The 130,428-nt window shown below is 36.9% G+C and overlaps 6 protein-coding genes, 3 long non-coding RNA genes and 1 pseudogene across 29 annotated transcripts; 2 read left to right on the top strand and 8 right to left on the bottom strand.

Moving 5' to 3' along the window:
* Positions 1-21,881: 21,881 nt before the first annotated feature.
* On the bottom strand, positions 21,882-24,117 carry LOC141628388 (uncharacterized). Its single transcript, XR_012537128.1, has 3 exons — positions 23,957-24,117; positions 22,614-22,701; positions 21,882-22,162 (listed from the first exon to the last, which is right to left on the bottom strand). It is a non-coding gene; the product is annotated as an uncharacterized LOC141628388 (long non-coding RNA).
* Positions 24,118-25,191: 1,074 nt separating this feature from the next.
* Positions 25,192-50,937, top strand: LOC141642281 (uncharacterized). 21 transcript variants are annotated; one of them, XR_012543228.1, is made up of 18 exons: positions 25,193-25,523; positions 26,890-26,973; positions 27,063-27,107; positions 27,206-27,248; positions 27,332-27,376; positions 40,196-40,354; positions 40,458-40,621; positions 41,546-41,606; positions 42,184-42,254; positions 42,509-42,573; positions 44,262-44,306; positions 44,394-44,474; positions 44,738-44,805; positions 45,743-45,791; positions 45,889-46,049; positions 46,300-46,388; positions 50,549-50,634; positions 50,723-50,937. XR_012543228.1 is itself a non-coding variant. In XM_074451042.1 (17 exons), the coding sequence occupies exons 7-16, from the start codon at positions 40,513-40,515 to the stop codon at positions 46,367-46,369; spliced, it is 780 nt and encodes a 259-aa protein (XP_074307143.1). In that variant the 5' UTR covers positions 25,194-25,523; positions 26,893-26,973; positions 27,063-27,107; positions 27,206-27,248; positions 27,332-27,376; positions 40,196-40,354; positions 40,458-40,512; the 3' UTR covers positions 46,370-46,388; positions 47,040-47,594. The 21 variants fall into 21 exon arrangements, 15 of the variants coding, with proteins under 15 accessions (XP_074307153.1, XP_074307155.1, XP_074307157.1 ...); XR_012543229.1 differs by lacking the exons at positions 50,549-50,634; positions 50,723-50,937 and adding exons at positions 46,693-46,864; positions 47,040-47,594; XR_012543230.1 differs by lacking the exons at positions 50,549-50,634; positions 50,723-50,937 and adding exons at positions 46,672-46,864; positions 47,040-47,594.
* LOC141633992 (uncharacterized) lies at positions 27,761-28,822 on the bottom strand. Its single transcript, XM_074446334.1, has 2 exons — positions 27,985-28,822; positions 27,761-27,897 (listed from the first exon to the last, which is right to left on the bottom strand). Exons 1-2 carry the CDS (start codon positions 28,820-28,822, stop codon positions 27,761-27,763), a joined length of 975 nt encoding a protein of 324 aa, XP_074302435.1.
* Positions 32,647-33,222, bottom strand: LOC141642285 (uncharacterized). Its single transcript, XR_012543235.1, has 3 exons — positions 33,143-33,222; positions 32,975-33,055; positions 32,647-32,710 (listed from the first exon to the last, which is right to left on the bottom strand). It is a non-coding gene; the product is annotated as an uncharacterized LOC141642285 (long non-coding RNA).
* Positions 34,418-75,685, bottom strand: LOC141642283 (uncharacterized; annotated as a pseudogene).
* Positions 64,245-65,681, bottom strand: LOC141642284 (uncharacterized). The gene is made up of 3 exons (XR_012543234.1): positions 65,357-65,681; positions 64,371-64,419; positions 64,245-64,273 (listed from the first exon to the last, which is right to left on the bottom strand). It is a non-coding gene; the product is annotated as an uncharacterized LOC141642284 (long non-coding RNA).
* Positions 75,686-82,349: 6,664 nt separating the features above from the next.
* LOC141633983 (uncharacterized) lies at positions 82,350-84,597 on the top strand. Its single transcript, XM_074446325.1, has 3 exons — positions 82,350-82,765; positions 83,136-83,211; positions 84,505-84,597. Exons 1-3 carry the CDS (start codon positions 82,350-82,352, stop codon positions 84,595-84,597), a joined length of 585 nt encoding a protein of 194 aa, XP_074302426.1.
* A 570-nt stretch (positions 84,598-85,167) lies between these two features.
* Positions 85,168-92,414, bottom strand: LOC141642280 (CASP-like protein 1D1). The gene is made up of 3 exons (XM_074451040.1): positions 92,027-92,414; positions 87,084-87,210; positions 85,168-85,670 (listed from the first exon to the last, which is right to left on the bottom strand). The coding sequence occupies exons 1-3, from the start codon at positions 92,260-92,262 to the stop codon at positions 85,449-85,451; spliced, it is 585 nt and encodes a 194-aa protein (XP_074307141.1). The 5' UTR covers positions 92,263-92,414; the 3' UTR covers positions 85,168-85,448.
* A 1,202-nt stretch (positions 92,415-93,616) lies between these two features.
* On the bottom strand, positions 93,617-103,112 carry LOC141642279 (uncharacterized). The gene is made up of 11 exons (XM_074451039.1): positions 102,787-103,112; positions 102,571-102,681; positions 101,286-101,440; positions 101,092-101,185; positions 97,735-97,805; positions 97,528-97,634; positions 97,037-97,158; positions 96,636-96,724; positions 95,927-95,986; positions 94,726-94,830; positions 93,617-94,175 (listed from the first exon to the last, which is right to left on the bottom strand). The coding sequence occupies exons 1-11, from the start codon at positions 102,929-102,931 to the stop codon at positions 94,071-94,073; spliced, it is 1,164 nt and encodes a 387-aa protein (XP_074307140.1). The 5' UTR covers positions 102,932-103,112; the 3' UTR covers positions 93,617-94,070.
* A 1,396-nt stretch (positions 103,113-104,508) lies between these two features.
* On the bottom strand, positions 104,509-114,466 carry LOC141642278 (lipase-like). Its single transcript, XM_074451038.1, has 11 exons — positions 114,230-114,466; positions 114,066-114,135; positions 112,419-112,498; positions 110,389-110,454; positions 110,249-110,296; positions 110,078-110,145; positions 108,440-108,512; positions 108,165-108,326; positions 107,027-107,221; positions 105,162-105,250; positions 104,509-104,906 (listed from the first exon to the last, which is right to left on the bottom strand). The coding sequence occupies exons 2-11, from the start codon at positions 114,130-114,132 to the stop codon at positions 104,693-104,695; spliced, it is 1,062 nt and encodes a 353-aa protein (XP_074307139.1). The 5' UTR covers positions 114,133-114,135; positions 114,230-114,466; the 3' UTR covers positions 104,509-104,692.
* Between the last annotated feature and the right edge of the window lie 15,962 nt (positions 114,467-130,428).

Here is a 130,428-nt window from a genome sequence, read left to right as displayed (position 1 = left end):
ATAATGCACGAAGCACGATAAATTCATACGTATAATTCAAGGATTATAATAGGGCCTTAACAAGTGCTGTAGAGTTTCGTTATAACCTTAACTTTTCATATATCCTAAACGAGTCCAACGTACCGTATATATGATAGGGTGGAGGACCTAGACTTGTGACATCATCTTATTACTAAGTTGTGTTTACACAATTACCACCCTTTCAAATAACCAAGATTAATTGAATTAAATAATTCTATCAGGAGGCATCTAGGGTGATTATTTAATTGATGGTGGAACTTTAACATAAAGAATAAGGATAAACACAAACAAGAAACAACAATAAGAATTTGTCATTGCATATCCTAGAGAGTCACAATATAATTAATATGTAAGAAAAAGTGATTAATTTGGCTCCCAACTAATGATAAGCACATGCATTACCAGATTATATGCAAGTATTTTCAAAGGAGCAGTTAAAGATTGTATTCTACTGTACAGCCAAAAGGAAAGGAAGGAAAAAGATTTTAGTGTCATAATTAATAATAATAAGATTTATTAATGTTATGTTGTTTAGATCTTCTGTCTTCTGCCATGGTAACAAATCTATGTCACAGAGTAATAAGAATCCAAAACAGTTGACAAAAAAGTCAATGTCTTCTGGGTATTATCTGAAGTATTTAATTTATGTACTTTTAATAATTGACAAATTAGACAAAAATGGTAATGGATTAATTGTTTACAATTTCAATGGAATGTTGTAATATGATGAAATAAAAGAGTAATGTTATTCTTGGGTGTCTCATTTCTTGTATTGTTTGATTCAATTTTCACTAAAAGAAATTTGTTCGTGTGTGTCTTAGATAGATACGCAAATATAATTCTACAGTTTCTCATGAAATGATTGAAAGATTTTACCTATATAAAATATCGGATTTACAACATTATCCGTATAGTTATACTTCGTAATAAGCTATTATACTCCCTTTATATGTGTTCAGGTAGACAAGCAATGTCAAATTGCGATCTTTTTCATTTTTAACGATAGGTGTGGTTGTGGTTATGTTTGGATAAAAATAAAGAAAATGGAGAAATAATATGAAGTCATGAAGATACCTAATCAAATCGCAATTATTGAAGAGAGGTAACAGAGAGAAGTAAATGGAGAATATTATCCCGACTCAAAAATGTTGTTATTTAATGGGTTTGTTATTTGTTAGAACTTAGAAGTAAAGCTTTAAAATGACAATCATTCTTGTATAAAATCGTTTTACACAAGTGTTAATTGTAAACCAAGTACTGATATTTTATCGAAATAATTCTATTGAATAAACTTTCACCAACATCATTTTTCCATGTTTAAGGCATCAAGGTTTTGTTATATGGTTTTACGATGTTTATTGTAAAACCGTTTTAAACTAAAGAAGCTAAATTTCAAGATTAGTTAGGAGTCAAATGATGAAAATATAGTGTAAGGGTGTTAAGTGTGTTACTGTTATTAGTTTGGAGTACACTGTAATTGGTTCCTTAATGTAGGAAGCACACTACTTTTGGTGGGCATGCACTATCAGAGTTTCAGATCATCAAGAATAACAACAACTACTTTACATTTCTTTCTTTCAAGACTTAATCATCATCATGCAATTCAGTCCAAAAGAGAAATCAAGTATAATGTCAAAGTCCAAAGAGTTTGCATGAATACTGGAAAGTGGAATAAAGTTTTTTTGTTCTTTCTCATTTTTCTTCATCACAAAATAAAGTTTGCATTCATAACTTTGAGTTACTTGATGCCTTTCTTAGAAATTTGGCATAAAATTGTTACATTGAATCCACCAAATTTATCAAGGAAAATAGATAGTCTTCATTGAAACATTTCGGACAATACTCAAAAATTCTTTATTTCTTTTACTCTTCGATCATTTCCGTTCAGGTTCAACTCAAAACTCATGAAAATTCAAACATATAATTTCTTTTCATAAATTTCTAATCATTTCATCTTTTGTCACAAAAAATATTAAATTTACCCTAAACAAATTTATTATTAGTATAATTTTCGACGTTTTGAGTTTTATCTTGAGCTAAATTCATGCGATTTTGTACTAATTAAGTTTTAGAAAAATAAACATAAACATTTGAGATAAAATAGGAGCATGTGCTTTATTTGAGTTATTTCTTGTAATAACGAGTGAATACACCACATGAATTTCGGGCCAATCCTTACGTTGTCACCCTAGTAAAAAGGGTGACCCACATAATAAGAGTTGGTCTAATTTGCAGGCTATTATGCATGTTTGTTGCATATGTTTCACCATATACGTATCTGTAAAAGAAAAAATAGCAGTTTTAGATTTTTTTTCGTTATTTAAATAGTTTATACCTTATCATGGTCTCATATTAACGCGAGACTTATTAATTAAAATGAATGAATCAATGAAATTGAAAGACTTTAAAAAGTACTCTATACTAGGTAATAAGAATGTTGAATATTTATATATGTATATTTCCTTTGTCGCGGTTATTGTTATTAATAATTCTTTTTATGTTTCAAAATTGAAACCCTTCTTATGTAAGAGAAGAATGGATAATATTGGGAAACAGAGAGAAAACATCGAAAGATATAATAGGATTAATAGCCCAGGAAGCTAACAGCCAATAAGGTGGCTACTAATCATAAATTATAAAGCTAATGTGATTCATGGGTGCGCAAACGACATTCGTGAATTTTGTCCATATATGATTTATTTGCTTGCACATGGATACGCAACATTTGCGCATAAACATGAAAGGAAACATGAACTAATCATACCAAGTGCTCCCATATTTAACTATTTTATTCATTCACTACTCTTGATTCGTGTGATAATTGGTGAACTGCTTATTGATAGGAAATTGTATTTGAATTTGTTGATGATAATCACTTATATTAGAGTATAAATTGATATTGAGGTTTTAATCATTAGTTTAAATTTTTGTTTGAGAAGGTTTCATGACATGGTATCAGAATCAGTGTGATCAAAAGGTCACGCGTTCGGATCTCACCCCTTCAATTTTAAAGTGGAATAATATTAGCACCAGGTTTGGGGAGGCCAACAGTTGCGTCCACATTTCAAGCTAAAAGGATATTCATGTAAGGGAGCGTGTTAGAGCGTAAAACTGGTCTTAGGGCTCTAACCATCAGGTTAAACTTTTGAAGCGAGCTAGTGTGTTTTTTTATGTGAAGAACTCATTTCAAAGTCTCAAAACACACAAAAAATTCCAATATGTGATATTTTTGTATACGAGGTTTTAAATTGGGCAATGTATAGAATACCAGGTGCTGAAATTAAATTTATGAGATATTATAAGATTTCTGGATTTAAACTTGAGAACTCAAAGTCAACAAGTTCATATTTAACTAGGTCCATAACAATGATTATGACCTTAGTAATTTGCTAAATAAATTAGCGTTTGTTAAGATAAAGCTCTATAAGAGTTGAACTTTGCTAGAATAACATCATCTAAGCTACAAATAAATGAATTCCTTCTAGTCATTGGCGTATTTGTGAAAAAACTGTAGCAATTTCGTAATATATATCATAAGTAAAAGTGTTAGTTAGTGTATATTTTGTATATATTAGTTACCAATATATTCCCTCCTATTAGTTAGCTATATCTTAGGTAACTTTTTTTTTTTTTTTTTTTTTTGGCAACAGTAAAGAAAGAGTTTTACATTATAGTGGTACGGTTCAGTAAACCATACCTATAAACTACAACATAAAACACCATAGAACTACTAATAACATAAACTAAAGGTTGGTAACAATTGCATCGGTAAACAACGTCGTGTTGATGGCGTACGACGGAAGTCGGAACACGCTCTTCAAACTCACAATCCACCCCATTCTCTAATGGATGAGCAACGCTGGCCAAAGGAAAACACCCATCTTTGCTTGTCTTAATTGATGTAGCTTCAGAGAAATACCTGCAACAAGACCCAAAAAAGGGTCTCGGAGATTCATCTCCTTGGCTGTGAAAATCTTCCTCAGAAAACCAACGAGCTTCCACAAACTCATTTTTACTCGTCTTAATCAAAACAGTTTCAGAGAAATACCTACAACAAGACCCAAGAAAGCGTCTCGGAGATTCATCTCCTTGGCTGTGATACACCTTATCTGGACACCAACAAGCCCCTAAACCCAACGAGAGAAAACAAAGTACACTTACGCCCCAAGGACGTAGAAAGAAAAGACGGAAAGCAAACCACAAAAATCTGACTCCAGAGGAGAGAAAACTCCTACACTTTGTAACACAAACCCCGCTGACCAGAACCCCATAGCCAGTTAAAGCGAGTAAATAGGTGGTAACTAAAGGAGGAAACCACTTGAAATTCCCCCTAATCAAAACCATCTCTGCCGACCGCAGAGAGTTAGGCTCAACACAGACCCAATGCAAAGTACCAATCGTCCTAATTAACCCGTGGATAAGAGGACGGGACACCCCAAACCACCATAAATTTATTAAATAAAAATAAAAAAGCAAAAAATGCACAAACCACAAATTAGACATGAGTTTAAGATGGAATCCATCGCATCCGACCCGCACCAACAACACAACCAACACCCGACTCCACCATACCCCACACATCGCAACCGAAAAAATCCCCAACCACAACCTCAGACACAAAAACAATTGACGGAACCGACGGAGCACCACTGACCTTGACCGATGAAACGGAACAGGCCGAAACCAAGACCCAACAACAACAACACCCGACACCAAACAATACTCCCCAGGACCATCGGCCTGCATGCAACTAGATCAACCTTAAGAGACACATAAACAGACAACAACCGGACTCGGACATGGACCAAACAGAAGGACGGGAAAGGGAACACAAGACCAACCCAAAACCGCGACCACAAAACACTAGCAAACAGAGCTAAGCTCAAAAACGCCAACCGACAAAACACAAGGAAGATTTCTACCAGGGGTGGGGGGAGGGGCGGGGGAAGGGGAGACACCCCTGGGTTGCATGCGAAGCTTTCAATGACAGGACAGAGCATTGAAAGAACGGGAAAGACAGGAAAACAAACCAGGCCACCGAAAAGACCATCGGTCGGTCAAACCAACCTCCGAACGCCGCCAAAAGTCGAGGTCAATCGGAGAACAAAGGAGCGATGCGATGAATCGCCGAAGATAGGCCTTTGGATGACCTCATCTCCGACGATTGGGAAAGGGAGACGGGAAAGGCAGTGCGTGGGCGGAGGATGCGGCGGAGCAGATTAGGGGATTTGGGGGTTTTTAGGGGATTTTTTTGGGAAAGTTAGAGAGAGAGAGGGGAAGAAGTAGAGATACATATCTTAGGTAACTAGATCCCCTAATTGTAGCTAGTATGGTTGTATACACTAACTATATATTGTGAATAAGATGTTAACCCTAATCAAGGGATTCAATCCTTAACATGGTATCGAGCTAAGGACGAGAATTTCGATCTCATCCCTCGTGTTCTGTGCCTGCCGCCGTCATCCTTCTATTTTTTTCGAAAATAGCCAGTCACCATGACTAAGGATGCCGACACTTCTAATTCCAATTCCTCAAAATCTCCATTACATCCCGTTTTTACGGTTACCAATATTCAAAACAAGGTTCGTGTTCTTGACGGCACGAAGGTTACATATGCATCTTGGGTTCGCCTTTTCAAGTTACATGCTCGTGGTCATGATGTTCTGTCCCACATCGACGGGACGCCGGCTCCGCCACAGACCGATGAGTCGTATGCCGCTTGGATAAAAGTTGATGCACATGTCTTGCAATGGATATATGGTACCATGAGTGACGAGCTTCTCCCTCGGATTTTTGAAGACGAGTCTACTGCCCGTGAAGCATGGCTACGGGTGGAGAATATTTTCACAAATAACAAGGGTGCTCGTGCTGCCGCTCTCGAGTCCGAATTTCATTCGCTTCGTCTCGAAAGCCTGCCATCACTTGAGGCCTACTGTCAACGCCTCCGTGAATTGGCCGGGATGCTTAAAGATGTCGACGCCGCCGTCTCCGACCGCCGCCTTGTCATACAATTGGTACGTGGCCTACCTAATGAATATGTCACTGTCGCATCGTATATTAATCAAAGCATGCCTAGTTTTGAAACTGCCCGTAGTATGCTCGAATTAGAACAGCATCGTAAGACTGGCCGTGACGAGCCTGCCACTGCCCTGGCCGCACCAGCCGCCACCCCAGACTCGTGGACTGATCAGCCCCCTAAGGCCACACCTGCTCCTCCACGACCTAATACTAGTAATAATAATTATTCTAATAACAATCGAAACCATCGCAATAATAATAATAATTCAGATAATAACAATAGTCACAATAATAATAATAGCAGTACTCCTCGCTACACACCTACCTCGGCCCCACCGGCCACCGCTTACCCACCACAGTGGGGACCACCGCCCTCCTGGCCCGCTCCCTGGACCCCACCACCCTGTCCATACCCAACCTACCCAGGCTGGACTTCCTACCCGACACCACCACCTCGGCCTCCCCCAAATTACCCTCGTCATCAAAATTTTCGAAACCAAGGGCATGCATATGTGTTGGAATCCGAAGTCCCACAACCCACGGACTTAAGTCAGGCGTTCGAAGCATTATCGATACAACATCAATTTGATCTGCGGTACATGGATACGGGTGCATCATCTCATCTCACTGCCGACTCAGGTATGATTGCTAATCCTCTTATTACGAGTAATATTCGTTCGATTTATGTCGGAAATGGAAATAGCATACCCGTGTTAGGCTCGGGCACCTCCACCATACCCACACAATCCCGCACTTTACATTTACGACATGTCCTTCATACACCTAACATTATCAAAAATTTAATATCCGTCAGACAATTTACCAAAGACAATAATGTTAGTGTCGAATTTGATCCGTTTGGCTTTTCTGTGAAGGATATTCCGACTGGGAAACTGATTTTGCGGAGTGACAGTGACGGCGAACTATATCCCGTGTCTACAAACCCTTCATCGAGTCCGTCCAAGTCGCCTCAAGCTTTACTCACTCATGGTCAAGATGTTTGGCATTCTCGTCTTGGTCACCCCGGGTCATCTATTTTAAGTCTTTTAAATTCTCAGCGTCGTATTTCATGTAATCAGACTCATGTTTTTTTATTTATGCCCGTCGTGTCAAATAAGCAAACACAAACGTCTCCCATTTTATTCGTCTACTTCGCAATCTCTGGCCCCTTTCGACATTGTCCATTGTGACCTTTGGACGTCCCCATTACTAAGTAAAACTGGCTTTAAATATTACATGGTCCTAATCGACAATTTTTCACAATTTGTATGGGTTTATTCGCTCAAATTTAAATCACAAGTATATGATAAATTCACACAATTTGCTAGTTTTGTTTCAACCCAATTTCACACAAAAATCAAGTCATTTCAATGTGATATGGGTCGTGAGTGTGATAATAACGTTTTCTCTAATTATGCTCAAAAAAATGGCCTCGTGTTTCGTTTCTCATGTCCTCAAACTTCACCCCAGAATGGCAAGTCCGAAAGAATGATACGTTGCCTTAATGACATTGTTCTTGTTCTACTGCAAAACGCCTCCCTACCTCCCAATTTATGGGTTGATGCCCTTCATAGGGCCACGCACCTCCACAACATCCTTCCTACCTCCACTCTCAAATTCCAAACCCCCACTTCGGTCCTCTACCTCAAACACCCGTCCTATGATCACCTTAGAGTCTTCGGTTGTGCGTGTTACCCGAACATTTATGCCACTCGTCCACACAAATTAGCCCCTAAGTCCCTCAAATGCGTCTTTCTTGGGTATCCCCCAAATCAACGGGGTTATCGTTGTCTTGATATGTCCTCCAGTCGTGTCTATATTTCGCGTCACGTCACATTCGCAGAAAATGTTTTCCCGTATGCTGAAATCCCTAGCACCAAGCCCAACTCCTACCACTTCTTAGACCCAACCTCTGACTACCTAAACCCATTACTTCTCCATGACCTTACCAGCCCACTACCACCGAACCAACCAGACCAACCCACACCTACGCCCGGTACCCCTGACCCAAACCCGTCCTCCCCTGCTCCAACCCGAACGCCTACTCCACCAGACACAACCTCCCCTGCTCAACCCGTGCAAAGCCCTCCCACGCCCGCTTCCGCCACTCCTTCCCCACCTCCACCTCCCCTACCTCCGCCACGCCCAACACCTGCCCCCACCCATAAAATGTCCACTCGCGCTATGAATGGCATTTTTAAACCAAAAGCCCTCACATCTACTACCACTATTTCGCCCTTACCCAAATCCCCCACTCATGCCTTATCCGACCCTAACTGGAAACGTGCTATGTCCGACGAATTTACCGCATTAAAGGACAATCATACTTGGGACTTGGTCCCGAAACCTAATGATGCATCTATTATTCGCTGTCTATGGTTGTATCGTCATAAATTTCATGCAGATTGCACACTACAGCGTTACAAAGCACGCCTCGCCGTTAATGGTAAGACTCAACAGGTCGGTATTGATTGTGATGACTTTTAGCCCGGTTGTCAAACCCACGACGATACGCACCATCTTGAGTTTAGCTGTCTCCCGGTCATGGCCCATTAATCAACTCGATGTTAAAAATGCTTTCTTACACGGTGACTTAGAAGAGACTGTTTATATGCATCAGCCACCCGGGTTTGTTGATCCTTCTGCCCCCCATCATGTGTGCAAGCTTCGAAAATCTTTATATAGCCTTAAACGGGCACCACGGGCATGGTATCACCGATTTGCTACATTCATTCTCTCAAAGGGTTTTAGCCGCCGTAAATGTGATCCATCATTATTTGTCTACAAAACCCCTAAGGACACGGCATACTTATTACTCTATGTGGATGACAACGTCCTCACTGCCTCGAGTGGTGCTCTTATTCGTTCTATTATTACGACATTGTCTCAAGAATTTGCTATGACGGATCTTGGCACGCTCCATCACTTTCTCGGTATAAAGGTAACCCGCTCAAAACACGGCCTTTTTCTTTCTCAGGAACAATATGCCCATGATATTATTAATCGAGCTAAGATGAGCTCGTGCAAACCGAGTAACACACCTGTGGATCCCGGTTCGAAACTCAGTGCGAACACCGGTCCACCTATTGAGGATCCCTCCTTGTATCGTAGCCTTTCTGGCGCTTTGCAATACCTTACTTTTACAAGGCCCGATATCTCCTATGCCGTACAACAAGTCTGTCTCTTCATGCATGATCCTCATGCCCCGCATTTTCATTTTCTCAAGCGAATTATTCGCTATCTACAGGGCACGGCCAGCCATGGCATCACCATACGCCCGTCTCGGTCATTAAATCTTACAGCCTATTCCGATGCTGATTGGGGTGGGTGTCCCGACTCCCGACGCTCTACATCCGGATATTGTGTATTTATGGGTGATAATCTCATTTCTTGGTCGTCAAAACGCCAGGCCACCATCTCTCGTTCGAGTGCTGAGGCTGAATATCGAGGTGTCGCCAACACCGTTGCCGAGACTAGTTGGATTCGAAATTTATTACTTGAGCTTAATGTTCCCATCCAACGGTCCACCATTGTTTTTTGCGATAATATCTCTGCGGTTTATTTATCCGGCAACCCCGTCCAGCACCAACGCACTAAGCACGTGGAATTAGACATTCATTTTATTCGCGACAAAGTTAAACTTGGCGAGGTTCGCGTTCTACATGTACCGGCCGAATACCAATATGCAGACATCTTCACTAAAGGCCTTCTACGTCATCTGTTTCAACGTTTTTGCTCCAGTTTGAGCGTTCGTCAACCTCCCGCTCCAACTGCGGGGGCGTGTTAGTTAGTGTATATTTTGTATATATTAGTTACCAATATTCCCTCCTATTAGTTAGCTATATCTTAGGTAACTAGATCCCCTAATTGTAGCTAGTATGGTTGTATACACTAACTATATATTGTGAATAAGATGCTAACCCTAATCAAGGGATTAAATCCTTAACAAAAAGTTTCACTACCTAAAATCCTAGATACCGAATGAAATGGGAAGCAATTGCCTCGACCAACTTTACACCACATTTCACATAAGCGCAACTGTTCATGTGAGAGAATCATTTCTAACCAAAAAATTAAAATGATAGCAGATATACTCATAATTAAGTTATTTTATGTGTTCCGGGTGTAATTCCAGAGCAGTTATTTGTCACCACCCGTGCTTGTAGAATGACGTCTTTGGTTGACTCCTCCTTGCGGTCTCCTGAAACAATGAGCAAACTGAGGGCTCGACTTTGGGCCGAGCGAACTCACTCCGACGCTCAAGTCAGTAAACTTAGAAAGGTAAGTTGTTGTTACTTGGTGAAATATATATTGTAGAGAGATAAGGAAGATATTACCAGATGAATAGTGGTTCTTATGTTAAATTTTGGATCCTTTACTCAATGGGAGTAGAGGAGTATTTATAGACTTTCACCTTTTGTCACGTAGTGGCCAAGTGGCCAAGTGGCTAGCAGGTGGAAAGACTGAGCTACCCTCGGGCGAGGGGCCATGGCAGGCCGACGGGTCCAGTTGACTCGCCGCCGAGGGATCTTGGATATGAGTTCGCGGATGTGTGCCCCGCGGACAAGGTGCCCTAGCCGAGGCACAAGAGACAGGCCGACAGGCTGTGTCGATCAGGCTGTCTAAGTCGTTGACTTGCTGTGGATATCTTTGACCTTGCTCAATATGTTGACTTGGTCAGAGGGTGCAGAATATGCCCCATCATTATGTATATCTTGAAATATATATCTTTACTTATACCTGCTAAAATTTAACTTGTGAAAGTAAAAGCTTGCATTATAATTTAGATCAAAGAGCTAGACTTTCATTTTACTTGATAGAAACATCCCAATCAAACTAAGTACAAAATTTGATATATAAAAGATCAAAACAATTATTTAACAATTTAGTAGTTTAACTTAAGGATGTTCCACTCATCATTTGTCACTATTGTAGACTAGTGGCAAGGTAACACGTATAATCATGTGCCTAATTAAATCAAAATTGTCTAAAGATAGGGGAACATATTAATAAAATAACAAAATGGTATGAGCAAATGAAAAGTTAAAAGGAAGAGTTAAGGAGCCAAAATGAGGAGGTCACATGTGTGGCTATGTTCTCAATCAACCTTTCCTTCATTTTTTTATTATCTTGACTAATTGGCTTGAATCTATGACCCTTGACTCTTCCACTACATCTCTAAACATATAAAATTGGTTCAATCACAATTGTTTATACTTCTTGACATTAATATAAAAACAAAACTTGTAGTAGGAGAAGATAATAAGGTCATTTTCCAGGGTATGTGAGTAAATTATAGAACGTGTCGATATTTTGAATATTTAAGACTACTTTTTTCAGTTGAAAAGAGTACGTTTAGCTAAGTTGAAAGAAAGTGAGATTAACTACATAGAATGAAACTCAAGCTGAATTGAATGAAGTTTAAGAAATTCAGTAGTTAATTTGAATAAAGCTGAGCTAAGGTGAGTTGAACTGAATTGAACTGAATATGGTTAAGTTGAACCGAAGGTAGCTGAACTAAATTAAAATAAACTGAAAATTAAGCAAAAAGAACAAAGCCTCCTAAATCCGTTTTACACCATTATTCGGTATATTGTAAAATATTGTGCTTTCATTCATAGATCCTTTAAAATCAAAATAATAACCACTATTTTAGGGCATTTTAGTAAGTAGACAACGTTCTACGATAATATTAAAATTTGTCATGTCATTAACATAAACTTTATAATGAGACGAGATCTCGAAGACAACTTAACCATGCATGCATGTACTAACTACTAACCCCTACGGCTACAAGAACAGGTATGCGAGAGGGACGTACAAAGTTTTGTAACAGTTGAACATATGTACGATGAGATGGGCTATATTATGTATGTAGTTCACTTTGAGTCAGTCAAGAGTAAAGAAACAGAAAATAAGTACACTTAACATGCACTGCAACAGGTCATCTTCGAATTCTGCACATTCTTTCTCTCACAAAGAAGGGTATGTAATAGGTAACACATAAAATATTTAATAAATTTGTGTTCTAAAGGTTTCCCGGAAAACTGGGGAAATAAAAAGATAGCATGACCACCTTATTATGACTTTGACTATCATTGCATCAACGTAATGGGTCCTCATATTACCACGGGTCGGGCCTAATTGTTTTCTTTTATCTCGCAACTTGTACTTCTGTAAGCGCAATACTTCCTCTATTCGGTTAGGTTTCTTACGTTGTAGGTTGGTTTGCATATGCTAACTTTTCAATGATCAATATAAATGACTTTTACTACAATGTATGTTGGTTTACATATTGCTAACTCTTTAGTCTTTTTTTTAGACAATTGTGTACTATTATATATATATAAAAGTTCATATTACACGATACCATTACAATACCAAGTAACATTACAGCTAAGAAAAAACTTGAGACGACTAATACTACTAGATAAAGCAACTGGAATAGAGGAGCTGCTGGAATCCTGCATCAGACGCAGAAGTCGGATGCTTTTGATTTGAAAAAGTACGTCTTGAAGTCTGAAAACTGAGGCGAAAGTCATAGCCTCTGTAATACCCCGTATTTTTATATAATAAATTAAACGGATATTATTGAATTAAACGGATATTATTAAACGGATATTATTAAACGGATATTATTATATATTATTTATTATACATTTTATGTCACTATTCATATCGGGTTAATTGTTGAGTTGATAATAAACTTAAGCTATCGTAAATTAAATTAAGACGGCTTTACATGAAATTCGAAATGTGAGTCTAACCTTTCTCGACCTATCATATTTTGACAACACATTCTACTTTTATTAAAATATATCTTTATTATATATATTATTACTATTCTAATATTATTATTACTACTACTTTACTTTCCTCTTTTTACTTTACTTTTTCTTTCTTTACTCTTCTTTTGGCAAAGCATCCACATGCTTGTCCCTCCCTTTTCATCAGCCCAAATCATCAACCTCACGCATAAAGAGAGGGAGAGAGTGAGCTTGGGTAGTGACGGTGCTGCAAGGAAGAGATAGGGACTGTTGTCGACGGCCGTGGGTGGCCCTGGTGGCGGTTGTAGTGGCGGTAAAGGTAAGAACTCAACCCTCTCTCCTCTGTTTTCATTGTTGCTGTCGGGTTTTGGAGGGGGGTTGTGCGTGTTTGATTGAGGATGCTGGTGGTTTGTGGCAGGGTGAGGGAGTAGTGTGGTGAGTGGCGAGTAGCTTGGTGGTTGTTGGGGTGGTAGTAGGTGGTTAGGGTGGCAGAAACAGGCGGTATCGATTAAGGGGGTAGCAATGGGTTATATACACGGTTTCAGGTGGGTTTAGAACAGGGTAGGTTGGGGTGGCGCCACCGTGGACTCGGGGGAGGTCGAACCGGCGGCGCCACGTCACCTGGGTATGGTGTTTGGCGGCGAGCATAACCATCGTGGTTTAACAGGGGTTTGGTGAGTGTTGCGGTGGTGGTGAGTTGAGGAAATGGAGTGTTTGGTGAGCCGTGGTGGTGAACCAGGCCAATTGGCGGCCGTGGTTGGACTCGCCGGCGGCAGTCGACCCCAGTGGGGGTGGCCGTTGGTGACTGGGGCAGAGTGGGGGTTCGGTCAGGTGGTTGTTGCGGTGGTGAGGTGGCGTTTGGGGGTGTGTGTGCGTGTGTGAAGGGGGCGTGTTGGTAACGAGTTGTTTTTGATTTCGAAGCGGGTTTTTCATAGTTTAATCTTTAAAATTAGTAGTTGGCCGTATGCTTAATTAATTAATTAATTAATTTAATTTCGAGTTATTTAATTAATTAAAGTCGGGTTTAAGTCGGATGTTGAATTGTTTTATGTTTGATTCGGGTTTTCTTAAAACGTTTAATTCATTTAATATTTTATCATATTAGTTATGTAATGTGATTCCCGAGTCATTTAAATAATTATTTAATTTAAATTCCCGAGTCTTTTAAAATAATTAGAGACGGGTTTTTGAGCCGGGTTTGTTAAAAGAGAAAAGCTACTATATCGGGAAGTTTCCATTTTAAGAAATTCTACTTTAATAACTTTCTATTTTGGGAAATTGGGTCAGATACTAATCGGGTTATTTTAGCTATCAGTTGAGCATAAGTTTGGTGTCGGGATTATATTTCGGGAAAGCTTCTATTTGAGAGATTGCTATATTTAAGTAGTTAGTAATTATAAATATTATAATTGTTTTAGGTGACGGATTCGTGAAGGATCGATAATCAAGATTCGTTGCTTTATTTCTGGACTGCTTAACTGCTTAATTGGATTTGTTGGCACTTTGAGGTAGGGAAATACACTTGTCCTATGATCGTTATTGATCGAATTGTGTTGACTGGATTTCTGGTTGTTGATTTACATTATGATTTATATATACGGGAAAGTGATTGACTGATTTGATCGTATTGAGTATGATATCACAACATCGGGTAACTGCCATGATTTTATGATTTATCAGTTCAGTGATTTATATACATATTGCATTGCATTAGTTATTGTTGAGCATTTCATATGCATTGGAGTTGGAGGATGATGCGGTAGTGACGATGTTGAGATACGATGTGATGTTGTGATAAGCAGTATTGGCCTTTGGGCTCCGTGAATAAATTAAGAATATATGCCATTAAGTTGGTCCGTGATTGCCATTAAGTTGGTCCGTATATGCCATTAAGTTGGTCTGTGATTGCCATTAAGTTGGTCCGTGATTGCCGTTAATCGGTCCGTGAGGTAATACCGTTAAATTAAGAATAGTCTGCTGGGGATGTATGTGATGAGTTGAGATGGAGATGGAGGTGACGGAGGAGCATGCATATCATATTTTATTGTTTCATTGTATTACCTACTCAACCTCGTGGTTGACCCTGTGTATTCGTGAACACCTGTGATGAACCGTTTTATGGGGAGCAGACTTGACAGGTTTAAGAGATAGGACGGGAGCTTAATGGGCGTGAGACACTGGATCAGACGACTTAGTAGCTAGATCATCATCTAGAAGACTTTCACTTTTATTTATGTCAGTTCTTGTAATTTGAGTTGAAAAGAGGGTTTGTAATAATTCAGTTAAAATATTATATAAATTGCCTTGGAGTTTAATTTGTTATTCACTACCTCGGGAAACCGAGATGGTAACAGTCCGTTTTATTAGGGAATGTCTTGACGAGGACTTCTTTTATAAACCGGGGTGTTACAAAGTGGTATCAGAGCGAACGATCCTCATGCCTAAACCAATGAGCCCAATGAACATAGGATGTGTCTAAATAAAATGAACCCCGGGATAGAACTGTTAAGAGCACACTACGGTAAGGTATGAGTTAGGGGCCCCCTCACACCGAACCAGTGGTCCTCTCAGTTGAACCGGAAACCATGAGTGTATACGAGAGAAAGGGTAGAATAGTTGCTTGAGGATGAACAGGAAATTCTTATATCGTTGCCTAAGTGTTAATTGATTGATACATTGATTATTGCATAAAAGAGTTGATGTATACTTTGAGACCGATATATTCTAACCCTTCTGCAGGACAACGCTACGGTAAGTATTTGGTATGAATGATGTGTTGATAGCACTACTATGACTAAGTAACATGCGGTTATGTGATCCCAAAGCCATGCTAGTATAGTATTGTGTTAGTAATAAGAAACACGATAGAATTTCATATCTTTAGTCAGCGCAATCGTGATTTAGATATAATGAGTAGATCGAGATGCGAAGGGATTCTATGGGGTAGATGTTACGAATTGTACAGTGTAAGATTTAAGTTAGGACGGATTAGTATCGATAGTATAGTTGTAAGAATTGAGACATAGAAAGTGAATGACATAGTGCTGAAACTCGTTTAGTTGATGTTACTCTTAATCTGACCTTACTACCAGTTCTTTTCTGTTCATTGCCTAAGGATAAAAATTTTATGAGAGGTAGCCTCGTGAGTTAGTGTTCATTTGACGTTGGATTCATGCTTATAGGATATACGGATTAGGAGTAATAAATATTTTGGTGGGCTGTGGTCAGGAAGTTTCTGCACAGTGATGTTTGACCAATGATTTTATAAAATCCTCATTTAAATTGTATTAATAATTTTCGCATAATTCCAACTCCATCGATCATAAAATTCGCATATGTTTTCAAATTGATAAGTCCCTAAAAATCTTGATGTCTCAATATTAAATAATAAGTTTAGCAAACTGAGTTGTAAAATTCTTTAAAAATGGAATCCTTGTACCTAGGACCTAAAGAGGAGTGGGAAAGGGTAGAATTGACCACACCTTACCTTTGTAAGTATAGAATATTTAAAATATTAAGCCATCTTTACTCGGGTAGAAACTTATGTTGTCTTGTTTTACTTTTATAGAACCATGCCTCCAAAGAGATGTACACCTACACCCTCGACCATGTCCCGAGAGGAGATTGACCGTTTGATATCTATGAATGAGGCTTTGACTGCGGCTCTGAAGGTTAAAGGGTCAATTCAGGATCCAGCAAAGATGAGTGCTAATATTGCAAGACATAACCCGACGAAGTACGATGGATTAGGTAAACCATCCTTACTAGGAGATTGGCATAGGGAGTTTGATAACCTTTTTGAGTTGTTAGGATGTCCTGCGGAGATGCAAGTGGACCAAGCTGCTTTCTATTTGAGGGGAAAAGCGGGTTTGTGGTGGAATCGTAATAAGGAGGGCATAAGGGAAGCTTGGAGGGAGAGTGAAGAACCTTTTATCACTTGGAAGGGTTTCAAGGAGAATATGAGAGTTGTATTTGTACCAGAACATATTAGGAGTAAGATGAGAGCTGAATTTGATTCTTTCAAGATGACTGAGGACATGACAGTAGAGACTTATTATAACAGATTTATGGAATTGTCAGAATATGTAGCTGATTTGAATTTTAGTGATGAGATGTTGGCACTCAAGTTTGAGAAAGGATTAACAACAACTATTAAGAAGAGACTTGCAGCTGGTCAACCAAGTACCATGGATGATGTTTATCAAAGGCATATGCCGAGAGGGTTGTTGATATGTTAAAGGAGGAAAAGAAAGAGAAGGGAGAGAAAAGAAAGAGTGAAACTGGCAAGCGGGGGGGAATAATAAGAAGCAAATCAATACTCAACCTAAACATTATTCAAATGGGGAAATAACCTTAGTGGGGCAGAGCGATCCAACGATACTCGAGGTCAGAGTGTGAGTCAGCGAGTGTATCATTGCACCAAATGTGGCAATAACCACCCGGGCAGGAGTTGTGAGGGGTACTTAGTGACATGTTTTGGATGTGGGAAAAGAGGTCATCGAGCGTATGAGTGTAGAGGCACGCAAAGGAGTGGCGATGGAGGGAGTAACCAAGGGCTATATCAAACCCCAATATCACGTATTAGAAGCAATATGTATCCGGGACAATGGAGTACTCAGAGGAGCTACAACAATAGGCAAGGCAATGGGGGGCAATCAGAGTAATGGTGGAAAGACTTTTGGTACAGCTAATACAGAACAAGGGAATGGGGATAAGGGTAACTAGTTTATTGAGTGGATTAGAGTCTTATAATTCATATAAGTATTTAAGTTGTAAGCAGTTTAATAAAGTAATTGTAGTTCCGAAACTTCGGAACGAAGTTTAGTTTTAAGTTTATTTTGTGATACATTTTCATGTTTTGAATTAGTTTTGTGATACGATTTGATAAGTATGATATGGTTTGATAATTATAATGGGATAACTCTTTGAGGATTCACATGGTATGCATTGGTTCCAATGATAGTCTTTCATTAGTAAAGATAGGACTGAAATGAATAATTACTAATGATTTGTACTGCTAACGGTAGCCTCATTGAGAGAACTTATATGTTGATTACCTTTGGTAAGGAGTAGTTAACTTAAACGTGAATTGTGAATCTTTTATCCTCTTTCAGTTGTTAGCAGTAGTTTGAGAACTTTAATTATAATAATGAAGGTTACGAGGACGTAACCATATTTTTAGTTGGGTAGGATTGTAAAATCTTAATGCTTAAATTGCACTTGTTTGTAGATTGTAGTTGACCAAGTTGATGTTTAGTTGTGGGGTACCTACGCAAATGAGTTATATATTCTGTTAGTTGGTTGAGGTGAAAAAGGGGAGTATAGTTAAACTACTGGTATTGAGTTGAATTGTGGGGCCTTTGTGCCGAGTTATGCCATGGTTATTGAGTTACTTGGGTCGAGATCGGAAATTAGATGGAAGATGACAGTGTTCTCAGATGATTATTTAGTTGTTATACAATTGTGTTCTCAGGTAGTTATTAATTTTAATTAGTTGGTTAAGTAATGTTGAGTTAAACTTCGGGACGAAGTTTATTTTTAGGAGGGCAGAATGTAACATTCCGTATTTATTATGTTTAATTGAAGTGTCAAAAGCGTGTGTTAACTGTGTTAGAAATGCGTGACGTCCGTAAGTACAATATGCAATACCCTTCTGAGATTTGGGTACGGGAGCGAACTTCGGGACGAAGTTCATTTTAAGGGGGGAAGACTGTAATACCCCGTATTTTTATATAATAAATTAAACGGATATTATTGAATTAAACGGATATTATTAAACGGATATTATTATATATTATTTATTATACATTTTATGTCACTATTCATATCGGGTTAATTGTTGAGTCGATAATAAACTTAAGCTATCGTAAATTAAATTAAGACGGCTTTACATGAAATTCGAAATGTGAGTCTAACCTTTCTCGACCTATCATATTTTGACAACACATTCTACTTTTATTAAAATATATCTTTATTATATATATTATTACTATTCTAATATTATTATTACATTATTACTACTACTTTACTTTCCTCTTTTTGCTTTACTTTTTCTTTCTTTACTCTTCTTTTGGCAAAGCATCCACATGCTTGTCCCTCCCTTTTCATCAGCCCAAATCATCAACCTCACGCATAAAGAGAGGGAGAGAGTGAGCTTGGGTAGTGACGGTGCTGCAAGGAAGAGATAGGGACTGTTGTCGACGGCCGTGGGTGGCCCTGGTGGCGGTTGTAGTGGCGGTAAAGGTAAGAACTCAACCCTCTCTCCTCTGTTTTCATTGTTGCTGTCGGGTTTTGGAGGGGGGTTGTGCGTGTTTGATTGAGGATGTTGGTGGTTTGTGGCAGGGTGAGGGAGTAGTGTGGTGAGTGGCGAGTAGCTTGGTGGTTGTTGGGGTGGTAGTAGGTGGTTAGGGTGGCAGAAACAGGCGGTATCGATTAAGGGGGTAGCAATGGGTTATATACACGGTTTCAGGTGGGTTTAGAACAGGGTAGGTTGGGGTGGAGCCACCGTGGACTCGGGGAAGGTCGAACTGGCGGCGCCACGTCACCTGGGTATGGTGTTTGGCGGCGAGCATAATTAACCATGGTGGTTTAACAGGGGTTTGGTGAGTGTTGCGGTGGTGGTGAGTTGAGGAAATGGAGTGTTTGGTGAGCCGTGGTGGTGAACCAGGCCAATTGGCGGCCGTGGTTGGACTCGCCGGCGGCAGTCGACCCCAGTGGGGATGGCCGTTGGTGGCTGGGGCAGAGTGGGGGTTCGGTCAGGTGGTTGTTGCGGTGGTGAGGTGGCGTTTGGGGGTGTGTGTGCGTGTGTGAAGGGGGCGTGTTGGTAACGAGTTGTTTTTGATTTCGAAGCGGGTTTTTCATAGTTTAATCGTTAAAATTAGTAGTTGGCCGTATGCTTAATTAATTAATTAATTAATTTAATTCCGAGTTATTTAATTAATTAAAGTCGGGTTTAAGTCGGATGTTGAATTGTTTTATGTTTGATTCGGGTTTTCTTAAAACGTTTAATTCATTTAATATTTTATCATATTAGTTATGTAATGTGATTCCCGAGTCATTTAAATAATTATTTAATTTAAATTCCCGAGTCTTTTAAAATAATTAGAGACGGGTTTTTGAGCCGGGTTTGTTAAAAGAGAAAAGCTACTATATCGGGAAGTTTCCATTTTAAGAAATTCTACTTTAATAACTTTCTATTTTGGGAAATTGGGTCAGATACTAATCGGGTTATTTTAGCTATCAGTTGAGCATAAGTTTGGTGTCGGGATTATATTTCGGGAAAGCTTCTATTTGAGAGATTGCTATATTTAAGTAGTTAGTAATTATAAATATTATAATTGTTTTAGGTGACGGATTCGTGAAGGATCGATAATCAGATTCGTTGCTTTATTTCTGGACTGCTTAACTGCTTAATTGGATTTGTTGGCACTTTGAGGTAGGGAAATACACTTGTCCTATGATCGTTATTGATCGAATTGTGTTGACTGGATTTCTGGTTGTTGATTTACATTATGATTTATATATACGGGAAAGTGATTGACTGATTTGATCGTATTGAGTATGATATCACAACATCGGGTAACTGCCATGATTTTATGATTTATCAGTTCAGTGATTTATATACATATTGCATTGCATTAGTTATTGTTGAGCATTTCATATGCATTGGAGTTGGAGGATGATGCGGTAGTGACGATGTTGAGATACGATGTGATGTTGTGATAAGCAGTATTGGCCTTTGGGCTCCGTGAATAAATTAAGAATATATGCCATTAAGTTGGTCCGTGATTGCCATTAAGTTGGTCCGTATATGCCATTAAGTTGGTCTGTGATTGCCATTAAGTTGGTCTGTGATTGCCGTTAATCGGTCCGTGAGGTAATACCGTTAAATTAAGAATAGTCTGCTGGGGATGTATGTGATGAGTTGAGATGGAGATGGAGGTGACGGAGGAGCATGCATATCATATTTTATTGTTTCATTGTATTACCTACTCAACCTCGTGGTTGACCCTGTGTATTCGTGAACACCTGTGATGAACCGTTTTATGGGGAGCAGACTTGACAGGTTTAAGAGATAGGACGGGAGCTTAATGGGCGTGAGACACTGGATCAGACGACTTAGTAGCTAGATCATCATCTAGAAGACTTTCACTTTTATTTATGTCAGTTCTTGTAATTTGAGTTGAAAAGAGGGTTTGTAATAATTCAGTTAAAATATTATATAAATTGCATTGGAGTTTAATTTGTTATTCACTACCTCGGGAAACCGAGATGGTAACAGTCCGTTTTATTAGGGAATGTTTTGACGAGGACTTCTTTTATAAACCGGGGTGTTACAGCCTCATTCAGAGCTAGAATATTGATTTGAAGAAGGGAAGATCCAAAGCATTGTAACGCTTCATATGTGACATGATCGTTGCAGAAAACTTTAAAAGATCCAATGGAAAAGTTCTTGTTGAAAACCACCTCCGTCCTAAAATAATAAGAAAAGCGTTGCGGGATAGAGGTTATCACCTCAGTGAGGTAGGTAGTGCTGTCATAGCATTTGAAGTGGGAAATGAAATCATATTGTTGCTGGGAAAGACGATCAGTTTCAGCAATAATCTCGTCAGGGCAAACACAGCTATTCCTAAAAATCACATTATTCCGATGCTTCCATATTGCAAACATAGTGAGCGGAAAATGCAGCAGTATAAGGGCATTACCGTCAAAGGGTCGAGTAGTGTAGCGTAAAAAATTTTTAAACCAGGTGGAGAAAGAAATTTGGGAACTTGCATCTGATCGAATACCAAGAAGACTGGCAGCCCAAATTCGTTTGACGAACTGGCAGTCACGGAAAAGATGGTTTATGGATTCAGGTTCTTCATGACAGAAAGAGCAATTTGGGTAAACCGCCATACCTCTTCTGATTAATACATCTGCAGTAGGCAAGATACCGTGTACAATTTTCCAAAGAAAAATCTTGATATTTGGTTGACAAGGTAGGCTCCATATGATAGACCATTTAAATTCCCTTGTAGCAGGAGATTGATGCGACGCAAGTGCTGTTGAACAATTGTGTAAAAGGAACGAGTTGTAACACCCCGGTTTATAAAAGAAGTCCTCGTCAAGACATTCTCTAATAAAACGGACTGTTACCATCTCGGTTTCCCGAGGTAGTGAATAACAAATTAAACTCCAAGGCAATTTATGTAATATTTTAACTTAATTATTACAAATACTCTTTTCAACTCAAATGACAAGAACTGACATAATTAAAAGTGAAAGTCTTCTAGATGATGATCTAGCTACTAAGTCGTCTGATCCAGTGTCTCACGTCCATCAAGCTCCCGTCCTATCTCTTAAACCTGTCAAGTCTGCTCCCCATAAAACGGTTCATCACAAAAAAGTTCACGAATACACAGGGTCAACCGCGAGGTTGAGTAGGGAAAACAATGAAACAATAAAATATGATATGCATGATACTTCGTCACCTCCTTATCCGCCTTAACTCAATCTCCTTATCCGCCTCAACTCAATCTTCTTATCCGCCAATTCAATCTCCTTATCCGCCAATTCAATCTCCTTATCCGCCAATTCAATGCATATGAATGCCCAAGAGATTTAATGCAATGCAATATGTAAATAAATCACTGAACTGATAAATCATAAAGTCATGCCAGTTACCCGATGTTGTGATATCATACCCAATACGATCAAATCAGTCAATCACCTTTCCGAATATAAATGATAATGTAAATTGACAACCAGAAATTCAGTCAACACAATTCGATCAATAACGATAATAGGACAAGTGTATTTCCCTACCTCAAGTGCCAGCAATTCCAATTAAGCAGTTAAGCAGTCCAGAAATAAAGCAATGAATTTGATTATCGATCCTTCACGAATCCGTCACCTAAAACAATTATAATATTTATAATTACTAACTACTAAATATAGTAATCTCCCAATATAGAAGATTTCCCGAAATAAAATCCCGACACCAACTTGTGCCCAACTGTTAACTAAAGTAACCCGATTAATATTTGACCCAACTTCCCAAAATAGGAAGTTATTAAAGTAGAATTTCTTAAAATGGAAGCTTTCCCGATATAGTAATTTTCCTCTTTTAACAAACCCGACTCAAAAAATCCGTCTTTAATTAATTACTTATTATTAATTATTATTTTATTTTAAATAACTCGGAACTTAGATCAAAACGATAATTGGAGGTTTAAACGAATTATACGATGAAGTACCCGAATCAACCATTTGAACAATTCAACAATCCCGACTCAAACCCGTTTTAATTATTTTAATACACTCGGGAATTAATTAAATAAATTATTTAAATGACTCGGGGATTAAATTAATTACATTATTTAATCGACTCGGGAATAATTTATTTAAAAGGCTCGGGAATTAAATTAAATAACCAATATGATAATTAAAAGATTAACGAATCATTCGATTAAGAAAAACCCGAATCAAATATTGAACAATTCACAACCCGTCTTAAATTATTAAATGACTCGGAATTAATTAATTAAGCATGCGATGACTTAAATAATAAAGAAACGAATTAAACCCGACTAAACACACTCACGCATTCACTCTCGCTCACGCACCACCACCGGCCACCACAGGGCCGTGACAACCACCAGGCGTGACACCCACTCGGACCCAGCCTCCACCAAACACCCCCACTGGGGTCGACCCTCGCCGGCGAGGTGAACCACGGCCGTCTTTTGGCCTGGTTCACAGCCGCGCATCACCAACCACCCCCTTTTCTCTCCTGACCACCACCGTAACCCGCAACTACCCCCTGCCAAACAACCACCACTCGACTCGCCACAAACCCACGAACCCAGACACGGTGGCGCCACCATTTCGACCTCCCCCGAGTCCACAGTGGCACCACCCCAATCCTACCCCTCTAACTCGCCTGAAACCGCTCCATTTAACCCGTTGCTGCACCCCTGTCGCTGCCACCTCTCACGACCACCAACACCACCTATAACCACCCTAACCACCACCAAAGCACTCGTCACTTACCACTCTACCCCCTCACCCTGTCAACAACCACCAACATCCTCAATCAAACACACACAACCCCCTCCAAAACCCGACAAAAATAATGAAAACAGAGGAGGGAGGTGTTGAACGCATACCTTTTTCCGCCACCACCCAGCCACCATGGCCACCCACAGCCGTCGACCACCGCCCCTATTTCTTCCCTGCTGCACCGACACTACCCAAGCTCACTCTCCCTCTCTTTTATGCGTGAGATATGATGATTGATGATGATGAAAAGGAGTCATGCACATGGCAATAGGAGGTGTAAAGAAAGAAAGAGGAAAGTAAAGTATGGTGATATTATTAATATAATAACAATATTAGAATAATACTAATATATAATAATAAAGGTATATTTTAATAAAAGTAGAGTTAGTTGTAGTAATGATGTAATAATAATATATATAAGAAAGGTTAGACTCACATTTCGAATTCCATATAAAACCGTCACAATTAATTTATATCGATACAACGTGGTTAATTAAAATAATTTACGTAATTATCGACTCAGCAATTATCCCGCCTTAATTAGTAATATAAAATGTATAATAATTAATATATAATATTATCCGTTTAATAATATCCGTTTAATTCAATAATATCCGATTAATTTATTATTATCCGTTTAATTTATTATATAAAAATACGGGGTATTACAGTCTTCCCTCCTTAAAATGAACTTCGTCCCGAAGTTCGCTCCCATACTCAACAACAGAAAGGTATTGTATATTGTACTTACGGACGTCACGCAATTCTAACACGGTTAACACACTTTTGACTCATCAATTAAACGTAACAAATACGGAATGTTACACGAGTACCCAGAACTGGTGGAATACCTTCCGTCTTCAGTGAATTTCCAATATACGAAGTCATCAATAGGTTCAGGAGGAAGCTCAAGAGCACAAATTTTTCGAGCAGATACCGTGTTGAAAAATTTAAAGACATTTTGCTTATTCCATTGAGTCGAACCAGAAAGTAAGTCTGCAAACCTGATAGAGTGTGATTTGAACATGGGCTTAAGAGAAGGCGTTGTACCAAGAATCCAAGCATCGTTCTTGATGTTAATCAAGTTCCCATTCCCAAATTTCCAAGCAAAACCATCCCGAAGAAAGAATGTATTTTCACTAGTACAAAAATGACATTAGGCGGGGACAAAAGACTACGGTTATGAAAAATAGCCGTAACCTATTATAATAGGCTACGGTTATTGGAAACAAACCGTAGCCAAAAAAACAAAAGGCTTCGGTTCACATTAGAAACCGTAGCCAATATACACTAAAGGAGTAAAGGCAACGATTTTTTATTAGCCGTGGCCATTTGTAATAACCTAAGGCCCACAAACAAATATAATACTCCGTATAATCGTATGATATAAGAGGAAAAGGAAAGACAAAACCTTATCGGAAATCTCCATTAATCGTTTCTCAATCTGTAACTCTCACACACTCTCAACCCTTACTCTGATCTCCATCCCTAGTTCACCTCCTCTCCGCCCCTCCACCGCACACAGCGAGTCGTCGTCGATACGATCCTATCCTGAACAGCCCATAACGCCCTCACCTCCATCCTGGATAGCCCCTAACGCCGCCGCCTTTGATCTTCGGCATCTAAATTAAGATTCGTCAATTGATTTGGTTTCCTTGAGTTCTTCATTTTGTGGTAAGTAACTCTTGTCTAATTTTTTCTGTATTTTAAAATAATATCGTTCAAATTGATGATTTTTCTGTTCGAATATATGATGATTCTTCTCTGAAATACAACCAAAGTACCAATTCTTGTTTATCATTGTTTTTTATGGTTTTTAACTCAACAAACTTTGAATAATTTGTCTTTAAGGGGGTGCTATTTCTGGTTTGCGAATGGTTTTTAACTCAGCAAACCCTTGAATTATTCTTGTTTCATCATTGTTTTGTCGGGTTATTCGAGTTTGTTGCGGGATTTTTGTATTATAAATGGCTAGAAAGTAGTGCTGAGGGCAATCGTCGGGTTATAGAGTTTGTTTCGGCCTCAGATTTTCTGTTATATGTCAGAGTTTATGGTTGAGTCAAAGTTGACATTATGCTAATATACATATAAAGATATCAGGTTGTTTTTGTATGTTCAGCCTATACGTGAATGTGTAGTGTGTGTACTTGTTAACTGTCCTTCTCATAAATGGTTTCTCGATTTTTCTCAAGAGTTTAGTGGGATTTCTCTCGGTTGTGATAGAGTTTAGGGGGCATCAAAACTTACTTAATATTACTATCTAAGTTTCTTCTAGTTGCTAGTGAAAACAACTAAAAGATGTATTATTTACAATTCACTTTGTGAGCAATACCTGTATTAAAGGAATAAAATGGGAAAGAAAGACCATTTATTTCTTTTGTGGAATTTATTTTGCATTGGGAGTAGCCCATTTGTACGAAGGAGGGTCAAGTCCTGATACAACACCGCTAAGGTCTGAACTCAAAGATTAGGATGGTTGGGATTGTTTTATGCGCTCTGATTGAAGTCTCTAATTGTCCGCAACATATCCGGATTGGGGGAGAAGTGAATTGTGCTATTTATTGGAAGCACTGAGTGCCCGTTATTGTAGAAAAAAAGGAAAAAGACGGGATGATAAAATTATCGTGGTACATAGGTAATGTTAGGTCATGTTGGTTGGTGTTTAGGGACCAGTAAAATGGAAGTTTCTTGCTAAACTAGGAGCGACCTTCCTCTTAATACGATGATTTCGCAATAACAAATACTCATCCCTTGGCTTCATCTAGGGGTATTGTAGCTGATGGACAGAGTTCTGTCACTTAAGTTGCCTTAAATATGTTGAATTAGAGTGCTTTATTCTTTACAACAACTAACTTGTTAATGATTGTTATCTACCTTATTGTCTTAAACTGCATTGCTTCTCTCCCCTTCTTACGTCGCCATGAATTGTTGTTGTATGAAGTCATTGTTCTAACGTTGTCGCTCACTGGTTTAATTGCCTGTTCAGTTTATGTGAACTATTTTAATTGCCTGTTAGCTTATTTGTGTATGTAATTGTTAGAAGAGAGGAAGTCAAGAGCTATACTATTGCTAGGAGCAAGGGCTATACTATTGCTACGAACAAGGGCAAAGTTGTAGTTGCTAGGTATGTTCTCTTGACTTTTTTTTTTCATCGAAAACATCAAAAATGTCTGTTTCCCTTAATGAATACTGACCATAGCATTAATCTGTCAGATCGGATGCTGGCAAACTTCGTATTCGTGGCTTCTACATATTACTGTATGTCATCCAACTTAAATGGTAAAAAGATAACAAGTTGGCATGAGGATTATCCTGTTCTTTCATCTTTGGATTAAATTTTAATGTTTAATTTTCAGGAATAAAATCAAGAGCAAAAACCCATGGTTGAACTACGCCAGGGTAAGTAATGTTAACCTGCTGCTTGAACCTGCCAATTTATCGTGTCATTTTGGTATTCTCTAATTCTGAACACATTTACGCAGACAAGGAAATCTGCTTGATCAACATGGAAAAAGCTTCCTGAACATGTAAGTATTTTATGATGTATGATTACTACTAATGTTAATTTCTACGGAACAATCGTACACCTGTGATGCTCGGACTCGGACACAAGGATCCGAGTGTCCGATCCTTCAAATCTAAAAATCAAGGACTCGGGTACAAGGATCCGCGAGTTATTTTGGACTCGGCATTTTTCTGAAATAATAAAAATATTATACATATTTTAATATTAATTTATGAACTATAATCCAAAGACCTAATAATATAACAAAAGAACTGGCATTTCTCATTCATTTAAAAAAAACTTGAAAAAGTTCAACAAACTGAACATTACATGAAAATTCAAAACAAAGGCTGCCCATTAGCCATTCCAAAACAAAGAACAAAAACAGAGAACAATTCTAAATCATCTATTCCAAAACAGCATTCTCATCTTCTCCATAATCTCCATCTTCATAATTCCTTAACATTTCTTCAATAGTAGGATCTTCGGCAATAATATTAGCAAATGCATCCATGTCAGCATCAACACCAAGTGAATCACCACCTTAAAAAACAAAGGAAAAGAGTCACCAAATTATTTTATTAACAGCAAAAAGGTAGCTAATTAAGCTCATGTATAAGAATAACTTACCAACATCCCAATAGCTTGACGGGCCTCTCTTGTATTCATCAGTTTTGTGGGTAAACAACCGCAAATTATTGTGGACATAAACAAGATCTTCAGTTCTTTTTGAGTCTAACTTATTCCTTTTCACACTTTGAATCTGTGAGAAATCACTCCAATTTCTTTCGCAGCATGATGACGATGCCGGTTGAGAAAGCAGTTTATTAGCCAAAGCCTGTAACATGGGTGTGCATGATCCATAACTTGCCCACCAACTAAGTGGCTCCTCATGAACTCTTGCTTCCATAACATGAGGTTCCGAAAAAAATCCCAATCCCCCAGAAAACATTCCATATTCAGCATACACTCTTCTAAGATCATCAGGATTTGGAAACAATTTTTTAAAACATTTATCTCTATTAAGAGATACCTCATGATCTTCATTTGGTGCTATTCTTGGAATGGTCCCGGCAGCACGTTGTAACCAAAATTGACTATAAAATTTTGGAACTAATGAATGAGCCATACAATGAAGTGGGGTGTTACTTTTGTTCCATCTAGCTTCCAGAACTTGTTGGATAATATTAAAAAAGTTGGAATATCCAGTACTTAAGTCCTCTCCTTCTTCCTTAAATACTTTCTCCTTAACTTCTTCTATCATAGAGTCCCACATATCATATATTAGATGCAGACAAGGGTCATCACAATCAGCACACCTTATCATATCATATATAGGAGATGTAAAACTCAAAAAATATTCCAATTTATCCCACCAACTATCAGAAATTACACACTGCTTAACATAATCAGCTTTTGATTCTACGTTCGTTTTCCTAAATGTTTTCCAATTAGGATCCATCACCATTTTTTCAAGAGCAGATTTAACCAAAAGTAGTCGCTCGGATGATAACATGTGAAGCAAATCGAGTTTCACACACTTTTAACAAAGATGTGCTTGGTATATTTCTGATAAATTGTCAAGGCCTTATAATGTTGATTGACAAAGTTAACAATTTCATTGCAATCGATGATAAGGATGAAATCCACTTACGAGCATCATGGTGGCTTGAAATAGCAAAGGGGTTCACATATAGATTTGAGGGCTAGATTTAAGGAATGAACCACACATGGAGTCCGAGAAAATGTTAGCATACCGCCCTCAATGATCAAACCCGCGCCTTAAAATTTCCAAAGATTATCGGTGATGATTTGCACAATGTTTTCAGGCCCTTCCTTCTCTATAACCGCAGTGAACAAAGAAGCAACATACTCAGCATCTTTTATGTTACCACTTGTGTCAAATGACTTAATAAACATGGTCTTTCCCCCAGAAGTACCCATGACATTGATAAGAGGTCTCTTTCGCCTATCAGTCTATCACCCCATCCATCAGAGCATAATGAAACCCCCCTTTTTTTCCAAGAATTTCTAAAAGGTTGAAGCAAAGTGTCCACATGGGCTTTTTCTTGTTCTAACAATGTTGTCCTCAACCTATTATAATTTGGGGGAACATAGCCAGGTATGTTGCTATTTGATAATTTGAGAAGAAACTGACGAAAGTATGGATTTTTGACAAGAAAAAATGGCAAGGCAGAAGCATAGATCATACGAGCACATTCTTTGTCAACCTCATCTCTAAGAGCGAAATTAAAACTTGCTTCTATTGTCCCTTTTTTTCGTTTTTGTTGCTTTAAATCACAACCAGAAGGTAAAGTAACATACTCTTGTCTCCTCTTTGCTTCTTGTTCCCTCTTTTTTATTCGTTCTTCAGCCTGTTCGTGCTCTTTGAATAACATTCGCTTCGTTTCATCCGACAATTTTGGGCAATCGTCTACACCTTCATTTGAGAATGAAAGCAAATGTGCTTTAACTTTGGTGTAAGAACCATTAACCTTTTTGCCGCAATAGTTACAAGTCCATGTTCGATTACCACCGGAAGCGGGAATACGTATAACTGTAACGTGGTTCCATAAAGGGGATTCATCAAATGGGGACGATTTTTTTCCTCTTGGTCTTTGGGGTTGGGCAGAATTTTGTTGATTGGGTATGTTGGGATTTGTAGAGGAAGCCATTGAAAGTTGGAACAAGAAAACAAATTATTTTTAGATCTGGTATTTTTGAGTGAGGTGAGTGGGTAAGGACTGCCATTGTTGTATCCTTTTATAGTTGAAGGAGATATGAACGTTCAATGGAGAAAGATGAAGAGTTCATCTGTTATTAATTTTTGATTTTTGATTGGTATGAATTGCCATTGGGAAGAGATGTAAAGAAGTATAGAAAATCGGAAAAGGGGTCATAAACGGCTGATTGTTGGGATTCTTGATGCTACACGCATGCCTACATTTATTTAATTATATTGTTAGGGTTATTGTTTTTGGTTATGGACTTACGGTTTCGGTTTCGGTTATGGACTTACGGTTTCGGTTTTGATAACGTAGCCCTTTGTATCACCACAAATTCTTATTTCTTGATCGGGAAAAAGTAAGCATCGAAGAATCGTAAATCACTTAACTTGGTCAATCAGCTAGACGGTTATTAGTGAGCTAGTGTAAACCGAGATTAATCGAACAATTATTGATCATAACAATGAATCAATCAAATGACAGTTATTAGTGAGCTAGTGTAAACCGAGATTAATCGAACAAGTATTGATCATAACAATGAATGAGTTACAATCGTAAATCACTTAACTTGATCAATCAGCTAGACAGTTATTAGTGAGCTAGTGTAAACCGAGATTAATCGAACAAGTATTGATCATAACAATGAACGAGTTATAATGTTTCATTGGACATCAGGAACAAGGTTTTGGGGATGTAGAGGTAACACCAAGCATGGTGAATCGGGAATTTGTGCGTAGAATACAAAAGAGTGAAGTTAGAAAGGCGTTAAGGAAGATGGGGTCAAAGAAAGCAGAGGGATCGGATGGTATACCCATAGAAGTCTGGAGGTGCTTCGGGAGAAAGGGATCGAATGAGTAACCATGCTCTTCAACAAGATTTGGAGGAGCAACAAGATGCCATCGGCTTGAGGAGAAGCACTCTTGTCCCTTTGTACAAGAACAAAGGTGATGTTCAAGAGTGTTCCAATTATCGGGGAATTAAACTTATGAGTCATACGATGAAGTTATGAGAGCGGGTTATCGAGCAAAGGCTTAGGAGATGTGTAGACATCTCAGAAAACCAATTTGGATTTATGCCCGGGAGATCGACTATGGATGCGATTTTTATCATTAGACAGTTGATGGAATACCATCGGGACAAGAAGGACTTACATATGGTTTTTATTGACTTGGAAAAGGCATATGATAGGGTACCAAGAGAAGTACTTTGGTGGGCTTTGGCGAGAAAGGGTGTGTCGCGAAAATATATTGACCTCATAAAGGACATGTATGAGGGGGCTAGTGCAAGTGTTCGCACTAATGTTGGGAGAACGGAAGAATTTCCTATTACCATCGGGGTGCATCAAGGTTCCGCACTTAGTCCTTTTCTCTTTGCCATAGTTATGGATGAGTTGACAAGGGATATTCAGGACGACATCCCTTGGTGTATGATGTTTGCTGATGATATTGTGTTGATTGATGAGACAAAAGAGGGGGTGGAGAGAAAGTTGGAATTGTGGAGGCAGACTTTAGAGACTCGTGGGTTTAGGGCCGAGCGAGAGTAAGACCGAGTATTTGAGGTGTCAATTCACTAAGGTGGCGGGGTTGAGATCGACAGAGGCGGGGAGTATTATTTTCGATGGAAATGTTGTTGAGGGTTCGGATTTCTTCGGATATCTAGGATCTATTATTCAAAAAGATGGGGAGTTAGACGGAGATGTGGCTCACAGAATTAAAGCGGGATGGTTGAAATGGAAGAGTGCTTCAGGGTCTCTATGCGATAAACATATGCCCCAAAGATTAATGGGAAAATTTTATCGCACGGCAATTAGGCCTGCCCTACTTTACGGCTCCGGTGTTGGGCGTGAAGCATTATCACATTCAAAAGATGTGTGTGGCGGAGATGCGCATGTTGAGGTGGATGTGCGGACATACAAGGCAAGATCGGTTAAGGAATGAGGTGATTAAGGAAAAGGTAAAAGTGGTGCCAATAGAGGACAAGATGATGGAAAACCGACTAAGATGGTTTGGCCATGTGAGAAGGAGACCTATGGACGTACCAGTTAGGATGCTCGAGACTTGGAGAACAGAAAAGGTCCCTAGAGGCAGAGGAAGACCGAGACAGACATGGTTGAGAGTAATAGAGCATGATATGAGAGTTCTGGGGCTTGAGGAGAGTATGGTGACGGAGAGGGGAGGGAAATGATACATGTGGATTTTTAGTATTTGATGTTTTTTTTTTTTTTTTTTTTGACAGATTTAATGTTTTTTATTTAATTTAAAAAAATTAAATTATTTATTTTTCTCTCCTTTATTACACTTTTTCACCAACCACTTTCTTATAGATTTTACCTGGTTCATTTCGGAGCCTTAACTCTATTTCGGTTTTTAAAAATCGTTTTAATCTTTTCTCTCGATTTAAATTTTAAGTTTTTATAAAAGAAAGACGGAATTCGATTTTAAAACCCCTAAGTTCCTTCATTGACCCGTAGCCCAACTCGTATCACGTTAGAAACCTTACAAATTCATCTACTCTAGATACAATATTGCACATTGTTTTCATAAGATCAATCAGTGACTTTACCTTGCACCATAATTTACGTCTCTGTGATTGCAGTGGCCAGAAACCCCAAAGCTATCGAAGGTAATTACCTGTGAAAGTCTTTGCAAGTTAACTTCACCAACAAACAACAACCCAATAGGAATCAAGCATGAAATATGCAGTGGGCCAATATAGTAAATCAGGCAATCAAACACGAAAAATCATTTACATAATGTAAAAAGAACAAAGACATGACCAAAAACACTTTTCACTTTTCAAAGAATGGTTTGCAATTCTGATCTAGTTCCTAAAATGTGCATTACAAAAATTTGTAAAATGACGCAACATCATGCAACTTAGAAAGAAGATCTCACTGTATCAATGCCTTGAGATTTAATACTATCTCCAACAAATTTGGCAATTAGGGTGTGGTTCCACACTTTTCCAAAACCATCCTGGGAATCACAAGATAATTTCAATATGGGACAATCTGTAAGGAGCATTGTCTTGATGAAATTATGATGTGGCTGTATATACCATACCTGCAACTCCGGATGGTCAAGAATGGTCACTTGGGTAAGAGGAACCTGAACAAAAAAATCAACAACCAAGTCAACAAAACTTGTGTCACGCCACAATTAACACAAATCAGAATTCCTTCACCATTGTAGTCAAAGCACTATCACGTTAAAATTTATAGGGCTAGATTTCATTTTCCAGCCGTTCTTTGGGAAATTAATCAGACTCCTATCTACTGAGAGAATAAGGATTCTCATAAATTTTCCCTCCAAAATGCTTCTACTCAAATATGGAAATAAATGTTTCTTTTGTTAATCTATATCCTTTCATTAAAAAATAAGTCTTTTCATCAAACTATAATCATTTTAATAAACTCTCAATTATAATCTTTTAATTAAAGTAGAATAAAAAATTAGTGAATTATAAACTACAAAATGCTAAATCTTTCCTTTACGCATTATCATAACTTGATGAATCCATTTTTGAAATAATGGTCAAAAATAAAATATTTGTCGTTTTGGGTCGGTTTTGAAAATATTTGTCAAAATGGTGTCCACGTAGGCTCGGGATTTCTGGACCTAAAACACGCCACTACCAATGACGTGTTTATAATGAGTAGGGAAAGAAACTTCATTAAAAAATGGACTAAAACAAACACGCCATTGGAAATGGCGGGTTTCGGATGGGAAACACGCCATCCCCTATGGCGTGTCTTATGTAATTTTTTTTTTTTTTTTTTTTTTCAGAAGGAAAAAAATTGTTGTAAAGACACGCCAGTGCTAATGGCGTGTTTCCTTCACAAAACACGCCATTAGTAGTGGCGTGTTTCAGATCTAGAAATCCCGTGGTTGTTTGGTGGTAGTAATTTTTCAGGTTTATTGGACTTAAAACAAAATAGTAAATGAGGTCAAATAATAAGGGTATAATGGTCATTCGTGTTCATGATTAAGTAAATTATGTCCATAAATGAGATCACCCATATAAAAAACTCGATGAAATTTAAGTGACCGAAGTTTTTCTTTTAACAAAGTAAAACTTTCATTGGTTTTACAATGGGTGGAGGCCAGTGAACAGAGTGGAGGCCGGTGACCGGGGAGATTATTTACTTGCGATTAGATCATTCATAAAACGGTTTACATTATGGTAATTGTAAACCCGCGTCTTCTTTTACATAACTTCTCTTGTGAAAGTAGTTATAAATTTCTTTTGTTTGCCTACTTTAGTTAAAATAAAACGCCGGTTCTACAATAAATGTAAAACCCACATACACAAAAGACCTTTTGAACAAACATAACACCTTTTGAACAAACATAACACTCCATTTAGAATAAAGTTAACATTCATACAGAACAAAAAGACAGGCTTCATCATTCCACAACTCTAGTGAAATCTGTAATAATTTGATTCCCTCCGGAAAAAAAAAAAAAAGACAGTAATAAAATTTATCAGGGAGTTCCTCTTGTGAGTCTCAATGGCAACATCAGCAGAAGGGTAAGCCACACAGGTCAGAATCCGATCAACATCAATCTGTTAATCATCTCTGGCCAACACCGTCAGCTGTCACTTTCCCATCACACGAACTACATGGCAGTTGAATATCACGGGGCCTGCCTAGTGCCCAAGGGGTTATCAAGGTCACCCCTTAGGTAGGTGGTAGCACTAGCCATTGTGGTCACCCTCTAGTCCCGAGAACCTATTTTGAGACCGAACAAGGCTGGACCCATGTTTGTTGGTACTGAAGTGGTGATCATGAGGCGCCGCTCATTGGGTGCTAGAGGGGGAATCTGCCAATCATCTCTGGCCAACACCGTCAGCTGTCACTTTCCCATCACACGAACTACATGGCAGTTGAATATCACGGGGCCTGCCTAGTGCCCAAGGGGTTATCAAGGTCACCCCTTAGGTAGGTGGTAGCACTAGCCATTGTGGTCACCCTCTAGTCCCGAGAACCTATTTTGAGACCGAACAAGGCTGGACCCATGTTTGTTGGTACTGAAGTGGTGATCATGAGGCGCCGCTCATTGGGTGCTAGAGGGGGAATCTGCCATTGGTTAGCTTTTTGTTAGTATGGTTTTGAGGGGTTAGGAGAATATTTGGCAGGCAAATGAGGTACAACTGTACTAGGAAGGTGATATGAGAATTGCGTGTGATCATACGATGGGAGACTTTCAAATATAGCATAAAAATGGAAAATGAAGTAAAAAACAAAGCCCTACAATCCAGCCTTTGATATGTCAGAACACGAAGCTTCAGTCCATATGATCGCAATTATGTAAGAGTCAGCTTGGTGGAGAGAAACAAACTTCTATTACGAAGAGAAAGGGAGCAATTTGTCATCTCAAAGTGATTGTACTTTTATCAAAGAGCCGTTTGTCATGAACAATGGTCCTGTTTGATTTTCGCCGGATTATAAGATCATCCACATGAGCAATAAAAACGAACTGGTATGAGGAAAAATGTACTCCGTATAACTCAAGTATGAGCAAAAGTTTCATGGTTTGCACATAAAGGATCAATGAAAAGGTAAAGAGTTAATCGGGTTTACGACTTAATCAGGTTTAATCAGCATGCAGGATCGAAACCTTTTGGGCGGAAAATCAGCAATATTAGAGAAGTGCTCAATCGACTGTGTTTGGTGAAGATCAAGCAAAACATAACTTAACCGAAGGCTGAAGCCTAAATGCTAAATTACCTTATGTCAAATGGTAGAGCTATGTTTCAATCCTTTGAAGTGTGTTCACATAAGTGTAACTGGAAAAAGATACGAACAGTTTCCGAAACCTGCAAATTGTAGGATGCTTGTTAGAAAGAGGGAGAAGAGCTAATAAAATAATACCATCTGTGCAGTAAGGTCAGAGGAAGGGCTCCAACATGGATTTTACACGAGGTTCGTGTTGATGACTTCAGAAATAAGTCGGCCAGAGAACAATCATTACATCACAATTTCTTCTGAAGCAGCGTCGTGAGATATTATAATGAGACCGACCCATATTTCATAATAAATCTGGTATTATATGGATTGAAGACCTACCAAACCCATTGGCTCTTGTGTTGTGCCATAGCACAAAAGCTCCGGAAAGGATGTTCATTGATTACAAAGAACAGTCTGTTATTGGAGTGATGCCAGGCCATATAGCTCGACACCCAGATATCAAGGGGTCCACTGTACTTCCGAAATATATTGGTACTCATCTGAGACCAGCAATGAAAAGGAAAAAAAGTTAAATTTTGCAAGAAATTGTATCAATCGCACACAAAACCAAGCACAAAAAAGAAAGTTGGAACTTACGAGTTCCCAAGCTTCAATACTACTTTGAGGATAATCAAGCAGGAATTTTCTGTTACAACAGGAAAAGGTCAATTAGTACAAATAGTAAACAAAAAACTTGATTGTGCAAATAGCAAAGAAGTATTTCAACCTCGAAAAATTTTAGGAGCAAGCATGACCTATGTACTATACTAAAACAGTTCTTCCAGATGAAAGAGACTAGACGGGTGAATTCAGGTGCAGCACATTAGTGCCCTAAATTTAAATCGGGAGAAATAGCATAACAATCTCAAAGAATAATTGTCCAGATTATCACTATTTGTAGGTGAAAGAGGATACATGATCGGTCAAAGACGTTATGATACGAGTTGGGCTACGGGTCAATGAAGGAACGAGTTCATTGAAAGTCGGAAATCAGTTTAATTATTTCCGAGAATGATTAAATGTATTTCAAGCTTTCGTTAAACGAGTGAGCTTCATTGGATGATAACGAAATTACAAGTAATGGTTGCTCGTGTTTATCGATTTGCTCGTATTGAGCATTAAATCGACGAGTTAAAAGACTAGACGAACCTTGCCATCTACAAGTTATTATTATCAGTTTATTTAAGCTAATAAAAGGGATTGATTATCCTATTTAGTTCACTAGCTTTATGGTATTTTAGTAGGTCTTAAATTGCTAGTATTGATGGCCTTAATTAGCTAGTTTAATTTTGTCTTTAGAAGTCTTTTATTTGCTTTAAACGGTTGTCATCTTAAGGCTATTTATAGTCTTGAAGATTTTATTTTTCACTCATTTTCAGAAAGATAGGAAAAATCAAATCCCGTTTTTATGAAGCTCACTCGTTTAATCATTCTCGAGAATAATTAAACTGATTTCCGATTTTCAATGAACTCGTTCCTTCATTGACCCGTAGCCCAACTCGTATCACGTTAGAAACCTTACAAATTCATCTACTCTAGATACAATATTGCACATTGTTTTCATAAGATCAATCAGTGACTTTACCTTACACCATAATTTACGTCTCTGTGATTGCGGTGGCGAAAACCCCAAAGCTATCGAAGGTAATTACCTGTGAAAGTCTTTGCAAGTTAACTTCACCAACAAACAACAACCCAATAGGAATCAAGCATGAAATATGCAGTGGGCCAATATAGTAAATCAGGCACCGAAACACAGAAAATCATTTACATAATGTAAAAAGAACAAAGACATGACCAAAAACACTTTTCACTTTTCAGTAATGGTTTGCAATTCTGATCTAGTTCCTAAAATGTGCATTACAAAAATTTGTAAAATGACGCAACATCATGCAACTTAGAAAGAAGATCTCACTGTATCAATGCCTTGAGATTTAATACTATCTCCAACAAATTTGGCAATTAGGGTGTGGTTCCACACTTTTCCAAAACCATCCTGGGAATCACAAGATAATTTCAATATGGGACAATCTGTAAGGAGCATTGTCTTGATGAAATTATGATGTGGTCAGTATATACCATACCTGCAACTCCGGATGGTCAAGAATGGTCACTTGGGTAAGAGGAACCTGAACAAAAAAATCAACAACCAAGTCAACAAAACTTGTGTCACGCCACAATTAACACAAATCAGAATTCCTTCACCATTGTAGTCAAAGCACTATCACGTTAAAATTTATAGGGCTAGATTTCATTTTCCAGCCGTTCTTTGGGAAATTAATCAGACTCCTATCTACTGAGAGAATAAGGATTCTCATAAATTTTCCCTCCAAAATGCTTCTACTCAAATATGGAAATAAATGTTTCTTTTGTTAATCTATATCCTTTCATTAAAAAATAAGTCTTTTCATCAAACTATAATCATTTTAATAAACTCTCAATTATAATCTTTTAATTAAAGTAGAATAAAAAATTAGTGAATTATAAACTACAAAATGCTAAATCTTTCCTTTACGCATTATCATAACTTGATGAATCCATTTTTGAAATAATGGTCAAAAATAAAATATTTGTCGTTTTGGGTCGGTTTTGAAAATATTTGTCAAAATGGTGTCCACGTAGGCTCGGGATTTCTAATTCATGAACCTTTGGTCTCAATTCCACTTCCTCCGGCCCAGACGACGGCGGTTTTCTCTCCGTCAGCACCATTAGACTCATCACAGTTGGTTTAGATACATCAAATCATGTTTATATATTGATGTATCTCAGATCAATTTTGTTATACATAATAACTAATTTTGTGTATCTATGTTGAGATACATTAAATAAGTGGCAAGATACATCAAATATTAGTGTACATACATCGAAACTTAATGTAGATTAGTTAGTCTGGCATCGTCGCTTGTAAGAGTGGCCGATGATTTGCTGTGATTGTTCGAAGTCGATGGCGGCGAAGCTAATAAGAGCAAGGGTATTGAAATGATGAACAAGAATGTTAGGGTGAAATAAAAAGCCCGATTTGTTGCCGGAGTTAGAGTCGACATCAGTTGTGGTGTCGGCGAAGTGTGTCGATGGAAATCCGGCGAGCACAATGACTGGAGTATAGATGAAGAGAAAGCGAATGGGGGCAGCAGTTGTGTCGCAAAGGAAACGCCTGCCTGACGGTGATGAAGGTCGCTGGCATCTGTTAATGGATGTTCGTCAAAATTCTAGATACGCTTTATTACAATGTATATACATTTTTTTCTTTCCTAGATACACTTTCCCCAAATTATAAACCCAGAAAGTTTTTGAAATATGAATCAAAATTTATTGTAACTAAAGATTAGTTTAATGTAGTAAGTTGACACTAAGCCAGCAATGCATTTGATTCCATTAATTTCACAATCACTACTTAATCACAAAGTCTTACCTAAAGCTAAAATACTGTCAAATTCGACGAATTGCTTCTAAATATGATTTCGTACATGTTACTCATAAAATAACCTTGATTTCATTTGATAATCCACACCAATGCAAGATTTCTTCCAATTCTTCCAATTCTGTTAACTTTGCAAACAATATAATAATTAATCTACACTAAGGCAGTAATTCCTCCGCATTACATGGCCCGAGTCAGACGCATCGTTCACGGTAGCGATCATGTCGTGTTGTAGATACATCAATTAAGTTTTGAGTTCTGCCGCGTGTTTCGTTAACTGCTCCACCGCCCACCGAGTCGTATCGGATCATTCCGACTCCGCGTTGTTGCACTCAACCTAGACATTCGCCGTCAGACTAGCTCGGATTTGTGTTTTCCAATGAGGACACACACACCTGTGAAGGTGAGGTGAGCGATGTCGATGGCGGAAGAAGCAGAGGGAGTTTTTAAAGGAGGGAATTTGATGCTGCCAAAGAAATCGGAGGGAGTTTGGCCATTGATGAGTGAATTGTTGTTTCTAGCCATTAATGATTAATAGGTTTTGTTGTTTATTGATTTGGGGATTTTTTTTTGGGGAAATGATCGACGCAAGTAGTGAAGAGAGTAGAGTGGTATTTGTTTTTAATGATTGAGATGGTTAGAGTTATAGTGTGTTCTCACCGTTCTCACCGAGTGTTCGTTCTCACCCGATCCTAAATCTCTCTCTCTCTCTCTCTATATATATATATATATATATATATATATATATATATATATATATATATATATATATATATATATATATATATATACATGGTATGAGGAATCAAGTTCCAAACCCATACCACCCGGGTATAATTCCTGATTCCAAACTCATACCCACGCGCAAATCAAAAGCCCCTTTATATATATAAATAGGTCATTAAACTCCAACTCATATCCGTTAATTTCGTATTTTGTACGTGTCATTTTTTACCGGTTTAGAGAGCACGTGTGAGTGTGTGACGATGGACATACCGAATTACATCCAAAAAAAACCAACAGTCAACAGTTGAACACTCTACATCAGGTGACCGAGATTCATTTCCAAACATTCAGAAACCCAGAACTCTTAGTATCTCTGCATTTCCTGCTCAAATCACGGTAATAACTCCCCTATTTCATATTCATGGTATTTTAGATTTCCATCTCCTGTTTTCCCACCATTAATTTGATCTTCAAATGTTGTATTCTGCTCAATTTGCAGGTTATGCAATCATTTACCCTAATTTCAGTCATACTTTCTGGGTAATAACTGATTAATGGATTGGTTTGTGGTTGCTGTTTCCATCTTTGTATTGTGGATTGCCTCCATTTTCAGAATTTTGATGATCTCTTTCTTTCCATCCTCCATTTCCCATTTTAACTATGGTGGGTTGTATTCTTTTTATCTTACTATTTGTTCAATTTCAATGTATTATTTTGTTTTCATATCTTTTTCACCGTGTTTGTCCCACTTTTCAAAATAAGCGAGCCTCGAGGAGGATTTTAGAAAATGGAGGGAGTACTTCATCTGTTGGTGGAGTTTACCATTGATGATTACATGGTACTCCCTCCGTACCATTCATTTGTTTACCTTTTTTTATTCATTGCAAGGGGTATTCTAATCAAGGTAAACAAATGATTTGGACGAAGGGGTAAAACAATAATAAATGGTGATATTTGTGATTTAACACAAAAAATGTGATAAATGACTTTAATACCATATTTAAGAAACTCTACCATGTAGAGTTATTTTATGATTCTAAAGGATCCTAACCCGCATTTCATAATGCCTAATCCGTATTTTATTATGAATTTCTCTGTTGCATTTTGAATATTATTTGTAAAAGTTCATGCTAACTTGGAAAAGGGTATATATTTTTTGGTCAGAGAAGAAGTTATTTGAGCTTAGAAATCTGTTTCTGGTTTTTTGGTGTTTGTTGTATAGTTGGTGTACACATTCTTGCAAAGTCTACGAGATGAGCAAAATTAAGTTGCTTAGGACTTCAAAAGTTGCCATTTTTCCTTCAATCCTATAATGGCAAGCTGTTTACGAAATTTGAAAAATTGATGTGGTCATCCATCTGTGCAAGATCAGATGATGTACCATATTTGCATTTGCAAGAACAGCTATTTATTGTCGTGTAGGTCACTATCGTAGGCTAAAATGTGATTGTGGTTACTTTGGTGTCTTGTACCTTGAATCAGTTTCATGTGAAATTAGTTTCTGCAGACTAACGGAGTATATAGTTATATTTGCTAAACTGGTATAGTTATTACTTCCAATGATAGAGATTATTTGGCTAAAAACAGGTGATACTCAGCTCAAGAAGGCCTTTTTGCTCGTGATCGCCCATCCTGATGACGAGTCAATGTAAGTTAATTGATTACTTGCCAAGACGTACATAGCTCTCCTGGGTTAACCTTGAAGTATATATAAGTAATTGCCTTCATCAACGTGTCCTTAATCTATTTAGGTATAGTTGACATATTAGAGAAGATTTGGTTATGTCTGCAGAATCACATTTCTGCTATCACATAGCTTCTGCCATTAGGAGCCTTATTGTGACGTTTGTGCAACGGTAGCTAACATAAATAAACAAGTGTATGTAATATGTTCTGTTGTATTTGCGCTATAGGAACGAACAAGGACAAAAACGCTTTCATACTGTTCCCAATTAATAGTTTAATTTCCTTTTAGACACGTTTTGTGTGGAAAAGAATGAATGCGTGACTTTCCACTTCTCTTATTTGTGCTTACATTAAAACATATCTGTAAGCAAACGTTAACTATCTTCGAGAACAGAGAGAGTAATGCATATGTAAACTATCACAATTTCTTGTTATAGCTTTGTTCTCTCTTTCTGGATGTAAATTGTCATTTTGCCTGTTTATCTTATGTATCTCTCTCTTTATTTGGCGTAATAGATTTTTATTTGGAATTGCACCAGGTTCTACACTCCAACTATTAATTACCTAACATCAAGAGGGCATGATATTCACGTCTTGTGTTTGTCAACAGGTAAGGCACATTTCCAAGTTCGTTGTTGTGGCTTATATCTATCTTCACCTTTTTTGAGTTCTTAATAAATTCAACACTTGCTAAATTTTAATGGATGAAGCTTGCAGCTTGCGGATATTATTTTTTGATTTGCTGCTATGATGTCAATGTACTCTCTACATGCGCGTGAGGGATTATGAGGCGGATTATGATATCATTGTTAACTTTTTCTTTGTCTTCTTATCTCCATCATGTTGTTTAATTTCTTTCTATAGGTAACGCAGATGGCATGGGCAACATTAGAAAAGATGAGCTCTACAAGGCTTGTGGAACCCTGACGGTAATATAGTTGCTCTAGTTTTAACCTGGTTCTGAGTTGTTTTGTTCTGGAACATGATAACTATTAAAATCATTGAATATTATTTGTTTGGCCTCATGATCTATTTTTACTGGAGGCAATAATTTTCTGGTCATCTAGAATCAGCCTCTTTGTGTTCTTAACAAAAGAGTAAAACTGTATATATCCAACCCCACTTACCTAATCATTTGCACAAGCCTTCGGGGCATTGGGGTAATGCTTTTGTGACGGAGTTAAAGACTCACTTATTTTTTGCTTCGAAGCATGACGGAATTAGAAACGGTTCACTAATCTTTGTGCACTTTTTCCGATTAAGAAGTAGCATCAAAGTGTCGTCTGGAACCACTTTCTCTTTGCTGACAATACATGGATAAGATTGTGTATATTCGACCCTTCTTAAGTCTTTATCTAGTTATAGTTAGGAGACATTGTGGTAGTGGTTGTATATGGTTGGTCTCTTCTTTGTAGTGATTAGAAGTCAAGTTGTTTTTGTTTGATGATAACTAGTTTAGTTCCCTCACAATGCATGCGCGGTATATATATAGAGGTTTTAACATTTTAATGTATTATTCTTAGATTTTAAATTGGCACCATAAATATTTTCATAATTCATCTCATTATATTTTAATTTGAGAAAAAAATTGATCTCGGAACTAATCAAGGGAAAATGTCATGAAGTATGTGTTTTAGTGAAAATATTTTTTATACCTCAAAAGCTAATGATTTCATTTTATAAATATTCTCAAATTGCTATAATAAAAAAAAAATTCCTCGCGAAATTAGTAATAACATTTTATAGTTTTATTTTATACATAATAAGTATGCATCAAGTTAGAGTCCATTTTTGAAATAATGGTCAAAAATAAAATATTTGTCGTTTTGGGTCGGTTTTGAAAATATTTGTCAAAATGGTGTCCACGTAGGCTCGGGATTTCTAGATCCAAACACGCCATTAGCAAAGGGCGTGTCTTTACAACAATTTTTTTCCTTCTGAAAAAAAAAAAAAAAAAAAAAATTACGTAAGACACGCCATAGGGGGTGGCGTGTTTCCCCTCCGAAACCCGCCATTTCCAATGGCGTGTTTGTTTTAGTCCATTTTTTAATGAAGTTTCTTTCCCTACTCATTATAAACACGCCATTGGTAGTGGCGTGTTTTAGGTCCAGAAATCCCGAGCCTACGTGGACACCATTTTGACAAATATTTTCAAAACCGACCCAAAACGACGAATATTTTATTTTTGACCATTATTTCAAAAATGGATTCATCAAGTTATGATAATGCGTAAAGGAAAGATTTAGCATTTTGTAGTTTATAATTCACTAATTTTTTATTCTACTTTAATTAAAAGATTATAATTGAGAGTTTATTAAAATGATTATAGTTTGATGAAAAGACTTATTTTTTAATGAAAGGATATAGATTAACAAAAGAAACATTTATTTCCATATTTGAGTAGAAGCATTTTGGAGGGAAAATTTATGAGAATCCTTATTCTCTCAAGAGAGATAGGAGTCTGATTAATTTCCCAAAGAACGGCTGGAAAATGAAATCTAGCCCTATAAATTTTAACGTGATAGTGCTTTGACTACAATGGTGAAGGAATTCTGATTTGTGTTAATTGTGGCGTGACACAAGTTTTGTTGACTTGGTTGTTGATTTTTTTGTTCAGGTTCCTCTTACCCAAGTGACCATTCTTGACCATCCGGAGTTGCAGGTATGGTATATACAGCCACATCATAATTTCATCAAGACAATGCTGCTTACAGATTGTCCCATATTGAAATTATCTTGTGATTCCCAGGATGGTTTTGGAAAAGTGTGGAACCACACCCTAATTGCCAAATTTGTTGGAGATAGTATTAAATCTCAAGGCATTGATACAGTGAGATCTTCTTTCTAAGTTGCATGATGTTGCGTCATTTTACAAATTTTTGTAATGCACATTTTAGGAACTAGATCAGAATTGCAAACCATTACTGAAAAGTGAAAAGTGTTTTTGGTCATGTCTTTGTTCTTTTTACATTATGTAAATGATTTTCTGTGTTTCGGTGCCTGATTTACTATATTGGCCCACTGCATATTTCATGCTTGATTCCTATTGGGTTGTTGTTTGTTGGTGAAGTTAACTTGCAAAGACTTTCACAGGTAATTACCTTCGATAGCTTTGGGGTTTCTGGCCACTGCAATCACAGAGACGTAAATTATGGTGTAAGGTAAAGTCACTGATTTGATCTTATGAAAACAATGTGCAATATTGTATCTAGAGTAGATGAATTTGTAAGGTTTCTAACGTGATACGAGTTGGGCTACGGGTCAATGAAGGAACGAGTTCATTGAAAATCGGAAATCAGTTTAATTATTCTCGAGAATGATTAAACGAGTGAGCTTCATAAAAACGGGATTTGATTTTTCCTATCTTTCTGAAAATGAGTGAAAAATAAAATCTTCAAGACTATAAATAGCCTTAAGATGACAACCGTTTAAAGCAAATAAAAGACTTCTAAAGACAAAATTAAACTAGCTAATTAAGGCCATCAATACTAGCAATTTAAGACCTACTAAAATACCATAAAGCTAGTGAACTAAATAGGATAATCAATCCCTTTTATTAGCTTAAATAAACTGATAATAATAACTTGTAGATGGCAAGGTTCGTCCGTCTTTTAACTCGTCGATTTAATGCTCAATACGAGCAGTCGATAAACACGAGCAACCATTACTTGTAATTTCGTTATCATCCAATGAAGCTCACTCGTTTAACGAAAGCTTGAAATACATTTAATCATTCTCGGAAATAATTAAACTGATTTCCGACTTTCAATGAACTCGTTCCTTCATTGACCCGTAGCCCAACTCGTATCATAACGTCTTTGACCGATCATGTATCCTCTTTCACCTACAAATAGTGATAATCTGGACAATTATTGCTGAGATTGTTATGCTATTTCTCCTGATTTAAATTTAGGGCACTAATGTGCTGCACCTGAATTCACCCGTCTAGTCTCTTTCATCTGGAAGAACTGTTTTAGTATAGTACATAGGTCATGCTTGCTCCTAAAATTTTTCGAGGTTGAAATACTTCTTTGCTATTTGCACAATCAAGTTTTTTGTTTACTATTTGTACTAATTGACCTTTTCCTGTTGTAACAGAAAATTCCTGCTTGATTATCCTCAAAGTAGTATTGAAGCTTGGGAACTCGTAAGTTCCAACTTTCTTTTTTGTGCTTGGTTTTGTGTGCGATTGATACAATTTCTTGCAAAATTTAACTTTTTTTCCTTTTCATTGCTGGTCTCAGATGAGTACCAATATATTTCGGAAGTACAGTGGACCCCTTGATATCTGGGTGTCGAGCTATATGGCCTGGCATCACTCCAATAACAGACTGTTCTTTGTAATCAATGAACATCCTTTCCGGAGCTTTTGTGCTATGGCACAACACAAGAGCCAATGGGTTTGGTAGGTCTTCAATCCATATAATACCAGATTTATTATGAAATATGGGTCGGTCTCATTATAATATCTCACGACGCTGCTTCAGAAGAAATTGTGATGTAATGATTGTTCTCTGGCCGACTTATTTCTGAAGTCATCAACACGAACCTCGTGTAAAATCCATGTTGGAGCCCTTCCTCTGACCTTACTGCACAGATGGTATTATTTTATTAGCTCTTCTCCCTCTTTCTAACAAGCATCCTACAATTTGCAGGTTTCGGAAACTGTTCGTATCTTTTTCCAGTTACACTTATGTGAACACACTTCAAAGGATTGAAACATAGCTCTACCATTTGACATAAGGTAATTTAGCATTTAGGCTTCAGCCTTCGGTTAAGTTATGTTTTGCTTGATCTTCACCAAACACAGTCGATTGAGCACTTCTCTAATATTGCTGATTTTCCGCCCAAAAGGTTTCGATCCTGCATGCTGATTAAACCTGATTAAGTCGTAAACCCGATTAACTCTTTACCTTTTCATTGATCCTTTATGTGCAAACCATGAAACTTTTGCTCATACTTGTGTTATACGGAGTACATTTTTCCTCATACCAGTTCGTTTTTATTGCTCATGTGGATGATCTTAGAATCCGGCGAAAATCAAACAGGACCATTGTTCATGACAAACGGCTCTTTGATAAAAGTACAATCACTTTGAGATGACAAATTGCTCCCTTTCTCTTCGTAATAGAAGTTTGTTTCTCTCCACCAAGCTGACTCTTACATAATTGCGATCATATGGACTGAAGCTTCGTGTTCTGACATATCAAAGGCTGGATTGTAGGGCTTTGTTTTTTACTTCATTTTCCATTTTTATGCTATATTTGAAAGTCTCCCATCGTATGATCACACGCAATTCTCATATCACCTTCCTAGTACAGTTGTACCTCATTTGCCTGCCAAATATTCTCCTAACCCCTCGAAACCATACTAACAAAAAGCTAACCAATGGCAGATTCCCCCTCTAGCACCCAATGAGCGGCGCCTCATGATCACCACTTCAGTACCAACAAACATGGGTCCAGCCTTGTTCGGTCTCAAAATAGGTTCTCGGGACTAGAGGGTGACCACAATGGCTAGTGCTACCACCTACCTAAGGGGTGACCTTGATAACCCCTTGGGCACTAGGCAGGCCCCGTGATATTCAACTGCCATGTAGTTCGTGTGATGGGAAAGTGACAGCTGATTTGAAGAGGAAGCCATTGAAAGTTGGAACAGTAAAACAAATTATTTTTAGATCTGGTATTTTTGAGTAAGGTGAGTGGGTAAGGACTGCCATTGTTGTATCCTTTTATAGTTGAAGGAGATATGAACGTTCAATGGAGAAAGATGAAGAGTTCATCTGTTATTAATTTTTGATTTTTGATTGGTATGAATTGCCATTGGGAAGAGATGTAAAGAAGTATAGAAAATCGGAAAAGGAAAAGGGGTCATAAACGGCTGATTGTTGGGATTCTTGATGCTACACGCATGCCTACATTTATTTAATTATATTGTTAGGGTTACGGTTTCGGTTATGGACTTACGGTTTCGGTTTCGGTTTTGGTTATGGACTTACGGTTTCGGTTTCGGTAACGTAGCCCTTTGTATCACCACAAATTCTTATTTCTTGATCGGGAAAAAGTAAGCATTGTGAAACAATGAACGAGTTATAATGATTTATAACTCGTTCATTGTTATGATCAATAATTGTTCGATTAATCTCGGTTTACACTAGCTCACTAATAACTGTCTAGCTGATTGATCAAATTAAGTGATTTACGATTACTGATGCTTACCCTTTGTGTCACTATTTTACATTATAACTCGTTGATTGTTATGATCAATACTTGTTCGATTAATCTCGGTTTACACTAACTCACTAATAACCGTCTAGCTGATTGATCAATTTAAGTGATTTACGATTATTGATGCTTACCCTTTGTGTCACTATTTTACATTATAACTCGTTGATTGTTATGATCAATACTTGTTCGATTAATCTCGTTTTACACTAGCTCACTAATAACCGTCTAGCTGATTGATCAAGTTAAGTGATTTACGATTACTGATGCTTACTCTTTGCGTCACTATTTTACATTATAATTCGTTGATTGTTATGATCAATACTTGTTCGATTAATTTAGGTTTACACTAGCTCACTAATAACCGTCTAGCTGATTGATCAAGTTAAGTGATTTACGATTACTGATGCTTACTTTTTCCCGATCAAGCCCTTTGCGTCACTATTTTACATTATAACTCGTTGATTGTTATGATCAATACTTGTTCGATTAATCTCGGTTTACACTAGCTCACTAATAACCGTCTAGCGGATTGATAAAGTTAAGTGATTAACGATTACTGATGCTTACCCTTTGTGTCACTATTTTACATTATAAAGTTATGATCAATACTTGTTCGATTAATCTCGGTTTACACTAGCTCACTAATAGCCGTCTAGGTGATTGATCAAGTTAAGTAATTTACGACTAATCATGCTTACTTTTTCCCGATCAAGCTCTTTGTATCACCATTTTACATTATAACTCGTTAATTGTTATAATCAATACTCGTTTGATTAATCTGGTTTGGGTTTGTTTATATTTTTATGTGTATAATTTGTATAATTTTAAAACTATAATATTAATTTTATGTCAACTTATATGTTACTAAAGCATTTATAAAAAAAAAATATTTTAATATGTTTTTATATTTTATATTCTTATTTGTTTTTTAAAAGTTTTATATCAATTAGATTTAAAAGGTGAAAAAAATATAATGACAAAACAAACTCGAGCTTCAAGTTTTTTTTTTTTTTTAGGATCGAGGAGTTTTTGAAGCTAAAAATTTCGAACCGAGCCTGCCGGCTCGGTTCGTTAACAACCCTAATATTTATAATTTATAATCATCAATAATTGTTTGATTAAATTGGTTTTTCATTAAGATAATAAATAATTATCTAGTTGGTTGATCTACATAAGTTCTTTATTCTTGTGGGATATGACGTAATAAGCGTTCGAGCATACGAGAAGCTTTTGGAATGTTTTTATTTAAAAAAAAACCGATCTTATTAAAAAAATATTAAATAGTGTCACTGTCATTTTTATTCTATAATATTACATAGTACACGGCCCCATAAGAAACTAGTGTAAAATTATACATAAATTATAAATGGTAATTACAAAACATGTTAAATTTTAATATTTATACTAAAGATTTTTTTTTTTAAACAATAACAACACTTAGATAACACCTCGTTTGTTGAATTAGATAAGACCTGTTTCCTTCATTTACTGCTTCAACTTCTTTGACCCACATTAGTCAATATCTATCTTTTCATCTTCCACCTCTGTCATCACCTTCATCTTCAACAAAATTATTACTCCCTCCTTGAAACCTTCATTTTTTTTTTCACTCAGCATCATCGCTTAAACGCTTCAAATATTTAATCTTCATCTTCTAGCTCAACCGCTTCGTTTGATTCTTCATTTTCGAACTCAACGGCTTACGGCTCAACCAAACAAGAAGGGTCCGAATTCTCGGTGGAGGGCGGACACGAAATCCGTGTCGGGATCCGAGTCCGAGTCGTGTCCGGTGGATTCTCAGGGGTAACTGAAGAGTCCGAGCATCACAGTCGTACACTTCATAAGTTTCTAGTAAAAATGGATTTCCTGCATACTGTTTCAATTTTGCTCTTTAGGAAATTTTACCATCGTGCACTTATTAATAGTCGTGCTAGGAGTATAGGACAAGAGAGTTTTGTCCGTATTAGTAGTTATGTTTCGGTATTTAGTTCTCTTTCTCTATTTCCTGTTCGCTGTTAAGTGTTAACAGGCCAGGCCAAGATGATGACCGCTACCGACCAAAGTTTTATAGGTTGTGGTTTAGTAGTCTCTAATTTTGTATAGGCTTAGAATCAGAATGTGATAGATTTGAAGGTACAGAGTGTTAATTTGCTAATTTGTTGCACTTGTTCCATTTAACATTGCCTCGAATAATAAGAATTGGACGACGGTGTGTAGTTGCTGTCTATCGTCCCTTTGCCACCAGGTAAATGGAGGATACAGTTCGTGTGACATATATACTGGTAACATTGCTCCATTGGATCATTTCCTGTTTCGGCTATTTGGGTTTTTGGTGGAGCAGTTTAGATTAGTTTAGATTATTTCCGGCTTGTTAGGCAGTGATAAGGTTAAGTGATAATGCACACTAGACTGAGGTAGGATGTTTGGCCAATATCATACTATGTTCTCTTGTAAGGCGAAATTTGAAACACTATTTTCGAAACAGAAGTTTAAAGCTACTACCTTTAGATGTTTTCATGCGACATTTTGCTACCTTAAGTGGAATCGCGGAAATAAAAGAGAATATTTCGTCCATCTGTCATGGAATTGTTCATAATTTGACAAACTTGAGCTAAAGTAGTTTCACTGGTTAAATATTTAGTTTTTTTGCTGGGCTTTTATGCAATAATGCTTTCAGGAGAAGAAGATAGCATTGATGGAAGAAGCAGCTAAAGTGACTAAATTAGTCTTTGACTCTTTGTTACTCTGATGCATAAAGATGAGGTACATGCTTAGATTCTTTATAATCATGTAATTCTTCATGCATGCTCGGACTTTGATCCATGAATGATCCATTTTATTTTCCGTACAGGTGGGAAAATTGACAGTGCTGTGGCGGGTGTTATAAATACGAGTACTAAATAGTTCGTGAAACTATTGTTGGAGCGTTAGCTTGTTTATAAACTATACTCATAGATAACAATGATTTTGGTACAATTTTTTTTTCTTTGTGTAACTCTGTATTATCCTTATTTTATTTAGCTTTGAGACTTGCGGTTAGATTTGTAATGACAATTCTATGTTTAAGATTGGTCTTGTAATTAATTATTATCTTAATAAAAACTTTACATCTAACAAAAATATTAATGGAAATTTTTTTTTTTTAAAAAATTTAATTGAGAAATGGCTACGGTTGTTGAAAGAGAACCGTAGCCTAAAGTGACTTATGGCTACGGTTTAATCTTAATAACCGTAGCCATAAGCCCCTTTAGGCTACGGTTCCTATTAATAACCGTAGCCATAAGTCACTTTTTGCTACGGTTCCTGACCGTAGCCATAACTACTTGATCTAAGGCAACGCCCCGATTTACTACGGTCGAGGAACCGTAGCCAAAAGTCGTTTTTAACCGTAGTCAAAAGCCATTTTTGTACTAGTGTTTTAACCACACCTTTCCAAGCAAAAGACGCAGCAGAGTATTTTGAAACCTTTTCGGGGATAGGAAAGTCTTTCTGATATTTCGTGCGAAGGACAGTAGAAATAAGTGAAGCATGCTGATGATGACAGCGCCAGAAAGTCTTTGATAACAAAGCTTGACTAACAGTACGAGCATTTTTAATACCAAGACCACCTTCCGTTTTTGGCAGCTGCAGAATATCCGGGGACAACCAATGCTGGGCTCTTTTATTTTGAGATTGTTTCCACCAAAAGAGGTCGATTAAATAATTTATTTTCGTGGTAATTTGAAGAGGGATCGGAAGGATGGATGCAACATGAGCAAAAGAGGCAATGAGAATAGTGTTTATAAGTAGAAGTTTAGCAGGTTGTGAGAAATGAGCTGCACCCCAGGAGAGAATTTTTGTAGAAATCTTGTCTAAAATAAACTCGAAAAGTCATAGTTTTCCTTCCGCCAATATCAATTGGAACACCAAGTTAAATACCAAAATTCTCGCTTTGAAGGTACTCGAGAGTGTTTGTGACATGGTCTCTCAAATCATCGGTGTGTTTGGGCTGAATTTGATATAAGATTTTTGGTGGTTAATCATCTGACCCGAAAAAGCACTGAAAGAGATTAAGATGTCCCGTAAAGACTCACAGGCAGTTGGAGAAAACCGAAAACACAGGAGAGCATCGTCAGCATATAGTAAATGAGAAAATGCAGGGCTATTCCTGGAAAGCTTGATGCCTTCAATAGAACGATTTGATTCCGCCTTAATAATCATAAGAGAAAGAATCTCCATACAGAGAATAAAAAGGTAAGGCGAAATGGGGTCTCCCTGACGCAAGCCGCATTGAGGAAAAAGACGTCTTGAAGGAGTACCATTAATAAGCACTTGTAAAGAGACAGTTCTTACGCAGGCTTTAATAAGTTTTCGGAAAGCTTTAGGAAAACCAAAAAGCTTGAGCACATGGAACAGAAAAGGCCAAGAGACTCTGTCAAAAGCTTTGTTCATATCAAGTTTGATCGCCCCAAAACACCGAGTACCACTTCGCCTTTGGTTGATGTAAGAAATAATTTCATGGCCAAGAAAGTCGGTGTCACTGATGAGTCGTCCGGGAAGAAAAGCATTTTGATTTTGGCCGATAATATTATTAGTAACCTTGCGGAGTCGGAGAGCAATGCATTTTGAGGCAGCACGGTAGATGACATTACAAAGACTGATGGGTCTGAACTGGGATATAGATTCGGGATTAACAACTTTTGGTATAAGAACAATGTGAGTATTATTCCACGCCGGAGGGAGATGACCGTTATTGAGGAAACCGAGAACGGCCGATGTAATGTCCATATTGACGGTGTGTCAGAAGAGCTGGTAAAATCTGGGTGGAAAACCATCCGGTCCCGGTGACTTGTTAGGTTTCATATCAAAGAAGGCTTTTTTTACATTATTTGCAGTGAAAGGCTGAGAAAGATAATCCTGCTGCAAAACATCTAACTGAGGGAAGGACAAGTCTTCAAGTTCTGAGAAAGAGGTTGAAGGCAGAGAAGAAGTAAACAAATTCTGAAAATGGTTCATAATTAAATCAGAAAGATCCGATTCAGACGAAGTCCAGGAACCATCATTATGTTTCAAAGAGATAATACGCAACTTTTTCTGTCTTGCTTTAGCTCTGCTGAAGAAAAAAGAAGTAGGAAGACCGTCATTTAAATGGAAATCGGATTTTGCTCTTTGTTGCCAGAAAGAATGCTGGACGAGGACTTCATGCTCAGAATATCGAAGATTTTGCAGGTATTGAGAGGCGGAATTTGAGTCGTGAATGTGAGAAGCGGAAGCATATAAATCTTGTGAGAAAGAACTCCAGTCAAGCATGAACTGGTGTCGATTTTGAATAACCCAATTGAGAATACCAGTACGAATTTGAGTAAGTTTGTAGGTGACTGAGGAAGTAACAGGAGCAGGAGAGAAGCTTTGCCAAATAGATAGAACAAGTTTTTGAATGTCGGAGTGATTGAGACACCATATATCCACACGGTACGGCCTTTTTGGCTTCATCAAACGGGCAGAAAAATCAAGTATAATAGGGGCATGGTCCGACAAAAAGATAAAGAGATTCTGAATATGAGCTTCAGGATACTTGAGTAGCCAGTCTTGTGTAGCATATCCACGATCAAGACGTTCTAAAATAAGGCTTGAGGACTCTCTTTTATTAGCCCAAGTAAACCGAGGGCCCGAGAAAGGAAGTTCACAGAGAGGCGAATTAATTCTCCAGTCAACGAAGGCGTTCCAGCCAGTAATGCTGGACGAGCCTCCAATTTTGTCGGAGTATTGTTCGATTTGGTTGAAGTCACCAATCATACAAAGCGGAGAATAAGCGGAACAAAGATGCTTCATTTCTTTCCAAAAACTTGCTTTAAGCTCACTACAAGACTCACCATACATAAAAAGAACATACCATACATAGCTCAAATTATGATCTACAATTTTACAGAGGATGAAATGATGATCAACGACAAGAGGCACAACATCTGATCTATCATCCCAAAGCAAAAGCAAACCACCACTTAAACCCGCCGAATTTGTACCACAACTATTAGGCAGGTTTAGAGAACTAGTTTTACAAACACTATCCGCTAAAGAGCACTTAGTCTCTTGAAGAAAAACTAAAGAAATATCATAATAGCGAACGAACCACTTTATGTACGGAACAATAGGGGCGTCCGCTCCACCCAAACCCCTACAGTTCCAAGAGAAAATCTTCATCGGTCTACTGGTGGCAGAAACGGGCCTGCCACAACCGAAGGTTGCGAAAAATCAGCAAAGTTGATTGGAGAAGCGAGATTGGAAACTGGGTCCAAATCTGCAAGGGGAGAGCAAATCTTTAGCCTTTTATTTGGGAAAGAAGGAATAAAGCCTTGAGATGATTCTGCTTCAGAAAAGCAGGCAAAATTCCTTTTCCGAGAAGTAGCTGCAGATGCGGTTAACATCATAAAATCTGAATCAGAAGAAGAGGAGAAAGAGGATGGTTCCCGCGAGCTGAGACTGGAGATGCCGTTAAGGAAATCTGAAAAACCAACCATAGAGACCGGAGAGAAAGAAGATGACGCAGAGACAGTAAATTCAGACGGAGACCAACTTTCAGAAGGAGAAGATGGAGTAAAAACAGCAGTGGGAGAACGAGATGCAGCAGAAGATGTCGACAACGAAGAGAGCGCAGATTGAAACGCATCAGAAATTAAACCATTATCCAAAATAAGGTCAGCATGGTTGAAACCAGAAGTAATGTCGCAACAATTGGTATTAAAAGCGTCCAAAGAGGAGGAGGGTTGGAATATAACCTGTCTTGGATTAACCAAATGAGCAGGAGCAGCATCATTAGGCAGAAGGTCATCCGCAGTTTGGGAAAAATTAACTGAGACATCTTCAGGCGGTTCTGGAGCCCGGATGCGAAAACCCGCTCGAGGTAAATCACCATTAGGAACATTTGCAGGTGTATTATTTGAAACATTTGGAGCTGATCTCATAACAATATTCGGATTATGAGTATCGTGCTCGTTATGGCGAGGGTCAACATAAGCAGTATGATCCGGCTCACCCGCAAGAGTAGAACCAAAAACAGGAGGGGGATAATTATTATGGCCGGATCCGTCACTTGATGAAGGCGAGAAATCACCCAAACCTGAAGATGATGAAGAAGAGGAATCCTCTCGATTAACAGGCCGATTCGGAGTGGAATTAACATGGGTATTTAAATTGGAGAAAGAGGATTGGAGGCCCTTGATAACATTTGAGAAAAGCGGTGTAGCAGTCGGACCATAAATAACCTGAAAACCTGATAAGTGAAGGCCCTGAAGTCGATGTTCAAGCTTAGCAGTGGCACGGGCGTTAGAAAGATTACAGAAAGATCTTTTATGACCCACTGTTCCACACCTACGACAGAAGCGGAAAACGCCCTCATAACCAAAAGAAACCCATTGAACTCGGTCCCCTGAAAGAGGGATATAATAGCCTGGAATAAGAGGTTGATTAAGATCCACCCAAACCCGAACTCGAACAAAAGGACGTGAGGGAAGCCCAGGACCAATGTGTTCTTCTTCAATAACGTCACCCACATGCTGAAGAAGGTGACTGGCGACAGAGGGATGAAGAAATTGAAGAAGGAGACCATGAACACGAATCCAAATAGGGACAGAAGTGAAGTTCATATTCTGGAGAACGGAATCCCAAGCAATATTACGGAACACCAAGATACTGCCTTCAACATTAATAAAGCGGAGTAGCGAAAAGTACTCAAAGTCGGCAGGATGCGAAAACTCGAAGACGAAATAAGGCTTCATAAAGTGAATCTTGACAGCTTCGCGAGTAGTCCAAAAAAGATTAATATTATGCTGGACACGAGCTAAGTCGAAACGTCTTTGGTCAACGAAAAAGCCGGCAAGAGATAGATCAAAATTAATATAGGAAAGGTTGACTCTAAGATTTAGGGGAAGAGAAATAAGTGGTCCAGCTTGATATGGTAAAGCAGACATGGTGAAAAAAAACCCAAAGAACAGGGAAAGTGAAAACAGTAAAAGAAGAAGGTAGGAAAAATAAAAAAGTTTTAAGGATGAGAAGGGTAAAGAAAGATGAAAAAGAGTAAAAAAGGAGGTGATAAAGCAGATGATGAAGTTGTGGCAGAAGATTAGAAAAAGGAAAAACGGTGGAGAGAAATGTGTCAAAACAGAGAAAGAGATAGATTGTATTGTATGTGGGTCCAGAAATCTTGTAAAAAAGATAAGGATAAGAGGAAGAAATTGTTTTAGAGAAGTAAAGAAGGCTGGTAAAAAAAAGAGGGGTAAGAAAAGCAAGGTAAAGGTTTTTTGTTTGTTGGTCTAGCTAGATTATAAAAAAGTAGAAAAGGTGTTTGCTTTGGGTTTTTTGTTGGTTTTTATGGAAACTCTCGATAGAGAGAAGACTCTCAATTTTTAGAGAGATTTTTGTGTCTTTAGTCTTTACCTTCAAGTTGAGTACTTATTACCTCCACCTTTAATTTCTTTAAATGTTCTTGTCATTTCTCACAAATTTGCACTATATTTTTCCCCTTCAAAATTAATATTTTATATTTGGAGATCACAAAAATGGTAATTAGTTTCCTTAACTTTGGCAAATTATGATATTAAGCTCAAAACATTTCAAATGAAGTAATTATGCCCCAAGGCCACAACTTTGACAAAACAGTGAAATTCAACTCAATTTCTTTTTATAACTTAAATCATATCAATAAATCATTTTATATAAACTCATTCTACAATAAATAATTATTAATATTTTGATTTTTTTTTTATAACTACTACTTTTATACTACACTATTTTAAGAACTATTACCAAAATAATTTTCGTTTAAAAACTACTACTAGTAAGTTTGATTTTTTTTAAAAACACTATCAAATCTCATCCAAACCCAATATAACACAATTTCAGCCATTTATTTTTGAATTTTCATCTTAAGTTGTACTCCCTCCGTCCCGGTCATTTGTTGTCATTTTCCATTTTGGGGTGTCTCAGTCATTTGTTGTCCTTTCTATTTTAAGAATGAACTTGATGAGTAATTTGATCATTCTCATTCAATTTGTTCCACATGTCATTTAGTTATTGGTCTATTCCTCTTTCCTTGGTCTTTGTGCCAAAACGAAAGGACAACAATTGACCGGGACGGAGGAAGTAAATTTCATCCTTTAAACCAATTAATATGATGAAATTTAAGCAACGTTTTTACCATGATTATGTTAATGAGTGAATTAGATGAAACTATGTTAAAGTGATGTTGTCCAAAAATGATTGGCAAACGGTAGTGTTAATAGTATTAAAGGGATAAAATTTACAAGTTAAGATGGAAATTCAAAAATAAATGCCGAGATTGTGTTTTATTGAGTTTGGATGAGATTTGGTAGTGTTTTTAGAAAAAATCAAACTTATAGCTAGTAGTTTTTATACGATAATTATCTTGATAGTATATAGTTGACACGGTTGTCGCAACCCTATCAAAAATAAACCAACTGGCACTAGTACAAAAATGGCTTTTGACTACGGTTAAAAACGACTTTTGGCTACGGTTCCTCGACCGTAGTAAATCGGGGCGTTGCCTTAGATCAAGTAGTTATGGCTACGGTCAGGAACCGTAGCCAAAAGTGACTTATGGCTACGGTTATTAATAGGAACCGTAGCCTAAAGGGGCTTATGGCTACGGTTATTAAGATTAAACCGTAGCCATAAGTCACTTTAGGCTACGGTTCTCTTTCAACAACCGTAGCCATTTCTCAATTAAATTTTTTAAAAAAAAAAAATTTCCATTAATATTTTTGTTAGATGTAAAGTTTTTATTAAGATAATAATTAATTACAAGACCAATCTTAAACATAGAATTGTCATTACAAATCTAACCGCAAGTCTCAAAGCTAAATAAAATAAGGATAATACAGAGTTACACAAAGAAAAAAAAATTGTACCAAAATCATTGTTATCTATGAGTATAGTTTATAAACAAGCTAACGCTCCAACAATAGTTTCACGAACTATTTAGTACTCGTATTTATAACACCCGCCACAAAGATCACAATTTTCCCACCCATTTTAAAATAAAATGGATCATTCATGGATCAAAGTCCGAGCATGCATGAAGAATTACATGATTATAAAGAATCTAAGCATGTACCTCATCTTTATGCATCAGAGTAACAAAGAGTCAAAGACTAATTTAGTCACTTTAGCTGCTTCTTCCATCAATGCTATCTTCTTCTCCTGAAAGCATTATTGCATAAAAGCCCAACAAAAAAACTAAATATTTAACCAGTGAAACTACTTTAGCTCAAGTTTGTCAAATTATGAACAATTCCATGACAGATGGACGAAATATTCTCTTTTATTTCCGCGATTCCACTTAAGGTAGCAAAATGTCGCATGAAAACATCTAAAGGTAGTAGCTTTAAACTTCTGTTTCGAAAATAGTGTTTCAAATTTCGCCTTACAAGAGAACATAGTATGATATTGGCCAAACATCCTACCTCAGTCTAGTGTGCATTATCACTTAACCTTATCACTGCCTAACAAGCCGGAAATAATCTAAACTAATCTAAACTGCTCCACCAAAAACCCAAATAGCCGAAACAGGAAATGATCCAATGGAGCAATGTTACCAGTATATATGTCACACGAACTGTATCCTCCATTTACCTGGTGGCAAAGGGACGATAGACAGCAACTACACACCGTCGTCCAATTCTTATTATTCGAGACAATGTTAAATGTAACAAGTGCAACAAATTAGCAAATTAACACTCTGTACCTTCAAATCTATCACATTCTGATTCTAAGCCTATGCAAAATTAGAGACTACTAAACCACAACCTATAAAACTTGACAGGTCGGTAGCGGTCATCATCTTGGCCTGGCCTGTTAACACTTAACAGCGAACAGGAAATAGAGAAAGAGAACTAAATACCGAAACATAACTACTAATACGGACAAAACTCTCTTGTCCTATACTCCTAGCACGACTATTAATAAGTGCACGATGGTAAAATTTCCTAAAGAGCAAAATTGAAACAGTATGCAGGAAATCCATTTTTACTAGAAACTTATGAAGTGTACGACTGTGATGCTCGGACTCTTCAGTTACCCCTGAGAATCCACCGGACACGACTCGGACTCGGATCCCGACACGGATTTCGTGTCCGACCCTCCACTGAGAATTCGGACCCTTCTTGTTTGGTTGAGCCGTAAGCCGTTGAGTTCGAAAATGAAGAATCAAACGAAGCGGTTGAGCTAGAAGATGAAGATTAAATATTTGAAGCGTTTAAGCGATGATGCTGAGTGAAAAAAAAAAATGAAGGTTTCAAGGAGGGAGTAATAATTTTGTTGAAGATGAAGGTGATGACAGAGGTGGAAGATGAAAAGATAGATATTGACTAATGTGGGTCAAAGAAGTTGAAGCAGTAAATGAAGGAAACAGGTCTTATCTAATTCAACAAACGAGGTGTTATCTAAGTGTTGTTATTGTTTAAAAAAAAAAAATCTTTAGTATAAATATTAAAATTTAACATGTTTTGTAATTACCATTTATAATTTATGTATAATTTTACACTAGTTTCTTATGGGGCCGTGTACTATGTAATATTATAGAATAAAAATGACAGTGACACTATTTAATATTTTTTTAATAAGATCGGTTTTTTTTAAATAAAAACATTCCAAAAGCTTCTCGTATGCTCGAACGCTTATTACGTCATATCCCACAAGAATAAAGAACTTATGTAGATCAACCAACTAGATAATTATTTATTATCTTAATGAAAAACCAATTTAATCAAACAATTATTGATGATTATAAATTATAAATATTAGGGTTGTTAACGAACCGAGCCGGCAGGCTCGGTTCGAAATTTTTAGCTTCAAAAACTCCTCGATCCTAAAAAAAAAAAAAATTTGAAGCTCGAGTTTGTTTTGTCATTATATTTTTTTCACCTTTTAAATCTAATTGATATAAAACTTTTAAAAAACAAATAAGAATATAAAATATAAAAACATATTAAAATATTTTTTTTTTATAAATGCTTTAGTAACATATAAGTTGACATAAAATTAATATTATAGTTTTAAAATTATACAAATTATACACATAAAAATATAAACAAACCCAAACCAGATTAATCAAACGAGTATTGATTATAACAATTAACGAGTTATAATGTAAAATGGTGATACAAAGAGCTTGATCGGGAAAAAGTAAGCATGATTAGTCGTAAATTACTTAACTTGATCAATCACCTAGACGGCTATTAGTGAGCTAGTGTAAACCGAGATTAATCGAACAAGTATTGATCATAACTTTATAATGTAAAATAGTGACACAAAGGGTAAGCATCAGTGATCGTTAATCACTTAACTTTATCAATCCGCTAGACGGTTATTAGTGAGCTAGTGTAAACCGAGATTAATCGAACAAGTATTGATCATAACAATCAACGAGTTATAATGTAAAATAGTGACGCAAAGGGCTTGATCGGGAAAAAGTAAGCATCAGTAATCGTAAATCACTTAACTTGATCAATCAGCTAGACGGTTATTAGTGAGCTAGTGTAAACCTAAATTAATCGAACAAGTATTGATCATAACAATCAACGAATTATAATGTAAAATAGTGACGCAAAGAGTAAGCATCGATGAATCGTAAATCACTTAACTTGATCAATCAAATAGACGGTTATTAGTGAGCTAGTGTAAAACGAGATTAATCGAACAAGTATTGATCATAACAATCAACGAGTTATAATGTAAAATAGTGACACAAAGGGTAAGCATCAGTAATCATAAATCACTTAAATTGATCAATCAGCTAGACGGTTATTAGTGAGTTAGTGTAAACCGAGATTAATCGAACAAGTATTGATCATAACAATCAACGAGTTATAATGTAAAATAGTGACACAAAGGGTAAGCATCAGTAATCGTAAATCACTTAATTTGATCAATCAGCTAGACAGTTATTAGTGAGCTAGTGTAAACCGAGATTAATCGAACAATTATTGATCATAACAATGAACGAGTTATAAATCATTATAACTCGTTCATTGTTATGATCAATAATTGTTCGATTAATCTCGGTTTACACTAGCTCACTAATAACTATCTAGCTGATTGATCAAGTTAAGTGATTTACGATTATAACTCGTTCATTGTTATGATCAATACTTGTTCGATTAATCTCGGTTTACACTAGCTCACTAATAACTGTCTAGCTGATTGATCAAGTTAAGTGATTTACGATTATAACTCGTTCATTGTTATGATCAATAATTGTTCGATTAATCTCGGTTTACACTAACTCACTAATAACCGTCTAGCTGATTGATCAAGTTAAGTGATTTACGATTACTGATGCTTACTTTTTCCCGATCAAGAAATAAGAATTTGTGGTGATACAAAGGGCTACGTTACCGAAACCGAAACCGTAAGTCCATAACCAAAACCGAAACCGAAACCGTAAGTCCATAACCGAAACCGTAACCCTAACAATATAATTAAATAAATGTAGGCATGCGTGTAGCATCAAGAATCCCAACAATCAGCCGTTTATGACCCCTTTTCCTTTTCTGATTTTCTATACTTCTTTACATCTCTTCCCAATGGCAATTCATACCAATCAAAAATCAAAAATTAATAACAGATGAACTCTTCATCTTTCTCCATTGAACGTTCATATCTCCTTCAACTATAAAAGGATACAACAATGGCAGTCCTTACCCACTCACCTTACTCAAAAATACCAGATCTAAAAATAATTTGTTTTACTGTTCCAACTTTCAATGGCTTCCTCTTCAAATCCCAACATACCCAATCAACAAAATTCTGCCCAACACTCATCACATTTGTTTTCAAGAAAAAAACTCGTTAATTGATTCAAATTTCAAATGATTCAATTGTGGTACTATCATGTTGATTACTAATCCAAATTTAGTTAATTATGGATACTAACTATCAAATGATTCAATTAGAAGATTTAATTAATTAGGGTTTACAAAATTTTTGTTAATAGAAATTAGCAAAGGAAGGGCGATTGGGGTGGAAGGGGTAGGGGTGAAGTTCGGACGTCGGTAGTCGGCGTGTGGTGGTCGGCGTTAGAAAGGCGAGGGAGAGGAGCGGAGGGACGAGATGGATGCAATACGCGGACGGCGGGGACTTTGGTGCCGGCGTTAAGAAGGCCATAGTACTGGTGTGGGGCGGATGCCTTGAATCCGATCGGCCGGCGTAAGGGAGGCGACGGGAATGGACAACAGAGTGGTGATGGTTGTAGCGTACGAGTCTGAAGCCTGGGCCGGTGATGGGGTCGAGGGTGGTGCGACGGTCCTGGGTGGGGGTGGGGATGGTTGTTTGGTGGTAGTAATTTTTCAGGTTTATTGGACTTAAAACAAAATAGTAAATGAGGTCAAATAATAAGGGTATAATGGTCATTCGTGTTCATGATTAAGTAAATTATGTCCATAAATGAGATCACCCATATAAAAAACTCGATGAAATTTAAGTGACCGAAGTTTTTCTTTTAACAAAGTAAAACTTTCATTGGTTTTACAATGGGTGGAGGCCAGTGAACAGAGTGGAGGCCGGTGACCGGGGAGATTATTTACTTACGATTAGATCATTCATAAAACGGTTTACATTATGGTAATTGTAAACCCGCGTCTTCTTTTACATAACTTCTCTTGTGAAAGTAGTTATCAATTTCTTTTGTTTGCCTACTTTAGTTAAAATAAAACGCCGGTTCTACAATAAATGTAAAACCCACATACACAAAAGACCTTTTGAACAAACATAACACCTTTTGAACAAACATAACACTCCATTTAGAATAAAGTTAACATTCATACAGAACAAAAAGACAGGCTTCATCATTCCACAACTCTAGTGAAATCTGTAATAATTTGATTCCCTCCGGAAAAAAAACCAGACAGTAATAAAATTTATCAGGGAGTTCCTCTTGTGAGTCTCAATGGCAACATCAGCAGAAGGGTAAGCCACACAGGTCAGAATCCGATCAACATCAATCTGTTAATCATCTCTGGCCAACACCGTCAGCTGTCACTTTCCCATCACACGAACTACATGGCAGTTGAATATCACGGGGCCTGCCTAGTGCCCAAGGGGTTATCAAGGTCACCCCTTAGGTAGGTGGTAGCACTAGCCATTGTGGTCACCCTCTAGTCCCGAGAACCTATTTTGAGACCGAACAAGGCTGGACCCATGTTTGTTGGTACTGAAGTGGTGATCATGAGGCGCCGCTCATTAGGTGCTAGAGGGGGAATCTGCCATTGGTTAGCTTTTTGTTAGTATGGTTTCGAGGGGTTAGGAGAATATTTGGCAGGCAAATGAGGTACAACTGTACTAGGAAGGTGATATGAGAATTGCGTGTGATCATACGATGGGAGACTTTCAAATATAGCATAAAAATGGAAAATGAAGTCAAAAACAAAGCCCTACAATCCAGCCTTTGATATGTCAGAACACGAAGCTTCAGTCCATATGATCGCAATTATGTAAGAGTCAGCTTGGTGGAGAGAAACAAACTTCTATTACGAAGAGAAAGGGAGCAATTTGTCATCTCAAAGTGATTGTACTTTTATCAAAGAGCCGTTTGTCATGAACAATGGTCCTGTTTGATTTTCGCCGGATTCTAAGATCATCCACATGAGCAATAAAAACGAACTGGTATGAGGAAAAATGTACTCCGTATAACTCAAGTATGAGCAAAAGTTTCATGGTTTGCACATAAAGGATCAATGAAAAGGTAAAGAGTTAATCGGGTTTACGACTTAATCAGGTTTAATCAGCATGCAGGATCGAAACCTTTTGGGCGGAAAATCAGCAATATTAGAGAAGTGCTCAATCGACTGTGTTTGGTGAAGATCAAGCAAAACATAACTTAACCGAAGGCTGAAGCCTAAATGCTAAATTACCTTTTGTCAAATGGTAGAGCTATGTTTCAATCCTTTGAAGTGTGTTCACATAAGTGTAACTGGAAAAAGATACGAACAGTTTCCGAAACCTGCAAATTGTAGGATGCTTGTTAGAAAGAGGGAGAAGAGCTAATAAAATAATACCATCTGTGCAGTAAGGTCAGAGGAAGGGCTCCAACATGGATTTTACACGAGGTTCGTGTTGATGACTTCAGAAATAAGTCGGCCAGAGAACAATCATTACATCACAATTTCTTCTGAAGCAGCGTCGTGAGATATTATAATGAGACCGACCCATATTTCATAATAAATCTGGTATTATATGGATTGAAGACCTACCAAACCCATTGGCTCTTGTGTTGTGCCATAGCACAAAAGCTCCGGAAAGGATGTTCATTGATTACAAAGAACAGTCTGTTATTGGAGTGATGCCAGGCCATATAGCTCGACACCCAGATATCAAGGGGTCCACTGTACTTCCGAAATATATTGGTACTCATCTGAAACCAGCAATGAAAAGGAAAAAAAGTTAAATTTTGCAAGAAATTGTATCAATCGCACACAAAACCAAGCACAAAAAAGAAAGTTGGAACTTACGAGTTCCCAAGCTTCAATACTACTTTGAGGATAATCAAGCAGGAATTTTCTGTTACAACAGGAAAAGGTCAATTAGTACAAATAGTAAACAAAAAACTTGATTGTGCAAATAGCAAAGAAGTATTTCAACCTCGAAAAATTTTAGGAGCAAGCATGACCTATGTACTATACTAAAACAGTTCTTCCAGATGAAAGAGACTAGACGGGTGAATTCAGGTGCAGCACATTAGTGCCCTAAATTTAAATCAGGAGAAATAGCATAACAATCTCAGCAATAATTGTCCAGATTATCACTATTTGTAGGTGAAAGAGGATACATGATCGGTCAAAGACGTTATGATACGAGTTGGGCTACGGGTCAATGAAGGAACGAGTTCATTGAAAGTCGGAAATCAGTTTAATTATTTCCGAGAATGATTAAATGTATTTCAAGCTTTCGTTAAACGAGTGAGCTTCATTGGATGATAACGAAATTACAAGTAATGGTTGCTCGTGTTTATCGACTGCTCGTATTGAGCATTAAATCGACGAGTTAAAAGACGGACGAACCTTGCCATCTACAAGTTATTATTATCAGTTTATTTAAGCTAATAAAAGGGATTGATTATCCTATTTAGTTCACTAGCTTTATGGTATTTTAGTAGGTCTTAAATTGCTAGTATTGATGGCCTTAATTAGCTAGTTTAATTTTGTCTTTAGAAGTCTTTTATTTGCTTTAAACGGTTGTCATCTTAAGGCTATTTATAGTCTTGAAGATTTTATTTTTCACTCATTTTCAGAAAGATAGGAAAAATCAAATCCCGTTTTTATGAAGCTCACTCGTTTAATCATTCTCGAGAATAATTAAACTGATTTCCGATTTTCAATGAACTCGTTCCTTCATTGACCCGTAGCCCAACTCGTATCACGTTAGAAACCTTACAAATTCATCTACTCTAGATACAATATTGCACATTGTTTTCATAAGATCAAATCAGTGACTTTACCTTACACCATAATTTACGTCTCTGTGATTGCAGTGGCCAGAAACCCCAAAGCTATCGAAGGTAATTACCTGTGAAAGTCTTTGCAAGTTAACTTCACCAACAAACAACAACCCAATAGGAATCAAGCATGAAATATGCAGTGGGCCAATATAGTAAATCAGGCACCGAAACACAGAAAATCATTTACATAATGTAAAAAGAACAAAGACATGACCAAAAACACTTTTCACTTTTCAGTAATGGTTTGCAATTCTGATCTAGTTCCTAAAATGTGCATTACAAAAATTTGTAAAATGACGCAACATCATGCAACTTAGAAAGAAGATCTCACTGTATCAATGCCTTGAGATTTAATACTATCTCCAACAAATTTGGCAATTAGGGTGTGGTGTGACCATCCTGGGAATCACAAGATAATTTCAATATGGGACAATCTGTAAGCAGCATTGTCTTGATGAAATTATGATGTGGCTGTATATACCATACCTGCAACTCCGGATGGTCAAGAATGGTCACTTGGGTAAGAGGAACCTGAACAAAAAAATCAACAACCAAGTCAACAAAACTTGTGTCACGCCACAATTAACACAAATCAGAATTCCTTCACCATATCCTTTCATTAAAAAATAAGTCTTTTCATCAAACTATAATCATTTTAATAAACTCTCAATTATAATCTTTTAATTAAAGTAGAATAAAAAATTAGTGAATTATAAACTACAAAATGCTAAATCTTTCCTTTACGCATTATCATAACTTGATGAATCCATTTTTGAAATAATGGTCAAAAATAAAATATTCGTCGTTTTGGGTCGGTTTTGAAAATATTTGTCAAAATGGTGTCCACGTAGGCTCGGGATTTCTAGACCTAAAACACGCCACTACCAATGGCGTGTTTATAATGAGTAGGGAAAGAAACTTCATTAAAAAATGGACTAAAACAAACACGCCATTGGAAATGGCGGGTTTCGGAGGGGAAACACGCCACCCCCTATGGCGTGTCTTATGTAATTTTTTTTTTTTTTTTTTTTGAAGGAAAAAAATTGTTGTAAAGACACGCCACTGCTAATGGCGTGTTTCAGATCTAGAAATCCCGAGCCTACGTGGACACCATTTTGACAAATATTTTCAAAACCGACCCAAAACGACAAATATTTTATTTTTGACCATTATTTCAAAAATGGACTCTAACTTGATGCATACTTATTATGTATAAAATAAAACTATAAAATGTTATTACTAATTTCGCGAGGAATTTTTTTTTTATTATAGCAATTTGAGAATATTTATAAAATGAAATCATTAGCTTTTGAGGTATAAAAAATATTTTCACTAAAACACATACTTCATGACATTTTCCCTTGATTAGTTCCGAGATCAATTTTTTTCTCAAATTAAAATATAATGAGATGAATTATGAAAATATTTATGGTGCCAATTTAAAATCTAAGAATAATACATTAAAATGTTAAAACCTCTATATATATACCGCGCATGCATTGTGAGGGAACTAAACTAGTTATCATCAAACAAAAACAACTTGACTTCTAATCACTACAGCAAGAGACCAACCATATACAACCACTACCACAATGTCTCCTAACTATAACTAGATAAAGACTTAAGAAGGGTCGAATATACACAATCTTATCCATGTATTGTCAGCAAAGAGAAAGTGGTTCCAGATGACACTTTGATGCTACTTCTTAATCGGAAAAAGTGCACAAAGATTAGTGAACCGTTTCTAATTCCGTCATGCTTCGAAGCAAAAAATAAGTGAGTCTTTAACTCCGTCACAAAAGCATTACCCCAATGCCCCGAAGGCTTGTGCAAATGATTAGGTAAGTGGGGTTGGATATATACAGTTTTACTCTTTTGTTAAGAACACAAAGAGGCTGATTCTAGATGACCAGAAAATTATTGCCTCCAGTAAAAATAGATCATGAGGCCAAACAAATAATATTCAATGATTTTAATAGTTATCATGTTCCAGAACAAAACAACTCAGAACCAGGTTAAAACTAGAGCAACTATATTACCGTCAGGGTTCCACAAGCCTTGTAGAGCTCATCTTTTCTAATGTTGCCCATGCCATCTGCGTTACCTATAGAAAGAAATTAAACAACATGATGGAGATAAGAAGACAAAGAAAAAGTTAACAATGATATCATAATCCGCCTCATAATCCCTCACGCGCATGTAGAGAGTACATTGACATCATAGCAGCAAATCAAAAAATAATATCCGCAAGCTGCAAGCTTCATCCATTAAAATTTAGCAAGTGTTGAATTTATTAAGAACTCAAAAAAGGTGAAGATAGATATAAGCCACAACAACGAACTTGGAAATGTGCCTTACCTGTTGACAAACACAAGACGTGAATATCATGCCCTCTTGATGTTAGGTAATTAATAGTTGGAGTGTAGAACCTGGTGCAATTCCAAATAAAAATCTATTACGCCAAATAAAGAGAGAGATACATAAGATAAACAGGCAAAATGACAATTTACATCCAGAAAGAGAGAACAAAGCTATAACAGTAAATTGACAGTAGTTTACATATGCATTACTCTCTCTGTTCTCGAAGATAGTTAACGTTTGCTTACAGATATGTTTTAATGTAAGCACAAATAAGAGAAGTGGAAAGTCACGCATTCATTCTTTTCCACACAAAACGTGTCTAAAAGGAAATTAAACTATTAATTGGGAACAGTATGAAAGCGTTTTTGTCCTTGTTCGTTCCTATAGCGCAAATACAACAGAACATATTACATACACTTGTTTATTTATGTTAGCTACCGTTGCACAAACGTCACAATAAGGCTCCTAATGGCAGAAGCTATGTGATAGCAGAAATGTGATTCTGCAGACATAACCAAATCTTCTCTAATATGTCAACTATACCTAAATAGATTAAGGACACGTTGATGAAGGCAATTACTTATATATACTTCAAGGTTAACCAGGAGAGCTATGTACGTCTTGGCAAGTAATCAATTAACTTACATTGACTCGTCATCAGGATGGGCGATCAAGAGCAAAAAGGCCTTCTTGAGCTGAGTATCACCTGTTTTTAGCCAAATAATCTCTATCATTGGAAGTAATAACTATACCAGTTTAGCAAATATAACTATATACTCCGTTAGTCTGCAGAAACTAATTTCACATGAAACTGATTCAAGGTACAAGACACCAAAGTAACCACAATCACATTTTAGCCTACGATAGTGACCTACACGACAATAAATAGCTGTTCTTGCAAATGCAAATATGGTACATCATCTGATCTTGCACAGATGGATGACCACATCAATTTTTCAAATTTCGTAAACAGCTTGCCATTATAGGATTGAAGGAAAAATGGCAACTTTTGAAGTCCTAAGCAACTTAATTTTGCTCATCTCGTAGACTTTGCAAGAATGTGTACACCAACTATACAACAAACACCAAAAAACCAGAAACAGATTTCTAAGCTCAAATAACTTCTTCTCTGACCAAAAAATATATACCCTTTTCCAAGTTAGCATGAACTTTTACAAATAATATTCAAAATGCAACAGAGAAATTCATAATAAAATACGGATTAGGCATTATGAAATGCGGGTTAGGATCCTTTAGAATCATAAAATAACTCTACATGGTAGAGTTTCTTAAATATGGTATTAAAGTCATTTATCACATTTTTTGTGTTAAATCACAAATATCACCATTTATTATTGTTTTACCCCTTCGTCCAAATCATTTGTTTACCTTGATTAGAATACCCCTTGCAATGAATAAAAAAAGGTAAACAAATGAATGGTACGGAGGGAGTACCATGTAATCATCAATGGTAAACTCCACCAACAGATTATGGGATTACATGGTACTCCCTCCGGATATTGGTAGTGGCGTGTTTTAGGTCCAGAAATCCCGAGCCTACGTGGACACCATTTTGACAAATATTTTCAAAACCGACCCAAAACGACAAATATTTTATTTTTGACCATTATTTCAAAAATGGATTCATCAAGTTATGATAATGCGTAAAGGAAAGATTTAGCATTTTGTAGTTTATAATTCACTAATTTTTTATTCTACTTTAATTAAAAGATTATAATTGAGAGTTTATTAAAATGATTATAGTTTGATGAAAAGACTTATTTTTTAATGAAAGGATATAGATTAACAAAAGAAACATTTATTTCCATATTTGAGTAGAAGCATTTTGGAGGGAAAATTTATGAGAATCCTTATTCTCTCAGTAGATAGGAGTCTGATTAATTTCCCAAAGAACGGCTGGAAAATGAAATCTAGCCCTATAAATTTTAACGTGATAGTGCTTTGACTACAATGGTGAAGGAATTCTGATTTGTGTTAATTGTGGCGTGACACAAGTTTTGTTGACTTGGTTGTTGATTTTTTTGTTCAGGTTCCTCTTACCCAAGTGACCATTCTTGACCATCCGGAGTTGCAGGTATGGTATATACAGCCACATCATAATTTCATCAAGACAATGCCGCTTCTGATTGTCCCATATTGAAATTATCTTGTGATTCCCAGGATGGTTTTGGAAAAGTGTGGGACCACACCCTAATTGCCAAATTTGTTGGAGATAGTATTAAATCTCAAGGCATTGATACAATGAGATCTTCTTTCTAAGTTGCATGATGTTGCGTCATTTTACAAATTTTTGTAATGCACATTTTAGGAACTAGATCAGAATTGCAAACCATTACTGAAAAGTGAAAAGTGTTTTTGGTCATGTCTTTGTTCTTTTTACATTATGTAAATGATTTTCTGTGTTTCGGTGCCTGATTTACTATATTGGCCCACTGCATATTTCATGCTTGATTCCTATTGGGTTGTTGTTTGATGGTGAAGTTAACTTGCAAAGACTTTCACAGGTAATTACCTTCGATAGCTTTGGGGTTTCGCCACCGCAATCACGAGACGTAAATTATGGTGCAAGGTAAAGTCACTGATTGATCTTATGAAAACAATGTGCAATATTGTATCTAGAGTAGATGAATTTGTAAGGTTTCTAACGTGATACGAGTTGGGCTACGGGTCAATGAAGGAACTTAGGGGTTTTAAAATCGAATTCCGTCTTTCTTTTATAAAAACTTAAAATTTAAATCGAGAGAAAAGATTAAAACGATTTTTAAAAACCGAAATAGAGTTAAGGCTCCGAAATGAACCAGGTAAAATCTATAAGAAAGTGGTTGGTGAAAAAGTGTAATAAAGGAGAGAAAAATAAATAATTTAATTTTTTTAAATTAAATAAAAAACATTAAATCTGTCAAAAAAAAAAAAAAAAACATCAAATACTAAAAATCCACATGTATCATTTCCCTCCCCTCTCCGTCACCATACTCTCCTCAAGCCCCAGAACTCTCATATCATGCTCTATTACTCTCAACCATGTCTGTCTCGGTCTTCCTCTGCCTCTAGGGACCTTTTCTGTTCTCCAAGTCTCGAGCATCCTAACTGGTACGTCCATAGGTCTCCTTCTCACATGGCCAAACCATCTTAGTCGGTTTTCCATCATCTTGTCCTCTATTGGCACCACTTTTACCTTTTCCTTAATCACCTCATTCCTTAACCGATCTTGCCTTGTATGTCCGCACATCCACCTCAACATGCGCATCTCCGCCACACTCATCTTTTGAATGTGATAATGCTTCACGGCCCAACACCCGGAGCCGTAAAGTAGGGCAGGCCTAATTGCCGTGCGATAAAATTTTCCCATTAATCTTTGGGGCATATGTTTATCGCATAGAGACCCTGAAGCACTCTTCCATTTCAACCATCCCGCTTTAATTCTGTGAGCCACATCTCCGTCTAACTCCCCATCTTTTTGAATAATAGATCCTAGATATCCGAAGAAATCCGAACCCTCAACAACATTCCCATCGAAAATAATACTCCCCGCCTCTGTCGATCTCAACCCCGCCACCTTAGTGAACTGACACCTCAAATACTCAGTCTTACTCCCCGCTCGGCTGAACCCACGAGTCTCTAAAGTCTGCCTCCACAATTCCAACTTTCTCTCCACCCCCTCTTTTGTCTCATCAATCAACACAATATCATCAGCAAACATCATACACCAAGGGATGTCGTCCTGAATATCCCTTGTCAACTCATCCATAACTATGGCAAAGAGAAAAGGACTAAGTGCGGAACCTTGATGCACCCCGATGGTAATAGGAAATTCTTCCGTTCTCCCAACATTAGTGCGAACACTTGCACTAGCCCCCTCATACATGTCCTTTATGAGGTCAATATATTTTCGCGACACACCCTTTCTCGCCAAAGCCCACCAAAGTACTTCTCTTGGTACCCTATCATATGCCTTTTCCAAGTCAATAAAAACCATATGTAAGTCCTTCTTGTCCCGATGGTATTCCATCAACTGTCTAATGATAAAAATCGCATCCATAGTCGATCTCCCGGGCATAAATCCAAATTGGTTTTCTGAGATGTCTACACATCTCCTAAGCCTTTGCTCGATAACCCGCTCTCATAACTTCATCGTATGACTCATAAGTTTAATTCCCCGATAATTGGAACACTCTTGAACATCACCTTTGTTCTTGTACAAAGGGACAAGAGTGCTTCTCCTCCAAGCCGATGGCATCTTGTTGCTCCTCCAAATCTTGTTGAAGAGCATGGTTACCCATTCGATCCCTTTCTCCCCGAAGCACCTCCAGACTTCTATGGGTATACCATCCGATCCCTCTGCTTTCTTTGACCCCATCTTCCTTAACGCCTTTCTAACTTCACTCTTTTGTATTCTACGCACAAATTCCCGATTCACCATGCTTGGTGTTACCTCTACATCCCCAAAACCTTGTTCCTGATGTCCAATGAAACATTATAACTCGTTCATTGTTATGATCAATACTTGTTCGATTAATCTCGGTTTACACTAGCTCACTAATAACTGTCTAGCTGATTGATCAAGTTAAGTGATTTACGATTGTAACTCATTCATTGTTATGATCAATACTTGTTCGATTAATCTCGGTTTACACTAGCTCACTAATAACTGTCTAGCTGATTGATTCATTGTTATGATCAATAATTGTTCGATTAATCTCGGTTTACACTAGCTCACTAATAACCGTCTAGCTGATTGACCAAGTTAAGTGATTTACGATTACTGATGCTTACTTTTTCCCGATCAAGAAATAAGAATTTGTGGTGATACAAAGGGCTACGTTACCGAAACCGAAACCGTAAGTCCATAACCGAAACCGAAACCGTAAGTCCATAACCGAAACAGTAACCCTAACAATATAATTAAATAAATGTAGGCATGCGTGTAGCATCAAGAATCCCAACAATCAGCCGTTTATGACCCCTTTTCCGATTTTCTATACTTCTTTACATCTCTTCCCAATGGCAATTCATACCAATCAAAAATCAAAAATTAATAACAGATGAACTCTTCATCTTTCTCCATTGAACGTTCATATCTCCTTCAACTATAAAAGGATACAACAATGGCAGTCCTTACCCACTCACCTCACTCAAAAATACCAGATCTAAAAATAATTTGTTTTACTGTTCCAACTTTCAATGGCTTCCTCTACAAATCCCAACATACCCAATCAACAAAATTCTGCCCAACCCCAAAGACCAAGAGGAAAAAAATCGTCCCCATTTGATGAATCCCCTTTATGGAACCACGTTACAGTTATACGTATTCCCGCTTCCGGTGGTAATCGAACATGGACTTGTAACTATTGCGGCAAAAAGGTTAATGGTTCTTACACCAAAGTTAAAGCACATTTGCTTTCATTCTCAAATGAAGGTGTAGACGATTGCCCAAAATTGTCGGATGAAACGAAGCGAATGTTATTCAAAGAGCACGAACAGGCTGAAGAACGAATAAAAAAGAGGGAACAAGAAGCAAAGAGGAGACAAGAGTATGTTACTTTACCTTCTGGTTGTGATTTAAAGCAACAAAAACGAAAAAAAGGGACAATAGAAGCAAGTTTTAATTTCGCTCTTAGAGATGAGGTTGACAAAGAATGTGCTCGTATGATCTATGCTTCTGCCTTGCCATTTTTTCTTGTCAAAAATCCATACTTTCGTCAGTTTCTTCTCAAATTATCAAATAGCAACATACCTGGCTATGTTCCCCCAAATTATAATAGGTTGAGGACAACATTGTTAGAACAAGAAAAAGCCCATGTGGACACTTTGCTTCAACCTTTTAGAAATTCTTGGAAAAAAAGGGGGGTTTCATTATGCTCTGATGGATGGGGTGATAGGCGAAAGAGACCTCTTATCAATGTCATGGGTACTTCTGGGGGAAAGACCATGTTTATTAAGTCATTTGACACAAGTGGTAACATAAAAGATGCTGAGTATGTTGCTTCTTTGTTCACTGCGGTTATAGAGAAGGAAGGGCCTGAAAACATTGTGCAAATCATCACCGATAATGCTGGAAATTTTAAGGCAGCGGGTTTGATCATTGAGGGCAGGTATGCTAACATTTTCTGGACTCCATGTGTGGTTCATTCCTTAAATCTAGCCCTCAAATCTATATGTGAACCCACTGCTATTTCAAGCCACCATGATGCCTGTAAGTGGATTTCATCCTTATCATCAGATTGCAATGAAATTGTTAACTTTGTCAATCAACATTATAAGGCCTTGACAATTTATCAGAAATATACCAAGCACATGCTGTTAAAAGTGTGTGAAACTCGATTTGCTTCACATGTTATCACTGCTGAGCGACTACTTTTGGTTAAATCTGCTCTTGAAAAAATGGTGATGGATCCTAATTGGAAAACATTTAGGAAAACGAACGTAGAATCAAAAGCTGATTATGTTAAGCAGTGTGTAATTTCTGATAGTTTGTGGGATAAATTGGAATATTTTTTGAGTTTTACATCTCCTATATATGATATGATAAGGTGTGCTGATTGTGATGACCCTTGTCTGCATCTAATATATGATATGTGGGACTCTATGATAGAAGAAGTTAAGGAGAAAGTATTTAAGGAAGAAGGAGAGGACTTAAGTACTGGATATTCCAACTTTTTTAATATTATCCAACAAGTTCTGGAAGCTAGATGGAACAAAAGTAACACCCCACTTCATTGTATGGCTCATTCATTAGTTCCAAAATTTTATAGTCAATTTTGGTTACAACGTGCTGCCGGGACCATTCCAAGAATAGCACCAAATGAAGATCATGAGGTATCTCTTAATAGAGATAAATGTTTTAAAAAATTGTTTCCAAATCCTGATGATCTTAGAAGAGTGTATGCTGAATATGGAATGTTTTCTGGGGGATTGGGATTTTTTTCGGAACCTCATGTTATGGAAGCAAGAGTTCATGAGGAGCCACTTAGTTGGTGGGCAAGTTATGGATCATGCACACCCATGTTACAGGCTTTGGCTAATAAACTGCTTTCTCAACCGGCATCGTCATCATGCTGCGAAAGAAATTGGAGTGATTTCTCACAGATTCAAAGTGTGAAAAGGAATAAGTTAGACTCAAAAAGAACTGAAGATCTTGTTTATGTCCACAATAATTTGCGGTTGTTTACCCACAAAACTGATGAATACAAGAGAGGCCCGTCAAGCTATTGGGATGTTGGTAAGTTATTCTTATACATGAGCTTAATTAGCTACCTTTTTGCTGTTAATAAAATAATTTGGTGACTCTTTTCCTTTGTTTTTTAAGGTGGTGATTCACTTGGTGTTGATGCTGACATGGATGCATTTGCTAATATTATTGCCGAAGATCCTACTATTGAAGAAATGTTAAGGAATTATGAAGATGGAGATTATGGAGAAGATGAGAATGCTGTTTTGGAATAGATGATTTAGAATTGTTCTCTGTTTTTGTTCTTTGTTTTGGAATGGCTAATGGGCAGCCTTTGTTTTGAATTTTCATGTAATGTTCAGTTTGTTGAACTTTTTCAAGTTTTTTTTAAATGAATGAGAAATGCCAGTTCTTTTGTTATATTATTAGGTCTTTGGATTATAGTTCATAAATTAATATTAAAATATGTATAATATTTTTATTATTTCAGAAAAATGCCGAGTCCAAAATAACTCGCGGATCCTTGTACCCGAGTCCGAGCATCACAGGTGTACGATTGTTCCGTAGAAATTAACATTAGTAGTAATCATACATCATAAAATACTTACATGTTCAGGAAGCTTTTTCCATGTTGATCAAGCAGATTTCCTTGTCTGCGTAAATGTGTTCAGAATTAGAGAATACCAAAATGACACGATAAATTGGCAGGTTCAAGCAGCAGGTTAACATTACTTACCCTGGCGTAGTTCAACCATGGGTTTTTGCTCTTGATTTTATTCCTGGAAATTAAACATTAAAATTTAATCCAAAGATGAAAGAACAGGATAATCCTCATGCCAACTTGTTATCTTTTTACCATTTAAGTTGGATGACATACAGTAATATGTAGAAGCCACGAATACGAAGTTTGCCAGCATCCGATCTGACAGATTAATGCTATGGTCAGTATTCATTAAGGGAAACAGACATTTTTGATGTTTTCGATGAAAAAAAAAAGTCAAGAGAACATACCTAGCAACTACAACTTTGCCCTTGTTCGTAGCAATAGTATAGCCCTTGCTCCTAGCAATAGTATAGCTCTTGACTTCCTCTCTTCTAACAATTACATACACAAATAAGCTAACAGGCAATTAAAATAGTTCACATAAACTGAACAGGCAATTAAACCAGTGAGCGACAACGTTAGAACAATGACTTCATACAACAACAATTCATGGCGACGTAAGAAGGGGAGAGAAGCAATGCAGTTTAAGACAATAAGGTAGATAACAATCATTAACAAGTTAGTTGTTGTAAAGAATAAAGCACTCTAATTCAACATATTTAAGGCAACTTAAGTGACAGAACTCTGTCCATCAGCTACAATACCCCTAGATGAAGCCAAGGGATGAGTATTTGTTATTGCGAAATCATCGTATTAAGAGGAAGGTCGCTCCTAGTTTAGCAAGAAACTTCCATTTCTATCGGTCCCTAAACACCAACCAACATGACCTAACATTACCTATGTACCACGATAATTTTATCATCCCGTCTTTTTCCTTATCTTCTACAATAACGGGCACTCAGTGCTTCCAATAAATAGCACAATTCACTTCTCCCCCAATCCGGATATGTTGCGGACAATTAGAGACTTCAATCAGAGCGCATAAAACAATCCCAACCATCCTAATCTTTGAGTTCAGACCTTAGCGGTGTTGTATCAGGACTTGACCCTCCTTCGTACAAATGGGCTACTCCCAATGCAAAATAAATTCCACAAAAGAAATAAATGGTCTTTCTTTCCCATTTTATTCCTTTAATACAGGTATTGCTCACAAAGTGAATTGTAAATAATACATCTTTTAGTTGTTTTCACTAGCAACTAGAAGAAACTTAGATAGTAATATTAAGTAAGTTTTGATGCCCCCTAAACTCTATCACAACCGAGAGAAATCCCACTAAACTCTTGAGAAAAATCGAGAAACCATTTATGAGAAGGACAGTTAACAAGTACACACACTACACATTCACGTATAGGCTGAACATACAAAAACAACCTGATATCTTTATATGTATATTAGCATAATGTCAACTTTGACTCAACCATAAACTCTGACATATAACAGAAAATCTGAGGCCGAAACAAACTCTATAACCCGACGATTGCCCTCTGCACTACTTTCTAGCCATTTATAATACAAAAATCCCGCAACAAACTCGAATAACCCGACAAAACAATGATGAAACAAGAATTATTCAAGGGTTTGCTGAGTTAAAAACCATTCGCAAACCAGAAATAGCACCCCCTTAAAGACAAATTATTCAAAGTTTGTTGAGTTAAAAACCATAAAAAACAATGATAAACAAGAATTGGTACTTTGGTTGTATTTCAGAGAAGAATCATCATATATTCGAACAGAAAAATCATCAATTTGAACGATATTATTTTAAAATACAGAAAAAATTAGACAAGAGTTACTTACCACAAAATGAAGAACTCAAGGAAACCAAATCAATTGACGAATCTTAATTTAGATGCCGAAGATCAAAGGCGGCGGCGTTAGGGGCTATCCAGGATGGAGGTGAGGGCGTTATGGGCTGTTCAGGATAGGATCGTGTCGACGACGACTCGCTGTGTGCGGTGGAGGGGCGGAGAGGAGGTGAACTAGGGATGGAGATCAGAGTAAGGGTTGAGAGTGTGTGAGAGTTACAGATTGAGAAACGATTAATGGAGATTTCCGATAAGGTTTTGTCTTTCCTTTTCCTCTTATATCATACGATTATACGGAGTATTATATTTGTTTGTGGGCCTTAGGTTATTACAAATGGCCACGGCTAATAAAAAATCGTTGCCTTTACTCCTTTAGTGTATATTGGCTACGGTTTCTAATGTGAACCGAAGCCTTTTGTTTTTTTGGCTACGGTTTGTTTCCAATAACCGTAGCCTATTATAATAGGTTACGGCTATTTTTCATAACCGTAGTCTTTTGTCCCCGCCTAATGTCATTTTTGTACTAGTGTGGCTCTAACTAATGTAGCAGAAGCAAGTCGGGTATCGTATCCACAGGGAGGCGGTCACTATCTACTCGCTATTCTAGTCTGTCTATGGTCACAATTTGGGGGTTTGAGTAATTTTGACTAAACTAAAGAGTAATAAAAGTAAAAACAATAAAAAAGGCAAGAGTGAAAAGGATTCAGAGAAAATAAAGAGAAAGATGTCAGGAAGTCGGTTCACCATGATATTACAAAAATCAGCTAAAGGTAAGGCCAGTCGGGCTGATGTGAGAAGGGTAAAGGAAAGGTCCTTTCGGTCTGCTATCCGCCCTAGAATACTGTTAACTTAGCTTTCACCCTCAACAGTGTAGTCTATTGTCCATAACAGGTCTATTCGTTCAAATCTCTCGATCTAGGTTTGAATTTAACCAGATTAATTGACTCAATTGCATGCATTCAGTTTAACAATTACAGTTATATTGCTATGAAAAAAATTCTCAGATTAAATCTCTTAAACCAACTATCGTATCATCGTTATACTACCACGGTTCCCCTAATCCTAGCAGTCAAGAATTAGCTAAACATAATGATGAATAAAGCAGTAGAGGACAATAAAGCAATAGCAAGCATAGGATTAAGATGAAAGAAAGAGAAATAATACTAGAATAAAAGGGAAGAAGGAATTACAAAGGTTCAGATCCGGGAGAGAGGAAAGTAACGTCTGATTAATGCCAAATGAAAGATACTTAAAACCTAATCACGTCTCTCCTATTTATAGGAGAGATATTTTGTTAAACCTAAGACATGATATTAAGATAAAAATCTCGCGTCCAAAAGATAAGTTACTCGGCCGAGCACTTTGGAACTACTCGATCGAACAACATCTAGCAAAAACCTTTCGATCGAGGAACTCCTAAATAGCTCCTCTCGATCGAACACAAGAAGCATTCGATCGAGGTCTTCTCTCATCCAAACTACTTGATCGAACATTGAGAGTCTTCGATCGAGTTATCCACCACTTAGCTAGCTCATTTAAACGTTGAATTGCTTCTAAAGCGACTTCACGCATCCCAAGGCAGCGCATTTCCGCTCCAAATCCACTCATCTCCTAAATGCAAGCTAAACGAACAATAAACGGCTCAATTCTACTACTTTCAGGTCCATTCCTGCAAATAAAGCTAAACGAACCAAAGTAGAATATTCGGGGCATTTCGTAGCCTAAAACTACGAGAACTGCATAGAAATACGTGCATAAAAGGCTTATAAAGACTATATAAAATGCACGTATCATATCTCCCCAAACCAAACATTTACTCGTCCTCGAGTAAACTAAATGCAAACTAATGGAACGGAAAATAAAGCTCAGAGCTAGCTACAAATGCCCACTTAAACCGATTTAATGCAAACAACTAATACTTATAGCAAAACAATCAAGTGCAAACGAGTTGTAGGATGTATATAATAAAGCTAAACCATCGACCTTGCAAGACCTTTAATGATGGACTCTCACGGGTCACTCTTCTCTCATGAAGTAAAAGGTAAGCATATGAATTGTAAGAGAAGAAGAAACATAATCGCCCACCTAAACTACGACCCACATAAACATGCTTGCAACTAAGATGATAGACAATTCTAGTTACAATACACATACATTCCAACCAAACAAGGTCCCGTCACAACCGAGGGCTTACAAAAGTATGGAAAAGTGAGGCAATGGGTAAGAAAAGGCAAAACATTTTTGGGAATGTGAGGCTAATAGTCAAGCTAGCAATCTAATCAAAACCAAACTAAACAATACTCCCTCCATTGAACTCCACTTTGCAGGTTTCTCTTTTGCACACTATTAACAAGCGGACATTCAACTTCAGTTTTCTCTCGATACATAAGTTAAAATATATTCATGTGAGATCTTATTTGATTCGTCTTTAAGAGTACTTTAAAAATATCTAACTTTTATAATTTTTACAAATACGTAGTTAAAGATATTTACCGCGTAAAAGTCGCGTTGACAAACGTGATAAAGCAAACATGTAAAGTGGAGTTGAATGGAGGGAGTATCCGATTCTTAATCATTAGAAATAAGCACAAGTGCCTCTTATTTCGGCACACAAACTCACTAACCAAAAATATACTCCTCATATATAGGATCAAAATATAACATAGGAGTAAAAACCGTCAATCAATCAACAGCTAGTCTTGCTTGTGACGGGCTAATCCCGTCACAAGCTTGTGATCTCTCACAAAAAGGGAGAGGGGACAAGATGGGGCACCCCCATGTGCTTCCCACTCACCTCTCAATGGGCATTTTGTGAGAGGAAACGGTACCCGTCACAAGCTTGTGACGGATATCGCCGTCACAAATGAGAATTTGTGATCAATCAAACTCTTTTTTCTTTTTTTTTTTTTCTTTTTTTTTCTTTTCCACGGTTTTCTTTTTCTATTTTTTTTCTTCACGTTTTTTTTTTTCATTTTCAACTTTTTTTTTTCATCCTCCTTCCTCCATAAATTACCAACTCCCGATAACAAAACACAAACCAAACTCGCATCAACAGACAAAATACCGCAAAACATACACTAAACTAGCTCGACAAGGCAGGCTAAATTTGGATGTAGTAAAGGGTCAAAAGGCAAATTTGGCTAATAGTGGAGTTAAATGGGTAAAAATGAAAGAAAGGGGAATTTGTAAGCACCTCCCTGCATTTGACACCAACCACTAACCTGAATGTATGCAGACAATAAGCAGTTGAATTTCATACTTGTGCAAATTAATGAACATGTTATGCAAGGAGTAACTACTCACAATCCTACATGAACGACACCAGTTTTAAGAAGACGGTATTTCTCCCTCTCTCTCTCTCTCGCCCCCCCAAAGATATAGATTTATTTAATTAGATTAAAGTCACTTAATTTTTGAAATATATATAGTATTGATTGATTTATATTGATGATTGATTGAGATGATATGATATTACGTTTTTTTTTAAACAAATCGAACGATTAAAATATGTATGCAAGTTAAGTAATTAAGCACTTACCGACTCACGACCATCAAGATACAATTTATGATTACATTTACATACACAAATTCTCATTATAGACAGACACTATCCGTCTATACGTATAGACGGATACCATTTTTCCTCAAAAAATACCCATTTGCCATAAAGTGGGAAGCACATGGGGGTGCCCCACCTTATCCCCTCTACCCATTTTATTAGAGATCTTTACCCGTTTGTTCGCCCCACCCGTCTATACCAATACCTATTGATTTACATATTACTAAAATATTACTCCCTCCTATTCTATATGATCTCCCACATTGATTTTGAACCAATATTTAGTGGAGTGGTAATATGTGGAGGACAATAAAAGTATGGGAGGGAATGTGGGGGTTACATGTTATATTAACCACAAATGATAGACAAATAAGGAAAGTGGAAGATTTTTGTGATTTTTTTTCCGTTTTAGGAAATGTGGAAGATATTAGTGAATAGTAGAGAGTAACAAGAAGAGAATTATATTAAAAGTAAATGCAACTACTCTCTCTCAAAAAACTCTCTCTTAAAAACCCTAGCCTCCATCATATTATACAGGGGCTCCCATCGATTATCAATTGATCGATAGTAAGCCCCAAAATTGTTTCAAATTTCAATCAATAGTATGCATATGTATCTTCTATTCAATAAAAGTCTCTCTTTTGGTGAGAAACGTTTTTCCGTCCCTTATTTCGGGGTTTTTCCATTTATTCGTGGGGTTAGTTTCATCAGTAATATAGTCAAGAGTAGTTCGTTGACGGTTTACAGTGTGTTCTTTCAAAGGATAAAAGTAATTTGTCAACGATCTTTGGAACCAGTCAGATGTAAATCAAACGAAAAATTCCCTCAAAAGCTACATGAAGATAACGATAATAGGATGAGCCGAAAGATGTTGTTTTGATATCCCTAGTTTATAAAAAAATTATTTTTCTTTGGTTTGCATTAGATTTGTTTTCGATTATAATTAATGAATTATTCTTTTCTCTCTTAAAAAAAAGAAGAGAATTATATATTAAGTTTTCTATGTTTCTCCTACGATTTAGAATTACCAAAAAAAAAAAATGTATATATAAAGGGTTTTTCTAACCTATGTCCACTAGGCATAAAATAAGAAAATAAAAAAAGGAAAGAATTAATTGGTGTTTTTATGAGAAATTGAAATATCCTATTAATTTTACTTTTCTTTACAATAAATACATTTATTTATTTCTTTTTTTTGTTTTCTTATCCTATGCCTATTGGACATAGGTTAGAAAAACCGATATATAAATAATAAGACACGCCTTCAAATTTCAATCCACCACATCTACTGATCTAACCTCCGACGACAGCCACCACTGATCTAACCTCTGACGACAGCCAGCATTAGACTCAATATTGTACTTGGATCGCTCTTCCTCCGCTTGATCGTCGCGACTCAAACCTTCTTCTGTAAATGGCGGACGTATTTAATTTACTTTTGATGTACGACGACGATGACGACTTCAATGGACCAATTGTTGATTACGGTGATGATGATATTGCCATGTCTCCTGATCCTGAGAGTATGCGAGAAGTTGAGCAGAGGACTGTAATTGGCAATGTAGTAGACTCTCCTCAATTGTCTGCACACGCTGATGTTGATGATGTCTCAGATGAAGACCGTAAAGATATTGATCCATTATTGGATGCTTTTCTGCCTCCACCACCACAAGACAAGTGCTTAGATGAGTTGCAGCAGAAAATCAATAAGTTCCTTGCATACAAACGGCAGGGGAAAAGCTTCAATGTGGAGGTGCGTAATCGAAAAAACTATCGGAACCCTGATTTTTTGCGGCATGCAGTGAGCTACCTAGATATTGATGAGATTGGGTCTTGCTTCAGCAAACATGTGTTTGACCCCCATGGATATGATCAAACCGATTTCTATGATGCAATTATATGATGCCATTTGTTGAAGACGGACAATCTTTATCTTCGATCATTATTCACTAGTAGAAGGCGTTGCTGCTCTTCATTTTTTGATTTAATTCCATTTACAATAGAGCTAAAGTCTCTATTTTTTTATTTTTGGTTTATGATTAAATATCTAGCTGAAGTCTCGCTATTTTTTTTTTTTTTTTTTGGTTTATCATTTGATGCAATACGGTACAATTTTCATTATGGAAACATGATATATTATACCTTGTGAAGTTCATAATTTGATAATGGTGCTAGTGCTGTTAACGTTATCTGTGTTAAGGTTAAGGTTGCACAAATCTGATCGTCTATCTTGCCATTGGTTTCGACACGATGCTAATGCTGTTAACGTTATCTGTGTACTTGTGCGAATGTGCATGTGTATGTGTATGTGTATGTGTATGTGTATGTTCCATGAAATTTATTTTTTGCCATTAAAAAGTTTAATTTGCTAACCGCACATGACAATTCGTCTGACCCATTCCCTTCTTCCTTTCCCTCCGAATCCCTTAATCCAAACAAAGAGTGAAATGTCCACAGACCACAACCCGTAAATGTAGAAACTTGGATTTTACGACATAAAGGCTGTTTAAGATAATCAGTGCAAAAGATATTGTTTTGCAGACAACAAAAGCGACGTGAAGCTGAGGAGAGACGACGATCAAGTGATAGAAAGGCTGATAAGAGATCTTGAACAGTGGTGACCGAGTAATTCAGAATTTGGTTTAGTTACAGTCACCTCGATTTTTAAATAGGTGACGGAGTTGAACGACTAGTAGAATGTGACAGGATTAGCGCGAAGAAGTATAGTCTTTATCTAAACTCGTACCAACATGCTATGCGGAGTTGAAGACGGCCTATAAAACTGGCTTGATATATAATGTAATGCCTTGTTTAAATGTCAATTGCTTAAGAGGTAGTCTGATGTTCCGGGGTTGGAAGAAATAGGCAAGAGTAGTGTGCAGGTATTATTGATAAATTGTATATTTAGATATGTTAGTTTTCATCATAAAATGTTGGGTCGTTAAAATAAAATTAAAATATAAATAAATTTAATTGTTTTTTTTTTGGGCTTCTCTCATTTTGGGTTAGTCTTATGTTATAGGACGGTCCTATAGGAGAGTCACTGATAAATTTAATTGTTTTTTTTTTTTTTGCTTCTCTCATTTTGGGTTAGTCCTATGCTATAGGACGGTCCTATAGGGGAGTTATTGTATTAGCTATATGCTTTTCTATACGAAGATCGATCTTGCGTTGTTACAATTTGATTTAATTCCTCTTTTTCATGGCAAATAGCTTCATCTTTTATGTTTCACAAATTCTCATTGTAGACGGATAATATCTATCACTTTGAAGAGACCTCTCACAATAAATGCAGGTGGAAGAGGAGGAGGAGGAACTGGGGAGGCCTTGTGAGAGGTCTCTTTAGAGTGACGAATATTATCCGTCACAAGCAAGACAAGTTGTTTGATAAACCATTTTCTTTGATAAACCATTTTCTTGACTTGCGGAGTATGTTTTTTATCAGTTCTTTGATAAACCAATGGTATACGGAGTATGTTTTTTATCAGTTCTCTTTAGAGTGATGAATCAATGGTATACGGAGTATGTTTTTTATCAGTTCTTTGATAAACCATTTTCTTGACTTGCAGCTTTTTCAAGAGATAATATCATTTTCAGAAGATGAAATCACAGATGTTCGTGGTGTTCGTGATTCATCGGCGGATCATATTCTAAATGTTTAGTATATTAATGTATAAGTTTGTGTTGTGGATGATGGTTTTGGTTTATATATACAATATTTTGCACTTTGCAGATATGTAAATTGTATTTGGTTGCTATTGATTTTGGATGATGGTTTTTTGTATTTGGTTTTTTGGTTGTATATGAAAGGAATGTAGGTTATTTGGTAATAAATCCAATTTTTTTTTTTTTTTTTTTAAATAAAACAATATACATCAGACTTTACCAAAAACTGATGTCTATTTATGCAATAGACATCGGTTTTTAGTAAAAGTCTGATGCCTATTTATGGAATAGGCATCAGATAAAATTAAAACTGATATCTATTTTTGAATAGACATCTGACTTAAGTCTAATGTATAAGCATAAAGAATATACATGTCTCAACTGTGCATCAGTTGCATATCTGATGCATATTGATGAAAAAATCGGATGTCTATGATAATTTTTGTAGTAGTGAGGTTTTTGTTTGTGAATACCATATTGCCCTTTTAAAACATAAAAAACTACTTGAAGTGTGTCGTCTCGAAGATTTTGACACATCATACGATCTTGATAAATCACGATAACGCTTTACGTAAATGGATGATTTCCACAAACTTAAAACTATTACAATAGATAATCACTCTACAATCATACAAACATCAATGACTACGCATACACGTTTAAAAGACGTAAGTTACCTTACTGTAGCTCCTTAGTCCTAGGAGACAGATACACAAAACTAACCCAAATCGAATTTTACATATTCAAAATAATCTGATTCATGCGACACCAATGATACATTAATCAAGTCTACGTTAACAGATAGTCGAATCAAGCCAATAGTCGAACATATATTAAGACGGGTAGATCAAAGGATACGCTTATAAAGAGAGAAAGCGTTGAGGATGACGAGAATGACTAGTAAAACGGACGCAAATAGCGCTAAGAAAACGGAGGTGCCTAGATAACGGCAGAATTTGTCATAAACATTGCATATTTTGCCCCAATTTACGTGAGAGTTGCCCTTCAGTCCTATGTATCCAACACTGCCGGCTGCTCCCGTTGCTGCTGCTACTATACCTAGTATTAGCTGCACGTTTTAACCAGTGACAGAGTTAGAATTCGTAATTATAAAGTTAACCTATAGATAAAAAACACATTATACTTGTATTTTAATCATAGAATAATAACTTGGCAAAAAAATCATAGAATAATAATGTTATCCCATAATATAGTTGCCCTCGAATAAAAGCTAAGTTTCTAACATATTTGATCCGTCTTTCTTAAATCCAAAATGGACATATCTAACGAGTTAGTAGATTGTACTAGTATAGATCCCGTACAATAAATGTGTGGTATTTATAGAGTTTTTACTTTTAGTGTGTATTACTTATTCGTTTCAAATTTATACCTTAATTTTTTTTTTCATATTTCACCTGATTTTATTTTGATATGAGAAAATATATTAAGCTGCAAAAGCAAAATTAATAAAAAAAAATTGAGTATGTCATGAAATCTGTATTATAATAAAAAAAATTGGTATATTCTCTCGTGTACCTCTGAACTTTTTCGTTTTCTATGGTGTACCCCTTGTTTTTCGCAAAAAAACTTTGACCGACAATAATTCTCTATTACGAGTTTAGAAAACGGTAATTTTTTTTCCAACCCAATTATCTCGGCAAGGCCTTCAATTTAAAAAAAAAATTGACCGCTTTTTGAACTCTTAGCCGGTAGTTATGGTTGGTCAAACATTTTTTAACGAATAAACTTTGACCGACCATAATTCCCGACTTCGAGTTGAGACGTCGGTGAATTTTTTTTCAAACGGAAGACCTCTTAAAAACGGTCAATTTGGAAAAAAAAGTTTATCGTATTCTGAACTTGTAGCTAAGAGTTATTGACGGTCAAAGTTTTTTTGCATGAAAAGAGGGGTATATCATAGAAAATGAAAAAGTTAAGGGGTACACGAGAGAATATCCCTAAAAAATTTCACAGAATTAATGATTTCATTTTATAAATTTTCTTAAATCATATTAATGAAATTTTTTTTTTCTTCTCAAACCATATTAAATCATATTTCACCTAATAATACTCCCTCTATTTTTTTATATATGACTTTCTCACATTTCGAGACACTCCCTTCTCTCTTCAATATCTCTTAAAATATAAGACTAAATATTATGATATGTATACTCATATGAAAGAGTTTTTCGTAAGGAATTTAATGGTACCATTTTTATATTTTTTGAACAAATATATTTTTGTAAATATTAAAATCAAAGGCTTACCTCGTAAATACAAAACGTCATATATAAAAAAATGGAGGGAGTAACTAATTATACTAATTCGTGTGAAAATATTATCAAGATACAACATCGTTTGACCATAAAAAGTAAATGGCACTATTATAGTTTATAGTTAAAACATATACTCCCTCGGTTCCATTTATTAGGTTAACCTTGATTAAATAAATAACCGAGACGGAGTAAATATTAATGCTTACCACATCATGGACTGCCAAAATCAAGAATATCTTGGGAGGGATGGTAGGCTTGGATATAAATGAGAGCGATGTGATTAACGTGATAATGCTATATAAACCGGTCACTGATAGCGCTACTAAAAAGTATCTGCAAATAAGAATAAGAGTTAGGTCAAGTGATAAGAGTTCTCTTACTTCAAACATGAAGTTAGGAGTTCGATTTATACCTATAATATAGCGCGCTCATTTGAAAGAGCAGTTTTTGCAATAAAAACATGTATAAAAACAATTGTATGTTACGGAGTATCTTATATATTTAGTCTAACTTGGAGGCTCAAAATTTCAGCCTACTCTCATATTTAAGTAATTTAATGGTATTATTGGAACCTTTGAGTTTGACATATTTGTCAATAATTGTGGAATAATTGTGGAGGTGGGGATTCAACAAAGATAAAATTGTGTTACATCATCAACAATATTATCTCCGGTATACTAAGAGAACAAGGAATATGAAAAGTCTTTTCTCCAAAGCGCACACTTATACTCCGTATATATAAAATTATTATCGTATATGCATTGCATGATATCTAGACTAATTTTGTTATCATATCAAATTAAATTAAGGGGTCGTTTGGTTCAAACATTAGGAATGGAATGGAGTGGATTCTAACTCCATATGGGCATGGAGTTAGAACCCCATACCTCTTAATGCTTGTTTGGTTCACGTTTGGAATGGATTCAGATCCTTTTGTTTTTTTTTATTATAAATAATACCTACAATATTATTTATAATTTCAAGTAACTAATACAAGATACTAACAAAAATAAAACTTCAAAATAATCGATAAAAAATCAATACGACTAAATTAAAAATATTCTTGAATTATTAAAAACAAAAAAATTGCAATATAATCATCTATCACTCTGATGATTACAATAAATCATACTTTTTATGATGATCATCTGTAATGATCAATGCTGCAAATACTCAAAACACTAATCGCCGTACAAAGCATGTATGATCATCATCAATGATGATTATATTGCTAATCATTTTGTTATGATGGGATAACATTGCAATTAGTCACACTAATCGCACTTTCGTATTGAAAAAAAAAAGAGAATAAAAAAAGGTAGAAAAGTATTGACAATGAAAAACACGAGAAAAAAAATGAAGAATAGAAGATGGAAGAGAAGGACTTGGTAAAATGTAATGTATTTCTTTTTATTTTTTGTTTTCTATTATTTTAGGGTTTGTACATAGGGGGAATGGATTTAGAATCATGGGGTGAAACTAAGGTATGAGATTCTAGGGGGTTGGGGTGGAATTAGAACCCCTTGGGTTTCTAACTCCATTCCAAAAGGGGCCAACCAAACATTGGAATGGATGAAATCCATTCCAATCCATTACTTAAATGAAAAGGAGGCAATATAGATGTTTGGTCGTTTGTCCATGGTATTATTGGTATACTTCATAAATTGTACAAATTGTTACATAAGACGATCGTATCATAACAACGACTAAAAACTAATGAACGCCCAAAACTTTGAAAAGAGAAAGTTACTCAATAACTTCTTGTTTTAAAATGAGCAAGTCTCATTTGAGATCGTAATTTGAGATCGTATTAAGATAATGTGAGATTTAAAAAAAAAAATCAAACAAGAAAATAAAGAACAAATTTGTGGAGTATTTGTAGTCTGAGGCTATGTCTTCTAGAGTTCAATCATGTCACTTTTAAATGTCTTACCTCATATGCGTGGTTTGCCGTCTATATTACATAAAAGAAGATCGTACAATAACTACGGAGTTTATCTCTGTTTTAGAATAAATATATTGGCTGAGTTATATTTTTTTTTTTTTTTTCATTATTGTACATGGTTACTTTTTGGCCACCTCCTTTGTGGTTAACATTTTTTTTTTTGGTTGAAATTTGTGGTTTTCGTAGTGTTTTAAGTTATGACATTAAATGGTTCGGTTCAAATTAAGAATCTTGCAAAGTCCGTACAAGTGGCAACAAAAGTGGATGTCGAAGATCTACATATTAATGCTACATTAATTAATGCTTTTTAGTTTGAAACTTCTAATATACCATTAAAAACAAAAGTGAATGTCGAAGATCTACGTGTTAATGCAACATTTTTAAGCTTGTAACGGATAATGTCCGTCTTCAATGAGAATTTGTGTTATATTTATAATATGACTTAATGTTTCTAAAATTTGACATTTTAAGTTTGAAACTTGTGGCTTTAACTTGATTACCTAGTGCTACTTCAAGTTGGAAACTTTTAATGTTGGAAAATTTGTCTTTTATGATTAGATACATAATTTAAATTACGGTTTTTCTAACATATGCCTATTAGGCATAGGATAAGAAACCTAAAAAGGAAAATAATAAATGACATTTTTATGGGAAATTGTAATATCAATCTATTAAATTATACTAAAGTTCGCTGGTGTGAATGATAAGGGCTCTCATCTCTTAAACAAGCAAGTGATCAGGAGTTTGATTGCAGACTCTTATAAATGAAAAAGCCAAACTTAAGAAGGGTCAACCCCAAAAATACATAAACTTAATTATAAGTAGATCAGACATTATCGGATAATAAAATCTAAACCTATATCATATAAGTTGAGACGTAGGTCAACTTATTACGGAGTATTTTTTATTCGGCTTGGCGGGGGAAGAGGTGGATGCGGGAGCGGGGAGTGTGCGGGATTGGATTGAGGCGAAGTGGAAGGAGTTTGGAGGGAGGGAATGCGGTTGGTTTATGGTGGGTTGTTGGGCTTTGTGGGAGCATCGCAACAAGGTTATCTTTGAGGCTCGGGAGGTCGACCCAGACAGTGTGGTGAAGCGGGTAAGAGGAGTCATGGAGGAGATAGAAGGTGGGGGATATGTGCGGAGTGGTACAAGGGATGGGGAAGGAGGTGGGAGGAGGGAGAACCCTCGGAGAGGTTGGGTGGCGCCTACTGAAGGGTATGTGAAAGTGAATGCGGATGCAGGTGTTCAAGAAGGGGCGGGTGTGAATCTGGGTATGGTGTGCCGAGATGGAAGGGGACGGGTGCTTTGGGGAGCGACGCATGTGTTGGAGCAGCTGTGGGAGAGTCACATTGCGGAGGCGGTGGCGGTTCTGGAAGGGATTAAGGAAGCACGGCGAAGAGGCCACGAGAACATTATCGTCGAAAGCGATTGTCTACAAGTTATTGAAGCTTTGCGGAAATCTAGTTCGGGCAGAAGTATTTTTGATTTAGTTTTAGATGACATTCGTTCTTTATGTTTCTCTTTTAATTCTGTTATTTGGTCTTTTACGAGTCGCTTGAACAATGGAGTGGCTCATGCACTAGCGCATCCGTTTCCTAGAGTAGTTGGCAAGTATTTGTGGTCAGAGGGATTGCCTTTGATCGCGAACGATGCGGTTGTTTCGGATTTGTTATTAATGCAGTAGAGACTTCGGGTCTCCTTTCAAAAAAAAAAAAAAAAAAAAAAGAAGTACAATAATATCTAAGAATTTGAGTTAAAATTTTGAGTCTTCAACTTGGAAATAACGAGTATGTTAAATTGAAAATAACTAGGTTAATTTGCGAAATTTTATATAAGGATTTTAAAATGTTGCCATATTTAAAACCTTTTAAATTTTTATGCGTGGAGTATGCCTAATATATCATTATCCATACTTCTAAACATCTAAGTATCGGTGATATTTTTTCTTTTACTCGTATCTTTTTAGGAAAAAATATTGATTTGCTCACTTTTATGATAAATACTTTTAGAGGAACAAAGACTGAGTAATTTTCCAAATTACAAATCTGTAAATTACTCTTTTACTTCAAAAACCGATATGTTAAAAAAGTGTAAATACAAAACTAAAGCTCTAAAAGGTTAAGTTTACGCATAAAGGATTAAAGTGTGAGCTCTTAATTCTTAAATACAATATTGAAATGTTTCAAATTGTAGGACAGAATATTATTTTAATATTTCAAATCTGTAAGCCTTACCGGACTAAATAATTTTAAGTACATTTAGGGGTATTTGGTAAACGGTATATTAGCCGCTTTTTAGTATATTCAAGGACTTTAGCATGTTTGACCAATTAATATGCTAATTTTAGTGTTTGGTAAACAATATATTAAAACAGCATATTTGGGGTTAATATGATGTTTTTCAATATGCTGTTTACCCCAACATATTGGTTAGCATATTGTAAAATAGAAAATTTTGTTCCATTTTACAAAAAAAAACTAACAATCTACAAATCGTAATCTGTCAATTACCAAACACTCAAATTATTTCTGCTAATTATAATATGTTAGTCAAACCTTCTGATAAAATCTGTCATTTATAATTTGCTTTTACAATCTGTTTATACTGAAATTAATTCGTTGTTTACCAAACAGGCCTTAATATAAAAAAATGTGGTAAATCAAGTGATAAGTTAGTATAACATCTAAAACAAAGTCACTTAATGCTACAAAAAGACCGCTAACATATTACTCAGTAGTACTCTCTGTCATTCAACAGATTCTTTACATTTTTATACTTTTATTATGATGAAGTGTTTTAACAAAACGTATAGTAAACTTACATGAAGACAGGAGAGTACTCATTTCACTACTTCTTACGATTTAAATTTTTATTTCTCTAATCAAAATACAATGAGGAGAAACATAAAAAATAAATAAAGATAATACACTGAAAAGTAAAACTCTATAGATATTGTGCATGCATTGCACGAGGTCTATATTAGTTATATAAAAAAATATTAAAAAAAGGCACTTAATGCTACAAAAAGATCGCTAACATATTAATCCGTACTACTCTCTCATTCAACAGATTCTTTACATTTTTATACTTTTATTATGATGAAGTGTTTTAATGAAACGTAAAGAATCTACTTAACGGAAGGGAGTAATTGGTAATAACCACGATAATTAGTAAAATTGTCGTGGTTAACAATAGTAAACTTACATGAAGGCAGGAGAGTTGGTAAATTTAGCAGGAAGAGGAATGGTAATACCAGGTAAACCAGGAACAGGTACCATTGCTGTTTGTTTGCTTGTAGCCATTACAACAACTGCTACTATACAACTTGCTAACAGTAAAAACCTCAAACCAACATCAATTACCATGCATGATGATGAACTCCCTGATTTCGGGGCATGCGTAGCTGCTATTGGAGTTTCTTCCCTCGTCTCAATCGCCATCGCGTATGTTATGCCGAGGTTACACGTAATACGAGTAGTTACTATTTATAGATGGGTTGTTCAGTTGTCAAGAATAATATTGAGCAAATAAGGGCTGTACTAAGTGGTTAGTAGGGAGAAGGATGATATACTTACTATATATATATAATGAGGGTTTGAATTAGGATAAGTGGGGTAAATGAGGAAAGTGATTGAAGTTGAATTACGTGTAATTTTATGCTGGATTAATTAATTTGTTTACATTACAAGTGTTAGCTTGCACGTCAACTCGTCCAGGCATTTGAATTCAAGTATTTGGTTCGTTTTTTTATTTGTGTTATTAGTTGTAACATGAATGCGTAATTTGAACGTTGCGAAGATAAGACGATTACGAGTTGTAAGTACTAGTGTACGCAGACGGTTAGATAGAGTGTGGGGTTGAACTTAACTGAATTTAATAGAGCTGAATTGAATTTAATGGGGCTTAAACTGAATTGAAATAAGAGTTAATTTGTAAAGAGATGAGCTGAAATAAACTAAATGAAATTGAACTAAACCGAACAGAACTGAACTAAATAGAGCTGTAATTAGGGATGCTCACCGGGCCGGACCGGATAAATTTTATAAGGTATTTTGAAGTTTTTTTTTTGGGCTTGGACCCTACCGAAGATCGGCTACCCTATTTTTGTGAATTGGAGACCGGATTGAAATGTATCTGAACTAGACTGGACCGGATTGCCCGGTACGGTCTAGTTTATGAACAGCCTTTAACTGTAATTGTTATATTTGTGTTTAGCATAAGATTTAAAATGTGAAATATTCAAATCAAATCAGAATTTTAACAATAAAAAATAAAAAATGTCAATTGGCTGAATAGTTGTGGGATCTTGAGACCCTACTACTCCAAAGGTGGGGATTTTTGACGAGAAATTTTAATACAGGGAAAAATAAAGGGATAATTAATTAATTAATTATGTTGTTCAAATCGATTAGGATGACATTATTAGAGAAGACAATGTCAACTTGCTAGAAGGTCTAGTCATCATAAGATTATGATGCTTAATCCATAAGATTAAAAAGGCAGCTGTATGTTCACAAGAAAACAATCAAAAAAGATAAGATCCAACTTCCTTGCTTGAAGAAGAGTAATATGATCGTCAAACACTCAAACTATTTACTCTATCGGTGTCTTAAACTCTCATTTTTCCTTGGCTAATGTTAATCCATTTGAGGGTGGTACCGAAACTCGGTCCATTTTAATTAAAACTACATACAGCTTTTGGAAGTATTTGTCAATCCTGAACCAAAAGCATCTACCAAATTAATCGTATCTAAAACTAAATATGAAGTAGCTTGTAAGTTGTACGAAATAAAGTAAACGTAAATAATTTCATTTTCCTCGTAAATTTGGTATGAGGCATATTGCATGTCTCAGCAGGCCAGCAACTTTCTTCTTACCATATGTTGAAACTAATATTGTAGGGCAGAATGGGAAGGCCTAATGCCGCGGCGTTTTTCATTTCTGCCACTGGCGTAGATTCAGATTGTGAAAAAGTTGCAAGACAATGTTGCACATACAAAAGATCTCGACTAATCGTCGTTAAGAGCACTAATACGTTAATGAAGTAAAACAGCATAAGGACGCACTTGGAAGTTCGTTCCTCCAAGATTGTAGCTTTGCAGGATATGAACTAGAAGATCCCCAACTTTTATCGTCAAACCCATAAGTGAAATTCTCTCAAGAGCGATAACAAAAGCCCTTCACCAATTTCTGGTGGTGAATCTTGGTGATGTTTCCTCTCGGTATTCATTTATTGGCACGACACAGGTTACGAGATGTTCAGGTTGTCCAAGTTGACTTTTGAATTGATCCCCATGCTTGAAAGGGAATTAATCATAGCAAGGATATCAGCCTTCAACGCCGTGATTAATGCCTGGATGCCAAAATAATAAAATTCACAATCGAAAGAACAGTATATTACCGTCAAATATAAAACCTGTCTAAAAGGCAAATCAGATAAAGGGGTAAAGTGTTTAAACTAACTGGATCGGTGGAAAGTAAGCAGGTATGACTAGTTATAATGAGTACAAAGTTTGTGAAAATTCGTATGATTCTTGTATACCCTAATCAATGAAAAGCCGGTAATTGTACATGTGGGCCGGAATCCCCTATAAATAATACTCCTAAAAATCTTACAGAAAATGAAAATTACCAACTCTAGGGTCTTAGAAGGAAACTTCTCCTCGGGTACCTAGGAATTTTCAAGGTTCGTAATATCAAATGAAAAAATGAATATTTTATCAGGCGATTAGGTTGCATTGCACCATCAAAAGTTAGTAGTTACCCACACACCAATGAGAGGAACACAGCAACACAAAGGAAATAGGAAGAAACACAGAGGGAGTGGGGTTAACTATTGACTTCTTCCACATCAAGCAGTCAATTTTAAAATATGAATACACACATGAAACTAAATGACATACCTTTCGATCCTGTTTCTTTCGCGCCTTTATAACTTCTGCAGGCCACTCGTTAACCAGCTTGTTAAGTTCGGCAAGTATATCTTCCTGTTTTGAATCCGGAAAATTCTGACAGACACATAAAAGGTTATTCAGGATGCATCTTCTACCAAACAAAGTAGTGAACGGATACAACAAAGACCCAGATTTCACTTTGTAATTGTCACGAAGAAGGCATCAGAATATATGGAATGTAACAAATCGAATCACTAAACTGCTTACGCAATCAAACACTTAAACAGATACTAAACCGATCAGGTGGATCAAGTTCGGGTCCAGATTATACATGTTGGATACTTGGATCCGAGCACATGTTGGGTCATAGTCAAAATACGGGTCAAAATAGTTTGCATGCCTAATTTACCATTAGTAATACGAAGTATTTCATATGTGATACTGCGTATTGTTTTGCATTAATTATCTAATACTCAGTAGTAATTACTACTAGATCTTATCTTTCTTCATTTCTAATGAAGCCGGAGGCTCACTATTCTTTGATTCGGGAGTATGATGGAATAAAGCAAGATGACTAACTAAACTGGTTGCATTTCTTTTTATTGTGCAGTAACTGTCATTCAATGCACTTCTAGATGCAATTTTCATTTTGGCTATTCAGAAAGAGCCTCTCTTTGTCGCTATAGAAGGGCCAAGTTGCGTGCACTCCATGTATGGTGGAAGTTGGGTCCTGAATGAACATACTATATGTGTGACGTGTCTGTCAGAATTTTTCCTATCAGATACCAACACAACGAGTTAGATACAGCATCTCAGTGTCCTTGTTTATTTCTTTTAAAGTGTATGTACCAATGTACCATGCAAGAATCATGCTTCAATCAAAATTTTCAGTTTGTTAAGCACCTAACTCAAAAGTACTTCAGCAACAGGAGAGGAATTTATTAGCTCGTCCATGATCAGTTAGTTATTTAAAAAGGTGTTCTAATACTTTGTTTTCAAGCCCATCCCCAATAATTTGATGTCAGTTGTTTTGCTTACTACTCCGTACTTATAGCCATTGCTTTGTGTCACATAAATCTGACTATGTTTAGTCATTGTTGTGTTCACCGATAGCCCTATGAGCGTCACCTTAATCCTACTATGTCCCATGCGAAAAACCAGCTTATGTAACACCACATATCACTTCTATATAGAGGGGTTGCATATTAACCTGAGTAATCTCTTGAAGTATGGCAGCAGCATCGTCAGGCTTGCGCTCAAGTAAGAATCCCTGCACATTATGAATAGGGTAAAAAACCCAACTGGATCAGGCTAAATATACAAATCAATAGGCATACATGCACATCAATATACAGTTAAATCTCACATATGATCGCCAACATGATATTCTTCATAACACTTTCCAAAAACTTACTCTGTGACCGAAATATACTCGCAAGAAAAGAACCATGAAATTTCAGAAAGAATAGCATTACACAGCATCTATGTCCTTCCACTGCATTGAAAATTTGCAACGGGTTCCTTTGAACTTACCTACATTAAGTTTGTGCATAGTCTCCCTAAACTCCTAAAGAGACTATATTTTGCCCTTTTTATCATCCGCCTTTTGAGATTATTTCAACCTAGAATTGTGGAATTATAACTGATTAACAACCTTAATTACGCACATAAATTCGAATATGCAATATCTAACTAAGCAAGGTTTTTTAGCCATAGCACCATTTTAAGAGTCCTCATAGCATAAAGTGAGTCGCTTCGATAACTTCATTGTCATATATATGTATTCACTATCGCAATAGGTAAAGCAAAAGATTAGCTTCAAATTGTGGGTATGAATGATAAACCAAAAGGTCAACCATCAAACCATTACACATTGTCTTTATCAGGCTATAAGTATTTGACAAACGGAAGGGTAATACCTTACAACATGAAAACCCACTCCTGATAGTGTGCCTGTTGTACAGTTCTGATCTCAATTTCTCAATTTTCCACAAAGACTCAAGGTCACCTGCATCAAAAATGTGTTGCTATGCGTAAGTCTATTCAATGCCTCAATAAATGTTAAGAATTCTGGACAAACATGGAAAGATTTGTGTGGGATTTTATTGTTTTGGGGAGGTCTATGATTAGAACAACAAATGTACGGTGATGATTTAGAGACAATACTCAATTCGTAGCCCAATAATCTTATTCAATAAGTTTAAAAATGTATCCTTCAGAGTAATAATAAGGATTCAGAGTCACAAGACTGGAAATAAAACAATAATACAAAAACAAATTATAGGCAAAGTTAAATGGACCCAGAGACGAAAATTCCAACCTCTTCTAGAAGCAAAACCCAACCAAATGTCGAATGTAGTTTTTCGCAACTTAACTCCATCCTTATTAAATCTTCTCGCATACTTACATATCAACTCCCAGTTATCAGCATCATAACAAATGCTGCAATTTCATAATTACATATATCAGGCGCACTAAAAATAAGGAATGTACACAAGACAGCAAATCTCCAAGACTTCAACTATCAGATCTTCACAGGTCACTACACAGCAAGCAACTAGCACTTTAAGAGCGTAAAATTGCAGATGTATACTTCCATGAATTGGCACAATAGCAAACCTCCAAATCCACTTCATTCATATTTCAGAGAGTTAAATTCACATAATCCTTTGAACATCACACTATGATGTTAATTTCATGCCAACGCCAAAAGAATTGAATAAAGGAAGGCTGTGCTGCCTGGCTTTCGAGTGAATGCCTACCCACCAAGCATCCAACTCAATACGATAGAGCAAAGTTTGTAAGTTATACCCGCAAATAATGTCTGCTGTGGCAGGCTGCAACGGTATATCATTTTTCTTCATGTGGCTCATTATGTCTTTCATAAGGTTAACATCTTTCTGCTCCTTAGCATATGACTGCAGTATCAGAGAAGTCTTTAGTTCACATCTCAAAAGGTAAGTTTTCCTGAAGTTTTTTGCTGAGCAAGAACCCTACAAAAAGCCTGTGAACTTATACCAATAATTGGTTGGCAGATCCATCAGTAGGAGTCAAACCATACACATTATGCTTCCGTAAAGCTTTCTTTCCTGTAAGGGTATAGATAATGCATGTTCAGTTATAACATCAAATACTCAACCCAACCAAAAACTAAGAAAACATGGAATATGTATAAAAAAGAATCAACATATTTGACAATAAACCATGTAGAATTTTTTTATAAAAAGTCCTTTGTAAATACTTGAAAATAAAAAGTGTGTCTTGAAATTAAGATAGCGAAAGTTACAACATCACAAATCCAGAACCAAAACTAGAACATAACAAATTCTAGACAAATCAGAAAGATCTATTCCAGAAAACAAACATAATAGCAAATATTACGTCAAACAATCGTAAACCAAATGCTTAGGGAGGACACAGACAAATCACATAAAATAGAGGTTACGGCAACTAAAGCACATGTAGAGGCAAATTATCATATGAAGCAAAGAAGATATAAACATCAAACGCACAAGCTTAGAAAAAAAAAACTCCCATAAAAGAGCAAGACAAAAGAGCCGACATTGTCTAAGTTCACAATTGTCACAGTTGGAAGTTACAAGAACAGCATTACAAGTTTAAAACAACATAACAGTTAGTGAAATATAAACAGTGCATTTTCATTGGTTGGGGTGTAAGGTGGATATGGTACACCAGGTGTACCTAAAAAATTCACCCTAGTGCCTCAACAATTTGTTGTTATCCAAAATTTTGCTTTTCTAAGCTGTTAAGTTGTTCGTCACATTATGAAGGAACCACCTAACAAGCTATCTACAATTCCTCCATACTAAATTAAGGCACAAAATATTCTTCAAAACCATCCTATAACAGGTTCTTATTCCTTTTTGCTATGTGTTTTAAGCGCAATACAACAATAGTGCTCTTATGGTCCACACTTAATTACCAAAAATGTCATTTTAATTCTTGCTAACTTATTATTTAGCCGCTTAACCTGACTAACCTAGTGAAACAGCGCTAAATCCAAATCCTTGACACCACGTCCTTGTTGTCTCTCCTCCCACCTTAGCTAAAAAACGACAACCGAGCCAAACCTCACAATCCCACCCCTTTGTCATCTCTCATTGAGCTCCTGACCCTTCTTACCATCCTCCCTAGCCAGCCCTAACTTGACCTCCGACGTCCCCTATTCCCATGGTCCCCCTGCTGACCTCTCTCCTCCTTTCAACCTCCCCACTAATATTAGTCCCTTCAAAGTTCAACCAACCTATCTTAATTAATTCCTTCCTCTCAACATCTTTATCCCCCACCCCCATATGGAATTCTCTCTTTTGATCAACCACTCTCTGCTGGAACATCCCCCCCCCCCCCCCCCCTCCCAACTCATGCAACCTCCTTTCCTGACCTCGTACCTTGTCTCCTCTCTTTTATATTTCTTTAGGTGGATGGGTGTAGGGGAAAAAAATGACCAGCACAAGGGAGAAGGAGAACGGAGATGACTGTGGTGATGAGATAGGAGGTGGCAATGATGAACTGGCAGTGGGAGGGGGAGTGGTGGATGGTTATGTCTTAGGCAAATTATTAACTAGCCAATAAATTTCGGTTCAATAGTATCCCATATCCACTTGTTGCTTTTTGATTTTTTATTCCTCTCCTGAATCTATGTGCTCAAGTGAAAAGGGAACTTTACTCAGGGACAAACAGGGAGTAATTACTAACATAAAAGGTGGAGACCAACATTAAAGCTGAGTACTAAAATGGTTAACCCGCTTCTAAAAGTAACAGCCATCCTCAGCAACTTCCAAACATCATAAGCCAACTGCTATTACTTGATGTAAGCAGAATCAAAAGACTACAAACCATTCAACATTATGTATTCCTAAACTGAACAATCTTTCAAGACCTAGAGAATACTAAGCCTGACAAATACACTTTAAATAGCACTTCTTATAGCAGTACCAATTTCTGCCCTATTGAGGACCTAGCATTAAAACTTACATTCTCAATGTTTTAAGGAACTAGTTGGCGAGTATTGGCAATATGAAAGATGATGTACTTGCCAGTTAGTGAATATTGGCAACATAATCTGGCATCTGTGTATCTACCAGAACATGGGTAAGACTTACTTACCAATGTTTCAGGTCAAGTAAGTAAGTTTATAATGTCATACCATTGTTTCGCGGCAGGTAACAAAGCAAGCAGAAGAGGCATTTCTAGCAAAAGGCTCTTTTCAATTTCACTTTGAACCTTAAAGGCTGATGAAAAATAAGATATGCAGACTTAATTCATATTCTATAGAATTGAAGAAAAATTAGGTGAGCATTTACGATGTTGAGACAGTATGGTTTCCATAATGGCTCATGCTTAAGACTGCAAAACTCACACAGCAATCATTAAAAGCTAACACGCTCCCACCATAGACAAGGTAAGGTTGTCTTCCCCATGTTTAATGTTCTCTTAACAAGCACATGTAAAATCATTTGTTATACTACCTACACGGCTCTACTATGCCTATTAAGAAGATAAATAAAGAATAATAATCTAACAACCTAAAACACTATCTAGCTACACAGGTGAGTCAAATTTCATAAGGGGAAGGTGATTGAATCCTACTTATACTACCAATGCCTTTACTTTAAATAAATGAAAATTTAGTATTATAGTGAATTTGCCATAAGAATTGTGGACTGAGGAATGTAGTTCTTATAATGAAGCTAACTCAATTATAGGCACTTGCCACAAAACTCAATTAGATGCTGGTTACCTGGTGTATGGATTTCCAGAACTACCAAGGGTAATTATATTACTGTTAGGCATGATTTAATTCCTAGACAAAATAAGATACACGTTGGCAAAGAAACGCAAGGAATAGTACAGCAATAACAAGTCCAAAGCTAGATCTCTTCTCCATCAGTCCATTGGCAAAAACGTCAAGTTAGTGGCAGGCACCAGCATTCTTGGCATTGTGAGCTCGCAAAAACTCTTGGGAACAAATATTTTGATATCAAGATAAAGCAAATTTTGTTAATTTAAAAGCAACAAACTCCCAAATAAAGTAAAGGAAACACTACACATTGCTAGCAAAATAAACATAGTAGACTAGTAGTCCTATCAAATGTTTTTACATCTTCGGTAAGGTTTTCAATTCTTTTTAGACAAAGAATCTGCTAGTAAAATGCCAGTCCAAATACATGAATAGACTTTTTAACCAAATGCACTAACAGATACATAGCAATTGCGTTTGTAGGAATCTGGAAGTCAATAAAAAATGTCTTAATAAAAATACGATTTGAAGGTCACCATTCACCAGAGCAGCTGATGGTGATACGTCATGATCAGTTTAAATTTGTTGATGAATGAACAGAAAAAAGTACCTACCGAAATCCAGAGCAGAGGAACGAATGCACGCCTTTGTAACTTCTAGACATAGAGTAATATTGAAATTATCATGTATCCGAAGATATGACAAACGCTGAACCCAAAAAACAAAAAAAAGTGGTTAAATAAAGCCATGAATAAGAAATCCAAAGAGGAAAAATATCTTGCATATGATCAAGACATAAGGCACTAACGAATGTCCGAAGCTGTTCCAGGACATCAAATAACAACTTAATATCATCTGGCCCTTTACACTTTTTGACCATTGACCACAACCAAGCATTTGGAGGGCAAGACCTTTTGACCTTAATGGATTCAAGTATTTTGTCATGCAGTTCCTTCACGGCATCTGCGTATACAAACAAAGTACACATTATAACCTCCTCGCTTTCTATGGCTCTATATGTTTCATAATTTATTATTCCCTACCTGCATTAAATAGTTGTAAACACTATCCAGTCCAATGCCAACAGTTCGAGACAGTACCATAAATTAACCAACAGACTGGTCAACACACTAATATGACGAACTCAAAATCAGACATCATAAGAACAAGATTTGAATAATAGTTCTCATTCCATTTTGAAAGTAAAACTTGACAGAATTTACCTAAAATCAAGAAAGGCCATAACGTAAAACCTTAGTTTTGAAGTTGTGAGGACGTTCAGGGGGCAAGGCGTAAGGTGCCAAACAAAGGCGGGCTTCAGCCCTCATGCACATGAGGCTGTGTTACTCAGACACGCCGCCTCGTGTCGACGTGTCGGACACGTGTCGACGTGTCGGCGTCGGACACGGCTATTTGGGGTGAATTTTCCCGTTTTGTGGTCTAAATTTAAGTGTCGTGTCGTGTCGGACACCGACACGTGTCTGACACGCGACACGACACGGCAGTTAAGTGAAGTGTCGGAGTAACATAGACATGAGGTGCACAATTTTTTTGCACATAAATATTGTGCACTAGTACCTTATTGCGAATTTATAGAGCGCTAACAACTAAGTCAGAATACTGGGGAGAAGAGAAGGTAAAGTAGAAAAATTAGAAGAAAAAATATGGAGTTGAAATAGAAATGTGCGTCAGCACCTTATGCAGAAAGCGCAATAAAGGCACCCGAGGCATTTTAGCTAGTGCTTCACTGAGCCATGAGCTTAAGCATAGCTTAGGCACGGTTTTTAAAACTAAGCTCAATCTATTAGCGGTAGCCAGTAGAACACGATTAACAAAATCCCTCGGATGCACCGCCAAGATTATCTAAATAGACACTAGTCAAAATCTTTCAAGTTGCAGCATTAACCATATTCCATATGTTTCATCACTTAGATCATCACAACTAACTCAACCTACTAGTTCATCCAAATTCAGCAATCGAACATCGACTGTACTGATATATGAGGCATTAAAACCCTAAATAACTACTACATTCATCAAAAGATGACTACAACAGCTCAGAAAAGTTGCAAAATCGACAAATTAAAACACACCAATATTATCGCCATCCGCGGCCACGGGAACTGAACAAAACGACGCCGTATGCGACTTGGAATACCACAAATCGCCGGAAAAATTAATCCCGCTGATTCCGCAATCTCTTCCTATAATCAAATTCAAGTCAATAAATCAACAAATCATGAACATAAATCAAATAGACCAAAACTAAATGCCTCGAAATGGTACATTAAATGAAATTGATGAGTTACCAGATGAACTGAAGTGATGGAAGTTTCGAGATTGCTGAAATGAGGGAGAAGGATGAGAATGAGGATTTTCGGCGATGAAGTGAAGAATGGCGGCGCGTGGGTTAAGAACCCTAATTGTTCGGCGAGTTACGGCGGCGAATTGCATGATTTAAGGATTTGACTGCGGTGGAATTAATTGATCGACGGTGAAGATGGGTGGTGGGAGAGATGTGAAAGGGGGATAATGAGGGTTTAAGGAGAGGTTTTGTCTAAGTAAAGTATCATTTGTATTTTTTTTACTTTTTTGGTATAAATTATAATCAAAGCGTTTTGCTTGTGAGCTGAAGACGGTGGGATGGAAATGGAGTACCCTATAAATAGCGTCACTTGTATATTGTGAGAGGGGCATTATCCGTCCTCAGCTTGTGACGGACAGTATCCGTCTTTAATGAGATTTTGTGATGTATAATTGAGGGACTAACCCGATAGACAAATTTATTAATGTTGCTCTTGGTTAGTAGTAATACGATACGGGTGCGTGTTTAAGTGTCGGATTTGTCTATTTTATGAAAAATATCTATGTTTTTGGTTTAAAATTAAGGTTCCGAGTGTCCTACCTACATGGGAGTGTTGAATGTCCGACAGGAATACACGACATAATATTGAAGAGTCTAAGTAACATAGCTGATTAGTTGTATTTGAGGGATGCAATATCAAGGACTTCTTCCCAAAAAATAGATTATACGAGTAATTTACAAGTTATGCTTTTTGGAAGATGGTGATGATGATAAAATTTGTTTATTGAATTAAAAGAAATTATTGCTTAATATAAAATGGTGAATTGGTGATAAGTTCGAACTCGTGTCATAAAACTTTACTAGTTAAGTCAGGGGCGGATTTAGGGGGCCCGGGTGGGCACGTGCCCACCATGAAATCCTAGAAATAAATTTTTATAAGTATCTTAAGTATGCATCAAGCTACGGTAGAGTAGTTGGTAGAGGGAGTGTATATTCATCTCATAAGTACTGGGTTCGATTCTTATTATATAACAACTACTAAACCACTAATTCGCCCTTTTTTGTTTAGTTTCTACGACTTTAGGATAAAAAAATTTCTAAGTATTAAAATGTTTTTACGATAAAAATATAATGTAATAATTTTTTTTTACGGCGCTCCCCTTACACAAAATTCCTGCATCCGCCCCTGAGTTAAGTTAACTGATATTTTCAAAGATAATTTCAGATTGAATCTATTGTTTAATTTTATTTCTTAGTAATACGAAGTAATAACGTTATTAATACATTGGCACATGTTAAATCATGGAATCGGCATGTATCGTTGCATGATTATGAGTTATGACTATCGTTCAGCACATCGTAGATTACTCTTATTTTGCGTTTAATAGAAAGTATTTCGATTACTAAGAGAATTGGAGCAATAACATTTTGCGCTCTGATATACTCCTCCGTAGTTATTTGAAATATATTGATCGGATTTACAATTTGGATCTAAGTTTCAATTTTTCATAGTATGCATAAAGAAAAGGTGAGTTGTTTGCTGACACTCCGTACTCCATATCCCAGTGAATAATTTACATTTAGCTTTATTTTTCGCTATTTACCCTTGCTTTATTTTGTGAGCGAAAAATAAAGCTAAGTGTAAACTATTGACCGGAACGGAAGGAGTAGTTATTCGTTATGTATATCATGTATGACGAGAATAAGAACATTATTCGGAGCTCTCTAATATAAAAGGCGCAATGTTATCATTAACAAATTCTCGAAGAATTCTTTTACAGGTTACAGCGAGATTACGAAGGCTTGGCGTCTACTATTTACACCATCATCATGGATTAGAAATGTAATTTACAGAGCTCACAGCTATATATATACACACATACACCATCTGAAAGATAACTGGATTGAATTTACGAGGTCATTGCCCCAAATGTTGTATGTGGATCCAGTTCAAGGACAGAAGACGAGAGATCTTTAGACAATCTCAAGTTTCCCGCATTATCTGTTGATATGTAATTTGAAAGACGAGGACCAGTCACAATCTTGCAAGAATTCCACGATTCCGCCTGCAGATTGATGCCATAATAGACCAAATGATCTAACACACTGTTCCCTAAAACTGACCTGCACATGTCAAAGCAAAATGAGATGTTCCAACATGGTTAGGATACTCTGTATGAAATAATTTTAAAACATATGAAAACAAAATTAGTGCATATTTTGACGATACAATCTGCTTAGCTCTTCACATAAGATCATATCACATTAATAGTATTTGAATTGCTTTCATATGAATCGAGTTATCAAACTCCCCTATAGTATAGCTTTCTCCAAGAGAAAAGGCAGTCAAGAGTTAACAATAAGCCTTTCCGATTTTACCTGCTACATGAAGGATCTTCGCCAGAGGTATCACAGATCTTATCGACAGTATACATTAGACTTCCGAAATCAATGTTGTACAGCCACACCTGAAATTCAGAGCCAAATGAGTGCAGATAAAAAACGAATTCTAAAGAAAAAAGTAAGATGCAAGTCACACATGCAGTAGCTATTAATCACAAAATAATCTCAGATACTTCTGGCAAAAAAATTCGAGAACAGCAGTTAACATACCAAGAAGACATGAACTACTATTCATTAATACAACCTTGAACTTCCACAGTAAATTACTCTCGGTGTATAAATGTATAACCCATTAACCACAGTAAATACAACCAACACCGCAAGGTTCGCAACAGACAAATCCCTCAACGTAAAGCCTATGTCTTGATGTTCCAACTTCCAAGTATATGATTTATTCATAATTTCATGTATAAGAAGCTGCTGAACACCGGATGGACGGTGTTCGGACAAATTTTATGTAGCTCAGACTCACAAACATGCGTCTCACTTGGTAACATTCAGGCTATGGACCTAATTGGATTCATTCTCTTGACTCTCGAGATAAGATGAATAGCTGTACTCTATACGTTCTTAACTTAGCAAGACGTGTTGGCCATTCTAAGCGTCTTTTACAATCTCATTATCTAGTGGTGTGACGGTGTCTCAAAACCTAAGGTCAAGAATCTGATCAACTATGTCAAATTATGTCCTGTGCCCTTGTCCGTCTTGTATAGGGTGAAATGGGGTACGACAACAGTAAGTGGTGAGTTTGAGCATCGAAGGACAAATGTAGAGGGAGGCACATGCTTGTGTCATAAAGCCCGCTGCGTGGATTTTGATTCATAGTCATCCATCAAAGTATGTCACCATGTTACTCTTATCATATACGCCTTCACCAAATAAAAGGAAACTATACACAACCATTCTAATATCCCATTAGACTTCATTACTTACCTATTAAGATGGATCACCTCTACAATCATCTTCCAATATAAAGCCAAATTGGTTTTCTTAAACATTTATGTCATAAATTCTTCCTTGCTAAACTTCAGGCTTCATTTCATTTCTGGGGAGGAGGTATATTTAAGAGGGAAAAAAATTGTAGAAAAATAGGTTTCAGTTGGGGATAGAGTTCCAAAATAAATTTTCTTTGTTTAATTGTATAGAAAAGGAGCGAGGAAGAAGAGGGTGATGCCAATAAGATTGGTGTTTCATGGTTTCGGAAAGTGTTTCATGGTTTCAAAAAAAAATACACGGGAAAAAAACATTATTTTCCATTACAGATTTTTTTTTTTCAAATTCTGTTCACTCAAACCAAACACGGGAAAATAAGGAAAACATATTGAGATTCTTCAACCGTGTTTATCGAAACAGTCAACACGTCAGACAAAGTTACTCCCATATTGCAAATACAAAGAAACAGATTATGAATGACCCATAATAGACATTGCATTGAGAAATGTACCAACTGACTACGACTTCACAATATAATAAGTGCACACAGTTTAATGAATAATTTATACTTTTTATTCTATCATGCTTCAAAACCAAAAGTATAGTGATAAGTGAATAGTCTCCGATAAATCCCTTGATTAACGTACTAAATCATATACCCAGCACCCGAGATTCTTCACTTCATCATTATGATTCATTTGTGGTCGACAAATCACAAATTAATGTAGTAATTTGAAATGTAACATCATGAAGGTAGGTTCGATGAAATTGCCATTCATTATGTTTCACTGTTTATGCTATCAAATCACTCAATCGTCACATGCTTTTTTAGTTTAAACTTTAAACTAAAAGACTAAAACATACTCCGTATGAGGCATTAAGATATCACAATAGTCAAATAAACATACCTCTCTAGGGAAGTGATGGTACGTCTTCTGTGGAAATAAACGGTAGTATGGAGGCAAATGCGGCACCATATCATGTTCATGGGTGACACGAATTGTATTTGGAACATGTTGGGTATAATATGAAGCAAAAACTGCATTCCCAACACGAGGTTGACCAAAGGTCATAACCTGAATATTGTCGATATTATGATGTACCTGTCAACATAACAGGCACCTCAGATAAAATAAAATAAATAAAGGAATTCACTACCCAGAAACATGCAGCAGCTATAACAGCAATATAGAACTTGGTACAAATTGATTCTGTGACAGCTAATATACAGTGTTACAATGAGTGGGAAAAGAACACAAGGGAAAGAAGAAAGAGAGAGAGATCAGAAAAGAAAAGAAAAAATAAACAAAGAGAAAGGTAAAAAGCAGCCAAAGTATTGATCAGGTGAAACAATAATAAACATCAAGCAACTCTAAATCCCACAAGAAAAAGAGAGAGAGATTAAGCCTATGACAAAAGGACGGTAATCTCTTTTACGATACTGTATTACAGGATGAAAAGAGGGGAAACACATGCAAGAAAATAAGCCAAGTTATCACTCTCCCCGGACCCATCTGACATTTCTCCGTCACTCAACTACAAGTCATCGCTATACTGATTAACCACTTGTGTTCAGATCAACCCATGCAGCTCAACCTTATCTTAGCTTGAGCATCTCTTGTACCTCTCAAGCGTCAAATTATGTGTCCTTGCCTACAGTTCTTTCAGGCTGGAGAAACCATTTACCGGCATAAATCAATAACGCTTCATATTACTATTAAAGCGTGTATTTTTCATTTGAGGTTGTCTCGTTCATTATATCGCATGTCCATTCAACAATGACCAATCATTACCTCAGCCTCCCTCATTTTCATCCATTGGCCTGAATCCTTGAAATAATCATATCGAAAATCAAATACAATATTCACGAAAATTTTCCATAATTCCCAGAAGGAATTGCATTGATTACTTAAAATTATCAAAACTGAAAAATATACTTCAGATGTTGAGAATTTAAGGTTTTACAAACACAGAGGTCTGCAAGGAAGCCATTAGCATTCTGCTGCCAAAAAAAGTGACAAAGCAAAAGAATTTAACGCTCATTACCGCGAGATCAAGGGCACAAATGGCAGCCATAGCCCCTCCCATTGAGTGCCCTATCACGATGACGTCTAACTCACCAAATGACTTCTTTGCTCGTCTGATAGCATTTATGACTCCAGAGCGCAAGGTGGTGTTATGGTAAGCATAGTAAAATCCATGGTGGACCTACAAATATCAACAGATATGAATTCAAGTGACATGACTCAAGGGATCAAAACCCAAAACAATTAGACATGTGGCCTCAAGCCAGGTGAGTAGAACATAAATGACGTATTTACCATTGCATCAGACATATCGGGATAATTTAGATCAAGCTGTTTCCAGTACAGATCTTCAACCCAATTCTGTATGCTGCAGAACAAAAAAAAAATAAGGCTATTAATGTTACAGTTCATAATACAGATAGAACTAAAAAAAATTATGCATGAAGTTGTGATACGTTATCTAATATCTACTACTGAGTGGCAAATCATGAGGCAGATTACCATCAGAAACAACATTACCCTATTGGCTCAAAGTCTCCGGCCAGAGGAGTAGGGGAAAGGACCTAAGCAACTTTTCTCTTGTGTCGAAACACAGAGAAGATGTTTGCAGATACCATGCTAGAATTTGTATTGAGATTGCTCTAATTGACTGTTACATCATACTATAACTTGAGCATTAGTATACTTTTTCATTATTCGAAGTGTCACATCTCATAAATCAGTCAATTGCTGCACTTTATAGAACTCTACATTTTAACTAAAATTTGTTCAGAATACATCGACCCATATTCATCCCCTCGATTTTGGACACAGCTCCTGTATCTTAAAATCAAAACCATGCCGATTCTGGCCCTCACATATGTACCTATATGACTATACCTGTATTGGATACCCTACCCCGAAAATCGGTATCACTAAAAACTACATTACTCCAATACATCACTATATCGGCGAGACGCTTGTTCAGAAGACTCCATTACTTCTCCAGATACTATGAACGGTCTCACCTGTACTGTTTCTCGAAGCCATTATGATATGCAGTTAAGCAATATGTACGTCTGTTAGCAGTGATGGAAGAGGGTAGTAAAAAAAATCATGTGCGAAGAGTTTGCCATTGTGGGTGTGAAATTGGTTTTTGCTCTCTAGGAGAGAGTGCAAATGGATGCAGGATTTGGAGGGTAAGGGACGAGAGTGAAAGAGAAGGGGACAACTTTATTTGTTTGCTTAGTGAATTGAGTATATGAGTAATTGGAGGGGAGGAAAAACACATCCCTCTATTTCCCTCCCAAAAGTCAACGTAAATTCTTTTCCACACAGAAAAGATTAGGAAAGGAGATACCCAAGCTTAAAGTAACAAAGTGTGCCTCTGAGCGTCTTGTGCACGCCATCTCGCCTAGCGTTTGTGGAGCAATAACATTTGTGCCATATAATGACTAGCACTTAAGTATGCCACATGAGCGCGCTTTTATAAAAATAACTTGTAAAGCGTGGACAAATATCCATCATGGTTGTGAAAATGGATATTGGCCATTCATAATCCAACTAGTTAATTTGCTTGGATTTGAGATGGTTATCCATGAAGTACACAAGCAAATCATCATTTGTTCAGTTATAAGGTTAATATTCAGGTAAGTCGGGAAAAGAGCACTAGGCAAACAACAAAAAGGTTGTGCTGGCGGGTAAACTGGGATGATGACCAAAAAGACTTTGAGCAGATCTTGTTAATGGGAGAAACATCAAGATATTGTCTTATTAGTTCTCATCCACCATCAAATGAAGTTTGATATAGCAGCAAGCCATAACATGTGAAACTGGTTTCTTAACATTTAGAAACCGGAACCGTAAGAGTCAAACAACCAATTAACAGAGTGTGACAAAGAGACTCAAACAAACTGCAGGAGTATTCAAAAGTAACATGGAAGTTATGTTAACCTGTGTTCCTGAGTTCCCCTAAATGCAACTATTACAGCGTTGAGATTTTGTGCAATGCCAACATAAGCCTGCAGAAAACATACAATAAGATTGCAACGTATTTTCAGAATCTGAAAAAGAATAAGGCACAAACACATTGTCAGATGACGAGAAAGTTAATGAAAGGCTTACCTGCAAGCAGTGCTGGACATCAACTATCAGCTCTATGATCTCAAATCCCTGTATCATTACAAAGAGCCCTTTTAATATAAATATACCATGGCAGAACCAACTCATTGATAAAAGTGAATAATGATCAAGAAATTAAAAACCTTTGTCATGCCATTACATCTTGAGCATGTCCAAGTAAATAGCTCTGTCAAGTCTGACTCATAAACCTGTAGACGGCAAAGAAGTCATCCAATCAGACTGTCAATTGCCTTTGAATGCTACCTTAACAACACAACAGTTACATATGAATTCACTCTTCAGTAGCCCGACTGTAAACTTTGCTACTTCTTAACACAAACTTTGTGACTTCAAGTAGATAACATTAAATTAAAACATTAAGGCATGAGACGTTTGATTGCTGTCATAGTGCCGTTACACAAAATCAAACAATCAGTCTCTAACAAAGTACACGTCTATAGTCCGATGACTAATAGATCCTGCTGTTATTAGCAATGTTCCAGAAATAAGCCCAATTTAAACAAAATCATCAATAAAAAATCTAAAATACATATGCTTCAAAATGCTGTTTTACTGCCACACAATTATGAACTTCAAAAATTGTGTTCCAATTTATGCAGTGTCATGGATGTATTAAGGAGCATCCGATATCATATTGATACGGTAAATAAAGAATGCAGTCTTTTAGCTTTAAGCTATTTCCCCTAGTTAGAGACAAGTTATATGGTAACGGTATGCAACATTAAGAATTGATATTTTTTTAGCATCATGATCAAGTAGATCAATTCATCGTAAGCACGCTATTATATAAATTTTACTCTTCTATCATACAAAGAGTGAGCCAAGAAGATACCTTGACCTCTAGATTTCAAAGGTGACCTCCACCATACCAAGATATGTTACACATCAGTGTGTCGGACACTCTAATTCCAAAAAATTATGATACTCAGATATTGTCTAGGACATGTCTTGACTGTAAATATAGATAATGATACGACACGACTCTCCAACATAAAATTTTACAGGACATTAAAAAACTACAACTACAATAGAAAAAATAAAATCTGAAGGGTGATAATTATACTAACAGATGAAAAACAGAAAACTCAACTATAATGTCCAAATAAAGGTAAAAACTGATTGTGTGATTGTTCCAAAGATCCCAAATTGATTGTCTACAAAATTATGTTGTTCCAAGGATCCCATAACTTATCCTAAACAACAATTGATTGTCTAAGAAAATATTTAACAATAACAAATCCAACTAAAATGTAAAAAGACTACTAAAACAACAAATATTAAGTGTCCAAAACTTCAATTCAACTGTATCCCCATCTCCCAGTTGAAGACAACATGTCTAATTTTGGATAATTGATAGAAAATTCTACCGATTTGGGAATGTATGCATAAATATCATATTTATCTCCTCGTAAATAATAGTATGAAATGATAACATAATCAATATCAGTATAATTGAATAATAATATGATAAATATATAAGGAAATATTTACCATGGAAAACTATTTATTACTCATCTCTTGTCTAGTTGAAGAACGGTGGTTACGAGAAGCTTAGTCAACTCGTTTGCTCTCCTATAATATTGATTCCTACTAACGGTTTAAATGTTGTCACATTGATTCCAGTTATATTCATAAAATAAACATATGATAAATGCAAGTGACTAAGTTCTTTGTGTGAGCATATCTAAAAGGGTTGTCATCAATTATGACTTGAATTAAAAATTGATAGGTAGAATGTTTAACGAACTCTTATCAAATCATTGTCGACAAACAACTTTTGAATGTCATTTACATATTCACAAAGGAATTAAGACACTTACATTCTTCAAAATAGTCTCAACTCTACAAAGCGACAAATATTTCTTATATCCTAACATAATTTACCTATTTTAATTTAAGCGTAATCTTCTAGCCATATTAAACTTCATGTTGAATAGTTGTGCCGTGTCCGCATCTATAGTTACAACCAAACGGCATTGACCCTATCTGAGGGTCATAGTTGTTTTGTAAAATTGCAGTGACCGACACTTATTTTAAAAACCGTTAATGTAAGTTGTTACACCAGTCACGAAAAAAGGAGCATTAGATGAGGTAGATCTATATAATAACATCTTGTAATAATTACCATAAAGGTGGTTCATGAAATACTTACAGCAGCATTATACTGGACCAACATTTGGGCCAGTGTGTGATTGTAATGGGGAAGCCGATTATCATCCTTGACCTTGAGCTCTGTTCAAGAAAATAACGGAGTCAGAAAGACAGCTAACCCCACCTAATTTATCAGCACACAACCAGAGGAGCAGTTAATACGTAACGCCACCCTCACAAACTCCATCACATACTATTGCCAACAAAACAAACTATACCACTAATAAAGCAACCTTAAACACATTCAACCTCACAACTATCATTTTAAGATACAATAAACAAATTCAAGAAGAACAAGGGTAACATCCAAAAATTGAGGACATTGTTGGTAACAAAATTTATAACCCTGCCTTGATTAGCTTGGCTTGTTATAGGACACTGTTGGTAAGAGATCAATAGCTTACAAAGCCCTAATATAAATTGGAGTCTATTCAAGCTGGTAGCAGATCAAGTGAAGCTCGCGTCTCATGGGCTAATCAGACAGTATTCTGAAGCGCAAATACAGCATGTAAAGTCCCTAAGAAGATATTTAAAAAATCACCGGGACAATGAGAAGAAAAGTCCATCTTTATGTAATCAAGGGCAAGTATAAGTGTATAACCCACTTCTGATTATCAAAACTCCAACATTAATATTATCAGAAGGAAATCCCATTACGTAAAAGGGTTGTATGTATCAAGTTAGAAGGAAAGTGCATCTTTATGTAATCAATGGCAAGTATAAGTGTATAACCCACTTCTGATTATCAAAACTCCGACATTAATATTATCGGAAGGAAATCCCTTGGCAAAAAGGGTTGTATGTATCAAGTTAGTCTAGGCACACTTAAGTTGGAATTGATGTTTAAGCAATAATCAGAGGTATTTCGGAATTGGTATGGATCGCATAATTCTTTACGATATCGCAACGTCTAACAGTAGTGAAAGGTATTGTCTGCAACTATCTTCCAGAATTTTCAGTAAAATTGTTTCTATACTATTGTTTATATTAAAACTCATCTACAGAGATGCATAGAACATTCCCTTCTAAGTCTCTAACACCCCCAATATTAAGTCCAAAAGTACCGCGTATTTCAAGAAGAATCTCAACATTAATTAATCTGTATATATTAGTTGGTTTAGCATATCATCATTCGGATTATACCCACTAACCAAACTTGTCTATGTCAACACTACCTTAGTGGTTCCTATTATCGACCATCCTGGCACCCGCCCATAGCCAGACAATAAGTCCGTCTGTGCAAAGCAGTTCAAGACGACACATGATGAAAATTGCCTGATAATTGCATTAACCGAAAGTTACTTCACGATATAGGAACCGCTTACATTTGAACCAACTCCTGTTCCTAACGAAACGCAAAATCGAACACAAACAATGCATACCTAACATCAGAAACAATAGGTCTCTCTTGTGACGGATATATCCGTCACAAACTTGTGACGGGTCAAGTACCACTCAAACTACCTCATCATAACCCTAAAACCATCATCTCAATCTTATCTTTCACCAAAATTGAACGTAAAACTCACTTTTTCACAGCTGAAATAGCTAAACTGCATAAAATCGATTCCGGAAAATACATGCAAAGTATAATACGATCAATTGAAATTGAAGAAATAAGTAGCTGAATTAGCAAGTAAGATTATACCTCTACAATAACAAACTCCAAATAAACCTAAAATCAGCAACATCATTAACCATCTACTTCGCTCCATAATCTGCGATCAAAATCAATTAATCAAATTACTTCAGAAAAAACATAATTCGATGAAGAAATTAAGCAAATTGAAATCAGTAATAAAAATTACTCACTTAGAGTTAAATTAAAAGTGGAATAGTAGAATTGTTTGCGTAAATTGGAAGAATAATTAGGGTTGTTGGAATTAATTGGGGAATGGGGGTTGAATTTGTCGTGTACGAAGTTTAATTGCTTTGGGGGTTTTCTCTGTCGATGATGATGATGATGATGATGATGGGAGTAATTTTAAGTTGGGAAAGACGGGAATTATATCCGACTGATTATTTAATTGTTATTACTCCGTTTTCTGTACGTAAATGAGTAATGCCTAAACTCTAAATTGGCCTTTCGAAAAAAAAAAAAAAAAAAAGAGAGATAAGATGGTTTTTCAACAAGTTGGATTTATTCGATGTCAGATGCGGATTTGAATGGGATTATTATATGAAATGAAATACGACTAAAATAATTATCTTGTTTTTTTGTTTGTATATTGATATAATAGTACTTTTTTCGTTCGGTTGAATACTGATTAAAATATACTCCGTATGTCATGACAAAACAACTGTCAAGTCACGAATGCTTGTCTAATTTTTCATGATTAAAAGGCTAAACAAAAACATGTTGCAACTTGTGGGAGCTTCGTGATCCAAAAGTAGGATGCGTCGGTGCACAATATCCAAATAAAAGATGCCAAAGTGTTCGTAGAGATTATAGAGCATGTCGGCATGCCAAATACGATAATGCCAAAAGGTATAGAAACCAGAGGTGAACAAGACTCAGAATAACTATGTTGTTAAGTGGCTTAAGAAACGTCCTAGGAGTCTACCTATGACACTCCCATAAGTCGGGAGGCCTTCCTCGAGGCCATCCTAACCCATGAAGATGTCATGTGGCTTGGTTTCCCAAGTTTGTAGTGCGAACAGACGAATATAAGTACTTTAGCATAGATAAGTTGTAGTTAAGTTATGTTAAATTACAAGTTAAGGGATTCAAATGGCAATCCCAATTATACGACCCAATTGAAATAAAACCGGAGTCTAGAAGAGTCAAAAAGCTAAACAACAAGTTTGTAAGATTGACTTCTTTCTCTAGGTTTAGTGAGAGTCTTTCCTCTCTTTTTGAGAGTTTTTAAAATATTTCAAAATATTTTAAAACCCGGTTGCTTTTTGCATGCTTTTATTGGTTTCTTAAAATCCTTCTTTAACGTTTCATTTCTTCTAAAATCTAATGATTGCTTACCTTTCCAAATAATTGGCTAAATCTCTTCTTTGCTTTTGCCAAGATACGTGTGTCAGTTTTCTCTTCCTTATTTCCTCATCAGAACTTCTCCTCTCTTTATCACTTCATCTTCCTTTTTTCTTCTTAGTTTCTCTATCTTTTACGAGTAACTCTTTTCATCAAAATGGATAATAACCCCTTCTTTTATGTGGAGGACGCAAAACCTGTTCTGGAAAATATTTTCAATGATATAAATTTTCGCACTGAAGCTGAGGGTAATCCTGGGTTGCTTAATGAATGGAGGTTTTCACGAAGTGGCAGTGTTGTTTCGCCACATCCAGATAATCTGGATGACTTTATTGCTTTCTGGGAAAACTGCCTCCTGGGCTACTTTGTGGATTATCGTCTCTTACGCTCATATAGTGTTAATAGAGTTATACAAGACAATTGGGCAACGAGAAGAGCTGTGCATGTGTAGATACCCAGTATCTGCACCTTCCAAAAACCACCCGATGATGATCGGACTGTAACGTGTTTTTGATATGTGTGCGTGGATTGGCTATACATGAGACGGTTTAATGCACTACTCGAATATGAAAAATGATTTCAAAAGTTTTCTAACTTCATTTGCATTAAAATAACACTATTTAGAGTTAAAACCGTCTTCGGACCCAAAACCGACTCAGAAATCCGCAACTCGAGTCGACCTGAGTCAACCCAAATCTCGAATGTCGAAAATAATGCCATAAATGTCTTTATCATATCATTTCCATTAAAATGACCCTAATTAGAGTCAAAACCGACACCGGGCCAAAAACCGACTCGAAATTCAAATTCTGACTCACACGGGTCAAACCCGAGTCAAAGACACAATATACCTACCCCAAATATCACCCAAGAGGAAGCTTACACGGCTAAGCAAACCTCAAAGACCACAAATCACAACCAACAAAACATTGGTTAGAACAAATGCAAAATCCAAATTTCTGAAAGAGACAATACACCCCCTTCAGTCACAAGGTAGCTCGCGCCTCTTTAGGGTGTCTGCTTAGCCTCTAAGCAAACACAACCGACCTACCTCCCGAGATTTCTCTGTAAATACCACCTTTCACACCTCATAAAACTCACGCGAGAGTCCGCCCCCTCCTTCTCCCTTAAACTTCTAGACTCGACTTCCTAAGTCACAAAATCGACACGTGTTTACGACCTACCGATCGTAAACACAAGCCTTACACATTTTGTTTGGTACTGTCGCCGTGCATTCGACCGACCCATTTGACCAACTCAATTCGTCAATCAACATGTTTTAATTAACATATTTTCAACTCATTTTCAAAACAAAATCCTTTTTTAAGGCACCTTTTTTAAACTTCTTTGATCGCGATTAGTCACAACGAGTGTGGACATGGGCCACGGGGGCGCTTGGGAACAAGCGGTTGCATTTTTGGAGTCGCCACCAATTTATTGTGGAAAATTGGAAACCGTTCGAATACCTCGTGCCATGTCACGACACAAAGTAGTGACATGAACACCAAGAACTCGTTACCCTTAGCATTTTATGTCTAGAATGACTCTCCTGGATGCCAATGAATACGGGTGTTCACAGAGATCTAGAGTAAGGGGTGAGGGTACGTATTAGGAAGCTCTTTTTATCGAACACCTAATCCCGCCCGCCTCGATAGCGGCCTCTACTAATGATTAGGGAAATTGTCTATACTCGATATGTTGTCGATTTATATGCATGCAATGCAACATCCAATAAATTGATCCTAGCATGTGAGAATTAACTAAGTCGGTGAACAAGTAATTAGCACACAAATTGGGGTCAAGGTGAATGTTAGATTAATTAAATGTGAATGCCAAATAAATAAATCATACATAATAAATATGAATACGAAATAAAGAAATAAATTACAATTGATAAACTTGAATTTACGTCATAAACATGCCCAAAAGAGTTTTAGAAATAAAAGAATAAATGAAAATTAGAAAATTGGAAAAATAAGGAAATTGGAAATTGATTTAAATTAGGAAAACTGAAAAATAAGGAAATATGAAGAAAAGGAAAAATTGGAAAATAAGAAAAATATGAAGAAAAGGAAAATAAGGAAATTATGGAAAATATGGAAATTTGCAAAATAAGGAAATTTGGAAAATAAGGAAAATATGAAAAATAAGGAAAATACAGAAAATATGGAAATATGGAAAATAAGGACCATGGCATAAACGTCTTGGAGAGACAAGGTGATTGTGGCTTGAACTGCTTCGTGACTTTGCTGACTAACGGAACTTGCTGGATTTCTACTCGACAGAAATGACGCGCATTACAACTCGATTCGACATGGGATCACGCATACTAAGGCAACAAACAAAGAAAGGGACAAGATGACAAATCTAGACTTGACTTGTGAATTCGTGAAACGTCGTGAGCGACTTCTCGTGTTTGAATTCACGGTGCTTGACTTTTAATTTTAGACTCGAGTGTTAACTTTGACGGAGTGACCTCATATGATTGACCTTATTGACGGGATTGATGACACGTGTTAATTCTAATTTGTGTTGTTTAAGACAGACTTGACTCGAGGTTCGGGTATGTGTGTCCCGAACATGTCATTAGGAGAATTCAAGAAACGGATTTTGGAATGACTTGATGTGTTAGCCTCGAGTGCGTGAGTCGAGGTGTGGAAATGTTTAGATCCTAATTGAGTTTGGGTAGGGAGTCCAAAATAACGGCGTGACGCCTTAGGACTTGACTTGAATTTTTGAAAAGACCCAAAACGTAAATGAAGACGGGTTCATAACTCGAAGGAGTTTCGACTAGGACATAGTCGGTTTGAATTTTGACTCTAACTTAGCCCAATTGAGTTTACATATTTACATTTACACGGTTTGAAAAATATTTTGGTTTTTTTTCTTTTTTGGACTTTTTTTTTTTGTTTTTTGTTTTTTCTTGGACTTTTTTTCTTTTTTTTGTTTTTGTATTTGGTTTTGAAATGGGTTTTAGGCCGGAAGTTTGACTCGACATATGGACAGAGTTTAGGCTTATTTTGCGCTATTTTGAAAATATTTATATTTTGAAAAGGATTTTATTTTACAAAATGGTTTTGTTTACAAAATGGTGATCACATATGATACAAACATGTATACATGCATTATAACAGGATGCTGGGTGCATTTAAAAGGGTTTTGGTTTAAAGGGTGCGTTGCCATACCGAACAATCAAACCCGGGGTCTGTGGAGAGGCTCGTACCAAACAAGAGTAAGGCCGATTCCTAGTCCATTTCCTCAAGTAGTGAAAGTCCTTGATACAAACAAGAGTAAGTACCATAGTATGGATGACGTCAATCGCTATCCATCCTTAGGCCCAAATAAGAATTAGGACCATTTAGACGGGACGATTGGTCGAATGGGTTGGGTTGGGCCTAGGAAGGCCGAATGAAACGATCTAGGAAGACCGAGTTATGAAAACAGACAATTGTCTTGTACAAACTATTCCCTAACCTTGTTCAAGTTTCACCCTTTTGGCTAAACGTAAGTGTATTATCCCCAGCGGAGTCGCCAAACTGTGGAAATGGGCCTACGGGGGCGCTTGGGAAACAAGCGTTTGCATTTGTGGAGTCGCCACCAATTTATTGTGGAAAATTGGAAACCGTTCGAATACCTCATGCCATGTCAAGACACAAAGTAGTGACATGAACACCAATAACTCGTTACCCTTAGCATTCTATGTCTAGAATGACTCTCGTGGATGCCAATGAACACGGGTGTTCACAGAGATCTGGAGTAAGGGGTGAGGGTACGTATTAGGAAGCTCTTTTGATCGAACACCTAATCCCGCCCGCCTCGATAGTGGCCTCTACTAATGATTAGGGAAATTGTCTATACTCGATATGTTGTCGATTTATATGCATGCAATGCAACATCCAATAAATTGATCCTAGCATGTGAGAATTAACTAAGTCAGTGAACAAGTAATTAGCACACAAATTGGGGTCAAAGTGAATGTTAGATTAATTACATGTGAATGCCAAATAAATAAATCATACATAATAAATACGAATACGAAATAAAGAAATAAATTACAATTGATAAACTTGAATTTACGTCATAAACATGCCCAAAAGAGTTTTAGAAATAAAATAAAAGAATAAATGAAAATTAGAAAATTGGAAAAATAAGGAAATTGGAAATTGATTTAAATTAGGAAAACTGAAAAATAAGGAAATATGAAGAAATACAAAATTTGAAAAATAAGGAAAATACGAAGAAAAGGAAAATTTGGAAAATAAGAAAAATATGGAAAATATGGAAATTTGCAAAATAAGGAAATTTGAAAAATAAGGAAAATACGGAAAATATGGAAATATGGAAAATAAGGAAATTTGGAAAATATGGAAAATATGGAAATATGGAAATTATGGAAAATTAGGAAAATGGTTAATTAAAATCCTAATTAGAAACCCTACGTCAAAACGAGAAGAGTTCAAAGGCAGAAACCACCTCAGAACAGGCGCAGCATCTGCTGCGTCCTCTAGAAGAGGCGCAACACTTCCTGCGTCTATTCTTGAGTTGGGTTCGGACTGTGAAAGTCAGACTCGCGGTTTGTTAATGTACGTTGGTTAATTTACATTGATTTATTGATTGGTAACTCGAGTAGAAGTGATTAATTGATTTACACGCATCTGGGATCGTCATGAAGTGAACGAAAACAATTTAAAACGAATTATTATAAGTTAGATATTATTTACGATGTTGGAATTGATTTATTTACAAACTTGAAGTTAATGGTGGAAACAAAAGATTACGAATTGATGAAGAAAGCAGATTTAAAATATGTATCAAAGACGAAATAAAGGGACTTGATATGAAAGAATCGAGTCTCTAAAATACGAGTTTGAATTTGTGACGAAAACCCGCAAATATTAATTATAAGGGATTTAAGTCGAAAATTATTGAAATGGATTCATAAAAACTAATTTGAAAATTATTAGGTGAAATAAGGGAAATAACGAAGAAAGAAAAATAAAAGACGAAAGGAACAAAAACCCGAGGAAGAAGAAGAAGTGCATCAACTGAAAGTAGCCCCTGGAAGAGGCGCAACGGATGCTGCGCCCTTTCCAGAAGGCGCATCAGTTGATGCGATTCTTCCCCACGTCAGATATGTGTTACTTCCGTTAAAAAGGGTTTTAAAAGACGGTTTCGAGCATGCTTATGACATAAATTCTTACATTAATTATAATACAGAAAATAAATACATTAAATAAAATTGGGATTTTACACCCTCAGACTTACATGTTAGCGTCGCGAGATTTAACTAAATCGGTTTTTAGTGGTAACTCGACTCGATCTATAATGCAAATATGAAAGTGCCCTTGAAAAAAGATTTAAAAGCAAATTGATTTAATTAATTGATTATGGTGCAGTGGAGTTGGTCAAATTGGTCGGTCATGCAAAACAAGACTGGTACTCAGAAAGATCCGAGCTTACGTGGTCGAAAGTTCAAGCACGTAGGCGCCAATAAGCAAGAGCGTGGTCTTAGAATGCAAAGGGAGAAGAGAAGGGCGGACACTCGCGTGAGAAATATGTGAGACCGAAGGTCTCTATTTATACTAATCACACGACGGAATTATGGTAAGACTAGGATACGGAAGGAAAGATCCGGAAATAACCGACTTAGGTTAAAACACGGAAACTTGGACAAAAAGAAAACCTTGAGGAAAAGGCGCCTCAGGTGCTGCGTCCCTTGGAAGAGGCGCAGCACTTGCTGCGTCCTTTCCTCATCGGGTTCCTCCTGCGCAAGAAAGCGCGTTTGACAGCCTGTCGTATTTTAGGCATAATTTTCTCTACAAGACTCATAATAAGGTGAATTTGGTAGCGTTGGAAAGCTAAGAAAGAGATCTAGAACTTTCTGTGAAATAGGCCTGACCCAAAAAAGTCGTTATCACCTCGTAAAACGGGCCTAAAGTTCGGATTGTCATTTTAGCTAAATGAAATGCACATTTTGTAATGTAAACTTTTAGTTTAGCCTAATGAAATGACATGTGACTCAAAATGAGAATACTCATGACATTTTATGACATCCTAACCTTAGGTAGACAACCACATTGCTTTTGACTCGGTTTTGACGGTTATAGGAAATGAAGACGGTTTTTGACCCGGTCTCCAAATGAACTCTAATTACTGCCAAAACGACCGTAATGACACCTAGATGACAACCATGAGGTAGACACAAGTGTTTGAGTTACCTTTTATTAACCGATTTACAAAACGTCATAAAATCGCGACATATGCTAAACATGTGGCCCAATCATCACTGGGTGTTTGGCGGGAGGTGCAGAAACGAGGTGTCTACAGAGCCCCCACTTTGACTGAGGCTTGGACAAGGCGAAAGTCAAAGTATAGCCCTCAGGTGAATCGAAGATTACAACCTGACGACTATAGCGACGCGAGGCGGTTCAAGGGGTCTGAGCCAATGACCTGTCGTCGGGAACATTTTAGAGTCTGTCGACTATCGGGGAGGTCGTTTAAAGTCCATTAGACTATGTAAGGAGGCTCGCCAGCCATAAGAAGAGACCATACCTGAGACTTCTTTCTCGTGATGCTTCTGGAAGTGCATAGGAGCTAAGGTTAAGCGTAGGAGCTAAGGTTAAGCGTAGGAGCTAAGGGTAAGACCTAAAAGATATATAAGGATTGTGCTAGGGTGTGGGACCCTAAAGGAAAGCATCGACGGGAAGGAGGCCAAATATAAGTTCAACTTAAAAGGGGTAACCAAGGTTTGGGTGTATGAACTCTAAGAAAAGGTGATCCTAAAGAGAAAAGGTGATCCTAAAGGAATATGATCCTAAAGGGTATAAGTATGTGAAATTTAGGGAGTTTGGGAACTTAAAAGAAGCTAGGTGTGTGAACCTGGGTATATGAACAAAAAATGACAGATGGTATGGGAATTAAAGGCTTGTGAACCTAAGAGGATTTGGGATCCTAGGGTTAAGTTTAGGAACTTACTGGGTTACTAATTCTTGTTTTAAACACGTGCACTTAAGCTTTCTGAGGTATGAGAACTCCAAAAGAATTTATGGGTTTATGAACCTAAGGACGTTCGTGTGGGAGCTTAAAGGCTTGTGAACCTAAAGGAAGCCATTTTGGGATCTAAGAATCTAGGGGTAAGAATCCTAACTTTGGGTTTACGAACCTAAGGAAGGAGGCTCTGGTTTAGAAACTTCTGGAGAACGACACCTTTACCGAACTCTATGAGGAAACAAAAATGTCAAGGGTAGCAGGATGTAAGCGGGAACTGCTGGGAGAAGCTGCTTGGGTCGTCTTCAAACAAACTTCGATAAGTCTTGGGGTTGATGTTGATCTCCACGTATTGAGAGGGGTGATTGTCTGTCCGTGTACTCTCGTTGGGGGAACATAATCGGGAACTGATCTCCATGTCTCGAGAGGGGCGATTGGTCGTCTGTACTCTCTCTTTGGGGAACATAATCGGAACCGATCTCCATGTCTCGAGAGGGAATGTCCGTCCGTGTACACTCGGGGGAACGATGAATAGAGGTGTGTCGAAACACCTGTCAAAGAATATTCGCTCGTTGTGACAAGCGAGGTCTTAATAAAGTACTGCTTCTGATACTTACCTGCATGGTTAGTAGCCACACAAGAATGCAATCTAATATATGCACGTAAGCGATTATTACATGGACCTCAAATGAGGAAACACAAAAGTTTTGCAAAAGTTGTTTCTTTTTAAAACTTGTTTAAAACTTGTTCAAAGAAATTTATCGTTTGTAATGCGTTATGCATATTCAATTGGCTTTAGACATAGGACTTGACATGACACAGATCTACTAGGACGTGACGCGAAATGTAGACTTAGGTTTGACTGACGCGACACTAACTTAGATTTGACGCGACACAGGGATGACTTTGACAGACTTTGTTTAAGTATGCGCAACCCCTAGCCAAGTGTGGGTGACAATGCGTATCGGTTCCAAAGGTAGAAGAATTGCAAGAAAGATGGGGGCATATAAAGGCAAGGCATGAGGCATAGATCAGCTGTCTACTAAGACTTCTTTCACCACTGTTTGCTGTAAAAGAGACCCCTCTGAGGCACGATAAATTGGAGAATTGATCTAAGATCTTTGTCAGTGTCCGGACCGAGCACTAGCTTAGACTTAAATAAGAGAGGAATAAAGGAAGGGTGGGATCTCGGAAGAGAAGCCCCCAGGATGAGAAGATGACTCTGGACTTTGGTAAAAAAAGAGGCTGGGCAACAATAAGGAGCCCCAGTATAGAGGTGGTGGTTGTGGAAGGGATGTTAATTGAGGTTGGAAGGTTGAAAATTGGGATGGTTGAGGTGGTTGATAATTGAGATTGAGAGTTGGAAGTGGGGATGGTTGTGTCCTTGAGGACTGCCTACGTATTCACGTGAAGTGAAATCAAACCAGATCGTAGTTCTAAGATTTGGTTAATTTTGTCTGGGTGTTGTGGTTGTATCCTTCTTGTGTAAGAAAAGACTGCCTACGTATCCACGTGAAAAGGTGAAATCAAACCATGCTCGTAGTTCAAGTGTGTGCCTAAGCTATGTTGTTATGACCTTAAAGTGCAGGGGTCACAAGGGTAATATTCCTTTGGTGACTCGAAGAATCTATTTGAGATAACTCTCTCTAATCATAGACCAAAGGGGTATGATTAAGCTTGTAAAAATTTCCTTGTTATGTGAGCACACCTAAAAGTGGACCCTAAGGATGGTATGGGTATGTCCTGTCCTAGGTATCAAAGTATTTGAAGACTCCGTGTCTAGGTCAAGGTGAAACTGGATTGGATATTTGGAATGTGGAGCTCGGTAATAAGAGGCTTTGATGAAAAAATCTCTGGAGCTTGATTTTGTGGAGTTAAGGCTTAATGGGGTTATGTCTTGTAATATGGCTTGGAAATGGAGTCTTGGCTTGATGTAGCCTGAGCATATAAAGGTGGGTTAATTGATGCGGGATCAAGTTTCCATGTCTTAGCCCTAAAGTATGGGTATATTTGATAAGCTTTAGAGGATTCTCAAAATTCCTAACTATCTCCCCGTAACGGTCTCGAGAAGGACTTAGGGTGTGTGATGTGTGAAAGGCTAAGTGAGGGTGCTAGCTAACCATATTTATCGATGTCTTGATTCTATACTGTAACTTGATTCAGACTCAGATTCTTGGTCTAAAATATATCTCGGATTCTTGCTCAGATTTTTGATTCGGGTTTTTGAAGATAACTTTGACTTTGGATATTGACATTGACTTGCTTGATCGAGCCTTCTTTCTTTTGACTCCTTTATCTTTGATTACGGGCATAACTGCGGCCTTGGATATTGATTTCGGTCATTTCTCTTGATTGAGCCTTTGTCTTTGATCATGGCTCGTATCGTCTTGTATTTGTTTGCTACCATGTATTTGAGTCAGACTAACATCTTTGGTGGGAAACAAGTTGGTCTTTTTAGTAAACAGGTTGTTTATTGTAGGGAATGGGCTTGCCTTCCATCATGGATTGGTAACAAGGGAGACGGTCTAGATTTGTCCTAGAATCTCTTGAGATAGGCTCGTATAATGAGGTTTCTATTTCCAGACACGAAATAGGTAAGGAAAATGAACACGGAGTTTCAGGTCCTCTACAACATAGAACGGAACATTATTTAAATGCACTCACATCGACTGTCATGTGTTGTTGTTGTTTTAAAAGGTCTCAAATTAATTCTTGTTATCGCAGAAAAAGGATAAAAGAAGAGATATGATAGAATATATGGAGTGAAAATTGTATTTTTATTGAACTGAATAATGAATGTATTTAACGTAGACTCGAGAAGACATGTGACTCGTGGGATAGCCCCCAGGTTGTCACTAGGAATGGAAACGATGAAAGACACTAGAACAATTGGGGAAAGAAAGCCTAAGACTCGGACTCGGACTCGGATCCGGACTTCGACTCGATCTTAGATCTAGACTCGTAATCATCGACCCATGCTTGAATATTTACTCTTCCAGCAACTGACTTCGGCATCTGACTTTGAGCATTCACCCATTTGTGCACCTCATCTTCGTCATTGGGAACACTAAAAGGGTAATAGTCAACGAAAGTTTCTTGATAAGCGGTATATCCATGAGGATCGCCTAAGTTGCCTTGTGGGCTAAAGTTTGAGAGGGACAATTTCCCGTCTTCGATCATATCCTGAATGACATGTTTTAATTTGTAACATTTCTCTGTATCATGCCCTTTTCCTCTATGGTATTTGCAGTAGGCATTCTCATCCCAGAACCTAGACTTCTTTTCTGGATCAGGTGTAGGACCGATAGGTTTCAACATTCGTCGTTCTATGAGTCTATGAAGGGCATCGATGTATGTAATACAAATGTTGGTAAATTTCCTAGGAGGTGTATCCTTATTCTCGGAAGCCTTTGTGAATGACCTTGAAGAGTTGTTAGGTTTCTTTGACGAAGGGTCCATGAGGTTGCCTTTGTTGATTTTGATCCTTGGATGAGAAGAACTAGGAATAGATTGCTCGCTTTTGTTTTCTCCTTAAGACTGTCAAGTTGAGGGTTTGTCTGGACACTTTTCATTTTGAGAAGTTGGGCATCAAGCTTCTTACCCATTTCGGCGAACTGGTTTTCTATGTTGGAAAGCCGAGAGTTTAGGTTATCAATAGCTCCCTCTATTTTGGAATTTTTTTTGTTGAAGGCAATGGAAAGCATGAGCATTTCACTTTGGATATCGTCATCTTCGAGGACATTGATTTCTTCATCGTCACGAGGATTGAGGAGATGAGAACAGTCTAGAGATGATTCTTCGTCATGTTTAATGATATTAGACCCAAGAGGGTCAATTTTCTTAGATTGCGCGACAGAAGGTGGCTTAGGAAGCTTGCCTTCTTCGATCATATCTTGGATGGTGTGTTTCAAGAGAAAATACTCTTCAATATCATGGCCTCTACCTTGGTGATATAAGAAGTATTTGTTGCCCTTCCAGAGGTTCATCTGTTTCTCTAAAGGTGGATCCGGAGTCGGTCCTATTGGATGTAGCTTGCCTTGGGCAGAGAGTCTCTTCAAAGCATCGGCATAATACATGCCTAAATCGATAAGCACCCTTTGATGCCTCCCAGGTTTCCTTACAGCTATTTTCGGCTTTCTAGGACGACGGTTATTGCAAGAGGTAAGCTTTGGACGACCTAGACTAGAGGTTTCTCTAGGTGGTGTGTTCTTTTCCACCATTCCATTCTCGAGGGTGAGGACGCGAATGCTCAAATTTTCCATTGTAACTTGAACTCGGGTTTTGACGGTTATAGGAAATGAAGACGGTTTTTGACCCGGTCTCCAAATGAACTCTAATTACTGCCAAAACGACCGTAATGGCACCTAGATGACAACCATGAGGTAGACACAAATGTTTGAGTTACCTTTTATTAATCGATTTACGAAACGTCATAAAATCGCGACATATGCTAAACATGCGGCCCAATCATCACTGGGTGTTTGGCGGGAGGTGCAGAAACGAGGTGTCTACAACGAGAAAACCGTCTCTAAAGTCGTCTACTTTGAAAACATCAATACACGTAAGTTTGAAGGTGTAAACAACTCATTTATTTCATGTCTTTACTGTTTACATGAGTTTACATGCATGAACAATTCATAACACGATTCAAATATAGGTTAGACGAGCCAAAACCGAGTTTTGGCCTGAGACAGGAGCTCCTTGCTATGCAGGGAGGCTCGCGCCTCCTGTGGGTGTCCAGGCCAGACTCATCCGTGTTTGTTCTCGTCTTTCCTCTTTATTTCTTTCTTATTTGCAATCGGTTTTTACCATTTTCTATGTTTTAAATCGTTTTTATGATAAACTTTTTAACCATAAATCATAATCACCCTTGGTTCCATATACCATGACGGTTTAATCCGTGACTCGGTGATATTAATTGGTTAATTACATTTTAAAGGAAATTCTTTTCTTTTATTTACCATTTTAATTCATTTTTATGATAAACATATTTTTGACCATTACAAAAATCATCCTTGGTTCTTTATACCATGACGGTTTATTCCGTGACTCGATGATATTATTGGTTACTTACAAATTAAAGGGTATTTTAACCCCCTTTTATTTTACTTAGCATTTTTCTCATTTGTTTGCATTTGTAAACATATTAGTCATAATTCATAATCATCCTTGGCTCTTTATACATTGTCGGTTTAATCCGAGTACAATGACAAACTTGACTAATTACAAAGAAATGAACTTAACATTTTTATTTCAAATCAAACATTTTACATTTTTATTTGTAAACTATGCTTTTCAAACTTGCTAATCCGACAACGAATATTACTAACATAATAGTAATTATTCCGAGTCATGCAAATCATACTTGCAAATCTTTCATCATAAATACGATTTTAAATAACCTTTTCAAGAACCAGGAGACGCCCCCTTGGGTCGGCTCATTGCTCGCGCCCCCAGGCCCCAAGCGGCCGTCTGTTTCCAACTTCCAAAACCAGGGCAGAGCCCCTACCCTCGCCAATAAGCTCGCGCCCCTGTGGGATTGTCTGGTACTATTCTGTCTCGTTTTGGTACTTGTCTAGGACGATCCCGATTACGGTTAATCCGAATACGTGACAGATCAGATCGACAAGTTTACGTTTTTACACTTTGTCATTTGACACCTTTTTTCAAACATATGGATCGTGTTAAACATCACCATCCGAATTTGGTAAATGGATGTTTAATTTTTGCTTTCACATGCAAATCAATCTAAATTCAACTTTGACACCAATTTCTTGGTACATACATAAACAACCGACTTAGAAAATATTCACATGTTAGGTTAAGACTTTTGGATGCGCATTCATGCATTTTAACCGTTTTATCAACTTTTGCACTTAAACAACCACGATCGATTAGTAGAGGCCGCTAACGCGGGCGGGATTGGGTGTCAGATTAAAGGGCTTTCCAATACGTACCCTCACCCTTTACTCAGAACCTTTGGATAGTGAATGGCTTTATCCAGGGCGTACGAGAGTCATTTTAGGCATGAAATGCTAAAAGGGGGACGAGTCCTTATCTTTAGTACCTATGTCAAACACCGCTTTTTGCCTTGATTGACCTAGGTATAAAGTGGATTCGAACGAGTTCCAAGCATCTCACAAATGCTTGGTGGCGACTCCGAACATCTCTAATCGTTTCGAGACCTTTACCGAGACGAAACCGACCGATCTAAAGCGATCCGGTCGAAAGCATTTTTACGCCGCCGAGCGTGGCTTTCAAAAGACCACTGCATGTCCACAAATTGGCTTGGCGTGCAGGTGACCCGTGACTACAGATCGGTAGGTGGCCCAAATCCACAGACCGGCCTGTGGCCCATGTCCACAACATGTCAGAAGAATGGGAGATATTTATGTTATTCACTTTCAAGACATGCATAACTTATACGATGTTCTTGAACGAAGTATTTTAGTCATTGATGGGGCACTATTGGTTCTCAAAAAGTGGCAACCTGGTCTGGTCCCCACCACATTAACCTTTTCTACTGCTAGGGTTTGGGTTAGGGTTTGTGGTCTCCCTTTCGAATATCTCAACATGAATATGGCGCTTATTATTGCAAGACTTTTTGGGGATGATGCTATAGTGGAGGAGTTTCATAATATCCCAAATCATGATTATCTTCGGTTGAGGGTCACCATTCGCCTTGGGGATCCTTTAAATCCGGGATTCTTTCTTTCATGCGCTAATAACAAGCTTTTATGGATACAATTCAAATATGAAGAGGTGTATAAGTATTGTACCCGTTGTGGCAGAATAGGTCATAAGGTTTCACATTGTGTGGAGAGGATTCATGATATTATCTTTAGTATCAATTCGTCTTTGGAGCTTGCAACTGATTGTAGCTTTGTGGTTTTTCAAACCAGATATCAATATACAATGTTTAACCTCAATCTAAGTGCACTGCCGTCAACCACCAAGTATGCTACTTCAAAGGTTCGTTTGGGAGTTCATCGTGGTGCCTATGTTTCTGCTGACTACTTGGAAGAGTACGTTATTGATTTTGATCTTGGATTGGTTTATGGTGGTCGCATGCACCCAGGCATGGAGTTTGTTGTCACAGCTTTGCCCTTTGCTAGTCCAATTATTTATGAGAGTATGGCAGCCTATCACGCTTACATGCAGATGGGTAATGGGACTATGAATGATCCTAATGATATTCATGGCAATGATCCTATGCAAGACACTAATGATATCCCTGATAATAACATCAATATTAAGCTTATGGAGGATAATGTCAATGATCAAGTTGGGGAGGGTCTGCATGGTGATCAGATGGATCATGCAGATGTTTTTGCCAATGATTTTCATACTCAACCATTGGAAAATGGTGATTTGATACATGCAACTGCGGATTTGGCAACTCATGGACCTGGTGCGGATATGGTAAATGGTGGTATGACTGATGTGGAGGGTAATGTGCCTCCTACTTTTCTTCCTGTTGCTGATCATGCTCACATCATGCCTAATGGTATTCATGATGCAATGAAAAATGGCTATCCCCAAGGTATTGTGGAAAATGGCGATTTACATGGTTATATGGTTTCCCCTGGTGTTCAAAATGGTACTGACGTTGGAAATCTGTTCTCTAATGGTCACATTGATCCTTTGGGTTTACAGAATGGAGGGATCTATTTGTATGAGGGTTATTTGGCTACTAACCCCTCCATGTAGATTAATATTTTGGAAGAAGGACCTGCCCTTCCTACTCTCAACAACACTAATGTGGCGGCTGTGGATTTGGAGGCTTTTCACCCACCAGATGATGCTCTTCCTTTTATGAATGGTACCACTGAGGCACCTTCTTCTGCTGGTCTGAATTCTACTCCTGGGAATCCTACTACTCATAACTCTTTTGAACCGAATACTTTTAATTGGGTGCTTGGTGATCCTTATGGGGAATTTCTTGGTCATGGTGAAAGGGAATTTACATATGATGAGAATGTTTTTATTCTCAATTCTATCAGGGTTAGAGTGGAAGGCTTTTCTAATATTGTGTTTCAGG

The sequence above is a fragment of the Silene latifolia genome, chromosome 2 (assembly GCF_048544455.1).
Source record: "Silene latifolia isolate original U9 population chromosome 2, ASM4854445v1, whole genome shotgun sequence".
NCBI lineage: Eukaryota > Viridiplantae > Streptophyta > Magnoliopsida > Caryophyllales > Caryophyllaceae > Silene > Silene latifolia.
This window is presented reverse-complemented; position numbering and strand designations above follow the sequence as displayed.

Excerpts from the sequence above, each read along its gene's own strand:
- LOC141633992 (XM_074446334.1), bottom strand. The coding sequence starts at position 28,822 with ATGGTGATGGATCCTAATTGGAAAACATTTAGGAAAACGAACGTAGAA. Across the intron at positions 27,898-27,984 it reads GTCAAGCTATTGGGATGTTG|GTGGTGATTCACTTGGTGTT; the intron begins GTAAGTTATTCT and ends TTGTTTTTTAAG.
- LOC141642281 (XM_074451047.1), top strand. The coding sequence starts at position 40,513 with ATGGATTGGTTTGTGGTTGCTGTTTCCATCTTTGTATTGTGGATTGCC. Across the intron at positions 42,574-44,261 it reads AGGCTTGTGGAACCCTGACG|GTTCCTCTTACCCAAGTGAC; the intron begins GTAATATAGTTG and ends TTTTTTGTTCAG. Across the intron at positions 44,307-44,393 it reads TTGACCATCCGGAGTTGCAG|GATGGTTTTGGAAAAGTGTG; the intron begins GTATGGTATATA and ends TGTGATTCCCAG.
- LOC141633983 (XM_074446325.1), top strand. The coding sequence starts at position 82,350 with ATGGCGGACGTATTTAATTTACTTTTGATGTACGACGACGATGACGAC. Across the intron at positions 82,766-83,135 it reads CTAGATATTGATGAGATTGG|GTTAAGGTTGCACAAATCTG; the intron begins GTCTTGCTTCAG and ends ATCTGTGTTAAG. Across the intron at positions 83,212-84,504 it reads ATGCTGTTAACGTTATCTGT|CTTTTTCAAGAGATAATATC; the intron begins GTACTTGTGCGA and ends CTTGACTTGCAG.
- LOC141642280 (XM_074451040.1), bottom strand. The coding sequence starts at position 92,262 with ATGGCGATTGAGACGAGGGAAGAAACTCCAATAGCAGCTACGCATGCC. Across the intron at positions 87,211-92,026 it reads ACCAACTCTCCTGCCTTCAT|ATACTTTTTAGTAGCGCTAT; the intron begins GTAAGTTTACTA and ends TCTTATTTGCAG. Across the intron at positions 85,671-87,083 it reads TTTTGGCAGTCCATGATGTG|CTAATACTAGGTATAGTAGC; the intron begins GTAAGCATTAAT and ends TAAAACGTGCAG.
- LOC141642279 (XM_074451039.1), bottom strand. The coding sequence starts at position 102,931 with ATGCAATTCGCCGCCGTAACTCGCCGAACAATTAGGGTTCTTAACCCA. Across the intron at positions 97,806-101,091 it reads TTCCTCTGCTCTGGATTTCG|GAAAGAAAGCTTTACGGAAG; the intron begins GTAGGTACTTTT and ends ATACCCTTACAG. Across the intron at positions 97,635-97,734 it reads GATCTGCCAACCAATTATTG|TCATATGCTAAGGAGCAGAA; the intron begins GTATAAGTTCAC and ends CTGATACTGCAG.
- LOC141642278 (XM_074451038.1), bottom strand. The coding sequence starts at position 114,132 with ATGGAGCGAAGTAGATGGTTAATGATGTTGCTGATTTTAGGTTTATTT. Across the intron at positions 110,146-110,248 it reads ATGTCCAGCACTGCTTGCAG|GCTTATGTTGGCATTGCACA; the intron begins GTAAGCCTTTCA and ends TGTTTTCTGCAG. Across the intron at positions 108,327-108,439 it reads CCGATATGTCTGATGCAATG|GTCCACCATGGATTTTACTA; the intron begins GTAAATACGTCA and ends TGATATTTGTAG.